Source organism: Lynx rufus, unplaced genomic scaffold (genome assembly GCF_022079265.1).
Source record: "Lynx rufus isolate CCGP_SWC_20201006 ecotype Redwood Valley unplaced genomic scaffold, mLynRuf1.p SCAF_20, whole genome shotgun sequence".
NCBI classification, from domain to species: Eukaryota; Metazoa; Chordata; class Mammalia; order Carnivora; family Felidae; genus Lynx; species Lynx rufus.
The window spans coordinates 10,975,586-11,119,764 of NW_025814835.1; the positions used below are offsets into that span (position 1 = coordinate 10,975,586).

A 144,179-nucleotide genomic window follows, 5' to 3' on the forward strand; every position below is an offset into this window, starting at 1 on the left:
CAAACCCAAGAGTGAGCCCTAACTTAAACTACGGACCTTGGGTAACTGTGATGGGTGAGTGAGTGTAGGCTCATTGATTGTAACACATGTGCTACTCTGATGGGGGATGTTGATAGTGGCAAAGGCTGTGCATGTGTGGAGGCCAGAGGAGTATGGGAGTTCTCTGTACCTCATGTTCAGTTTGCTTTGAACCAAAATGGCTCGAAAATATTAAAACAGGATTTTGCACTTATATGTCTGCATTTTTTATTTTTTATTTTTTAAAAATTTTTTTTAACGTTTTATTTATTTTTGAGACAGAGAGAGACAGAGCATGAACGGGGGAGGGGCAGAGAGAGAGGGAGACACAGAATCGGAAGCAGGCTCCAGGCTCTGAGCCATCTGCCCAGAGCCCGACGCGGGGCTCGAACTCACGGACCGCGAGATCGTGACCTGAGCTGAAGTCGGAGGCTTAACCGACTGAGCCACCCAGGCACCCCTATGTCTGCATTTTTTAAATTATCTCTCCATTCTTAAGACACAAAGTGGAAAACAGATACATGATAAATGTGTTTTATGGGAAACTATGCAAAGACCCATTCTGAGGATAATATCTCAAAGAAAATGCCTTGACACCCCACTTTGCTATACACACACACATATCTACACATTTATATATGTATATGTGCATATATATATATATATATATATAGTTTTTAACTACATAGAATATGTTTAAACTATTTAAAAAACTTTTTCACCTATATTCATTTACTGACTCAGTGACAGGATAATATAGAATAAGATGATTTCTGCTATATAGATTTTTATATATTTACATGTGTATTTGTACATACATTCATTTATTTTTATTTTTTTTTTATTTTAGAGAATGAGAGTGAGTGGGGTAGAGGGAGAAAGAGAGAGAGAGAGAAAGAGAGAACCTTAGCAGGATCTACTCTCAGTACATAGCCTGATGAGAGGCCTGATCCTACAAGTCTGGGATCAGGACCTGAGACGAAATCAAGAGTCAGACGCTCAACCAAGTGAGATACCCAGACACCCCGTATACATACATTTATTTACTGATCAAATATGTTTAATTTAATTTTCAAAGAAACTGGGGCATAAACATTTAAAGTCACAATGTCACATGAATAGAAAGCAGGAATTGGTAAACTTTTCCTGTAAATGGCTGCAAAGCAAATATTTTATGTTTTGTAGGTCAAAAGTCTCTTGCAAACACCCAAACCTGTCATTATAGCATGGAAGCAGCCATAGTTTGGGCAATTTGTAAACAAATGAAAATGACTGTGTTCCAATAAAAAACTTTCTTCTCCTTCTCCTTCTCCTTCTCCTTCTCCTTCTCCTTCTCCCCCTCCCCCTCCCCCTCCACCACCTCCTCCTCCTCCTTCTTCTTCCTCTTCTTCTTCTTTTAATGAAAACAGAAGGCTGGGTAGATTTGGCAAATGAACTTCTTAGTTCACAGTTTCTGATATGGAGAAAGTTTGTCATTTAATTAGTATTAAAACATTACAAATTTCCAATGAGTACTTTTCATTAATTTAATATGTATTTTATTATATCATCTTATATCATCCTAGATTATATCATCTAAGCAGGATTGTTATTTTCATAGCCATATGCAAAAGCTTTCATAAAATGCAGAAATGTATTAGGGATAGTATTATATTTCAGGGAACTTAAGCAACACAAAGACATGTAGTTGTGCAGTATAACTCAGTCTGCAAACAAGATGTTATGTTCTAGAATTCTCCATGATCAGCTCTTGACAAATAACATATATTTCGCATTTCATCACATACCCATTGAAGGTTGACATCCCTATTTTACCATATGATTCTATTGGGTTTTCATCTTGGTTTCCTCCTTTTTGATGCTTTAAAAAATTATTTGTGCTTTTCATTTTCAAGAAATGGTTTGGCCGGAGTCTTATTGTCCCTGTGTAACTCTAACCTTAACTCAACATCTTGCAAAAGTAAAGATGATAGATGATTGATTAATAGAGATCTAAAACTAGGGGTCAAGGGTGACGATTCTACATTTCTGGGGTTATATTTCTGATTTCCAGTATTTTGAGTTGTTTGTGTATTGCCAATTAAATATGTTTTTATAGAATAGGAATTTTATTATTTATGTGCTTATTCATTTGCCACTTTCCTGTGTCATGGGGTTTATGGGGTTTATGATGGTTTAGTCAAACAAAATGATTCCTTGGATGCAGAGCTCCAGAGTAAGATCCACTCACAGAAGAAAACAGTAACAAAATAAGACAGAAAATACGAGAAAAATAAAAGAAGAAAATATGGATACAGATGAACAGATAGATTTTAATTATATGAAACTAAGAGCTGCTGCAACTATAATTTAAAAGATAAATCTTCTAAGACACTACACATGTTACCATATTCAGTAAAATATTTCTTTACCAGGAGCCAAGTTTTACTGAGCTTGACAAAAAAGAATTTGTTCTTGTTTGAAATGTATGGAATAGCTAATGTTTTGTTTACTGTTGTTTTTCTTATCATTATTTTAGTTTCTCCTATTTATCATTGTGATATATGTGCATTCTTTTTTTTTTTTGATGTTTATTTATTTATTTGAGAGAGAGAGAAAGAGCAAGCGGGGGAAGGACAGAGAGAGAGGGGGACAAAGAATCCTAAGCGCTGTCAGCACAGAGCCTGATGCAGGACTCGAACTCATGACCTGTGACATCATGATCTGAGCTGAAATTAAGAGCTGGAAGCTTAACCAACTGAGCCACCCATGCACCCCCTATGTGTGCATTCTTAAAACAAGTAGGAAAATATAGCGAATTGGACTTTTAGTAAAGAATAACATCTATAAATCGTACACAGCAGGAATTATTATTTTTATTTTCAACTTTTTACACAACGTTTACAGTGAATACACCTGGTTGGCAACTAGATTCAGCTAACCCTCCCCCCCCCCATATTTGGGAAAATTAATCTGTTTCTGTACGAACTAGTTCTTACTCCTGGATGCATGAATGGCTTCATGTTTCTCAACATTTCTCTTTGGCATAATTTGTTCAGAGATGGAGACAAATAATTAGTCAGTAAAACACAAGTGAAGTGTCTTGGGGTCTCCTGGAATAAAATTATTTACTCTTTAGCACAAGAAGAGAGAATGAGCCTCGATAACAAATGGCAATGTGAAGCCACCAGATCAACTAACCCTTAGCCTACTTTATCTTTCTATGCATGTGTCACATTTCTTTATTGTTTAAGCCTTTTTGGACATTTCCGATTTTTCTTTTTTCTTTAATGTTTATTTCTTTTTGAGAGAGAGTGAGAGTGAGTAGGGAGGGGCCAAGAGAGATGGAGACGCAGTATCCGCAGTAGGCTCCAGGCTCTGAACTGGCAGCACAGAGACTGATGTGGGGTTTGAACCCATGGACCATGAGATCATGACCTGAGCCAAAGTCGGATGCTCAACTCACTGAGCCACCCAGGTGCCCAACGTCTTTGAATTTTTCTACCTTCACGCATCATGAGTTTTTCTTAAAACCATTCATGAATATAATTTTAATTTGAGAAATCTATGCTCCAAGACTGTAGCGATGAGGATGTAGACTTTATGTGCTATCCTTCTGACCACAGTTGATTGGACTATGTCCACATATCTAATGAAGGCACTAGAATAGTTTATGCTGTGAAGTAAGTAGACCTAAAGTTTCTGATTAAAGGTTGATCTTCTAGGGGTGGGTCAGAACCTGAATAATGGGTGGTTTTCATCTTCTGTCCACTATTAGATCTGAACATTAGCTGCTCCAGTCTTCAGTTAGTCAGTAGATTTACATTCCTTAATTATCTGGTTTAAAAAAAGAAATCAGGGTGCCTGGATGGCTCCGTTGGTTAAGCACCCGACTCTTGATTTCAGCTCAGGTCATGATCTCACAGTTTGTGAGATTGAGCCCCCCACTGGGGGCACTGTCAGCATAGAGCCTACTTGGGATTCTCTCTCCTTCTCTCTTTGCCCTTTCTCTGCTCGTGTGCACATACACTCTCCTCTTAAAAAAAAAAATCAGTAGTTCTTTAGGGCATTGGTGAATTGTAATATTTTAATTCAAATCTTTCTTTTAGAGTAACTCAATACAGTCCTGGCTAACAACATCTGGAACATCATGCCATGTTCCTCAGACCACTGGCAGAAGACATTTGTAGAATCTACCCAGATGGCATGGAAAAGCTGACAGCTGTTTCCCAGAATGTTTGTCTGTAGTTCTCAGAATGTTTCTCTATCTACGAAACAGCATCAGTGTCTCAGGAATTACCGCCCTCCTTCATGCTTATCCTGTGGTATGGAGACCTCCCATCATCCTAGTGTAATGGCTTTGACTCTCATCTGGATAGTAATGTACTTAATTCTGAGACGTTCCATTCTTACACAGCCATGTTCCATTCACCGTTCACAATTCCATGCTCTTTCTGCCTCTGAAAAAGACTTCATGTACTTTTCCTTCTGATATGAAGAAAATGCTGTAGAGTAAGCCCTGAGCTTATACGGTGACTAGTCTACATTCTTAGTTGTGTCATAGTTATGGAGCCTGCCGGATTCCAGGCTATCTCCGGAGAGGACAAACGTTTCGTAAGTAATTTAAAACACTTTGTGTCTATGTTAAAATTGAATCTAGTTTGTCACTTTGCATAGATGTTTTGTAACATATCTCCCACTAACAAAATCACCAATCTCTATTCATGGTATTCCACCTGAAACGTATTAGTTCAGAACCCTACATTCTTTACAAAATTTACTCCCGTCTCAGTGTAACTTCCACAGTTGTGATTATCCTTTTACTGTGATAGAATAATTGGGCTGACCTGTGTTTGCTCCCTTATGCCATAACATAAGCCCTGGAACATGGTGTTGAACATACAGTCTCAGGTCGCACCAAGTGCAGTTGTGACCCAAAGTGGAGGTCAATGTGGTACCAAGACAGGAAACAATATCCCATAAAATGTTAGATTCCTACATAAATCCTGGAACACGGATGAGTCTAGAGGATGTTATGCCAATGACCTAAGTCATTCACAGAAGGACGAGTACTGGATGACCCCACTTGTATGAAGTATCTAAAGGCGTCAGACTCCTAGAAGCAGAGGAGAATGGTGATTAATTAACAGGGCCCGGGCGGGCAGAAATGGGGAGTTGCTCAGTGGGGTAAAGTCTCAGCTATACAGGATAAATAAGGTCTAGACATCTGTGTTTAAAGTACATACTGGGTTATGTACTTTAAAATTTAAGAAGGTAGATCCTAAGTTAAGTGTTCTTAACACAATTTTTAACAAATGCTTAAGGAAAAAAAAGCTCATTTTTGCTTTTGACCCACGTTGCAGAGGCATCTAAGTTGTTTATGTACCAAATGGTAACTAGTAAAATATGTTGCTTATGAATTTACATATGAAGTAAGCATAAACCAGGCATCACATAATCGATTTAGTTATTACTGGCGTTAGTTGTAATCCCTTTCCTACTATCCTTCCTTTGTTATGATAACAAGCAATGAACATGCATACAGTCCCAATACTGGAGAACACAAGTATCTGAAATCTGTGTTTGTCTCCTCACAATAATTGCTTATGTAAACCTTAACAATATTACGTGTTTCAGACCTCAGTTATAGTTTTAGCACTGTTTCGGCCTTAGGCCCTGTTCCTATTTTCAGACCTCTCTCATTTGGTACAAAAATACTTTAGCTGAAAGCAGCTTTAGTAATCAACAGATAGCTTATTATTACGTACTTCATAATAAATAACAATAATTATAACAAAATCTAATCATAAATTTAACACAATAAGTATATTTAGGTAATAAACCGAGGAGAAGAAAGGGATTTTAATTTAGACATTGCCCTCTTTCTGTATTTTATTTGATTCCTGAGCAGAAAGACTGACTAAAGGAGCGGCCAGAACGCACAGACACAGATTGGGAAAGCTCTTCTGTTTTTAGTAACTTTTGTGCATGTTTTAAATCGATCATTTGTTTCATCAGCTAATCCTCAAGCGGAGGGCATGTCCTTTCCACTCGCAGAAGTTGAATTCCCTCCTTATCACCTCCAGCCAATGCGTACTTTATTTTCCTTTTGCTTGTTGTTAGGAAAAAGGAGGCGGGGGGTGGGGAGGGACTGTTCATACCACTTGCTGGAGCTGTCTGCATTTTCATCCAAGCCTATGAACGGACATCTGAGTGCCCTTATGATATTTTGCACAAAAGGCTCAGTGTTCATGGCTCTGCTCAGAGAACCCAAAATAGCATCCAGTAAGCAGTGACATAGTGACACAGTGATACTAAAAGCGCAGGCATCCGCAACTCAGAGCAGTAACCCGGATGTCAGGTTGGACAAGAAGCTGGTGAAGCAAAGTAAGAAGCCTTCCTCCTGCTGTTCCTTCTGCGTTTATCACGGATTTGGAACCTCAGTGTTGGCAGACCTCTTAGAACCTGAAGATACACAGGTAAGAATGTGATAATTAGGCATATTGGACTTCTACATATTATCTCTTAGTGGATAGAGGGCCCAAAAGTACTTGAAAAGCTCTTTGCTAGTTTATGGTCCATAAGGGGAAAAATGTTCTACAATATGTAAAAGCATGACACGTATGTGAACTTTTTCAAAACTAAATATTTGTGAGAATATTTTCCATCTCTGCACTAGAGATTTGAGGAAAAATCTAGAACATTAAAACATTACATTTATTGGGGGGAAAGCATCACTGCTGTTTCTTTCCCTTTCTCCAGGATTTTGTTTTATCATATGTTTATCTCTATACTATCAGATGCTATAAACCATGAAAGCACCTTAAAGGGATGAGAAAAATATAAAGTAAATATTTTAATTAAATTAATTGTTGATTTAATTAATTATTTATGATTATCAGTGTGGAGCTTTCCGCGTATCTGAATACAACTGAATGTTTCTTTGAAGGACTATCGTTTCTCAAAGTTGACATATAATTATTTTATTTTCTTCCCCTTTGCCAGTTGTTTTGGGTATCAAACTTTGTACTGACTTTAGAAAAGTCTTAAAGCAAAAAGCTTCAGTAATGAAGAATATTATAATAATAATACTAACAAAAGGAATCTGTTGGGCATATTATCAATACGGACACATATTCAGGAATGTGCACATATTAATTTCAATAAATTATATCCATTACATGTGATAAAACTAATTCATCAAATGTGAAAGACAAAAATGTCTAAGTTAAGAATATGTAAATTGTAGGAGAAACTTAATATTGTTTCAGTTTTAGTTTATAACAAGCAATTTTTAGTAGGGTTACTAATTTTAATGAAATATCTCAGTGTAAATTTGCCTGAGGGATTTAGTAAATCTGTAACTACAATATAAGAAACACACAAAGAGGTAGCAACAAAAATATCTAAATAGAATGGCAACTATTTTCTTTAAATACATTTCTGTTTTAGTTCTATGAATTCATTTTTTGAATTAATATATCTGTAGAGAAGACATTATTAATGTAAAATATTTACAACTTTAGCAATATATATTTATATTTTGGATCCATTTGCAATAACAAATAATGTAATAAAATAATATACATTTATATAATATCCTTTATTCCACATTTAAAAAACTTTAGATGTTTAAATATTGCACATATGCACATATACATACTTCTAAGTTTTAATTTAAAATATTTACATTTTAATATAATGTGTACATTTCTGTTTTCCAAATTTTGTAACTAATACAACTATTCCCAAAAAGTAATAAATATTATGAAATTAAAAGTGTAAAATTATTCAATCTTTACAAATAACCAGTTTATGAAATCTAGAAGTCATCTGATCTCTTATTCTTTACACGTGTTTTAACAATGACCAAAATGTCTCAGATCATTCTGTAAATTATATCTGTATTTTCCATTGTCAATTTTAGTAAGTTCTTGTGCCTTAATGAAATATTGAAATATTTATACTATTAGTGTCTCTCTCTCTCTCTCTCTCCCTGTCTCTCCTCTCTCTCTCACAGACACACACACACACACACACACACACACACACACACACACGTGGTAGAAGTCTTAAAGGATATATTATCTATTTATATTTTTGGTTTTGTTTTCTCCTCTGGAATCTTTCCAATATACTTATCCCCAGGGAGCTTTTTTTTTTTTTAACAAATTCAATCAAATTATCATAAATTAAGATGCATTAAAATCTTTAAAATGATGTGCACACATGCTTCTCAAACGTTCTTAAGATATCTGGCTCATCTTTCAGGAATTTGTCATCATGAAGACATATACAATTTGATAAATGATAACCTATAACTAAATATAAATTGATATTGAATATTTTTGACACTCACGCTCTTAACATGTTCTCTTTAAATATTACATTCAAAGTGTTACTGAGTAGTATTTAACACATTATTGGGTAGTAATATAGTAGAAATAAGTGTATCACATGATTTAAAAGGACATGTTGGTCTTTTCATATACTTTTCTTTAGGTTGGGATTTATTGCTCCTGACCTCATGTTTGAGAACAATGATAATAAATATGAGGAAAGTGGAACATTTATATTTTGTTGTCATGACAATTTCCTCTACTATTTATAATCTTCCAGTACCTATGTCTTTGCTTTGGCATAATAGGTTGAGGGTGAAAAATAAACAAACATGAAACATAATAACCCCACATGAATCCTTTCTTTCTAGCATTGCCTTTGACAGCTCACAGACTTGAGAAATGAGTTGCTTTTGCCAAAGTGACCAGAAAGGTGTTTGACACGTGCTTGAAAAACCCATACTCAAAGAGTTTTCAACTCTCATCACCACTCACTTGAAAGGATCAACTTAAATGTTCTAAAACCTGCTTTTCTGCAACTTACAACAAATCAATGTCTTTCTGAAATGATGCATGCTCTGAGATGATCCAGTAAGAGCATTCTGGTCTCACTTTAAAAACCACTTTAGAATTAGGAGAGCAGAAATATGTTTGTCAGAAATTCATCGCACTAATTACTCATTAAAAAGACATTCAGAATCATCAAAGAATGTTTTAAAGTTAAGACAAAGTATCTAATTGTTGGAGGCTTTGCTTTGGCACACCAAGTCAAGTTTAAAATGTTACTATAGGACAGTGACTTAACAAATTACAAGATCAGTACATCCACATTTTATCTGTTCCTTCATTCTAAGAACTTACATGATAAATGAACTTTGTAAATTTATAGGATAGTATATTAAAGTGGGAAAAATTCTGGCACATCAGTTATAGCTTAAAATAACCTAGGTAATTTTCTCTAAGTGCAAAATTTAGAAATGTCATTTCTGTGGAAATGAGCAAATTATACATATAAATCACAGAAAAGGAAAATGCCACCATTTTTTTCTGTTTTTAAATTGGATTATAGCTAAATTGTTTCCAAGGGTTTGCTACCATTTTTTAAAAAAATTCTAGTAGAGATTGACCTTTTTTTGATGAAGAGATAATGCTGCTAAATTCAGAGACAAACATAAAATGTAACAAGGAAACTAAAGAGATAAAAAGAAAAGGGTATACATGCATCTTTCTAAAAACTTTTTAATGGTATTGTTCTTTGTTATTAAGTAAATACTTCATGACAATGCTTGAGATTGCTTTTGAACCAGAAAAGCAAAATATAATGATTTCCCCATAATATTAGATGAAAAAGAAAGGGGTCATAACATCACTTTTCAGATAGAAGTCTCTCCCTTCTAAATAAGGCTTTTGTCTTCAGGTGCATAGAGGACATTGGTTACTCTTTGGTTATTTTCTCTCTTGTATCCAGTGTCTGTAAGATACGCCAATTCTATAAGTATATCAGGATTTGACTCCAAATTAGTGGTTGATAATAAATAGCATATGTGTTTTCGTATACACACTTATACATATGTGTCTATGTATTTGTTTATGTATTTATATATATAAATTTTAAATATTCATGAATTTGAAACATATGCATGTGCGCACACACACACACACACACACACACACACAGTCATTTGATAATTTCAAGACCACACAAATTATTTGTTAAAATTCTATGCCTTTTCTTTTCCCCTCATCTTTTTTTTTTAATTTTTTAAAGTTTTTATTTTAATTCCAATTCGTTTACATACAGTGCTATACTGGTTGCATTTGTAGAATATAATAATATAACACTCCCATACATCTTCCTGTGCTCATCACAACGAGTACACCTACTTAGCACACCCATCACCTACTTAACCCATTTCCACACCCGCCTCCCCTTTGGTAACCATCAGTTTGTTCTCCGTCGTCAAGAATCTGTTTCTTGATTTGCCTCTCTCCCTCCCTCCCTCCCTCCCTCCCTCCCTTCCTTTTGCTGATTTGTTTTGCTTCTTAAATTCCACACAGGAGTGAAATCAAGTGGTATTTGTCTTTCTCTGACATTTTGCTTAGCATAATAGTCTCTAGCTCCATCCATGTCCTTGCAAATGGCAAGCGTTCATTCTTTTTCGTGGCTCAGTCACATCCCATTGTATATATGTGCCACATCTTTGTTATCCATGCATCAGTCACTGGTCACTTGGGCTGCTTCCGCAGTTTGGCTGTGGCAGGTAGGGCTGCTCTAAACATTGGGATGCATGTATCCCTTTTGAATTCATATTCTTTCGTATTTTTTGAGTGAATACCTAGCAGTGCAGTTGCTGGATTGTAAGGTAGTTTTATTTTTACCTTTTTGAGAACCTCCACACTGTTTTCCAGAGTGGGTGCACTAATATGCATTCCCACCAACAGTGCAAGAGGGCTCCCCTTTCTCCACATCCTTACCGATACCTGCTGTGTCTTGTATTTTATGTCATTTACATAATGGATTATATATAAAGTTACTTCTATGAAATTTAAATTGAAACCATTTTAAAGATACGGAGTAATGTTGTCATTGTGTGTGTATATTAAACTAATGTTTAAAACACACAGCTCTTAGGGGCACCTGGGTGGCTCAGTCGGTTAAACGTTGGACTTTGGCTCAGGTCATGATCTCAAGGCTCATGGGTTTGGGCCCCACTTCAGACTCTGTGCTGACAGCTCAGAGCCTGGAGCCTGCTTCGGATTCTATGACTCTCTCTCTCTCTCTGCCCTTCCCCTACTCGTGCTCTGTTTCTCTCTCTCTCTCTCTCTCTCAAAAATAATAAACATTTTAAAATTAAAAAAAAACACAGCTCTTAAATCATACGTATAATTTTGATGAGATTATGTGACATTGTATTATAATGATATTATTGAGCATTTGCATTGAGAAGAGGAACGAGCAATACATTTTTAATGCTGTATATGTGTGAGTTAAGTATCACAAATTTTAGTAAGCTATTAATTAGCTGCTTTCTACATATTGTGAAACAAAATGATGTTAGGATTGCCACATTAAGAAAATAAGGTGAAGGATTATTTTGTGTAAGAACATCATCCCTTGGGGCACCTGGGCGGCTCAGTTAGTCAAGCGTCCCACTTCAGCCTGGGTCATGATCTTGTGGTTCACAAGTTTGAGCCCCTTGTCAGGTTCTGTGCTGAGAGCTCCGAGCCTGGAGCCTGCTTTGGATTCTGTCTCTCTCTCTCTCTCTCTCTCTCTCTCTCTCTCTCTCTCTGCCCTCTCCCACTAGTGCGCGCTCTCTGGCTCAAAAATAAACAAAAACATTAAAAATTTAAAAAAATTTAAAAGAACATCATCTCTTCATAGAACATATTAACTTTTTACCCATTTATAAATGGAGCGGCTCATAATCTAGAGAACTTAAGTTTTAGGGAGAAAAAGGAAATTTATTCACTCATTAATTAATTCATTAATTAATTTGTCAGATTATACTGAATGCTTCTACATTTAAACACTGAAAGGAAGCATGTTTATCTTCTCTGGCATAAAATGCAGAGGAATCAAAAACTTAAAAAATCTATATCATCTTGCTTTTGAAATCCATTTTTTACATCAAATTAACTATATTCATGTTGATTTTCCTTCTTGAAATCTATATGTATTTTTAACTCATCCCATCTCTTGGAGGTACACTTTTAGCATTTTCTAGTTCTAAATATGTATCTCTTTTAATTTTTCCTATATACATTTTGTTTAGGATTAAAATGATGTACCCAAATCTCTTATTTTGGGAATCATAAAGTAGAAATTTATTTACTCTGTAAGCATGCCATTCATGTTAAAAGGATTTAAAAATCTCCCTTGAAAGGTGTTTCCAATATTGTATTTACTAAAATACATTACTTTGTCATTTTTTGTACATAGCTACTAGCACATAGTTGTAAAATGATATCTTCAAAATGTAAAATAGTTGTGTTAAACACTCCACTAAACTAGTCCATCTGGTTTCAAATTTTGTCTTGAAAATTAATTTTCATGACTATGTACTCTGAATAAACTCAACAAGATAAACTAAAAATGTAAGCTACTAAAAAAAATTGTGGGCTAGTCATTAAGTTATTTGAACTTTGTATTTAAAAAACAAAACAAAATAAATGATATAGGATTTTTGGCTTATATGTTTTATATAAAGAAACTAAAAAAAATGAGTTTTTTATTATAAACTTGAAACTAAAATAGTTATTTAACAAAATGTACACAAATATTTTGTACCAAAATAATTATAGATTCTCATTTACTTTTTAAAACTAGTCCTTTGAAATATACATTCCATACTAGGACTCAAAATTTATTATAATTTTAGTCCAAAATTTTTGTGGATGAATAAATACTAAATTAAGCTCTTAATTAATTTTTTTCAGTTTTGAAATTGATTTGAGTATCATCTTAATACATGGAATAATCTGAGAGATTAAAAGTTGAATTTTCTGAATTTCTTTTTTTAACTCTCAAGTCACAGAGAAGTGTAAGGAAATGATTATAATTATATTACTATTATTTACTTATATATTGTTATTATTCATAATAAACAGAATTTACTGAGTGGTTACATTGGTACTCGGTTTTTTTTTTTTCTTTGCAACATTTTTGCTTGTTATTGCTCATTTAATTGTCCCAAAAATGGAATCTCAAACAGTACATTTTCTATCTTCAAACATTCGTCTTTAACTCCAAACTTCCCAGGGAAGAGTTCCCACATCTCTCCTTTTCCTCTATTAGCATCTACTTTGAATGAGTCATCTACTCTTGGAAACCAGTTCTAGACTCTAGTCATTCTTAAATCCACTCTTTTCTGATTCCTGACAATCACTCCAAAAACTTGTCTTTAGCTATTCATGAAGACGTACCACTTTTTAGTTTGCTTTTTAATTGACAAACGGTTTAAGAAACCTAATCTGGGCACTTTGGGTGCATGTTAGTTTTGGCGCTGGGTAAATTACTGCTCATATTGATGTGGCTTCCTTTGGTGACAAGTTAAGAGAGATTTCTGTTTTCATGTTCACCTGGTAACATTGATTGTTCCAATTACATACAACTCACTATAGAACTCTACTTATTAATACTGTGAGTGTTGTCCCCTACTAAATCTTTCTATTATCCAACGACCCAACAACTATCATTGTCATCGTCCTGTCTAATCTCTTTAAACATTTGAGTATATGTGTCAAAAGTTACTTAACTAGCTTTAACAAATAGATTTATATTTTTTACACAATAATATATTGGTAAACAATGTTTTGCAGCAAAATTTCTAAATAACAATTTGCTTCTTTAGGATTGTGTCCAGGCATGAGTTTAATAGATAAAATGGTGTGAAATACTTAATACTCCTAAAATATATTTTCTAATTTTTTAAAAAGTATAGTTTCAGCTTATTTTACTTGCATGAAAAGCAATTCATGACAACAAGTTATGGATTAATAAATTGGAGGTTATAGGAAGCAAGTGCATATATTTGAGAGACTTAAGAGGGAGAATTGACCATAGATGAAGCTTGAATATGTGTGGAGGCAAAGCAAATGTGGAAGGGGGATTCTTTATTCACTTATTCAAGTGCCAGTTTTTGAGCGGGTACTGGTTTTGTTCAGTGAGAGACAAAACATAATAATAAGATGAACAAGCAGTAAAAGATAACGGTTTCTATGTGGGTCATAGACTTTGAAATGTCTCTTAGAAAGTCGGTCTATAGGTTAAGAAAGAGATAAATATGGACTGTTGGTGATCCTTTGTGATGCTTTGGTGTCTAGATGTTAATCGAAGCCATAAAATCCAAAGATAAATTATCTCATTATAGAATAAGCGAAATATTTCTTGAGAATGGGACACCTGGGTGACTCAGTCAGCTAACCATCCGACTCTTGATATCCACTCAGGGCAGGATATCACACTTTGTAGGGTTGAGACTCACTTTGGGCTCTGAGATGACAGCATGGATCCTGCTTGGGATTCTCTCTTTCTCTTTACCCCTCCCCTATTTGTGCATGTGTGTTCTGTCTCTCTCTTAAAAAAAATGGAACTCGAGTATTTAGGGAAGAGGACAATCAAATAAAATAGAGATTCTTGAGGTGAAAGAGGAACTTGCAAGCGTATAGAGCTTTGCAAGCCAAAAAAGAGAATTTTTAAAAAGGAGTGGGGTTATGATGAAGGCAACATTGTGCTGCACCACTAATTTCAAAAAAAAAAAAAAAGAAAGAAAAGTATTTATTGAAGTTTGTTAAAGAAATAAAGGGGATCCTTCTCACCCTGGATGGGTTGGTTGCATTGTAGTATTGGGGGAAAAGCCAGATTGCATTTTTCTGTAGATTGGATGAGAAAATGTGGAGACTGCGAATGGCCACTTATTCTGTAATAATATTTGCCTTCCATTTCTTCCAGATCTACTTTTGTATGTTGTGCCTTTTGAATTAATCTTTTCAGTCTTTTTTTATCCTATTTTCTATATCTGTGCTTTGTTTTTGTACTTTCTTAAAGATTTTTTTTCCAAATTTATCTTTCAAAATTTTCTCCTACATATACCTTTAAAAAATAGCCAGGAATTACAATTCCTGTCTAAATACTCTTATTAAGAGCAAGCTATGATCCTTTCCTGGAGGATGGAGGAAGTTTCTTTTATTTACCTAAGGAGATTTTGATCTGTCTTTCCTTTCCTTTCCTTTCCTTTCCTTTCCTTTCCTTTCCTTTCCTTTCCTTTCCTTCCCTTCCCTTCCCTTCCCTTCCCTTCCCTTCCCTTCCCTGCCCTTGCCCTTGCCCTTGCCCTTGCCCTTGCCCTTGCCCTTGCCCTTTCCCTTTCCCTTTCCCTTTCCCTTTTCTTTCCCTTTCCCTTTCCCTTTCCCTTTCCCTTTCCCTTTCCCTTTCCCTTTCCCTTTTCTTTCCCTTTCCCTTTCCCTTTCCCTTTCCCTTTCCCTTTCCCTTTTCTTTCCCTTTCCCTTTCCCTTTCCCTTTCCCTTTCCCTTTCCCTTACCCTTTCCCTTTCCCTTTCCCTTTCCCTTTCCCTTTCCCTTTCCCTTTCCCTTTCCCTTTCCCTTTCCCTTTCCCTTGTCCTCTACCACTCTTGGCATTTGTTTCTGCTTCTTTTCAGCTATATTTTTATGCTTTGTATTTGGTTTGGACTTTTTCTTTCAACTAGAGTCTTGCCCCAAATGGGACTTCATGTATGTGTAAGAATAAGGAATGTAAAAATTGTTTGGGAAATCTCTTTTTGTATAAGTGAGGAATGGAGTCTAAATACTGCCAGACTTCATGAAACATTTTTCTGGCAAGACCAAGGTGATTGATTTAGAGATTCTGAAATATCATTTCGTTTTTTCTCTTGAGGATATATATTTCTCCATCAAAGAAAGTTGAAAGGGGGCACCTGGGTGGCTCAGTCGATTGAGCGGCCTACTTCTGCTAAGGCCATGATCTCACAGCTCATGGGTTTGAGCCCCGCATTGGGCTTGTGCTCACAGCTCAAAGCCTGGAGACTACTTCGGATTCTTTGTCTCCCTCTCTCTGCTCCTCCCCTGCTCTCTCTCTCTCTTGCTCTCTCTCTCAAAAATAAATAAACATTAAAGAAAATTTTTAAAAAGAAGGTTGATAGGAGGCAGATAGGCAGGGGAGAGAGAGACAGAGAGAGAGAGAGACTTCAACTTACAAGTTGATAGAAATCAACTTTTGTAAATCTATATTTGGAAGTTACAATGGAACTATATGGTAATGGTTTTATCCTTCTGATATCTCTGGAGTTCTTAGGTTCTGTGACTACTTATACACATTTCTACTCCCGTCTCCTGCCAGATCCTGGTATTTCACATAATGTAAGTTGGACGCCATTAGCCTTGGGTATAAAAACCTGAAATTATTTGTAATCTTTAGGATGTATTTCCCATTGTCAATTGCTGTGACATTGAATGAGCTCTTTCCTGCATGATTTAAACAGTATGCATATTGACACTTACTCCTCAGATTTTTTTATTCTTGTAGCAATCGGGACTTACTAGTGATTCTGTTTTGTACTTCAGGAAGAGATTAATTAGAATTTTCCAAAGAAACCTGGGAGTATAAATATTTAAATAAATGGCATCTTTTTGTGACATAATTATTACTATCTTTATTGAATATTTAAAGCATAAGCTTCAGGTCCAGCTAATTATTTTTATGTGACTTATCACAGCACACCTAGAAGTTAGGTATGTTATCTCATTTTACAGTTGGAGAAACTCAGTCTGATAGTGTTTCAGTACTTTGACTGGTGTCATGCAGCTATAATATTATGGAGGCACAAATCTTTACATTTTATACAGATTTTCCTTAACGGTCAGCATTCATTTAATAGTAAATGAAGATTTAAGTAATATAATTAAGAAAAAGAACCGGCTGGAAATTATACAGTTCATTTGACTTAATTCCTTATTTCATAACCTACCTTTGTCTATCCTTAATCTGTATTACTTCTCATAACCATCTATTCTAGGTGTAATTTGGCAGCCAGAATGTTACTACTGCATGACCAGGGCATAAAGTAAAAGTTTGAGGACCCCTGCAAATTGTTCTCTTGAAGAAAGAGAAAAGCAGGATAAGGTGGGCGATATGGACTTGAATATTCAAAATGGCCACGTTTTCCGTCTTGCAGAGCAGTCTCCAAGGAAGTGACTCCCTGATAGTCTCCTATAGGTAACACAGGGTGTGCCCAAGAGGGTCAACTCAACTGTGACAAAATATGAGAAATTCTATTGAAGTTTTACCTCATACCATTGCATTTCAACTTTGAGAGTATTTTTTATGAAATATCTAGATAGTGGTAAAAGTTATAGGAATAAATGATTAGCACCTAAAAACGTATCACAGCATTGGAGTTTACCCTAAGTATTTTTTTTTTCTCATAGGAGAATTGGGAAACTGCCCTAGAAATAAATCCTGGCCAGTATCTCCACATATATTTATGTTCTAGAATAGCATCCATATTTGGAAAATGGCTCCTGCAAGTTTAAGGGTACCAGCTCTGGAGGAAGTAAATTGCTCGGATTTAACTCTGGCCTGACCAATTATTGCATGGCTAAGCAAAGCTATTTCTATGGGTTCACTATCTGCATTTATAAGATAGCAATAATAATGGAACATATGCCATAGAATTGTCGTAAGATAAATCAGTTAAAGAATGGCACGCTCTTTGTATACTAATAACCATGAGGTAAGTACCCAGTATATGCTGGATAAGATGTTGATGATGATAACGATGATGGTGATGATGGTGATGGTGAGGATGAGGATGATGGCCGTGGTATCCTTGAACTATCTGCCTTAGAATCACGCTGGAGCTGTTAAACACACCTAAATGATGAATCTGAATCTGTGGAGTGTGGTATCCACATTTCACTTAGCTTTTCGGTTAATTCTAGTGTGAATAAGGTGAGTGCATCATTTTCCAAAAATTGAGTGATGGAACCAACCAAGTTATTGTTTACTTTACACTGATTTAAAGAACAAGGGATCCTTTGCATACGTAATAAACACTTTAGGGACACCTGGGTGGCTGGGTCAGTTGAGCATCTGACTACTGATTTCAGCTCAGGTCATGATCTCGTGGTTTGTGGATATAGCCCTGCATCAGGCTCTGAGCTGACAGTGCAGAGCCTGCTTGGGATTCTCTCTCTCCCTCTCTCTGCTTCTCCCATACTTGTGTGCTCTTTCTCTCTGTCTCTCTCTCAAACTAAGTAAGGAAACAGTAAAAAAATGCTTTAGGGGTGCCTGGGTGGCTCAATCAGTTGTGCATCTGACTTCATCCTAGGTTGTTATCTCATGGTTCTTGAATTCCAGCCCGGCATCAGGCTCTGGGCTAACAGGTCGGAGCCTGGAGACTGCGTCAGATTCTGTGTCTCCCTCTCTCTCTGACCCTCTCCTGCTTGTGCTTTGTCTCTCTCTCAAAAATAAATAGACATAAAAGTTTTAAAAAAACACTTTAAAGTAGAGAAAATATAATCACCTCCTTCATGTTTTGTCATGTTTGTTCAGATTTTAAAATAATATTACTTCAGTTGTCAAATACAGTGCTTTTGCATGGTGGCTAAAATGCTTTTAATACTTTAACCAGTTCATCTGAATCAGGTACTATTTGGTTCTATGATAGTATTTTAGGGGTGCCTGGGTGACTCAGTCAGCTGGGCATCCAGTTTCAGCTCAGGTCATGTTCTCACGGCTCGTGAGTTCGAGCCCCACATTGGACCTCTGTGCTGACAGCTTGGAGCCTGGAGCCTGCTTCGGATTCCATGTCTCCCTCTCTCTCTCCCCCTCCCCTGCTTGCATCCTGTCTTTCTCGCTTTCAAACATAGATAAACATTAAAAAGAAAAAAATTTAGAAAATTATGATAGTATTTTATAAATTTTTAAATTGTGTATTCTACATGCACACACATACACACACACACAATGAAGTATATGGCTTTAAATTTTTTTCCATTCACTAAGATTTAGGTCTTTAAAAAGTCATGTTTATATTATGCCTTTTTCAATACAAAATTATATTTTCCACACCATTTGGCAGTGGTGCTTACTAAGTATTGCTTTTGATGGTAGAATACATTTATCGCTATTATAGTCATAAAAAATATGTACTGAAAACAATTGATAATTGAAGAAAGGAACATTTAGATGATATATTTGACCATGTGTTATGTAGTTACTAATACAACATCAGCAAAAAAATGTCAAATAGAGGGTAACTGTCTTTATTTACTGTAGTAAGCAATGGCTAAAAAGATTTTCAACAAGTGAAAAACAAAATAATATATACTTAATGGAAATTGAAGACAAAATAAATAATTTTGTAATACATTCTTGGGACAGTAGAATGCATTGTTGGTAAGAAGAAAAATATTTTTCCTTTCCTTGTTTCTATGGTGATACATACATTCAATTTGCCAGATATTATTTATGTGATGAAAATAATGAACTCGTAGTGTTTCATATTTATCCAAACAATGTTTTGGGGAAAAATGTCTCCCTTTGCATAATTTTATGATTGTGGAAATTCTCATGCTTTACATGCATGGTAACTGGTGATTTTGTTAAACCATGATTTATTTCATGGTTCAAGAAATCTTCAGAAGTATACTTTGTTCATTGTTCTATGAAGCTTTTATTTCCTAAATTTGTTTTTTTAGTTATTTTTACCATTGAAAGTCATTATTTATTGGTTCTATACTATCTGAAAGCCGTATATTCATTAGAATTAAACTGATAATAAAGGAAATTTGGGATATATATTATATTTTCTAATCGGTGGATCAGTGGCATATCTGCATGAATAATAGTATTCAACCTGTATAGAATTACACACACACACACACACACACACAGCAGAAGCCTTAAAAAAAAACATTCTGTTTGTTTAAACATAATTTTTGTTTTTGTGTGTAATGAATGCAACTTTGATTACTTTTATTCACAGAAACTAAAAATGAATCAGATTCAACTAATTATGAAGATAAAATCTACTTGGGATCAATTAAAAATTAAATCTACTCTCTATAATATTGTATGGTGATCCAAATCACAACAGTTCCTCAATTCAGTTTATATAGGTATAATATCCTAATGCCAAAAAAGACAGTGTAGGAAAGAACTAGTAGAATCATTTTTCATATGATATTAGCTGGAAATCATCATATGCTATATAGTCTATATTATATATCTTAAAATTTATATTTTGTGTAACATATATATATACTGCCTACAATATATACCATAGGTAGTTTGTAATGTATAACATATATAGCTTACACTTTATAGATTAAGTATTAAGTTTTTATTATGTATTATATACATACAAAGTGGTATGTATACATTAGGAATGCAAGAACGTGTCAATATTATTGAAACTATTCACTCTATTCTATACCCTATCAGACCAAATCGAAAGAAAGAAACCACCTGGTAATCTCAATTCATAATCTCATTTTATAAAAAAAAACAACAACACATATTTATAACAAAAACTCTTTAAAAACTAGGAATGAAAGTAACTTTTTAGCATATTAAAATATATGACAAAACCCTCAATATTTATCCCACTTAATGTTTAAATACTAAAAGCCTTTCCATGTGAAAATGGGGAAAAAACAAACATTTTGGAATTCTATGTGTGTGTGTATGCATGCATGTAATGTACTTTTATATTATTGGTTATTAGGTATCGTGAGATGAGCAAGTCCTTGGCTATTTATTTCCCTCTGTGTCCCATGTGCCCTTGGCTTTTCAAATTTTTCTCTCTGGCACTCAACTCAAGCATGTGGTTATAGCCTCTGGGCTTGAAACTGGGAATAGAAATCTACAGGACTGGACATACAAGTGTCTACGCACAATAATTCAACTAATTTTTCCTGATGTAAACAAGTTGAATTGAATCCATCAGTCAGATAATAGTTAGGAGGGTCAGATTTAACAGTTGGGTTAGTGGGCAGGAGAGGTATAATTAGAAAGGAAGAAATATAATTACTACTATTATTGGAGATTTAGGTATACCTAAAATATTTTACTCTCTAGAATATCAACATAAATAAAAGGTTAATATTTGAAATCAAAAGAAAAAATTAAGCTCAATATGAAAGAGTTTAAGTATTTGCTTCCAAAATAGTGAGGAAATGGCCAAATAATTAATTCAGTACCTAAAATTGTGGAGAAAATATCCTAAAAAAATCCAGACTGGGTTAGGTTGAACTAGAGAGGCCATGGCTTGACATATACACAGGAAGAAATTAGCTGAATTATACAGACTCTGGAGATTTGTACCCTATTTAACTACCCTTAATGTCTTAACTTGGAAATGGCTTGACTTGGGCCGCTGTCTGAAATAATGTTTTTGAAATTAATATGCAAATGTACTTGTCCCTGGGCACATCATCTTTCTCCCCCACTCTGACCCTATTCAACTTCTTGTATTCTTTCAGGTTAGGCATTTTTATCTCTTTTATTACTCTGACAAGACTTGATTCCAGCTACTATCTATAGCTGGCCTTTGTGACTCCTTTTTTTCTCATTAGTTTATATAACCCCACTTTGGCCTTCTTTCTTCTCTTTTTAAACGGAGGTTTACAATTAATATCTCACTGATTACAAAGAAAATTAACAAGAGGAAACACGAAGTACCTCTTATGGTTCCAGGAATATAGTTGGGGGTTTTATTAGGGTGCTAGGCTATGTAGTCAAGTAACTGCCCACCTTTCAGTAACCTCATACCACAAATATTTAATGAGACTCATGGGGGTACAATATTCAGTTCCACACAGTTGCCAGTGCCCCTACCTTGATTGAGGTTCTATCATCTCATAACTACAGCATCTGATTGCCAGAGAAGGGAGAGAGAAAGACAAAATAATTATTCACAGGTCCTTCACTGCTCCAGGTCTGAAGTGATAGCCATCACCTTTATTTATAAATGGTTAGAAAGCTAATCACATAACCCAGCCAAATTGTAGGAGAGATATTGGTATACAATAGTATATGTACCACAGTGACCAGAAGATGTTAGTTATTTTTTTTTTTTTTTTTTTTTTACTCTCAGGTCATGTTCTCCTCCTAACCATGTCAGTTTGGTAATCATCCCGGGGTTAGGGGGATGATCCTAAAGAATTAAAAGTAAGCCTTTCTTACAGCAATGGAGTGAAAGGAAACATCCCATGGCAACAATTACAATTCTGAGTATGGAATCACCAAGTGCCCACTTAGAATCTTCACCTGTAAGTTTTGCAGGGAGATACCTTAGTACTTCGAAGCCTACCTTTGACATTCCCTAGACAGTCTCTCTTGAAATCCAGTCGGTCATCAACTGTTGTCAATGCTGTTTCCATATTATTGATTCTGTGACTCATCTTCTCTCTTTCTGCAGACTGTGATTAGTCTGAGTGCCGGATACACTGGCACCTTGAAGTGAGGGACAAACAGTCACGGGCCTGAGTCAGTACATCCAGGGAAGCAACATCCCAGTGTCTGGAATTGCAGATGGCCTTGAAGCACTGATTCAAACATTCAAAATATTTAATTAAAAGCTAATATCATATTAAATGATTAATTTAAAAAGGATTAAAATAAATATATATATGTATGTAAGTTAAATATAAAGGCAGACATTAACATGGGAAACAACATAGTAGACAATACAGATTTCCCAAGATTTTTCAGCTGAAAGAGTACAACAACCTAACAGTTTCAAGATAGTTGCTTTTGTATTTCAGTAAGTGGACAGGGGTTAAATAGATTTCCACAAATATACAGTACCTTTTTTTCTTTTTTGGAATGAATATGGAGGTGGTGTTTGACAAAAAAAATTCGAGCTCAAGATATAGTCTATAACCTGTCACCAACCACCCATGCTACTGCTCTAACAGTAATTATAAAGGTACTTATGGAATAAAAGGGGACTGTTAATAGACATTTCAAAGTCTACATTTTTTTCCCCTTTTATAAACACATAACTCCTTAAATTAAAAGAAAGGTGGGGGAGCGCCTGGGTGGCTCAGTCGATTAAGTGCCTGCCTCTTGATTGTGGCTCAGGTCATGATCTCATGGTTGTGAGCCTGAGTCCTGCGTTAGTGTCTGTGCTGATCGTGGAGCCTGCTTGAGATTCTCTGACTCTCTCTGTCTCTGTCTCTCAACCTCCCTCCGCCCTCTCCCCCACTTGTGTGCTCTGTCTCTCTCTCTCATTTTGAGAGAGAGAGAAAGGAAAAGAATACTTCCCCTGTAATAATTTAACTGCTCACAGCCCTCAGAGCTGCGTTTTATTATTTGTTTCACACTGAGGTTTTATAAAATTTGCTTACTTAACACATTTGGATCTTAATATCAGAAGTTAGACATGCTTAATTAAATTGTGGGAGAGAAGGGTTTTATCTTACTTTTATTAAGTAGCATTTTAGAAACCATGATTTTGAGAATTTTCCTTTTTCCCCTAAGCTTTAGGATTTCCTGACCATCGCAAATTATTAGGCTTTTGATATATCATTTTGACCGAGCCACTCAACGGTTTTCTAAAGATGGAGACATTATATTAATGGCCATCTGTTTTTCCCTATGAGGAGCTGGCTTAGTTGAGCTTAGTTTTTTAGCTTTCCACAAGCCTTTCAGAAGACATTATATTTTTATAAGTTTTCACAGATGGAATAATTATCTTTATGTAACTAAGACGAGGTCATAGAAAAGACAATTCATAATTAGATTCAGTTACCAACTGTATAAGTGCATAGATTATAATATTTTCCATCCCTTAAGTCATAATTAGTCTTCTTTGAAAACATAATTGTTCTGAGTCACGCTGGGATTGCTTTCTGCCCGTATACATCCATACACTATCACATACTATTGCAAGCATGACAATGTTTATTTGTCAGTCACATAGCCATGTTCCAGAATAAAAAAAAAAAAAGACTTTCAAACCATTTGAGAATACATGTAGAACCCATGCATTACGTGCCATGTATCCTACGCATTTTGTGATGGCCATTTATAACGGCTTTTATTTTCATATGTCTGTCTTGTTTGAAGAAATAACAGCTGAATATTTTGAAGTTGAGAAATAGATTGTCATCACCCACTTATAGGTAGCTACTTTCATGTAGTTAAAAGCACTTACATAACAATAGGTGCCAGGCAACATCTAGGCACATGGACTCATTTAATCAAGATGACTCCATGGGAGTGTCGCTGGCGTGGTCTGCGTTTTTCAAATGAGATGAGTAGGCAGCCAGAGGTTAGACTTCTGTAAAGACACACAGCTAGTGGTACGGCTGGTGTAGTCATTCAGTCCTTCCTTGGCTCGTCAACCCACCAACCTGCCTCTGGAGAACAGCCCCAGAGGCAGCCGATAGTGGTCTCTTGATCGTCAAGATGGTACTAAATAAACCCCAAATAAACTCGTGTAACATGTTTGTTTGTTTGTTTGTTTGTTTGTTTTTAAAGAGGCTCCCAGCATGGAGCCACATATGGGACTTGAACTCATGACCCTTAGATCAAGACCTTGAGCTGAGATCAAGAGTCAGATGCTTAACGTCCCTAGCCACCTGGGCGTCCCAGTCTTATAATTTATTACATAATTATAGGTAGACATGTAATAAATATTAAAATGTGATACACATGAGGAAAATTTTAATTGATCTATAATTTCTCAGTGCAGATATGATTACTACCTGTATTTGAGGGCATTGTCTTTCAGGCTCCCTCCACTGAATTTGTCAACGTAAGTTTTTCCTAAATTAATGGATTCATAATCTTTGCATTTAACTTATTTCCTTCACCTATCGAAGCATTACAGCCATATTTCCATATCGTTAAATGACTTTACAGCCCCGTATGTAATGGCTGAATAGCATGATGTTAATATGAATTTTGAAATTTGTTTTTATTCACTTGTTTCTTTGTTAACTGTGAGACCAATTTTATGTATCTCTCCAAATGAATAGATTTAGAGTATTCAGGGAATTCCCAGTGTTTTTCAATTACACAGTGAAACTGAAAGCATGGATAAATATGTGCAGTTTTATCTCCTCGAATAATGTAAGTGATATTTTGTCAGATATTAGAAGTAAAGTATTGCTTTCTCGCCCTTGTTCTTTTTTTTTTTTTTGCTTTGTTGTTCTATGTTATATATTTTCACAAGAACATTAAGAGAAAAAAGAAACTTCACTAAAGAAAATATTTTACAGGTTTGACTGCAGCCACACAGAAAAGTAAGTGTAAGCAATAACATATGTACATGCAGTGACCAAATTAAAATCATTACAAATATGGCAAAGATATAATTAAGTCCCACGCAGAGTAATTGCATTGGCAACGTGTAATGAAGGATACGGTCCAAAAATGGTTTTAGGCAAATCTTCGGTGCGCAGACATGTAGCAATTCAGCCTTGAAATGATGAGACATCATGTTTTGGTAGCTTGTGGAAGGTGGAAAAATGTGGGATACCAGATTTTTTTAAAACGAGAGTTTGCCAGTGGGTGTTTCATCGGTTGGAATCTGTCTCTTCTCCTTCTAGAATATTTTCACATTCAGGCTCAATTTTGTCATTGTTTAGCACTGAATATGGTGCTCAAGAATCCACAGTCCTCTCCACTGCTGAGAACAGAGTTCCTAGAAGCCAACCCAGGGATGAAATGGCTCCACGACTCAAGACATGACACAAATAGTGAATGGGGAAGGCCGTGATGCCAAAGAGGGCTTGAGAGACTCTTATACAGGCACTCTGACTTCGTATTGCTTTATCTGTAGCAAAATGCTTTTATTTGTGCCAGTCAATATGCAAAATATGTTTAACGAGAGTTTATAAATGTGACAAAGAAAGACCTTTTACGTCTACTTCTACAGAGAAAGAGTTGGCACATGTTTTATTGCAAATTTGGTCCAGAAATATCACTTCTTCTCACTTATGTATGCAAGCTATATCCACTTACATTTCTTTCTATATTTCCTATTAGCGGTTCCGAGAAAGCCCTTTGAAAGCCTTTATGGGTGGTGTCACTCTATGAAGTTGCCAAGTTTCACTTTATTTTTAAAAAGATCACAAATAGGATCAAGTTTCTATATTTATCCAATCCACATTCTTCTAGCTTCAACTTTTATCTTCTCCCACACAGACACCAAATCCATCATTCTGACTTATTCTTCCCTTTTTTTTGACCTCAATGATCTTTAGAAGAAGCGGGGAGAGGTACTCTAAAAGGAGATAATGGAAAACATTTTATTATGTCTAGTTTCAAGATTGGTCCAGACGTTAAAATGCAATTTATAGATATTTTGTTAATTCAAATACGGTGAACTACCACTGACAGATGTCATGCACATTGTTAGGTATCTACGTGTTTTCTTTCTTCCGTTCAGTAAGGCACAGTATATACTCTGTGCCCTTAAGATTCCATTTCCAGTCTTACCTCTACCGGTAAATAATTATTTGCTACTGGACAGGTCACTCAAAATGTCTCGATATAAATTTCTTCATATGGGGATGCAATACGTTAGAGAAAATACAGTTTCTAATATTCAAATTATATGATCCTAGTTGGACATAATATGTTGATACTTACTATAATACTGTTATTCAGAGATTAGTATTATTTTATTATGTAATTTTGTGTTAATAGCAATGTCATTTAATTTTTAAACATTATGTATTTTGAAATATAGTTCATTCTACTTTTTACTTAATATTTATAAATATGCCTAGGGACTGGAAATGAAATTAATCTAAACAAATTACCAGGAGACACAGTATTAGCATTTTTCCATATTGAAATATTATGCGGGTTTTCACCCCCACATTCACCTGACTGGAAAATATAACAGGACTGCAGATTTAGGGCGGAAATGTCACTCCTTGTTTCTCTAGGACCCATTTCAGACACACTAATTGATAACATTTTTCCTTATTAGCCCAGACTCTGCCTTGAACTTTTCTTAGTCTGGCCCTGCTGACAGCTGTCAATGCTCTTCAATCAGAAGTGGACCATTATTTGAAACATTTTCCCTTCCCCTGAAATGTGTGACCATTACAGACAATTTGGCATCTAGAAGAGTATAAACAAAGCCATAATATTCCATAATTCACACATACCTACTGCATGTCATTATTGTATTTGTATAGTAAGAGGCTCAAATAAAAGGGTATTCATGTCTGTTTTATTATGATTTAGGACTATGAAATAAGATAGTTTAGCTTTTAATTTTAAATTTAGTTGTAAAACATTTCAGTCATTTACTTTATCTGAAAAAATATATAAGATAGAAAAATCACCCAGATTTAATGAGTGTTATTATTTGACATATTTACTTGAGATTATTTAGAGGGAGAAAAACGTGACAGAGATTTCTCAACTTCTTTAAACCCGTTTCTTTTCCTACTGTCATGGTATAAATACCATAATAAATCTTGCATATCATTTTTCTTTTCCTAGACTTTACAAAATCTGTGTATGACAATAGTCTCTTAGGGCATCATCTTATAATTTTGAAACACTTTATAATTGGTATCATATAATACCCTGATTAGAACTTTTTTTTTTCACATATCCTTTTTCCAAATTAATCCAATTTGTATTTGCCTCATAGTGGACAAATTTGAAAGTTTCTCTATGTATAAAGCAGTAAAAAAAAATAGCTGTTAGTTTATACATTTAACTATTTTTTAATGTTTATTTTTGAGAGAGAGAGACAGAGCCTGAGTAGGGGAGGGGCAGAGAGCGAGGGAGACACAGAATCTGAAGCAGGCTCCGGGCTCTGAGCTGTCAGCACAGAGCCTGACAGGGGGCTCAAACTCACAAACACAGGTGCCCCTAAACTAATTTTTAAATATAGTAGATTTGGCCAAACTATTCCTCAAAATGATTGCCCAAATTTTCAATTTCATCAACATTGTATTGGAGTCTGTTCTTCATGCATTTTCATCAATATCTGATATTAAACTGTTTAATGATTTTTGTCCACCAAATGGATTTAAGAAGTACAGAATAAATTATTATTGTTGTTTTAGTATACAAATTTTAAATACAAGTGAAGAATAAATAATAGCTATGCCAATGCTCATGACCCAATTTCAAGAATTAATTATCAAGCCTGTGCTTGGTTTTACCTGCTCCTAAATGCTCCTACTCTTTCTGAAATGCTTTAAAAAAATTCTAGATGTCATGTTATATCCAACACCAACATACTTCAGTACACATGACATGACCAAAAATAGGGTATGTTTTTATATAACCACAAAGAAACTTCCGCAACTAATGAAATTCACAATAGTTTCTCTTTTATCATTTAAAGATATTGAATTATCATGAAATATTTTCACAGATTGATAAAAAAAATGTAACTATAAAAATAAGTTTGTACAAAAGGAACAGCAAATGAAGCCTAAAGCCTAAAGCCAGCAGAAGTGAAATAATACAGACGAGAACAGAAATAAATGGTATAGAAACAATACTGTAGAACAGATCAATAAAACTAGGAGTTAGTTCTTTAAGAGAATTAGTAAAATTGATACACCCCTAGACAGGCTTATCAAAAATAAAAGAGAAAGGGCTCAAGTAAATAAAATCATGAATGAGAGAGGAGAGATCACAATAAACACAACATAAATACAATTATAAGAGAATAGTATGAGAAATTAGGTGCTAACAAATTGAACATTCTGGAAGAAATGGATAAATTCCTAGAAACATATATATGACCAAAACTGAAACAGGAAGAAATAAAAAATTTGAACAGAACAATAACCAGCAAAGAAATGAAATCAGTAATCAAAAATCTCCCACCAAACAAAAGTCCAAGACCAGAGGGCTTCCAAGAGGACTTCTATCAAACATTTAACAAATTAATACCTATTCTTCTCAAACTGTTCCAAAAAATTAAGATGGAAGGAAAACTTTCACAGTCATTCTATGGGGCTAGATTCCCTTGACTCCAAAACCAGACAAAGACCCCAAGAAAAAGGAGAATTACAGACCAATATCCCTGATGTACATGGATGCAAAATTTCTCAACAAGATACTAGGAAACTGTACCCAGCAGTACATTAAAAGAATTATTTGCCATGATCAAGTGGGATTTATTCCTGGGCTGTAAGAGTGGTTCAGTATTCACAAATCAATCAGCACAATACACCATATTAATAAAAGAAAGGGTAAGAGCCATCTGATATCAATAGATGCAGAAAAAGCATTTGACAAGGTACAGCATTCATTTTTAATAAAAACACTCAATAGAGTAGGGATAGAGGGAATATACCTCAACAACATAAAGGCCATGTGCAAAAGACCCCGTATGCATTAAGACCCACAGCTAATAGCATCGTCAATAGGGAAAATTGCGAGCTTTTCCACTAAAGTCAGGAGTAAGACAGGGATGTCCACTTCCACCAATGTTATTTAACGTAGTACTGTCAGCAGACAACATAAAGAAATAAAAGGCATCCAAATTGACGAGAAAGATGTCAAACTTTCACTATTCAAGACAACATGTTACTCTATATAGAAAATCCAAAAGATTCAACCAAAAAAAAATTGCTAGAATTGATACAAGAATTCAATAAAGTCGCAGGATACAAAATCAGCATTCAGAAATCTGTTGCATCTCTATACACAATAATGAAGCAGCAGAAAGAGAAATCAAGGAATCGATTCCATTTACAATTGCACCAAAAAACCACAAGATACTTAGGAATAACCTAACCAAAGAAGTAACAGATCTGTACTCCGAAAACTGCAGAACACTTGTAAAAGAAATTGAAGAAGACACAAACAAATGGTAAAACATTCTATGTTCGTAGATTAGAAGAAAAAATGTTGTTAAAATGTCTATACCACCCAAAGCAATCTACACATTCGGTGCAATCCCTATCAATACAACACCAGCATTTTTCACAGAGATAGAAGGAACAATCCTAAAATTTGTATGGAACAACAGAAGACCCCAAACAGCTAAAGAAATGTTGAAAAGGAAAGAAAATCTGGAGGCATCATGATTCTGGACCTCAAGTTACAGTACAAAAATGTGGTCATCAAGACAGTATGGTACTGGCACGAACACAGACACATAGATCAATGGAACGGAATAGAAAACCCAGAAATGGGTCCACAACTCTATGGCCAACTAATATTTGACAAAGCAGGAAAGAATATCCAATGGAAAAAAAGACAGTCTCTTCAACAAATGGTGTTGGGAAAACTGAACAGCAACATGCAGAAGAATGAAAATGGATCACTTTATTACACCATACACAACAATAAATTAAAAATGAATGAAAGACTTAAATGTGAGACAGGAAATCATCAAAATCCTAGAGTAGAACATAGGCAGCAATATCTTTGACCCTGGCCACAGCAACTTCTAACTAGACACGTCTCCATAGGTAAGGGAAACAAAAGCAAACGTGAACCGTTGGAACTTCATCAAGATAAAAACTTCTGCACAGCAAAGGAAACAATCAACAACACTCAAAGGCAACTTATGGAATGGGAGAAGATATTTGCAAACGACATATCTAAAAAGGGTTAATATCCAAAATGTATAAAAACGTGATACAACTCAATACCCAATAAACAAATAATCCAGTAAAGACATGGGCAGAGGACATGAATAGACATTTTCCCAAAGAAGACATCTAGATAACTAACACACGTGAAAAGATGCTCAACATTGCTCATCATCAGGGAAATACATCAAAACCACGGTGAGTTACCACCTCACACAAGTCAGAATGGCTAGAATTAACAACACAGGAAACAACAGGTGTTGTTGAGGATATGGAGAAAGAGGAACCCTCTTACGCTGTGGATGGGAATGCAAACTGGTGCAGCCACCCTGGAAAACAGTATGGAGGTTCCTCGAAAGGTTAAAAGAACTCTGCTACGAGCCAGCCATTGCACTACTAGGTATTTATCCAAAGGACACAAAAATACAGATTCAAAAGGGCACATGCACCCCAATGTTTATAGCAACATTATCAACAATAGCCAAATTATGGCAAGAGCCTGAAGGTCTATCCACTGATGAATGGATAAAGAAGAAGTGGTATATATATACAATGGAGTGTTACCATGCCATCAAAAAGAATGAAATCTTGCCATTTGAAATGACATGGACAGAGGTAGAGTGTATTATGCTAAGTGAAGTCAGTCAGTCATAAAAAGACAAAATACCATATGATTTCACTCATATTTATGATTTAAGAAACCAAATAGATGAACATAGGAAAAGATAAAAAAAGAGAGAGAGGGAGGCAAACCATAAAAGACTTTTAAATACAGAGAACAAACTGAGGATAGCTGAAAGAGAGGTAGGCAGAGGGAGGGGCTAAATGGTTAATGGGTATTAAGGAGGGCGCTTGTGATGAGAACTGGTATAACATGTCAGTGATGAATCACTAAATTCTCCTGAAACTAATATTACACTATATGTTAACTAAAATTAAAACAAAACCCTGAAATATTAAAAAAATAGGTTGGTGCAAATCAGGTTCTAGATAATGTCCTTTTTTTATACTTATTCTTGTGTGTTTTAAATATCTTTGAATCTAGTACAGCATGTTTCCTAAAACCCCTCACTTTTTTTCCTAGATGAATGAAAATATAATAACATAAAGTTGACATAAATGTATTTACCCAACACTATAATTATAACTTCACATCACTGTTAGTGATACTTTTCCAAATTTATACAAAATAGCATCCTCATTAGGAAACTGAGCTTGTTCTGACTGCTTTCATTACTTACTGGGTATCAAAAATATAGATTCACAATTTCTAAACAACAGACATTATTATTTGGGTTTCAAATATTCGACATTAGGATGAAATCCATCTTTAGTTTTCACATCAGTTGAATTTCATGACCTTCATTAAGTAAATATATAACGAAGAAAGCATCTGCTTGAAGGAGAGGCACCACAGAATGCCCATTTATGACAATGTGTTCTGTCTTAATTAGGTGTTTTTTAACAACTCTTCTAACAAGAGCCAACGCCCTAAAATATCTCTCAAGGGTTGTTCAAAAATATGTGGAGAAGATTCAAAGTGAAATCATACAGGAAACTCGTAACAGAAATAGGGAGTCTGAATTTTCTGTTGATTGTGTAGTGTTAAACTCTTTGTAGATTTGACAAAATTATTTTTCTTCATGAGTCCCAAAGAAACAAATCCAGTTTGGTTATATCGAGGTGCTATGTCAATGTGGTAAGTGCAAAGATAATTCCATTTCCTATAAGGGTGAGAATTACCGGTCATTTCAAAGAGAATTGCATGATCAGTATCCATTAAATAGAAAGTTTTACCTGTAAAATTCAATAGTTCAGAGTTTCTCTTTTAATATTTAAATAATAGAAGATATCTTTCTTTTTTTATTATTTTGAGAGAAAGAGAGACAGCTCAAGGAGGACAGGAGCAGAGAGAGAGGAAGACCGAGAATCCCAAGCAGGCTCCACTCTGCTAGTGCAGAACCCGACATGGGACTCGATCCCATGAACCTGAGAACATGACCTGAGCTGAAACCAAGAGTCAGATGCTCAACCAACTAGATGCCCCTAGAAGATATCTTTTTTCTTCATCTTCTATATCATAAATAATCAGACATTTGTACTCAGACACAATATTTTTGTATTTATTTTCTAAAAATAGCATCGTCTCTTTGTTAAGATGAAAACCATTTCATACCCTTCATAATATAAAATGGTAAATATCTTGCACGGGTTTTCTATTCAGAGTGTTTTTATAACTTCAGCATAACCGATTATGAAATCCTCCAGGTTTCAAGATGAGTTGTCATTTTGTCTAGTTAATACTAGATAAAATGCTATAACTTGGGAAATTGGGTAAGAAAATTTATTGCTATTGAAAAAGGGGAGTAGAAGATTACATTTTCCCCCTGCCTTGACTTGTTTTAATGGGGTAGTTTGAGTTTTACGGAGATAGAATTTTTAAATTAAAGAAAAAAAATCTAATTTCAGTATCAACTGTCAATCAAGGAGATTGCCAGATCAACTTTTCAACCTTCAGGCAGATTTATGACTACAGCTTAAAATGGACAGTGCTTGGGCAGAAGTTTCTAATTATGCCATTCAAATTATTGCTGAGCTGCAAAATATAACAAGCGTAATTGGATGATAAATTAAATGTATATTGTTGTTCCTACTTTTATGGATGCAAAAGTTATATCCTTTCTTTAGCAATTATGTGAGCAAATGTTATTTTAAATGTAAAATTTTGTTGTGTTTCTTGTTCTTTCGGAATATGTAAGATACCTAACGCGTAAAAAGATTCTAAAGGACCACACAATTTTTGTTTGCAGCTACTGTTTCCTCCGAAGAATACCAGTTGGAATCAAACGAGCAGAATGGATTATTGCTTATTGCTGCCTTTTACGTTGGGAATTTCTCTCCTATGGCCTTGCTTTATGGCAACAGAAATCTCTCAAACAGAGGAAGTTAAGCACCCAGTGGATTCTCATTTGAGAGTGAAGCGTGGTTGGATGTGGAACCAGTTTTTTGTACCAGAGGAAATGAATAAGACTAATTATCACATTGGCCAGGTACTGATTTTATCAGAGTGTTACAGGAAATACTATTATGTAAATCTAAATGGATGGGTTGAGGAAGTTTTAAGGCATTTGATGCGTCGTACATTTTCTCGGTGGAACCCTTAGGAAGCTTTAGCCATAGGCCTAATTAATTGTTTCTGATTTCCAGGCACCTAAAATACCTGCAAAACTTGAGGAGGAAGGAAACCTCTGATTTTCAAATTTCACTTTTGTCTCCCATATGAAAATAGAGCCCTCATTTATCAACATCTGGAAATGTGATGGTGTTATTTTTGGTAATGGATCAAAGCAACCACACTGAGAATAATAACGTTTACCAACAGTATTTAGCCTGAGTTTCTATTATGCTCAGTAGGTGTTGATTTACCCATCATTAATTTTTCATGAAGCAGATTAATACCAAGCCCTTTAACAGTTAAGTAGCTTCAAGAGTATACACACTTCATTTGATTATGAAGTATAAAGAATAATTATTTTTACTTTCTTGTAAGATATATGTATATATCTTTAAGATATATATATATATTTAAATTTCCTAATGAGATAGAATGTTCCCTATTTATGTTTTTGGTTTTTATTATCATTCAATATTCTTTAAACAGAGGTAATTACAATAACGTGTCCTTTTTCTAAGGATCTTTCTCTAGATGAATGAACTGAAATAAGTTTAACCACTAATTAACTGGCACTAAAATTTAATTGGGCCCAAAGGGTGAAGCACTCAAAATTCATGAACTCCCTTTCCCTGGCCCTTTCAGGAAAGCTTCAGTGTTAGCACGATGTCCAGATTCCAGAGGAGTTCGTCTATCACCTCCGGTGAATGTGTATGTGTATACTCCACCAAAGGCTTAGATTGGGATCTTATGCAAACAGATTTCAAACGTTTGTGCATGTATGTGTTCCTGCTGTGAGTCAGATTTCTCATCTCTTTATTCTCTAAGATGACTCCAGGTAAATCACAGGCAGGATGGCACAAATGAGGTCCGCAGTTAAGTGTCTGCTGGTTAACTGAGTCTCTAGTCGCATTTGCGGTGGAGTCCACGGAGTACCATATGCTCTGCCATCAATGAGTGGGGTGACAGACTCACACAGACGGGGAACTTTTAGTGAATGAGACTCTGCAGGGAAGTGCCTCAGTACAGTCAGAGCAGAGACTACCTCCCTGGCTAACTGTCACATTTTCTAGTTTGTGTTTTTGTGCTCCCGGTGCTCCCGGCACATCTCCTGTTCCGTTCACGTGGTGGTTGGTTTTGCCTATTTTTTCATTCTATAAAAATACTTGTGAAAATATTCTAATGGATGTTTTGCCTTGAAACACTGTCATTCGACTTAAATAACACACAGGTAACTGCTTTAAAAGAGAGTAATAATGAATACCTAGGTGTTGTCATTAAAGAGCTGGTGAAAATTAAATGTAGCTGATGTGTCCAAGATGACTTTCTTTTTTGCACTATTTGTTAACAGAGATTAGGTTTGGAAAGCACGATTAAGTAAAAATGTAAAGGCCTACTGATTTGCCAAATCAATGGTAATTGCCTGGTTGAAAAAAGTAGTTTTGAATAGAAATATAGAAAATATCATGACACTGGAGGGGCGCCTGGGTGGCTCAGTCGGTTGAGCGTCCCACTTCGGCTCAAGTCATGATCTCCCACTTTGCGGGTTCAAGCCCCATGTCAGGCTCTGTGCTGACAGCTCAGAGCCTGGAGCTACTTCAGATTCTGTGTTTCCCTTTCTTTCTGCCCCTCCCCTGCTCACGCTCTGTCTCTTTGTATAAAAAATAAATAAAAACATTTAAAAAATTAAAAAGAAAGAAAATATCATGACACTAGAATTCATGAAATTGAAATGTCTTTAACTTATGAATTTTGTGACCTTAAAAGGCAGATACTTAATATATATTCATGTATATTTAAGTAAATATATATACATTTTTTTTATTTTTATTTTTTTACTTAAAATGGGTCCATGAAAAGACCAAACTCACTGATCTGTGAAAATTATACTGTGCAGATACTTGGAATACATTTACTCATTACTAAATTTGACTTATCATCATCCTAATATTGAATCAAATTTTCAAATTATATTAAAATGATACCTGAAAAACATAGGACATACATAACTTTCCTTTGATATAATTATTGGAAAGGACACTGTTTCCCTTAATCTCTTATTAGTAAGTCAGGAGACTTCCTTTTTATCTTATGAGTAGTGAAGAACCATCACATTAAAAAAGCTATAGCTCTTTTATTATAGCATTATTATTATTATTCCCAATCTGTTTCTTCCATTGAATAGCCGTGTTATTCAACACATTATTAAAATTATTAAAATTAATTGTTGTAGCTACCTTCAGGTATTCCACACAATCACGTAGAAAAATATTAATTAGTCCATTGTACCTTGAACTATCAGAAAAGTTATGAATTTGTTTAAGATTGTGTTTCTTGGTTAGCTTTGTGAATTTTCAGGAAGCTCTTACTTTAAAGAAGGGTTTATTTGTAAATGATGAATCAAGAAAACCAGGGATTCACAATAATTTCAGGATGATGGCATACTTCTCTTTATGTAAAGGTAATTTAGATATGAACAAGCAACCAGTGTTGCCTATATCATAATAACCCTTGTTTTTATATATCAAATTCAGAAGTCCATTAACATTATGAACGAACAAATTCACTTTGCTTTTAAACATAAAAACAATTAGGGTCCAAGAAGAAAAGACATATTTGACAATTGAATAGAACATGTTGGGAAGAAAGAGTTAGATCTAATTTGGCAAAACTCAAGCCATAAAAGACCATTTTACCTAGTGATTTGCAGGAGAGGCTCTTGGGGTCAGACAGACCTGTTGTCTAAATCATAAACTTATACAAAACCATGACTCTGTGAACGTTTAAAAATTTTTCAGTCTCTCTTTCTCTGTAGAAATGATAATGTCATAGTTTTTATCTCATGATCCTATGAGGATAAACTGGGAAATCATATAGAAAACGATTTGTACATTTTATATAGCATGTTATAAATGCCAAAATGGATGGCTCAGCTATCATTACCTTCCCAACACGCTCCCTTATTTTCTTGGTAATATTTTCCTATTTCCTACATGTTTTTAACCTAGAGATAGAATACCACTGTTCATCTAGACTGTTATCTGCCTATCAGTCTCTAGGTCCCAATCTAACGCAAATATCTGAGAGCGTGGTTTTGGTGACTCAGAATGTAATCATAGAGTAACCATGAGCCACCAACTTTGGTGTGCATCGTTTATGAAAGGCACTTTGTTTTTCAATTATTAGTGTCTAATTAGAATAATCTATTTAGAGTAATAAGATCTGTACAGTTACTTATACTGAAATATCAGACTCCTCTGCTTGATGACACAATTTAATCTTAAAATTAATATTTCACCTGATTTAATATCCTATGGGAATTACATGGGGTTATTAACATGGGGGAAAATGAACAGACAGGAAAATAAAATCATTAAAATTGATTTGTCCATTTAAATATGTCTGGAAACTAAATTATCCCTCTTTGCACTTGCAGCTAAGATCTGATTTAGACAATGGAAACAACTCTTTCCAGTACAAGCTTTTGGGAGCTGGAGCTGGAAGTATTTTTGTCATTGATGAGAGAACAGGTGACATTTTTGCCGTCCAGAAGCTTGATAGAGAGGAACGATCCCTCTACACTCTAAGAGCCCAGGTAATAGACAGCACTACTGGAAGGGCTGTGGAACCTGAGTCTGAGTTTGTCATCAGAGTTTCGGATATCAATGACAATGAACCAAAATTCCTAGATGAACCTTATGAGGCCATTGTACCAGAGATGTCTCCAGAAGGTATTGCATATTAATTTACATCAAAGATATATTAACAATTACAACAGATTGAAATTTTTGAGCTAATGTTTTGGAAGCGAATTAGTTAAAGTTCAACACTCGTACTTCCCTCTACAAACATGTTAAGTCAAATAATTTTAAAAATTAGACTATCATTTAAATTTTGTAAACAATGGTACTATATTTTAATACATTAGTTGTCTTGTTAAAATATCTCAGTCTTCAAGGCAATAGAAGAAAAGGGTTAAATATGTGGTTTTTAGTGATTTATAAAATTCTTTAGCTTATTCACTTACTAGTTTCTCCATTACAAGAAGGTATTTTCCAAAACAAGATATAGTTTTGTCTCTGAAAAAAGTATGCACGGCCATCTGGAAAGATATGCACGTATAAATCATAGAATCCAATTTATAAGACAAAAGTACTATATGCTTCAAAGTCATGGAACATAAAGACTAAAAACAAAAAAAGGGGTCGAACGCCTCTGTGCAACTGTATTTATTTTCAAAGTTCCTTTCATACCTACTGTTATTTTTATAAATATCTTAAATATAATGCCTGTAGAAGCAAGTGGTTTCCATAAGATATAAGAACTGACTGCACTGAAAATCAGAAATGTCTTTCTAATAGAGGGGAATTATGGTGTGGCTGTGCAAAGTTTGTCCACTCATTCATTCATTCAGAAAATGTTGGCAGCACAATATATAGTAAAATTAAGTTCATAAAATTTTCTTAAGTGTAATAAATTCTATTCAATAATGGTCATTTTAAATTATGTTAACATGCTTTAAAACTGCTTTACCTAACATCTGATTGATTAGCCAACAATTCTAAAAGTGTATATTCTACTGTATATTTTCCTGATTCTTTGTTTTTTAACAGTCCGGGAAGCAATTTAAAGACTTCTTTCTACGTGCATTCAGAACATAGGTCTTTACAACATAAACAAATTTAGCTGTGAATATGTATCAAGACCGATTATTATTAGACGTAAATGACACATGAATATTGCATTTGGTAGCCAGGCAGTGAAACATTTCATTTCTCCCCTCCTCCTCCTCCTCCTCCTCCTCCTCCTCCTCCTCCTCCTCCTCCTTTTTTTTTAAACAGCATACATTATGGACCTAACATTTACTAGCAAATTTTGTAAAATGTAATTTTGGAAGTAATTGCTAGTATGAAACCTATATCTTAGTTCTAACACAGCGAACAATAACTATTTTAAATAAGGTGACCCTTGATGCTTTCCATTATGAAAGTGTTAATTATGAGTGAAATATGATGATGATTAATTGACTGGAGAAGGTGGGACTTTTAGGAAATGATATTTGAAGTGGATTACAAAGAATACAGTCATGCCATATTCTAGAAAAAGATTCACATTGCGGTAGGATAAGAATTGCCTATATCAATATGGGAGTGATTGATAGAGCGAGTCTGTAAGCATGACGATGGATGAGATCCCCTTGGCAGAGAATGTAGGTAGAGAAGAGAAAAGCATACTAGGTGAGCTGATTAAAAAGGGGGTTGACTGGGAAATTAGAATGAATGAGATTGGTCAGTGATAGAGGACAAAGAAAGACATGAAAAGAGGTGTTACAAAGGAAGAGATCCTCCAACTCTGTTAAATAAAATCAAAGTGTACTGACTGTAGTGACTTTTGGTTTGGCAAGTAAGAGGCTCCTAGTGATTTTGGTTGAATTGATGCAGCTGCAATATTCTGAAGATTATTCTATTGCGTGAATGAATGGAGAAGAGGAAATTACAGCAAATTTAGCCAACTTTAAAAGATGTTATGCCACAGGGAAAAAATAGAGATGTAAGGCACTAGGTAGAAGGAGATAAAGGTAAAGAGGATTTTGTTGTTGTTACTTGTCATTATTTAATCATTTATTAAGGTGGGAAATTTAATATCACAGTGATATACTATAGGGAATGATCCAAAGAAGAGTATTTTTGAAGAAAAATAAGGGGGCTTTATCTGCTGGGAACCTATTCTCTTTTTTTTTCATGTTTATTTTTTTTATTTTGAGAGAGAGAGAGAGAGAGAGAGAGAGAGAGCATGAGGGTGAGGGGCAGAAAGAGAGTGAGAGAGAATCCACCTGTGCTGTCAGCACAATGTCTGATGCAGGGCTCTATCCCATGAACCATGAGATTGTGACCTGAGCCAAAATCAAGAGTCAGATACTTAATGGACTGAGGTACTCAGGAGCTCCTGGAAAACTATTCTTGGGAAAGGAAAGACCCATGGAATCCAGGGCAATAATAGAGGAGACAGATTTCAATAGGTTAACACTTTGGTTGATATCAAACCAGTTCATAAGTGATTGTTTCTATCCATTAAGTATGAGACAAAGGCAGTAATTGAGAGCAAAGGGGTGGCTTTTTAGATACAGAACAGAAGGTACAAAAAGGCCAGTTTGTAGAGTTGGAAAGTTGGCCTACAAAGAGATTGCAGTGTGTGCATACAGTATTTGCATCATGACATCAAGTGTAGCCACGAGGCTAGTTGATTCAACAGAGATCACAAAACTTTGGTTTGTTCTATATGGTATTTGGCTAGTGCATATCTCTTTGCTTTGCAATTCAAGGTTAATGTGCCTATTAACTTAGTTCATCTGTGTAATTCAGTATATCCTGTGAGAGTGCCAGTCAGGGTTCAGACCCGGTATGGAATCATAGTAAAATCAATGAGCACTTTTTATTCCTTTCTGTGGGAGGAAGGGACAAAGAGAACAATAGTCAACTGTTATCAGACATGTCATCTACTATGGAGAGAGAGGAATATCCCCATTGTCGTGTCAACTGTTGGGTAGATGGTTTCCCTCTGAAGCATTCCTGTAATTATTAACTTTGACTTGAAGAAACCACTTAGAAGTATATGCAATTTTTTTCTGTTTTTCTCAATCTCAATGCTTAAATAATGAATAATATGAATTACTTTACCTGAAACTATACTTAGTTCTTCATGTTCTTTCCATATCATTGCCATTTTATAGGTTCTTGAGTTTTGATATTGCTTCCAAATTCCCTACTCACCTATTTCATTCTTCACAAAGCAACAGGTGCAAACATTTTATCTGTTGTCTTAACTATTTAGTATTGTATTATAGTCGTTTACCAATTATTATATTTGAATCTGTACTTTGAATTTATTTGGTGAAGCACTGAAAGGAATCTACATTTGAGCATTGTCATCATAAGGGAGAACCAAGAAAACTACAAACTACTGGTTGCTTATTAAATACATATTTATTCACAAGTAACAGTGGACTTTTACTGATTACATTTCTATTGGAAATGCAATTACTCTCAAAACTAGAACTACCAAGTAGAATTGAGGAAAAAACATTGTTTTTCTCTTGTCGGTCTGGAATCATAAAATTATTATCCTTCTTCCACACAAAAAATACAAGATCTAATAGGCTAAGAGTCCCACAGTACCTTAAGTTTGGGGTGATTGAGTAAAAGAATGAGTACATGGATAGGTGAAAATGCTACAGAAGTGAGTAGATGAGGTTTGGAAGATGAACAGAGATATTGGTAGATATAAAATCCAAGGAGAATCTGTGGGTGTGAGTTGAGGCACACAATGATCAAAAGTGCTGCAGATAGCCTTCGGATAGTGATGACTCCATTTTGAAATTTCTTAGTGCAGAATTCCTAGAAATATACAACCTACCAAGACAGAATCATAAGAAGTAGAAAATCAGGGGCACCTGGGTGGCTCCAGGTTAAGCATCAAGCTCTTGATTTTGGCTCAGGTCATGATCTGATGATTGTGGGATCAAACCTTATGTTGGGCTCTGCACTGGGTGTGGAGCCTACTTAAGATTCTTTCTCTCTCTCTCTCTCTCTCTCTCTCTCTCTCTCTCTCTCCCCCTACCCTACTCATTCCCACTCTCTTGCCAAAGGAAAAAAAAAAACAAGAAAAAAAAATCAGAGCAGATTATTAGTAAGACTGGATCAGTAACTAAAAACATTCCAACAAACATAAGTCCACCATAAGTTGGCTTCACTGGTAAGTTCTACCAAACATTTTAAACAATAATTAATACCAATCCTTCTCAAACTCTTCCAAAAACTTGAAGAGGAGGGAACACTCCCAAACTCATTTTACAAGGGCGGCATTGCTCTGAGACCAAAACCAGATAAGGGCACCATAGGAAAACTACCTGTCAGTATCTCAGGTGAACATTGATGCAAAAATTGTCAACAAAATTCTAGCCAGCCCAATTCAACAACACATTAAAAAGATGATATAAAGATGATATAAAGATGAAGGGGGATTTATCTCTGGGATGCAAGGATGGTTCAACAACAGCAAATCAAATATGATATACCAGCTTAGTAGAATAAATCATATATAAATCATATATATAAATACATATATAAATATAAATCATATAATCCTCTCAACAGATGCCAAAAAAACACTTGACAAAATTCAACATTTTTTCAGGATGAGAAAGGCTCTCAGTAAATCAGTTACAGAAAGGACATACCTGAGCATAATAAAAGCCACATATGACAAAACCCCAGTGAAAATCATACTCAATATTGAAACACTGAAATATTTTCCTCTAAGATCAGGAAAAAGACAAAGATACCCACCCTACTTTTTTTGACATAGTACTGGAAGTCCTGGCCAGAGCAATACTCTGTACCTAAGTATACTCAGTGGGGAAAAACAATGGTCATTTCAACAAATAGTGTTAGTGTTGGGAAAACTGGATATTCACATGCAAAAGAATGAAATTGGATCCTTATACTACTCATAAAAATGAACTTAAGGACTAAAGATTGGACACGAAAGCATAAGAAAAAATGTTGACATTGGTCTTGGCAATGATTTTTTGGATATGATACCAAAAATAGAAGCAATAAAAGGAAAAATAAGCAAATTGGACTGCATCAAACAAAAAAGGCTTCTGCACAAAGAAACAATCATCAAACTAAAGAGGATACTTCCACAATGGCAGAAAATATTTCTACACCATCTATCAGTTAAGAGGTTAATATCCAAAATATAGAAGGACCCCCATACAACTCAATAGCAATCCCACAAAATAATCCAATTAAAAATGAGCAGAAGGTATGGATAGACATTTCTCCAAAGAACAATACATATGGCCAACAGGTACATGAAGAGATGCTCAATATCACTAATCAGTTCAGGGAAATGCAAATCAAAACCACAAGAAGATATTACCTCACACCTGCTAGAATGGCTATGGTCAAAAGGACAAATAAGTGTTGGAAAGAATGCAGAGAGAAAAGAGAAACTGAGTGCTGTTAGTGAGAATGGTAATTGGTGCAACCACTATGGAAAAGAGTATGGAGGTTTATAAAAATTAAACATAAAACTACCATATAATCCAGCCAACTCACTTCTGGGTATGTATCAGAGGAAATGGAATCACTGTCTCAAAGAGATCTCTACACCTCCCCGTGCATTCCAGCATTATTTACAATAGACAAGACATGGAAACAACTTAAGTAAGTGTTCATCATGGATGAATAGATAAGGAAGATATGGTATATATATACACACACACATATATATAAAGAGAGAGAGATAGATATATATACACACAATGGTATATTATTCAATCATAAAAAACATGAAATATTGCCATTGGTGACAACATGGATGGACCTTGAGGGCATTAAGCTAAGTGAAATAAGCAAAAGAGAGAAAGACAAATACTATATAATTTCACTTATATGTACACTTTTTAAAAAAATTTCAACTTGTACAAACAGAGTAGAATGACGATTGCTGGGTCTAGGACTTGGGAAAATGAGGAAGTGTTGGTCAAACTGTAACATTACAGTATTACATATTGGAAGGTTACCAAGACATTAGGTCTTAACTATTCTCACCACAAGAAAGTAAAATTGTCATTATGGAGGTATTAACTCACTTTATTGTGATAATCATTTCTCAATATATTTGTGTATATCATTCATCACATTGTATGCCATAACTGACACAATGTTGTATGTCAATTATATCTCAATAAAGCTTGTATAAAAAGAAATTCACTTTAGTAACATTTACCATCAAAATGACATAAATATGTTACCCACTATAACAAAAAAGTGGTTGAATTCAATTTAGATAATTTTACTTCTTGACCTCATAAATTATAATAATAAATTTCAACATGTAGCAGAGAATTCTCAGAGACACAAACACCCTGATTTCTTAAAATATATCGAATTTGAAAATTAAACTGTATGAAATTTATATCTTTGGACATGTGAGTTTGAATGTGATTGATATTGGGATGGATTACTCTTTGCTCTCTGAACATATTGTTTGCTTTCTTAAACACAGTTTATTTATTTGACTTAAATTTTCTAACATTATGAAAAGTAGAGGTGTCAAAAATACAACACAAGAATAATAAGAATGACCTAATTTTCAGGTTCTTGTAGACAGGAAAACGAAAAAAAAAATATTTGAAGAGTATTTTTCACATTTAAGGTGACAAGTGGGAAAATGTCTATTTTTTGAGTTTCACTTGGAGGTTCTAGATTGTAAAAGTAATTGAATCTCAAATATAAACACAAGAGGGATGGGCCAATCAGTCCCTGTAAATAAATAATGATCCTCATACTAATGAAATAAGTTCCCAGTGTGAAACAGTGAGCACATCCACGATTAGAACATTATTTCTATCATGAATTTGAATTCTGAACATTTTAATTTGACTAAGTTATCTACTGTCTTATCTGTTTTAATGTCACAAAAATCACAGAATCAGAATGTAGGTCAAAATATTATCACTTCCTTTGGTCTTCTTTAAGATTGGCCATTATGCAATTCAACATCCTCTCAGTAAATTTGCTTCAGAGTAATCAAAGTGTACTCGTACTAGAACTGCATGTAAAAATAGCTTTCCTATTAGACAATTTATATCTTCATTCTAAGAAAAATCTGTTTAATATTTTTACCACTGAACTTAACGCACCAAAATTACACACTAAAATAAATGAGTCATTTTGAAATCTACCAGTTCAAATCTTGGCATTCAAACATATATTTAACTAGGGCACACTGTTTATTGAGTACTCTAGAATAAATGGAAACTTTGTATATAAAATGTCCTTGTCACAAGTTGCTGTCTTTTCTACTGCCTACATGATATCTCAATTAACCTGCATATCAAAATTTATCACTCTTTTACATTTTTATGGATATCTCCCATAATCTCTATAAAGAAGATAAAGTATTCAGTGTGAAATATGAGATATCATCTAATAAAGTTTTGTTACTAATATTAAACCAAACTTCTGAATGAGAATCATTCAGTCCTCTGTAATACCTCTGCTTAATACTGAATGAATTCCACATAAATCAATATTGATGGGGTTATACTATTCTTACATTAGGTTTTACTCTTGATGGGAGAATAAGTCTAACATGTCGAGAAATCGTATTCATGCTGTCAATAATGCTTTTGACCTTCAAAAATTTTATATAGACTTGTAAGTTTTAGCACTTACGAATAATTACAAAGTGTCATTTCTATGTAGGTTCTCACATACAATAAATATTTTGTCTTATGTTAATATGCCGTTATCTCACCATAATTTTGTAACTTGTGTCACAGCAAATGAAGTATATTGGCAAACTGAAGTATATTCCCAGTTCCCACGGTTTAGACTACTAAACTACGATTTTCCTCTCAAGAATTTAGTACAAGTTTACATCCTGTGTTACCTATGTAATAGTATATTTTTGTAATATAGTATTGCTGAGAAAATGGGTAAAGTCAAATATTGTGTTAAATTTTTCATAGTCCTTTTGCAAAAAAATAGCTTTAAAGAGAGGATTTTAAACATGCCTGATTTTCTATGGAAACTGCATCTGGCTTAACCCAAGATTTCCCTGGTCACTGTGTGAGCCAGGAGATTAGAGAAGCTGAGCATTGTGTATGAATAGATAATGATGAAGGGCCACCTTTCAAAGGTCATGATATGCAAGACTGAGCAAAAGGACATGATATTGAATGGAGGTTCCATCTCCCTTGTAGTGCACAAGGAACAGTTGGTGAGAAGAAAATATTGAAATATAAAGCAGCAGATGAAACTACTAACAAATAAAACTACCTTGGCCAAGTAGACTAAAGTCATGACCCAGACTTTAATAGATTTGAATGACCCATCAGTGGGGTCTGTTGCCCTGTACGCCAGACTGGGGGATTCAGCTAAGGCAGCCAATGCCCTGTACCTTAAAGGTATGGAAGTCAGGGGACATCGCCATTGCCCCAGTTCTCACCTTGAATTAACATGCTGTGCTTCTGAGAACACTAAACCCCATCATGCCTAAGGAAAGAGTTGTTTACTGGAATTTGCCATGAGATGTCTCACCAGGATGGGTAAATTATTCCACCCCTCTGGTTGAAGGAAACGATTCACTCCTCACTGGGATACCATTGTCCTGCTGCAAGCCGGACCTATTGAAACAGAATATCCCTGGAATGGAACACACACCATTAAAAGAAAGGGAAAGGTTAGGGTCCTGAGCTGGCATATCCCACCACCAACTCATCTCCTTACCTCCCCCCCCTCCCCCCCCCCCCCCCCCCCCGGCTAACATGAGGTATGCACAGCCAGGTCAGTTTCCTAAAACTGCCAACCTCATTCTCAAGGCCAGGTGGGCACATTGTTTCCCCCCTAGTACAATCATTCGGCTGCCTTTTTTGTTCCCTCCGTTGGCCTCAAGGACGTTATGACACATAGAAGCCCCTACTAAATTTACCCAGCAAGCCTTGAATGATAGCCAGAAGAGTCTGCCCTTATTGAATACTAAAATGTCTCTGCTGATAAAAGCTTCCCACCCACCGCCCCCCACAGTAAAACAGCCGTGAACACTTACAGCCTCGCAAGGAGGCACCTGTGCCATTATTCAAACAAATGTTAGGTGCTCATGCCTGATGACTCTTGTGAATGTGCCATATTCATTAAATCACATGAAGATATAAGTGCGCTGACCCCAGCTCAGAGGACTTAGTAAATCAGTGGTTCAGGTCATGGGATTCTTGGTGGTAAGAGCTGTCACTTATTTGGGAATTATTGTCTTAATCAGTGTTTTTCTTGAATGTGCCTGTATCACCTGCCTTCGGTGCAGCCAGAGATACCCAATGAGCCACCTCCATGCTAGAGAAGCCCCTTGCTGATGGCTGAGGACACGCTATGGAAGAGGGGAGCGTATAAGATTGTAGGAGTCAGTCGTGAGGTTGTGGACAGTTGAGGGAGGTCACTGAGAGGATGTGTCTGCCATTTGACCTGCATGCCGGACATGGGAGATCGGAGGCTCCTAAGCCCCTCCCCTGTCCTTGAAATGTGACTTCCACTAGTGTTTTCCTCTCCCAGAAGCTACCCCAGGAATCCAGCTTTGAGATAGAAATGCGGTGTTGTCACTGTCTGGATATTACATAGGACTGAAGCTATATATGACTGACTAAAAGCCTTTATGACTTTCAAGACTTGGTGGGCAGGTCGAAAAAACTACTCGTCTTGAGGACTCCCAAAACAAGCCTCAGGAATGAGTTCTCTTGCTCAATACAACTACCACCTGCCAATCTGGAGTGGCATGTGTCATGTTTGGTCTCCTCCTGTCCTCCTTGTTCAGGGGCCGGTTTCAGATTACAGCTAGGAAGATCTGGAGGAGTTTGTGAAACTAACAGTGACCAGACCTCCAATTTTACCCAGGACAACTCTGCTTAATCCTGTTTTGTTGTTGTTGTTGTTGTTGTTGTTGTTTTTCCCTGGCATTTTGTCCGGAAAGCACGTGGCCCAGAATGTTTTTTTCTTTTATTATTATTAGTAGGTTCATTATAATAAGCCAGAGTGAATTTGGGAGACATTGACTTTGTGCTTGTACCTCTTAACATGGGGTGTGACAAGTAGTGTCCGAGGCGTGTGGCTAGTGAGTAAAGTGTCTCCTTTTAAGACATGATTAAATCTGAAAGGCGGCTAGTGATAACCCGGGACACTGTTCATAAAAACACAATTAAGCCAAGAGGCTGATTAAATAATGCAAATACATGTGAAGAATATCTATCTGGTGATATACTTAATGTGAAAATAATCTGTATAAAGCATTTTTCATTAATGTACATATATATATCAGTTGTCCTTTAGAAATAACTTTATTACTAGGATATACTTTAAAGAAACTTTAATTAATTTTTTTTTAGTGTTTCTGTGTTTTCCAGAGGAAGAGAGACAGAGAACAAGTAGGGGCGGGGCAGAGAGAGAGAGGCAGACACAGAATCTGAAGTAGGCTTCAGGCTCTGAGCTGTCAGCACAGAGACCGATGCAGGGCACAAACCCACGAACTTCAAGATCATGACTTGAGCCGAAGTCGGAATTAACCGTCTGAGCCACCCAGGTGCCCCGAGAAACTTTAATTTTTGATCCATTAGTGTAGTTAAACTGACTTTGTCAGGTTTTAGTGAGAGCACAGTAAAATGTTGATGAAAGGAATGGAGACGCTAAACAGGTTGGTTCATACGTAGGGCATGTACCACCCTTCTTGCACTGATGAATAATGAATGCGCTGTTAACAATAATATTCTACTGAATTCCATTTCGGTAGGGTTAGAGCAACCTGTGCAGGCTGGGAGAAAGGCATCAATGGGTATGTCTAAAGACATAAAGAATTTGTGCCTTGAGACAAATATCAGTTTATCAATCACCCAATCCTAATCAAGAAAGGCTGGCTTTTGTTTTCTTCTTTCCCTGATGTCATGCAAAATAATTCCTATCTTTATGCAAGTTTCATTATTCTATTTTGGTTATACACTTCTCACCTTTATATCTAGAATTTATTTTAAGCCGATTTTTGTGAATGGTGTAAAGCAAGTGTCAAATTCTAGATCAAAAGAGAGATGACTGATGGATGGCTGTATAAATGGACGCAGATACCCAGGGGACCCTGTAGCATTTATTGAAACGGTTCTCCAGTGCTCACCTGTGCCATCCTTGCATGAGTGAGCTCTCCATATGTGTATGATTTTGTTTCTGAATCTCTAGTCAGTTTGTCCTCTTTTGTTCTTCCAGGGGCTAATGTTCTATTGTCTTTATTGCCATAGTTATGTCATAAGCCCTGCTTCCTGTTAGTACACGTCTTCCAGATGTTCCTTATCAGAGATGTCTGTCTTGCTTAATCCTTTGCATTTCCATGTATATTTCAAGTCAGATTTTTAATTTATCCAGTAAGACAACTTGCTAAGATTTTGATTAGGATAGCATTTACACTATGGATCTGTCTGTTGGTATTTCTAGATGGTCATTTCATAAACCCAGTATTTTGGTCCATGTTTGATCATTAATGTCTCTTTATTTTCTTTGTTGAGGTCTTTAACAACTTTTGTTTAGATATTCCTGAGTATATTTGTTCCTTATATATATTAGGTATTTAATTGAACTATTTTAGAGATATATATTTCTGGTAAAAATAAAAATGGACTTTTGTGTACCTTGTTGTGTTCCTATGACCTTCCTAATGTAATGATTTAATATTCTCTAAAGTTTTTATATGTATATTCTGCTTGATTTTCAAACAAAAATATTGTTTTTGAATCACTAAAACATTTTTTTTAATGTTTTGGCTTTTTTTTTTTTTTCATTTTTGAGAGACAGAGAGAGACAGAGTGCATGCAGTGTGAGGCAGAGAGGGAGGGAGACACAGAACTGGAAGCAGGCTCCAGGCTCTGAGCTGTCAGCTCAGAGCCTGACGCGGGGCTCGAACTCACGAACCGCGAGATCATGACCTGAGCCAAAGTGGAATGCTTAACTGACTGAGCCACCCAGGCGCCCCTGTCATCATTTTTAATCTTTCATTTCTGTATGCATGGCATTGCCTCATTTCATTGTCTAGGAGCTTTCCTACAATGCTGCCCAAAATAGCGTGATAATAAACTTCTTGCTTTTTAACTACCTCGGAAGGAAAAGTTTTCACATTTCACAGGTAAATATGATTGCTGTCAAAGTTTAAAAATGCCCTCCATCAGACTTAAGAAGGTGTCTTTTTCTTGTAATTCCCTGAATTTTATTGCAAATGGAACTGGGATATTTTCAGATGTGTTTTATGTATCTAATGAGAATTTTTGTCTTATGTTTTTCTTTGTTAAGCCTTTAATGCCACGAATTATATAGGTTCATTTTCTAATGTTAAAACATCCTTGAATTTTTGTAATGAAAAATTCAAAATGCCTTCTCCTATGAAAATAAACATTCTAGGGGCGCCTGGGTGGCTCAGTCGGTTAAGTGTCCGACTTCAGCTCAGGTCATGATTTCGCGGTCCGTGAGTTCGAGCCCCGCGTCCGGCTCTGTGCTGACAGCTTAGAGCCTGGAGCCTGTTTCAGATTCTGTGTCTCCCTCTCTCTCTGACCCTCCCCTGTTCATGCTCTGTCTCTCTCTGTCTCAAAAATAAATAAACATTAAAAAAAATTTTTAAAAGGAAAATAAACATTCTAAAACAGTTCCTTAAGCATGCTGACTTGGGTCTCTCTGAACTATGTTCTTATCTAGAATAGTCCCCGTAATATTTTAGAATCAACTTCAATTTATAGTGATGGGTGGGTTGTTGTTGAGAAACGGGATGGCCAGGAGACTGGAGCCACAGTCTTCATAAAACTGACCAGAGCGATTCTTGCAGTAAACAATAAGCATGTCATAAAAGCAGTGATTATGTCAGCCTGGCAAGGCTGCTCTATGCGAAAAGGGCATCTTGGTGCTATTCATTTTGATTTCAAATGTGAGTAATGCAGCTCTATGATTACTGACAGATAAAGGAAGAGTTACACATGTTTGTATAAGAATGAGTAGAAACTGGAAAGCTATTTGTTTAAATCACCCAGTATCCCTTTACCTATATTTAACTGGTAACAGAAGGAGGAGGGGACAGGGGGACTTTGGAACAATTTTGATTTTTTTCACTGAAGGACACGTTATTGGTCTTATAGTGATATTTTGCTTAAATTTTGTGTATGGCTAATTCCTAACTGCAAGTGCATGTACACATGTGTTCTCTTACAAATGACAAGGAAAACATAAGTGGAAAACATATATATATAAAACATATCAATTTTTTTTAATTTCTTGACTACTCTGACGTTTATTTATTATTACAGTTTATGTTACTTGACTAGTGAAGATTTCTGCAGTATTTAAATTTCTGATTAGGAAAATATGTAAGCTTCTCTCTTTTGACTTTATATATTTTTAAATGTTTTATTTATTTTTGAGAGGGTGAGCACTAGCAGAGGAGGGGCAGAGGGAGGGTGAGGACAAAGGATCTGAAGCAGGCTCAGAGCTGACAGCAGGGAGCCCATGTGGGGCTCGAACTCATGAACCAACCCTAAGATCATGACCTGAGCCAAAGTCAGCTTCTCAACCAACTGAGCCACCCAGGCACCCCTCTCTTTTGATTTTTTTTTAGAAAAACCTTTTAGAAAATATCTAAGAAGGTTTAAAGTGGTTTAACCTGTATTTAATGAATTGTGATGTCATTGAAAAAGCAGCAACTAAAGCAAATAAAACAAAATCAGATAATTAGAATGATATTAACATTAGATAGCGTTGATAGCATCTTCAACACATCATATCCTTCTGTGTGTGTGGGCGGGGAAGATCATTTAAGATCAAGTCTTTTAGGAACTTTAAAGCATACAATACAATATGGTGGCCTAGAGTCACCATGCTGTGCACTTGCTCTCCAGAACTTATTCATTTCCTAATGACAACTTTGTTGGTTTTGATCACCATTTATCCAGGTCTCCCAGCCTCTGTGAGTCAGCAATTTACCCTTTGTTTCTAGAGATCAGCTTTTCTAGATTCCACATATAAGTGATATCTTTGTCTTTCTCTGTCTGCCTTATCTTGCTTAGCATAATGCCCTTAAGGTCCATCCATGTCATGGCAATCGAAGGGAATGTATTGTAAAACACTTGAACCTAAGGTGTTTACATTTTGAGTGGTTGTGCAGTACAAAGCAAGTGCTAAATGACTAATAAAATACTACGAGGAAAGAGCAAATACTACATACATTTGAGGGCCACGGTAAAAGTTTCAACAACTTTATTACTGACAAGTAGAAGGGCTTCCCATTAGAATGTCTCGGTTTACAAAACAAGATTGTAATGGAAACGTGAATGATGTTGGTAGTACAGGAAATCGCATAGACTATTTGATTCTGTGATATTCATGTTGCCATTCTTACTGACCCAGAACATGATGTTTCCATAAATGCAGATTTTCAACAAGACCTATAATGCTATCCCAACTTTACAGAAAGATGATTAAAAAGCTCAATACTTTTAAAGGAAGATGTTTAATTTAAGCATTAAGTTTAAATGTACAGATACTTCTCATTGTGTTTTACTGATTGTTATTGAATTTCAATTAAGAGCATTTTATGTCATCAATATGTGACAGGGTTTTGCTTTGTACTATACCAAAAAAAAAAAAAAAAGAATTCTTCAACGTAAGTATGTTATAGAAGGGAATTAAATAAGGAAGATACTTGTGCCCATCCTCAACTTGATACTATTGCAAGCTCATTTCAATTTTATTCACATTTTATCAACATTCTGTGACTTTGAGTCACAGTTCACAGAGTGATGTTTAAAGTGAACTGCTTCCAATTTCCTTTTGATTCTTCCACTAATGATATAACACACTTTTGAAAGATCATGAAATGGACATTGTAATCCATTGTTAAATAATTATATTTCATTATAGCTCAGATCTTTGTTTAAAATTCTATATTATATATAGAATTCATATATATATATGTGTGTGTGTGTATGAATTCTATATACAATATAAAATTTTAAACAAACATCTAAGCTATACACACACACACACACACACATATATATATACATATATATACATATATATGTATATATATATATACACACACATATGAATTAGGGCTCTTTTGTATGAGATTATATTCTCTTGTCTATGCAGAATGATATCAGTTTTGTAATTCTGAACAAGGAGGGCTAGGTTTTCATTGTATGTCTTCACCTTGCTTGCTAAAGAGAAAATGCCGTATAGAACTGAATTCATTGTTCGATAAGACCGCAGTCTTAATTTCTTGTTACTATTCATATTTTCTTCAGGAACATTAGTCATCCAGGTGACGGCAAATGATGCTGATGATCCTTCAAGTGGCAATAATGCTCGTCTCTTGTACAGTTTACTACAAGGCCAGCCCTACTTCTCCATTGAACCAACAACAGGTATTTCTAAATGAAACAAAGTGCAGTTCAGCAGGATTCTAAGTAGGCAAATGTCAGAGCAAAAAAAAATCTGCTTCCAAATGTGCTGTACAGTAGACCTGAAGTTTCCAGAAATAAATGGGTTGTATTTTAGACACTTAATTCTTTTTAGTCCTTTAGCTGATTTTTCTAACTTTCAGAGATTGAATTTCCAAATCCACACTACAAATCACTCGTATATAAGGTATAAAACATATGCAAAGACTGTGACAAAACACTTAGAAAGAGAAAAAAAAAACAGTTTAAAAATACGGTGAAAGACCTTTAAAGCAGTTGACCAACATTTGATGTACAGAAAGCCTACAAGCATATTAAAAATGCTCATCAACCCCAGTCGTCATGGAAATGCAAACTAAAACCACAATGAGATTCACCTTCACTCTCAATTCTCTCTGGAGTCAAACCTAGGGAGAATACTGGCAGTGTCTCTTTCATACGTTCTGTGTTTTCTATAGGGATTCATATAACAGATTACAGTTATAAAACACTTCAGTCCACAATTCAAATGCTATCACAATATGGTCCAACTTATCTGTTTTTGTATTTACAGGTCTCATGATTTTTAATGAACACTTTTCCACAGATACATTGAGGATTGGCCATTCTCTTTCTTATGTTTGTGTTCATGGTCCCCAAATCTTTAGCCCAGCATCCCGTTGTCTTCTGTTCTGCCCTTTCCTAGTTTTTTTTTTTAGTGATAATAATTTTTTTACTAAGTAATTTTCTAGAAAATTTTCTATAACATTTTCTAAAATGTAGAATTTTATAGAATAAATTTATAGAATATTTATTATATTTATTATGGTCCATCTTGAATTTGAAAATCTGTTTATAGATTGATCTGTATTATGAACAACTGTCGGTCAAAAACAAATCCTTCTTCATGTATCATAACTTAAAATAGACTTTAACATCACAGGTGCACAATATATCTTGCATAAATTTGGTGTTGTAATGTACGCATTTACTTATAATTAACTTCTTTCAAATTTAAAGAAGTTAACTGTAGCACACTAACATTATGTTAGAGAAGATAGCAGAAAATCGTTTGAGGTAAAAATAAGACATTCCTCTTTTTTACCCAAGAGTATATGAACATAGCATTTTATTAGGGGTCTACTAGTGTTCTTAGTATTGTGTTGACTACTCTAAACTCCAGGCAGAGTTGGTATTTAATTTATTTTATTGTTATTTATGTTCTCCAGGGCAGTGTCTAGCACATTGTAGTCATTTAAAATGTATCAAAAGAATGAGTGTATGATGGAATTCTTAGGAAATTAACTGGAAAGATGCATGGTTAATAATGAAATAATAATTGAAGTTTTATTACATGTTTTAAGGAATCATAAGAACATCTTCTAAAATGGATAGAGAACTGCAAGATGAGTATTGGGTAATTATTCAAGCCAAAGATATGCTCGGTCAGCCAGGAGGACTGTCGGGAACAACAAGTGTGTTAATTAAACTTTCTGATGTTAACGACAATAAGCCTATATTTAAGGAAAGTAAGTAGAAAACACCGTGAATTTTCATTACAATAAAACACTACATGTGCTAAATACACACAGATGTTAGGGTTTGCATCTAAAGCACCGCCACAGCACTATATAAAATAAATGTATTAATTATTCGAAGGTGTGATTATTTTCATTAGCGTGAAAAGTCAAATACAAATGAGAAGGTAATGTGTTTTTTTTCTAATTGCTTCCGTAACAATTTCCACAAACCTCGTGCCTTAAACAAATTGTTACCTGAATGAAATATGTCACAGATGTCACCAGATTAAGTTCAAGGTGTCTGTAGGGCTATTTTCCTCTCTAGAGGGTCCAGGGGAGAATCCATTTCTTTGGATTTGGTTATTGGCAAAATTCAGTTCTTTACGTTTGTAGGAATAAGGGCTCTGTTTCCTTGAAGGCCGTCAGCGGCAGGACACTGTTAGCTCCGTGAGGCGTCTTTCTGGTTCTTGAATATAACTCACACACCTCAGACACATCAAAAGGTGTCAAATCCTCCACACGTCGCCGTCTCTCCAACCCACACTTTGCCTCTTCTTCACTTTCATGGAGTCATGTGATCAGATCGAGTCCCCTTGGACAAACCAAGACAATCTCCACATCTCAAGGTCAGCTGAATAGCAGTATGAATTCCACCTGCAGCCTGGATTGCTTTTTGTCCCTTTACATAATATATTCATAGGTTCTGGGGTATTAGAACACGGGTATTTTGAGGAATTCATTTTTCTACCTACTACAAGTGATGATTTCAAATGGTAATTATTTTTTATGTTTTATGTTATCTTTATTCACTATATTTAGACTAAGAACAGGAAAAAAAATTTGCCCATTTCTATATTCACCTATGATTTATATTACATATACGTATATGAAATTTCACATGTAATAGAGATCATATGGTATTTGTCTTTTTCTGACTTATTTCACTTAGTATAATGCCCTTGAGACCCGTTCATGTTGTTGCAAATGACAAGATTTTATTATTTTTTGTGGCTGAGTAATATTCTAGTGTGTGTGTTTGTGTGTGTGTGTGTGTGTGTGTGTGTGTGTGTGTGTGTTTGTCTGTCTGTCATAATTTCTTTACCCTTTCATCCATTGATGGACACTTAAGTTTCCACATCTTGGCTATTGTGAATAATAATGCAATAAACATGGGAGTGCAGCTATCTTTTCTAGTTAGTGTTTTCATTTTCTTTGGCTAAATATCCAGAAGTGGTATTACTGGATTGTATGATATTTCTATTTTTAATATTTTAAGACACCTTCATACTGTTTTCCATTACTCTTTTCCATAATGGCTGCACCAATATACATTCCCACCGACAGTGCACAAGGGTTCCTTTTTCTCCACATCCTCACCAACACTTGTTATTTCTTGTCTTTTGAATAGTAGCCATTCTAACAGGGGTGAGGTCATATTTCATTGTGATTTTGATTTGAATTTCCCTGATCATTAATGATATCAAGCATCTTTTCATGTACCTGTTAGCCATCTGTATGCATTCTTTGGAAGAATGTCTATTCAGATATTCTGCCCATTTTTAATATTATCATTATTAGTATTAGTAATAGTAGTAGCATTTGATATTGAGTTGTATGAGTTTCTGTATGTTTTGGATATTAGCCTCGTATCAGATGTATGATTTGCAAATATTTCCTCCCTTTCAGTAAGTTGCTTTTTCATCCTTTTGATGGTTTACTTTGCTGGGCAGAATTTTTTTAGTGTGTTATAGCCCACTTATTTTTTTTTTCTTTTCTTGCTTTTGCTTTTCTTTTTTAAAATTTTTTTTTTCAACGTTTATTTATTTTTGGGACAGAGAGAGACAGAGCATGAACGGGGGAGGGGCAGAGAGAGAGAGGGAGACACAGAAGCGGAAACAGGCTCCAGGCTCCGAGCCATCAGCCCAGAGCCCGACGCGGGGCTCGAACTCACGGACCGCGAGATCGTGACCTGGCTGAAGTCGGACGCTTAACCGACTGCGCCACCCAGGCGCCCCTTGCTTTTGCTTTTCGTATCAGGATAAAAAAGCATCACCGAGACTACGCTGAGGCGCTTGCTGCCTGTTTTCTCCTAGGAGTTTTATGGTTCCAGGTCTTAGTTCAAGTGTTGAATACATTTTTAGTTATTTTTGGGGGTATGGTGCAAGACAATGGTCCAGTTTCATTCCTTTGCATTTGGTTATCCAATTTTCCTAACACCATTTATTAAGGAGACTGACATTTTCTTATTGCATATTCTTGGCTTCTTTGTCATAAATTAACTGACCATGCATGTATAATATGTGTAGTTATTTTTTACTTATGTATTATGAATATGCCACACCTGCTCTGACAATTCAAGTACTGAATACAAGCTAAATCATTTGGTATGCTCCAGAAGGGATTTCTTCGGAAATTCTTAGGAGAAATTCTTTTTTTTTTTTTTTTTTAAAGAAGTTCTTCCCACCCCCTCCCCAGGGCATTCTGTCCTACCTACAGAAATACATTTACAAGCAATTCTGGAAATCATGACCAATTATCATGATAGGAAAAATGCATATGCATGTGTCAAAGAGAAAAGTAGATCAAACACACACATACAAATGCACACCCACCCAACCCCCCCCCCAACACACACACACACACACACACATGCAGATACTGTTCAGTTCAGCTATTTTGTGACAGGCCCAGAGTTAGCACATCTTCTGAATTTTCAAGAAATATTAGAGAGGCCCCTGGGTAAAAAGACGATGAGCATTTTTTGTGTGTGACAAAAATCTTAAAGTGCGTAAATGTGATGCACCTTTTAAAGTGTCTGAAGACAGGGGCACCTGGGTAGCTCAGTCGGTTAAGCACGGGACTTTGGCTCAAGTCATAACCTCAGGATTTGTAAGTTTGAGCCCTGTGTTGGCCTCTGTGCTGACGGCTCAGAGCCTGGAGCCTGCTTCAGATTCTGTGTCCCTCTCTCTCTGCCCCTCCCCCACTTGCACTCTGTCTCTCTCAAAAAATGAATAAACATTAAAAAAAATTAAAGAAATATTACATATCTGAATGCTTATTTGTATGCTATTTTCATATTTAACATTTTCAGTATAATGCCATTTTTAAAAATAAAAATCATATATATTTAATGTATACAGCACGATGGTTTTTCTCATGTTTATGTATTTATTTGAGAGGAAGAGTGTGAGCAGGGGAGGTGCAGAGACCGAGGGGGGTACAGAGGATCTGAAGTGGGCTCCACGCTGATCGCAGAGAGCCTGACATGGGGCTCAAACTCACGAACCATGAGATCCTGACCTGAGCCAAAGTCAGATGCTTAACCAACTGGGCCAACAGGGAGCCCCAACGTGATGTTTTGATCTCATATGCATAGTGACATAATTATTACAGTCAAACTAATTACCCATCTACTCACATCATTCCCTCGTGTGCAAGTGTGTGGTAAGAGTGCCCAAGGTGTTCTCAGAAAATTCCCGTTATACAGTATAGTATTATTGGCTGTAGTCACCTTGCCATACGCTAGATTGTTTTTAATACACTAGATTTTTAAATGTATTCATCCTACATAATTGCAAATCCAACCATTTGAGCAGCACCTCCTCGGTCCTTTGAGTCCATGAAACAGCTCCTCCTTAGATGGAATTTAGGCAGCAGGGCAGTAGTTTGTGACTTGCTTCTCCCTGTTATGAGAGGTATTATGTACGTGACTATCTCTACAAAGTGTGGGTCCTAAAGACACGAAGATCGTGGGTAATTCTATTTGAAACATGCAGGACTTGACAAAAACGATTCTCAACTAATAAATGTAGAAAAATAGTAGGTTAACGTGTGGAATACATCTCGTCTGTGTTTTAGCCAGATGAAGGGAAAATCACAAGTTCAAGACTCCAGAAGGCAGAACTCACAAGGGATTTTTATTGAGACTAAATGCCCTTCAAACTTCTCCCGCCATCCTTATTTCTTTTAATTTTTCTCAACTTTAATTTTGTTTATATATATATAACATATATATATTTATATATATATAACATATTATATATATATATTTCGTTGTGCATATGTAATTATATAAGTGTTATATATAATATATAACTATATATAATACAAAACAATGTGTATATATATATAACCATATATAATCTCTATTAACATTGATAAACATAAATAACAATGTATAGATACGTAGAATTTATATATATCCAAATGAACTAGAACATTTGAAATAGTTTTTAAAATTTTTGTAGATACCCAGAATCCTCGTGTAAGGTGATAACATTACTACGTTCACATTTGAGTGTAGGTGAACATGATTCTAGTACCATAAAGTCACCTCACTCTTTAAACAGCTTTCTCTATTTCTTTCCCACACCATACTCATGCGAAAATATGTGTGTTGACTACGCTTCCAAAATCAGAGCTTTCTGGTCTCCTTACTTGTGTTCAGGCTGCTTTCCGTAATTGGAATCCCATTGCCCTCGTCTGAACATGACTATGTCATATCTCCTCTGATATGCCCAATCTTCCCTGACCTCTCAATCAAGGGCGTCCACTCGGCCCACTAATTACTATCAGCATTCACACTGTGATGGGTGCTGTTGTTTTCATCTAAAAAACAAAGTAAAATAAAATAAAATAAATACATTATTGACTCCACTGCCGTATCCATCTAATCATGCTTCATTTTCTTTCCTTTAGAGAAGATAAGTTTTAAAGAGTTATCCAATGCATCATCCTATTTACTGTCTTTTTTTTTTTTTTTTTTTTTTTTTTTTTTTTTATGAAGTTTATTGACAAATTGGTTTCCATACAACACCCAGTGCTCATCCCAAAAGGTGCCCTCCTCAATACCCATCACCCACCCTCCCCTCCCTCCCACCCCCCATCAACCCTCAGTTTGTTCTCAGTTTTTAACAGTCTCTTATGCTTTGGCTCTCTCCCACTCTAACGTCTTTTTTTTTTCTCCCTTCCCCTCCCCCATGGGTTCCTGTTGAGTTTCTCAGGATCCACATAAGAGTGAAACCATATGGTATCTGTCTTTCTCTGTATGGCTTATTTCACTTAGCATCACACTCTCCAGTTCCATCCACGTTGCTACAAAAGGCCATATTTCATTTTTTCTCATTGCCACGTAGTATTCCATTGTGTATATAAACCACAATTTCTTTATCCATTCATCAGTTGATGGACATTTAGGCTCTTTCCATAATTTGGCTATTGTTGAGAGTGCTGCTATGAACATTGGGGTACAAGTGCCCCTATGCATCAGTACTCCTGTATCCCTTGGGTAGATTCCTAGCAGTGCTATTGCTGGGTCATAGGGTAGGTCTATTTTTAATTTTCTGAGAAACCTCCACACTGTTTTCCAGAGCGGCTGCACCAATTTGCATTCCCACCAACAGTGCAAGAGGGTTCCCGATTCTCCACATCCTCTCCAGCATCTATAGTCTCCTGATTTGTTCATTTTGGCCACTCTGACTGGCGTGAGGTGATACCTGAGTGTGGTTTTGATTTGTATTTCCCTGATAAGGAGCGACGCTGAACATCTTTTCATGTGCCTGTTGGCCATCTGGATGTCTTCTTTAGAAAAGTGTCTATTCATGTTTTCTGCCCATTTCTTCACTGGGTTATTTGTTTTTCGGGTGTGGAGTTTGGTGAGCTCTTTATAGATTTTAGATACTAGCCCTTTGTCCGATATGTCATTTGCAAATATCTTTTCCCATTCCGTTGGTTGTCTTTTAGTTTTGTTGGTTGTTTCCTTTGCTGTGCAGAAGCTTTTTATCTTCATAAGGTCCCAGTAATTCACTTTTGCTTTTAATTCCCTTGCCTTTGGGGATGTGTCGAGTAAGAGATTGCTACTACAAAGCTGTCATCATCAAGACAGCATGGTATTGGCACAAAAACAGACACACAGACCAATGGAATAGAATAGAAACCCCAGAACTAGACCCACAAACATATGGCCAACTCATCTTTGACAAAGCAGGAAAGAACATCCAATGGAAAAAAGACAGCCTCTTTAACAAATGGTGCTGGGAGAACTGGACAGCAACATGCAGAAGGTTGAAACTAGACCACTTTCTCACACCATTTACAAAAATAAACTCAAAATGGATAAAGGACCTAAATGTGAGACAGGAAACCATCAGAACCTTAGAGGAGAAAGCAGGAAAAGACCTCTCTGACCTCAGCCGTAGCAATCTCTTACTATTTACTGTCTTTTAAACTCTCTGGAGCCCACTCCAGTCAAGGCTTTACCCGTACTACTTAGCCTAACGGATCTGGTCAATTCTATCAATATCTATGTGCAGCTAAATCCAATCAATTCTCAGTCCTAATATAGTTTGATTTCTCAGCAGCATTTGACAGCGGTTGCTCTATCCTTATATGCTTTTTCTTCTGTCTTCCTAGTCACTTTTAACAATCTTCTTTGCCTTCTTTTCATCTCTGCATACTTTAAGCTTTGGTGTATTTCTGGTACCAAGCCCTAGGGCCTCATTTCTCTTCCCTTCAGAGTCACTCCTTTGTGTTTCCCTATAGCCACCTGACTTTAGATGCCGCTTCTATGCTGACAACTCCCAAATATATAACTTTAGTATGAACCTCTCCTGTGAACCCCAGATTTGTATATCCAACTATCTACTCAATATCTTGATTTATAAGTTATATACATTTAAACTGGACATATATTTGACTTCCTGGTCATACCTGCCTCCTCCTCTAACCCTCTTTTTACAGATTTTCCCCAGCCTTCATATCGCTCAGGGCAAAATCTCACCCATTCAATTCTAATTCAATTCAATTCAGCTGATCCAACTCAAATTTAGGTCAATTCTAATTTCTAACCCAGAGTGAAATGATGATCAATCCTGCATGATTTTCAATATTCTGTGAGCGCGCACACACACACACACACACACACACACAAATGTACACACATACAATATATCCTGATAATAGAAACTTACTTTGTTTAAGATTTTGAAAGTCACCTTCCCTTCTGTTCTTTCTCATATCCAAAACTCAATCCTCTGCAGATCCTTTTGGCTCTACCTTTTAAAAATATCCATAATCTGAACATTTCTCACCAACTTCCATTTGCAACCTTCAATCATACCACCCTCTTAATCTGGCCCCCATCTAGCTTCTCTGCTTCTACCTTTGTTCCCCTCTGCTCTACTCTCAGCACAACTTTAGTGATCTTGTCGAAATGCATACCAGATCATAGCACTTAAACGTTTTACCGCGTCACAAAGAAACAGTCAGAGGCCTTCATATAACCTCCATTGTCCTAAATAATCTGCCATCATCCAGTCTTGTTCCATTACGTCTGGGAGCTCTTGTGTTAGCGCTCTAGCCCTTGCTTGTGGACAAACCAACACCAGGCAACTGACCTACTCTCGGTCACTGGCTTGGTGGCCTTTTGGCTTGCTCTTCCCTCTTCCTGAAATTATATTTTCTCAACTATACATTTTCCCGCAGCGGAGGGGAAAAAAAACACTGCAGCACAATTAAGCTGTTACTTCCTGAAAATAGGAAAAGTATTGACACCTTTTAAATCACATTTCTCCCATGCCAAAAAAATAAACAAAAAGGGACAATCTCACAAGGCAATCTGTGAAGTGACTTGCTCTATACGTCTAAAAATATCAAGAATCTGTTTTTTTTTTTCATTTTTTTTAACGTTTATTTTTGAGAGGGAGAGAGAGAAGGACAGAGCACAAGACAGACACAGATTCCGAAGCAGGCTCCAGGCTCTGAGCTGTCAGCACAGAGCCCGACGTGGGGCTCGAACTCACAAACTGTGAGATCATGACCTGAGCCTCAGTCGGACACCAAACCGACTGAGCCCCTCAGGCACCCCCAAAAGACAAGAACCTCTTTAAAGAAACATTCTATTACATGCTCTTTTTAAAATTCTACAAAGTTTCATTCTTTAGAATATTGACGTATATGATTATTTCTCACATTTTAACAGAAATCACAAATAATAATTTACAAATAGCTAACTTCTTATCAGTTTTATGCAAGTCAATTCTGAAAAATAAACAGAGCTCAATTACTTATATTTATATCTATGTATTTCAAATATAACTGCCATTGTTTTCACATGACCAAAACCATTGGGTCATGTGACTCCAGCATGGTTGTCTTACCACATCCACTCACCGACTCCCATGGATCTATCTTTTTTGTTTGTTTGTTTTCATTTCCACTGTGACCAATGCACTCAGGCTCAGAATGTAAAAATCAAACTATTACACTTAGAGCTCACTTATTTGTTTTAGGCTTTTCCAACTTTAATCCACACTTACATTTACTGATAACTTTAGATATCAGAGAATGCTTGAGTGAAATTGAAAACTCTTTTTTATCAATTCGGATGGTTGAAGGATATAATAAAAAAATAAATTCAAAACTATTGACGAAGTATGCATATGGATAGAAATTTGGAAATTATATGTACTGGTGATAGGACTTCCAAGGGTATATTTGAGAGAAAATAATAGATGCTCAAGTAGGATATTAGGGAAAATAAAATACAGATTACAAAAATAAAGAAAGTGTAGATAGCCCGATAGATCGATCGATAGATATTGATTAAAAAAAAAAAAAACAAGCGACTGGTGGAAAGTGAGGGTATGGGTTTTCTCATAGTCCACACAAAAAAAGGGTGCTATATTCGGGAGTTTCTTATATTTATTGTTTGTGTGATATCTCTTGAATTTTGCTTTTAAAGGTTTTTACCGTTTGACTGTCTCTGAAGCTGCACCCACTGGGACTTCTATAGGAAAAATCATGGCCTATGATAATGACATTGGAGAAAATGCAGAAATGGATTACAGCATTGAAGATGATTCTCAAACATTTGACATAATTACTAATAATGAGACACAAGAAGGAATAGTGATATTAAAAAAGGTAGCTGTATGGACAATATTTACTTTGCAGCATAATACAAATTCAAATCAAAAATACATGAAATCATTTTGTTTAGCCAGTTAGTTATTGCTTTACTAAGTAATTGAAATGAGAACCTGTGATTTATGATTTAGGGAGCAAAGGAGCTGAGAGATGAGAGAGAGTTATTGCAGACTCTCAAATTACTCAAAGAACAGTCTTTTTTTAATTTTTTATTTTTTTTTAAGATTTTTAAAGGACAAACTTTTGGGAAAGACTTAAATTCTCAATTCCGCAAGAAATGTATGAACAGAAAAGTACAATTTTATTCCTAAATTAAAAATAGAGCTATTATTCCGAAACATTAGATGTAAATAACAAAACACGTGGCAGGATTTGCTATGCAGCTGCTTAATGATGCTATCAGAGGGATCCTACCAAGTACCTAAAGAACAAAACCTAACTAAAAAGCAACTGAGACTTAATAACCCAAACTTTTTTTTCCAAGTAATGACTTAGGTTACTGAAGCCATTTCCTCTTGTGTACGCTGTATTTCTTTGTAGAAAGTGGATTTCGAGCACCAGAATGACTATCGTATTAGAGCAAATGTTAAAAACCGCCACGTTGATAAGCAGCTCCTGAAATACCATGTGGAAGCTTCCAGCACCCTCATTAAGGTCCAGGTGGAGGACGAAGATGAGCCTCCTGTCTTCCTCCTCCCATATTACCTATTTGAAGTCTTCGAAGGCAGACCACATGGATCATTCGTAGGCACGGTCTCTGCCACAGATCCGGATCAGAGGAACTCTCCAATCAGGTATGTTTGGAAGGCTAGTTCTGGCTTCCTAAATGAGTGAATCCAAGTTAGCTTGAAGATAATGTAACAGAGATGGATCTCTCTTTCTCTTCTTGGTACTTTTCAAATTCGCAACAGTTTAACCTTGTGAAAACAGGGAGCTCACTATTGATAAAGTTGCAGTGAAATAAGCAACTGCAGTTGTGCAAGAAATAGGCAATCCCCAACCAAACTTCAATGCGATCAGCTCTATTGATTGGGGGCAAGTAGGTGAGGGAAAAGAAACCATTGACTGCATCAGTTCAGAAGCAAAGCCGATGACCTATGGTCCATTCAAATACTATTTAATTTGGGACGCCTGGGTGGCTCAATCGGTTAAGCATCAGACTCTTGATCTCTGCTCAGGTCGTGTCCTCATGGTTCATGAGATCTAGCCCCGTGTCAGGTTCTGTGCCGACAGTGTGGAGACTGCTTGGGATTCTCTCTCCCTCTGAAAATAAATAAATAAACTTATAAAAAAATAAAAAATATTATTTAATTTATTTTCCAAAATTGAGAAAGCCTTCACAGGATACCACTTAAAGTAGTAAAAATGAAATCAGTCCAATCAGTTAGAAATAAATATTAAACAGTATTTGCCATCTATTAAACTAGTCTATTTTCAGGTACTATACCTTCATTTTTTTCCCCAGTATTTGTGCTGTAAGCCTCGTTAGACAAAACAACAACAACAACAACAACAACAAAACCTGTTACATGTTTCCTTCCACCACCTTCCCTTACTCATCTGCTTTCAACTCTTCACAGTTCAGAGAATTATACAAACTTCCATGTACTTAGTAGATGCTGGTTACTGCTTTGCACTTTGTAGGGGCTATGATACAAAGAAGAAACTTCTTGAGAAAGAGGAATGCTCCCACTTTTCCACTGTAATCCCTAACACTGCCTTCTAATATGTCGATATAGTTCTTATTTAGTAATAGTAGTTTGAGTTATAAATGTAAGTATATATGTGGTGTTACTTATATGTGTATACAGTTATACCCAGTAAAGGAATGTAGATGTTTTTATTTTTTTTTTAATTTTTTTCTTTTTTTTTTTTTTTTTTTTTTTTAAATTTTTTTTTTTTTCAACGTTTATTTATTTTTGGGACAGAGAGAGACAGAGCATGAACGGGGGAGGGGCAGAGAGAGGGAGACACAGAATCGGAAACAGGCTCCAGGCTCCGAGCCATCAGCCCAGAGCCTGACGCGGGGCTCGAACCCACGGACCGCGAGATTGTGACCTGGCTGAAGTCGGACGCTCAACCGACTGCACCACCCAGGCGCCCCATGTAGATGTTTTTAGAAGTAATATATCTATTCACCTACATATTGTTCTTTTTTTTTTTTTCAACATTTATTTATTTTTGGGACAGAGACAGAGCATGAACGGGGGAGGGGCAGAGAGAGAGGGAGACACAGAATCGGAAACAGGCTCCAGGCTCTGAGCCATCAGCCCAGAGCCCGACGCGGGGCTCGAACTCACGGACCGCGAGATCGTGACCTGGCTGAAGTCGGACGCTTAACCGACTGCGCCACCCAGGCGCCCCCATATTGTTCTTTTGAGAATACTGAAGAATACATAACTCTAGAAAATGCTTTAAGGATCAAGATATTTATATATCATAATTTATAATAAGTGTTGGAAACAATGATCTAATTGTAATGGTATAATTAAGGCAATGGATGATAAATGCTTGACAGTGATGCTTATGAACATAGCTAAAAACATTGCATGTGGGAGAGGGGCAGAAAGAGAGAGAGACAGAGGGAGGGAGGGAGGGAGGGAGAGAGAGAAAATCGCAAGCAGGCTCTGCATTGATAGCATAAACATAAAACTCGATCTCACAAACTGAGATCATGACCTGCTCCAAAATCAAGAGTCAGATACTTAATTGACCGAGCTAGCCAGGCACCCAAAAAGACTATCATTTAATGTCTCTAATGGATATTCTTTCATTTAGAGGTACCTTTTAAATAAGACTGCTTTTCATATGTTTGTTAGGATGAAAATAGCCCCTTGAACACATTTCAGTTGGTACTCATCTCTTTCTTTCTTTCTTTCTTTCTTTCTTTCTTTTTTTCTTTCTTTCTTTTTCTTTCTTTGGAAGCACAATGTCCAAAAAAATGTTTGAAAGCAAATACTAAATGATTTCAATGTGAGTTTTAATGGGGTACATCTTCCTTAATACTCATTCCATGGCAGGCCATATGGATACCAAAGGAAATGATAGGGCATTCTATTTTACCCTCAGCAGTGTTCCATTGTTTGGAGGAAAGAAATTAACACATAGTAAACAGATTAAATTATACATAATTCTAATAACTCGTATTACTTAGTTTTTCCTTCCATGTAGGAATTACCTGTTATTTCTCTGAAGGGTGGAGATTCCCAGGCCCAGTTTCAACAAGTATTGGGTGAGATAACTGGCTTAACAAATTGTTCTTGCCAGGTTGTCATTATTAAGGACAGAAAAGCTTGCGAAAATGTGCCTTGATATAAATTACAATAATAAGTTATGTGGTAAATGTTTAAGAAAAACCAGGGTGCACGTATGAAGAAAGAATGTATAAATTAGACCTGAAAGGCGGGTGATGCGGTTGTTTTAAGGGGCCTCGTGTGCTAGGAATTAGAGTCCAGAAATTGTCTGTGATAACATTTCCACCCCAAAATTAATGAAGAACTTCATAAGGAATTTCCCTTAGGATTTTCATTTTTATCCCTAAGACTATGTATTACCGTATTGTTTAGGGTCCACATATAGGGAATGTACCCTTTTGCCACTTCTGTGTATGACTCATTCTTTGGACATTATTGAAGTTTCCTTTTAACTGAACCCATGGTCAAAATCTGAAATATTTTATCAATATCACAATGACACTATATTCTTTTCTGATAGAAAAACAAAAGCAGGTTCAACCCAAAGCAAGCGGGGGTCAGAGGGGAGCAGTGGTGGTGAGGAAGGAAATAAAACACAGCAGAAGCAATGACTTTAAAAACAATAGAGAAATGCAAGGAAACCAAAAACTGATTCTTTCAAATGTTTGTTTTTTTATTAACATTTATTCGTTTTTGAGGGGCAAAGAGAGACAGAGCCTGAGTGGGGAAGGGGCAGAGAGAGAGAGGGAGACTTAGAATCTGAAGCAGGTTCCAGGCTCTGCGCTGTCGGCACAGAACCCAATGCAGGGCTTGAATTCATGGACCCAGAGATCATGACCTGAGCTCAGGTGAGAGGCTTTACCGACTGAGCCACCCAGGCTCCCCTAGAAACTGATTCTTTCAAAGCACCAGTACAATTGATCAGTCTTTAACAAGACAACCAAGTGGGAAAAAAGAAAGAATGGACAAAAGTTACCATGATCAGAAATGAAAGAGGGAACATGACTCTTGTCCCCATAGACATTGAAGGATGCTATAGGGAAATACTCTGAATGACTCCAAGCCCCCGAATTCAGACCCATTCCTTGAAATCCCTCCAAGGAAGCTGCCGAAATTCAAGTAAAGAGGAAAAACAATCTGAGAAGTTATGTCTGTGAAAAACAGGGAGAAACAGGAAGAGCTTTGGGGGTATCCAAGTGTCAGGGGTGTTCTCCTGTGGAAGGGGACTGTCTTTCACGTTTCAGCTGTGCGCTAATGGAAGCCCTTAATCCTTGAAAAACCCAGGGGAGCTGTAGCCTGGTTGGAAAACTCTGACTTTTGTGTATGGGGTTGGCTATTATGTGTCTCAGTTGCTTTGTCTGTGACATGGGGATAGTACTTCTGTAGAGCCACGTGAGGATTAAGGACGAGAGACACAGGCATCTGCAGAAGTATGCATGGAACGGGCCATTTGTTTATTCCATTTAGGCAAGAGCTGTTAGCAATGGCAAACTCATGCAGTGACATTTTATTCATTCAGCACTTTTGTAGGAATAAAGAGTTCCATAAAAAGGAATTCTGAAATGAACCAAAGATTGATCTTTTACACATCAAAACTTCACATTTTAAGCTTTTTAAGCTCCAGCTCTTTCTAAAATCCCTTGCACACATCTTTCCTTTCCTGAATGGTATGTATTGGCTATTATTTAAAATGTTACTGATGACTCAAGGTCATCATTTTTAAAAACTTTTATTTGAAAATTTTATTTCAAACATTTGATCGGTTTTATTTGGAATGCATTATTATAGAAACGGGATATTCTAGATGATTAATACAAAATATTAACTGTTAAACTATGGTTGCTTTTTTTTTAATGTTTATTTATTTTTGAGAGAGACAGAGATAGAATGAGAGTGGGTTAGGGGCAGAGAGAGAGGGAGACACAGAATCCAAAGCAGGCTCCAAGCTGTCAGCACAGAACCCGACGCGGGGCTTAAACTCACAAGCTGTGAGATCATGACCTGAGCTGAAGTCGGACACTCAACCGACTGAGCCACCCAGGCGCCCCATACGGTTGCTTTTTGTCAGCAAATCTCTTAAGGAGGAAACGTGACCATTTGGGGATATGTAAGTAAATTGCTTATTGAAGGTTTAAAAATGAATAGAGTTAAAACCAAATTCCTCTAAAGCTTAATTCTCTGTAATTTCTATTTTAATTCTCCCCTGAACACTAGTCTACAAATCAGTGTGATATTTTTAGAGACCTGTCAATTCGAGATTAAAATATTCTCATCTCTTGCCATATAATTATGGAAAAACTTACTGATGTCTCATCAAAGTCTTCAGAAATATACATGCAATGAGAAGTCATCACTGAACCCAAGTTATTACTCTTCTTTAATTTTTATTATTAATCATTTGCAAGCAGATAAGACATGCTGAGTACTTCAAAGGCTTCTTTCATTGTGGAGTTTGAGATCATTTTCCAGGCTTTGCATAAGGGAATTTTATCATCTGGCTTCTTTCCATGCATGCTCTAACAACAGCATATTCCATCTATTATCATTACTTTATATGTGTGTATAAATATATGCATATATATGTGTATACATGCATATGTATATATACACATATATATATAATTTTTTAAAAAGTATCAGAGTGTTTCCTTTAAACAAACAAAACCAAGCATTTCTCATATGTCAGCAATCAAGTAATTAAAATATGACACACAGATTTAGCAAGCCGCTATATGGTGTAGGAAAGAGACTCAGAGCAGCCTAGGGTGAGGATATGCTTTACGTGGCTTTGAGGGAAAAAACAAAGGTTGGCAAGCATTCATCTTTACCCATTTATTTGGATTTGTTAATTTTGCAAATGACATTTTCCCATTTATTTTACTTTTACGTTTATCTACTTATATTGATAGGGAGAAAGAACAGGGGAGGGACAGAGCAAGAGAGAAAGAAAGAGAGAGAAAGAGAGAATCCTGAGCAGGCTATGCACTGTCAGCATAAATCCGGACACCGAGCTTGGTGCTGGTCTCGAACCCATGAACTGTGAGATCATGACCTGAGCAGAAATCACGAGTCCAATGCTTAAACCAACCAAAGCACCCAGGCGCCCCCTTTTACCATTTATGTTTAACTAAGTCATTCACATATTAAAGTTGTCTTTTGGGAATAAGAATGAATTACATGTGTTTAGACTTAGCGTACATAAGTTCGAACCTGAGACTATTTTAGTTTTTTTTTTTTCTTTTTTCCTCACTGAGTTAAATCTTAACTATATTCATGTACCTTTCTAAACACCGTTTGGCATTATGTCATTTAGCTGTATGGAGCATGCATTTAATTTGTCTTATTGCCTTAAAATAGTTTAAATATCACAGTTCCAAAGGCAAAATAATAAAATTAAGGAATACTTTTTTGTTGTTGTTGTTGCAGGTATTCTATTACGAGAAGCAAAATGTTCAGTATTGATGACAATGGCACAATAATCACAACCAACGCTCTTGATCGAGAGATTAGTGCTTGGTACAACCTAAGTATCACAGCCACAGAAAAATGTAAGTACTCGTTTAGGAACCACATAGCGGTTCACCGAATATTTTAAACCATTCGGTAATCTCCAAATGTAGGGGGAACAGCTAGCTTAAAACGTTGTTGGAACTGGACTTAAATGATACATAATATGTCAAAATTCATATATGTGTATTTTATTTTATTATTTTAGATTACCAATGTCTGTCTATTCCTTTTACAGCTTATGTGTATAGTTACCACTAACTGATTTATTTTGCTTAGCATAATACCCTCTAGCAGTCAGAGAAAGGCAAGTACCATACGATTTCACTCATAGGGGGAGCTTAAGACACAAAATCGACGAACATAGGGCAAAGAAAAAGAAGGAAAGGGAGGCAAATCATAAGCCACAAGAGACTCTTAAGAAAAGAGAATAAACTGAGGGTTGATGGAGGAAGGTGGTGGGGGGAATGGGATAATGGGCAGCAGTCATTAAGGAGGACACTTGTTGGGATGAGCACTGGGTGTTACACGTAAGTGATGAATCACTAGAATTTATTCCTGAAACCAATATTACACTATATGTTAACTAACTAGAATTTAAATTAAAAATATGAAAAAATATACATATATTTGCCACTAAATACTTTAAGTCTTTTTATTATGACAAATTGAATATAATTTTTGCAATTTTTTAACTGGGATATAGTTAATATATATTTTCTGTGGGTCCTCTTATAAGTTATGAGTTTAATGAAAATAGAAAGTCTTATGTACATTCCACACAGAAAAAAAATATCCACCCTTAAAAAAATTCTTATGGGTGGAAAGAAGTTGGAATTTTATTGCATAGGAATCTTTCCCTTAGAGCAAATTTTTTTAATTTAGAGAAATGTTTAATTAATGTTCTACATTAGTTTACTACTATCCAAGGAATAGTAAACCTAATGAGTGGGAATTAAAATTTTAAATTTAATGTTATTTAAAACTGACTAGTAATATCATTCCATTTAACCATAATCAGTTTAAACTGACTCTGTTAGTTCACAAGGGGACTATTCTAGAAGTCACATACAGGATGCCCGTGCCTTGTTCTATTTCTGGAAGAAAATGTTTGCTATACTCTTGGACATTAGGGACAGGATAACACTCCAACACAGCCTTTTAGAACTTAGGCATTTAAAAATAATCATATATCAATGAAATTATGAGAAAGAATATGAAAGATTCCAACAACAAACATCCATTGGTACATTGCAAACAGTAACATGTTTCCAAATTAAACACACAGTGAAAGTCGTGTTGATAGTCACATCTTCAGGAATTGGCGGTGACCAGTATTGTTTGTGGTATGGCGTCGTCGTCGTCGTCGTCATCGTTGTTGTTGTTTTCAGACATAGGTAGATGATTCCATTTTCAGGTTGTAAAAATTAGATAAAATCATCCTAATTTACTGCTTGGATAGTGTCTTCACGGTGATCAATTAATTTGTTATTATTAAGTCAAGCATTTTATTTCAAGCTCAAAGGAGTAGATATAACGCAATATAAAAGACTATCAAAATCATTACTTTAATCCAATTGATAGGTTTCCTATAGTTCAGTAAAGAATTAAATTTGTGAATATGAAATGTTCTAGAATGCATCCTTTAACCTGTTTTGCATAATTTTTAATAATCTTGTTTGCCTCTGTGGCTTGTTCTTTTTGAAACCTTTAAACGTATATCTGATTTCTCACTTTATTGAGCAGTTGGCAGGTGATATGGTGGAGTAGAGAGTGGAAAGTGTCTGTTGCATATTTTTTTGTCTTGCATTGAATAGCTCTATGGCAACACAGCAGGGGAACGGAGTCTGGGTTTTGAATTTTCCATTTAACTTAACAACAAAGGATGAGAAGCAAATGTTACAGGGAATACACGTCTGCTGCAACAGAAGAAATGCCAAGGCTCTTGGTGTCAGAAAACACAAAGATGCTTATTCTAAACCAAGAAGGTTTTATTCATTGGGCTTTCTGAGAACAAATTATTTATAATATCACTATTTACCAAACTATTGAGGAAAAGAATTCAAATCAGTTCAAGGGAAGAGTGGATAGCTTGGAAAAAATGTGTTTCTCTATAAAATAGTTTTTTTTTTTAGCTATTATAAGAGCATGTTTTAACAAATTGGTAGAACCTGTAGGCTTATTTTATATATAAGGGATAATTTTTGTAAAGATATATCATTTACTTTTTGTTAAATTAGAAGTGCTGCCATGTGAATTATGAGAAAGCAGAATCTTTAAAATAAAATGTATCGTGTGTATTCTGAGACACAAAATATTCTAATATTTTATGAAAGAATACAAAAAAGGATGAATGTGCGATGGATATCAAAAGTTTGCAAAATAATCCAATGAAACCAAACCCATTAATTACATGGTTACTTTTTATCAAAAGGATGCCATGAAGATCTCTAAGGAGATATTGTTTGATGTAACTTTTTTGTTGCCCAACCCCCACCCCCGCCCTTTTTTTAAGAACATGGAAGTAAATGGTAGCATTACAAAATGAAGCAAAAACAGTACACAAATCTCTGGGTTGCAAGATCACTGCTGTCCATAAAAATTATTAATTCAACATATATATGTATATTTACATATATACTACAGAGTATAGTATCTAATCAATTTAATTATGTGACAGCATACATACTGTGTTCAGAGGTGATACATTACTTTTATAATGACATATGCATATACACCTTGTGTGAAAGTACATTTAGTAGCACTTTTACGGCTCTTAATAAAAAATTGAGGCCACTTTATTCCTATTTCACAGAAGACAAATCTGAAACTGCAGTTTATTTGCCCAAATGCTAAATGATGAAGCCAGGGACCGATCACCATTAGATCTTATTCCCAAGCCTATGTCTAAATCTCATGCAACACTAGGCCACACTGTCTCTTACTGAGAACGTGAAAAATGGTACTTGCTCTCAGTATTTTCTGATGTAAATATATGCACAGTAATCTCGATCAAATTTGATTTTTTTTCATTTTTCCTCTTAAAAAATAAAGTTTAGGGACGCCTGGGTGGCTCACTGAGTTAAGGGTCTGACTTCGGCTCAGGTCACGATCTCGTGGTTCGTGGGTTTGAGCCTCGCATCGAGCTCTGCACTGACAGCTCAGAGCCTGGAGCCTGCTTCAGATGCTGTGTCTCCCTCTCTCTCTGACCCTCCCCGGTTCATGCTCTCTCTCACTCTCGCTCTCAAAAATAAATAAACATAAAAAAAAATAACGCAGTTTAATTACAAAGTTATTTCGATTACTCAAACATGGGGTTTAAGTCTGTTTGTGTTGTATGACTTCCTCAGGGCCACCCACTGATCATCTCTATCAGTATGTTAGCCAAATTCTCCTTTGATACTGATTCTGACCGTTCTCTGAGGTTTGCTCATCTCATTCTGTACTGTTGTTTCGGCCATTTGTTGTTTCATTTGTTGATGAAAGCATGTGTGGTTTGTAATTGCTGGGCTGGTCATTGAAATGTGCGGTACAGTCATTAAAAGGGAGTTTGGAGGATGAATAATTTTTTGAATAGATTTTAAAGAACATTGTCTTATTGGGCAAAAGTATGTTAAAACATATTTTGTAAAATAAATTTGCTCTTGGAACATTAAAGTCAGAACCTATTCATATCATAATAATTGTTTTATGTTTGAAGATGGCGACATAAAATACATGTGACATTGAAAAACAATAAGTTAGTGTGGGCTTGAAAACATTTTAATTCTGTTGAGGAAAAGCAAGTAAATAGGGTTTGAAATAAATTCAGGTAAAAATAGAATAAAACAAGAGATTTATTAGATATGTAATTTTAGATACAGAAATTCATAAAATATGATTAGATCAACATTGAAAGCTGATCACTTGATGCAAAAAGTACCAATTTATTTAGTAAATTTTTACACTTAAAATTTTGTGGATCATAGAATATTGTATTAAAACAAATAATTATAAATAAAAGAAGATTAAAGTGCAGTCAAGGAAAACAAAGTTGTAAATGCCTGTGAAAGGCAAACTGAATATAAACTGAATATATTTATCTTACACAGAATTTAATACTTAGAAGTTAATCACTGTTTCAGAAATAAGTGATTAGAAATGTTATCAAGAACAGGAATTATACAGTTCATGCTGATCTGCTCTTGGCATTTTAAATCGGTTTCTTAGACTAAAATATATACATAATATACATACATAAAATATACGTATATATTTTAGATAAAAGAGACTTGATTGTCCCACTGTTATTTTTATTATAAAGCTAAAAAGTTACACGATTGGGAATAAAATGGCAAAATAAAACATAATTAGATAAACCTTTGCAGAACCCCAAAGTTGGTGTATATTTAATTCATCCTTCAAGATGTGTTTGAATATTTTTTTTCATTTTTTTTTAATTATCTAGAAGGAACTTTATAACCCCAAGTAACCAATTATCACATACTTTTTCTCTCCCTCTGGCATTTTTTTCTTACTCCACACAAACACATGTTACGCAATTTTGGAGAAAATGTTCATAGGTGCCAAATTCTTATCAATCTAAAAACAACTGTTTGACCATATAAGTCTCCACAGTAATATGAACAGAACACCTGAATGTTGGAAAACCGGGAAGTCACAAAATCGTTACTGAGAACATTTGCTGTGCAAGGTATACAGCATAAAGCTTACAATGTAACAGTTATGCTGATTATAGGAAAGAGATGTTCCATTTTAACATTTGTTTCCCAGCAAATGAAGGTCATTGTGCTTAGTCTCTTTCCTGGAAACATTCCCAAATTAAGCACCAAGCTATTTATCAGTATGCCAGCTAAGTGAATAAAAGTCCTAACTACTCTTAAATGAATATATATATATATATATATATATATATATATATATATATATATATAAAATAGTAGTTATACCAATTACCAATTATACCAATTTTGTAGTTATACCAATTTTAAACCTGTTTAAACGGATTTTCCAGGAAAAAAAGATAAAAACCTTAAATGAATTTCTTACTACTTTAAAAAAAATGTAGCAGAAGTAGTTTTTCTGTTTTACTTAACCAAAAATTTGTTCTGTGGCTATATATATTACATGTTTAAGCCATAAAAAAATGTAAGCTCTATTTTTTTAAGTTTATTTATTTATTTTGAGAGAGAGAGTCAGAGTGAGAGAGAGAGAGCGAGCCCAAGCCGGGGAAGGGCAGAGAGAGAGGGAGAGAGAATCCTAAGCGGGCTCTGCACCATCAGTTCTGAGCCCAAGGAAGGGCTAGATTCCATCAACCATGAGACATTGACCTGAGCTGAAATCAGGGGTTGGGAGCTCAACCACCTGAGCCACCCAAACACCCTAAGCCTTAATCTTTGAGTAGTTGTATCTTGAAATATCTAGAAATAACTATATCATAATGTTTTACTTATTTATTTTCATCCTGAGCATAACAGCAACAGAGAAGAATCTCGGTGATAATTCTTAGGGTAAGCCGTCACCATCTTAAGGTGAATAAATGGTAGAGGCTGGATTTTTTGGTATGTCATAAACCTGGCAAATTATAATTTTAATTAATTAGAAGTTACGCTTTTTATCATAATTGCAACTGTCATTTATTGGAAGAAATAATTACAGAGTCTCATCCCAATCCGGAAAGCAATCCATCATAACGGAATAGAGAGAAACCAGTTTTATCGTTGAAAAGCATTAAACCAGGAATTTCATGTGCATTAGAGAAATCTGCTGAGATTTCCAAGACCGGAAGAAATTTCGCCCTATTATAGAATCAGACATCATGTTCTCAAGATAACCAAGTACTAGCCTTCATGTAGGAAGACTTCACATGACGTACCACGCATTGTTCCCTCTGTGTTCACCGGGTAGCTGGCATGACCATCTGTGTTTGCTGCCCAGTTTTATCCGAAAGAAAACTAAAGTTCTCATACTTTGAGGACAAGAGGGAGTTTTGGACTTGGGTCAAAGTCTTTGCTGAAATTGGTTAGGCTCCTACCCTCCAACAGAAACTGGGAGTGCTATTTTCCTCTATAATTATATTTTAATTTTTTTTTTCAATGTTTATTTATTTTTGGGACAGAGAGAGACAGAGCATGAACGGGGGAGGGGCAGAGAAAGAGGGAGACACAGAATCGGAAACAAGCTCCAGGCTCTGAGCCATCAGCCCAGAGCCTGACGCGGGGCTCGAACTCACGGACCGCAAGATCGTGACCTGGCTGAAGTCGGACGCTTAACCGACTGCGCCACCCAGGCGCCCCTATAATTATATTTTAAAGAGTTGGCTCCCACTGCTTACGAAGATAGGCCTGAGTTGTAAAGTTGGCAAGACATTTATTTAATAGCTTTTAAAGGGTTACGTACATTTCAAAGAACACAAAACAACACAACAAACAAACAAAAACAGAGAACACAAATTACAAGTTTCCTAAAGTAAATACTTTAAGAAGAGGAAAGAGGGAAAGTCTTTCCCGTTATTTTCAACTGGAAGAATTAAGCTTCATTTTGGTTTCTTTAATGTATTTGTCCTTACAAATGACAACTGAAAATATAATGCTTTTCAAATAATTAACATGATATTACAAAGACATTAAAACAACAAAGATACCTTCCTCCCCTTGTTCTTTAATTATAAGTATCTTCCCACAGCATTAAAAAAAACATTTAAGATAATGATATGCAAATATACAGTATATCATGCTGCAATTTGCTTTATTATTATTTCACAAAATGTGGTGTCTATCACTCCTGATTAGTAGATAAATAAAATAATAATATTTAATATTTACTGCTTATGTATATCGTAATTTTATAAATACTTTATATCTTTTAATTAATCTTTATAACGGTTCTATAAGGTAAGTTACTAGTATCTTTCTCATTTTACATAAAAGCCACTGAGACAGTGGCTTTTTCTCAAATTGAGAATCAAGATTAAAATCTATTTTTATAGCTCATGGACACTGATACATTTATTACCTTAACTCATCCATTTTTAATAAGCACACACAATTTCATAGTATGGTTGTAATTTATTTGTCAATTCCCTTTTGATATGCACTTGGATAATTTCCAGTTATTTGAGATGCAAAAAAAATGTAGAATAAATGAATTGGATCCCCTACTCTTTCTTTGTATGTATTAGTACCTTGGACCATAGCACAGGTTTCCCTAAGGAATTATGGGGTCAAAGATACCTGTAGTTTAACTCTTACCATCTACTGCCAGATTAGATTCTGGAAAAGGTTTACATCCTTGTTATTTTTCAGTACTCCTCCAGCACTGTCTCTGTTTTCCATATTTAACATAGAACCCATGGACTAAGGCATCATTGTCCTCACTGCTGGTGAGCCAGAGTGTTTGTTAATATTACGATAGAGCAGTGTTTCAAATGTGCACAGTTTTGCCTCCTAATACCTTTGACAATGTCTGAAGTCAACTTTGATTGTCACAATTAGGGGCATGGATGCTACTGGCATTTAGTTAATGGAGGTCAGAGATGATGCTAAGCACAGGACAGCCCTCTCCCACCCTCACCCCTGCAAACAGAACTGTCCAGTCCAAAATATCAGCAGTGATGAGGTTGAAGAACCCTGGCATCGATTATTTGTATATTCTCATCCACAAATTTCTGGTTTGTGGTTATTTCCCCCCATTTTTTTTTTCATATCGACTGTCGGAATTTGAAAATTAGAGCTATTAAAATTTCACGTTATGATGCAAACATTTTTCCAGATCAATGGTGTTTTGTTGTTGTTGTTGTTTTTACTTTTTTTTTCTTTTGGGGGGGGCACATTTAAAAATGTATTTAACCATATATTTCCATCCCTTCATAGTTTCTGTATTTCTTGACTCACTTCAGAAAATCTTCCCAATTCAATGTATACATAAAACTATACCTAGATTTTATTGTAATTATTTTCAAATGTATTTAGATCCTTATTCTTTTTTTCTTTTTTTAATACTTGACCAAACAGTGCTATTTAGAGCTTACTGCTGGCTTTTTAAACTGCCTATTCTACATCAGCTATAACCTTAGGCCAGCCATTTAACTGTAATTTGTGGAACTAAATTCTCAATGTTTTTATCAGTAAAGTTGGGGAGGATTATATATATATATATATATTATTATATATATATTATATATATTAATATATATTATATTAATATAATATATATTAATTAATTATATTTAATTTACATTTAATTTAATTTATTAAATTTAATTAATTTAATTTACATTTAATTCTGATATATATATATCAGAATTAAATGCATTGATATACATATGTTCAACAGTTGCTAGAGTTAGGAAGGTGTTCCTATACCTGCCCATCTTTTTCACTACTTTTTCTCATCAGCTCTAACTAGAGTCCTTGGCAGGTAAAAGGCACTTGATTAGTATTGGTTGAGATGAATGTGTTGAGGACATTTTTTCCTCGGCTACTATTGGTAAATATATGATTGATAAATAGATCGTGTGCTTGGATGTCTTTTATTCAAGGAAAATAAAAATATACCACCCAGTCTCTAATGCAATTATCATAACCATTTTCCCCCCTAAAGAGAGCATTAACATTCTTTATTTTCGTTCTGTTTAATCAATTGCAGACAATGTGCAACAAATTTCTGCAGTTCCTGTGTATGTGCAAGTTCTAAATATTAATGATCATGCTCCCGAATTCTCTGAATACTATGACACATATGTTTGTGAAAATGCAGACCCTGGTCAGGTAAGGACTTGCAATACATTGCTAATGTCTAAACATTGCCATATATTATATATAATAGCTTTTGTCACGATTCCTCCCATTTTGAAATGATAAAAGTAAGTTTTATTTAACTGTATGAATTACATGCTCTTATGTCATAAGTTATGCATAATTTAAATTTCTTTTTAAAAAAATAAAGTGTAACCTTCAAGCTTTCCACTTCCAGATTCCTCAAATTTTTGAAAAATCTGCTAACACTGGGAATTCGTAGTAAATCCTTTACATTTTGTCAATGTGATAAAGAAATGTTCTTTTTTTTGTAATTCTATAAAATAAATAATCACATATTAATTAATTTTTATTTTTTCATTCATCATGGCATAAAGAAACATGATATACAAATATAAACATGAAGAGAAAGTGCTGGGATTTTTCTGTAGCTTATAACTGTTATGTCAGACATATCAATCCCCCCAAAAACCTAATTTCAATTTAATTGCTAGCTATGTAAAGAATAGAAAGAATACTTAGTTTGAGATATATCACCGTTACTTTAAAGTCCTTCCCTCCCTCTTTCTTTCTTTCGTTTGTTCGTTCGTTCTTTGCTCATTTATTTTTACTTCACTATTTATTTCACATATTTTCTCTTGTGGAACTCGCTCTTTTCATTTGCAAAAAGTAGAGCTAAAAACAGATGGTTCTTTGTTTTCAGTGCCACTACACAATAACCTTAAGTATGGTTTGCAACTGTGAGAGCTTATTAAATGTCCTAAAACATTTTTAAAAATATATAAACTAGTTTTCAGAATACTGAATGTATATACGTGTGTGTACATATGCATGTATATATGTATGTAAGCGATTATATGTATATATATTTACTATAAAATCAATTATTTCAGTAGATTCAAATTTATCAACAAAGCTAGTTGAAGACAATTTGGATTTTACAAAGATCGAAATTTTAATTTTCTACCAATAAATAATAATAGCCAACATTATGCTTTATATTCAGATACTTAATATTGTAAGAAATAGGCATATTTTAAGAATTAAGCTTTTCTGAATTGTTATGGATTGTTCAACGGTAACATAAAGGAAATCGTTAGTAGCTCTTAAAATGTGTTCTGAAATTTATTTGGCTATGTTTATTTTAGAATATGTTTTATTCCAGAAATAATTCTCGAGTCTTGCCTAAAGCATATCCTAATTTTAAGATAATAATAAAATTATAATAAACATACAAATAAATTTAAACTTCAGCTACTTGTTTTGAATTGGTTAGGATCCAGGGTTTTTGATAAAGTAAAAGGTTAATATAAAACTTTCAGAGAGACCCTGCCCCCAGATCCAGAATCAAACTAACTTAGAAACCTGTGAACGGACAGTATAGTTTAAAACGAGTCACAGAAACAGAATGCAAATGACCTGCTTGCTACCCATGACTCCTATAGAAACTGAGTTTAGACATTTCTTTGAACTTGGCATTATAAATAGATTATATACTTAGAAATTTAACATATCTGCTTTTCTCAGACTTTTCAAACACATCTGTCTACCTGGACACATCAACACACATCATAAACTCAAAATTAAAATAATGTTGGAAATAATATATCTTATAATTTTCTAAATCTCTACATCTTACATTTCCGTATTTAGGATAACTTATATTTTTACAATTATTATAAGCACGATTACAGTTTGTAGTTACTGTAATGTAAGTTCTTTAAAGTTTAAATATTTTATGACTTTACATAAGTGCGCATGTGTTCAGAGTGTCCCCCTGATTAGACAGCTATTTCCAAACTTAAAAAAATAAGCTTCACTTACTGCATTTTCTATACACTTATGTCTATAAATGTCCAGGGTGGTAACTCCACTTACCCAGTAAAGCTGCATGTTCATTGATCTCAGCTGGGCAGAGGTGGAGGGAAGATTTGGGAGATAACACAGTTCACATCACAAGAGACTTGAGACCAGCGCCCCAGCCTTAGGTGATGAACACGTCTAGGGTGATGCTACTTAACTCTGATGATGACACCAGCACCTTTATTCTAACTCCTCAACTGTTGTTTGTAACAACTGTCATCAGTCACGTTTATAACAACCTTTTCAGTTTTTGGATCATGTGAGAAGATGGAAATACACATTGCTAGTAGGAACTGGCCCCCTCCACCATTGCATTAGAGTTTACTCGTGTCTTTACTCTTTGCCCAGATTCTGGCTCAACAGCAAGAACTCAGAAGTCAGTACACTTGTAATATTGTGGAATACTCACCTCTTTTGAGAAGAGTATTTGTGGTTTGGTGTCGTTTTGGTTTCTTTTTTTTTTTTTTTTAATGTTTATTTTTGAGACAGAGAGAGACAGAGCATGAACGGGGGAGGTGCAGAGAGGGAGAGGGAAACACAGAATCCGAAACCGGCTCCAGGCTCTGAGCTGTCAGCACAGAGCCCGTCGCGGGGCTCGAACCCACCGACCGTGAGATCATGACCTGAGCCGAAGTCGGACGCTTAACCGACTGAGCCACCCAGGCGCCCCTTGTTTTGTTTTCTACTCACTGCTCAAGGACAGTGGCGCCATGATCACAGGAGGCCCCAGGCATTAGGGCAAAGACGAATTCACAGAAAAGGGCAGAGTAGCTGGAATTCCCTACAGCACAGTTTTCTGACTTCAGTGCTTAAAAATTTCAATGGATTTTCCAATACCGGCACATGGAAGTGTAAAACTCACTGGCCTGGTGTTTAACATTCTCTTTGATTTAGCCACAATTTATCTATCTTGCTTTGTAAAAAAAAAAAAAAATGTAGATACTTTCCTCTTCATACTCTGAATTGCTTGTCATGCAAAATAGAAATTACAGTTTCTACTTCAGAGTTTTTTTCGTATCAAATCTTCTTTCTGGAATGCCCCTGTCTATTCCTATTGGAATTTTAACTGTACTGCAAAAGTGAACTCACATGCCACATAATCAAACTGTTTTAGAGAAACCAAACAGATAAAGATAGGGGAAAGGGAAAAGAGAGACGGAGAAACAAAGAGAAGCAAACAATAAGAGACTCTTTTTTTAAAAAAATTTTTTAATGTTTATTTATTTCTGAGACAGAGAGAGACAGAGCATGAGAGGGGGAGGGGCAGAGAGAGAGGGAGTCACAGAATCTGAAGCAGGCTCCAGGCTCTGAGCTGTCAGCACAGAGCCTGACGTGGGGCTCGAACTCACAAACCATGAGATCATGACCCGAGCTGAAGTCGGTCGCTCAACCGACTCAGCCCCCCAGGCGCTCCAAACCATAAGAGACTCTTAACTATAGAGAACCAACCGACAGTTACTGGAGAGAAGGTGGGTGGGGGGTTGGGCTAGATGGGTATTAAGGAGGGTACTTGTGATGAGCACTGGGTGTTATATGTAAGTAATGAATTACTAAATTCTACCCCTGAAATGAATATTACATAATATGTTAACTAACTAAAATTTAAATGAAGATTTGAGGGGTGCCTGACTGGTCAATTGCTTAAGCGTCCGGCTCTTGATCTTGGCTCAGGTCATGATCTCTCCTTTTTATGAGATCTAGTCCCACACTGGGCTCTGCACTGATAGCGTGGAGCCCACTTGGGATTCTCTCTTTCTCTCTGCTCCTCCCCTCTCAGCTCTCTCTCTCTGCCTCCTTTCTCTAAATAAATAAATAAACTTAAAAAAAAAAAACTCTTTAAAAAAAACTTGAAATACTAAAATAAATAAATAAATAAATAAAATACAAATAAACAAGTATATATTTACAATGTCCCAGACATGATTCTAGCAACATCATAAACATTAAACCAATCCTCAAAAACTTGAAAAAATGTGAGGGAAATATATCCAGGTGAAGGGGCCCAGAGAAGTTACTTCCTAAGAGAGAGAGATTTTATCCCAAGTGTTTGGCATCAGAATAGATGCATAGAACCATTATATTTTGTTGCCTCTCTATTCCTAGTTTGAATAGACCGTATATATTTGTGCAATGTGTCATCTCTAGTTTAGCATGTTTCCTGGATTCCAAGATACTTGTGAACAGTGAGTGAGTTTATTTTTGTATTCTCGACAACATGCAGTGTGGTTCCCAATAATAACTACTTGAATAAATGAACAAAGCATGAAGACAATAGTTCTTGAAATAAAGAGTATTTTTTCTATAATTCTCTGGGGATATACATTTGAATTTATTAGCCTTGCATAGTATGTTTAAAACGTCGCAGTATGATGAGATCCCTTTAGGAGAAAGTATGGACAGAGTCAAGAATCAGTCTAAAGACTGAAGCCTGAATGCTCCAATACTGGTGTTTGGGGGTCGGGACGCACTAGAAAATGAAATTTGCAAGGAGCAAACCAGGAAAATATGATAACATCGAAACCAAAAAAAAAAAAAGTGTTCTAAGGAGGAAAGGGTTATAACCTGTTTTATTTTCTGCTTATAGTTCAGGTAAAAGCAGAAAAGAAAAGATCCCATTGAATTTAACAGTAGAGATTTTAGACTTACTAGAACATTTGTAGTCGATATTTGTCACGTGCCTAATGACACCCAGGAAGAAAATATAAAGTGAGAGTATGAAAGAACATAGGGCAGAGCCTTTGGGAATGGCAATATTGAAGGATTCAGTAAAGAAAGAGAAGACAGCAAAGTAGACTGAGTAGGCATGACCCGTCATGTAGGAAAGAAACAAGACTGTTGATGCAGAGGTGCATGAATGCAACATTTTTTGAGGAGGAAGTGTCAGTAGACTTCATTCCCACTATTCTAGGAAAGAAAAAAAAATCATCCTCATAGTTTACCATATGGTCAAATTTATTCTTTAAAAATATGTAATTTGTATAAGTAACTCACAGCTCTATAAATAAAATGACAGTGCAAAATAACTTTATTAAAATGTGGCAAAGAGAAATCTCACTGGATGCTTGTTAGGAATGGCAAATCATGACAGAATTTAATGGTAAATCATATTACTGCAATAAAGGCCAAGACTATTGGAATAGGGGAGACAGATGCACTTAACTTTGAAACAAAACGCAGGAGAGTTTTTAACACTGGGCTGAGTTAGTGAAGAGAAGGACTAGGGGACACATTGGGGGAAGGGGAGGTTGGCCCATGTGATTAGGCCGTCTGTGTAATTGGCTCTTACAGAAGTTAACTTCCCACGCTCCCATAGAGACTGAGAGATAGGGGTCCTATCTTAATGGATGTCTACATTTCAAAGGGATGGTTTTCAGGGTGTTAAGAAAGACCAGCCTGATTTCTAAAATTGGAAGTTTGGGAGAAGATTTATCTACATTACCAAGGGGCAGAGAAAGAATTTGCAAAAAGAAAGAATCTATTGTAATTGGTCTAGGAAAATAGAGGGCAGGAGCCCCTAGTCAGGAAGAAATGTGTCGAAAATTGAGTCAGGCTGAAGGCAATGCTATGGTCCTCTTGGTCAATGTTAACAAAATATAAACATGATAAATATGCATTTGTGGCTATGTAATACTTCAAGAAATTTAAAATATCTTTCATAGCTCATATTTTTGTTGAAGAAAGAATGGCTATATTCTTTCCTCCATGATTGCAAAGCATTTAATCTTTAGATTTATAAACAGCAAATATAATAATCACTCTAGTTAAAGAAAATTTCCATTGCATTTCCGTCCTTCCGGTTACATTTAGATACATTCTGCCTTCAGTAGTTTTCCATTTGCAGGATAAATCAAGTCGATTTTGGTGCAAAACACTTATAAAAGACGAAAAACTACTGTCCTGTTTATTTTTAGCAAAAGAGAACGGCCCAGATTCTTATCACAAAATATCGTGTGATGAAGTCCTTCCTGTTGAATGACTAAAAGGATGATTACTATATTTTCCCTTTATCCTTAAATTCATATTGTTCATTTGCTGATTCTTGATTTTGAGAATATTCATCTGTTTTATCTTCATCTGACGACTCAGTCTCAAACACTCTTTTTTAATACGTGATCGGTTTCTCCATCGTCTTGGGTCTATAGTGCTGGTTTCTGCTTTTGGGTTTCATCTATTCACAGATTACTGTGAGATGACTTCCTCTGTCAGTTTTTTCCCTCTGTCATTATAAATGTAAAAGGAAGCATTTCGAATTTTCAACTGTTTTTAAAGAAAAAATAAAATCAAACTAAGGAGATAGTGTATAAGTTTTTTGATGCCTTTTTGAGCGATGATGTAAATAAGCAACACATTTAAAGAACAGGAAGGAGAGAATGATACAATGGGGAAGATTTATTTCATTATTATATCATCCTTCCAGGCCATTCATCTTGCAAGTTACATGTAAGTCTTTTAAAAGCACATTAGATTAGGAAATATTTACAAGTAATGATGAAATGATTTGCAAAGATGATGAAAAAGCAAGATGTTCAAGGCATCAAAAGGATCACTAAGTTCCTTTAATGCATTCTTGGTTTACAAAAGTGTCCAATGTACCCCTTCAGTAATGGAAGGTAAGATTAGTTATTTATTTCATAATAAGTTAATGTTTCCTTATTATTAGGAACAGTTCTAAATGAAAAAAAAATGAAATACCAATCTTTAAAAACTAAGTAGAACTGCTCAACAAGAAACTCGAATGCTAATTTTTGATGCAACAAACTTGAAAGGTATGTTGAGAGTTGAACTCTGTGGAGGAAGAAATATGTCTGTCGGATGTAGCGGCATGGAATTCTTATGTGACTTGCTAGGGGTTAAATGCTATATGGGAAATTTACGACATGCTCTACTTTTGTATAATTTTACAGATGTATAAAAGTTTGGTAACATTTTCAACATCATGTAGCTTAGGAGAGATTGAGCAAGGATTATAATTTGTGGCTGTGTCCAAGAATGATGCTTCTTTTAATGATGCCCAGATAATTATAGAGACTAGCTATCCTTAGATTATTTGCACAATACAAAAACCAATAGAAAACACGTGGTTTTCTAAAAAAAAAAATTCTGTACTAATAAATAATTACCTCCAATTTTAATGACAAAAATAAATGTGAAATCAATACAACTGAATCTCGGCTCCTTTCTAGGATATGCATAGTTCAAACACAGAAAAAATGACACTGGTCAGTGCTGTTTCATAATCAGTTCCCTTTAAGGAGGAAGGCCAAGAATCATCAAAGAAGTCAGGAAACTCCTATGTGTCACTATTGAATTTAGAAACTTGTCCAAAGTCTTTAAGTACCTGAAAGAATGATACACAGCATGGCTACTTGCAATGGTCCTCCATTCAAATCTAAGGGGAAGCCAAAGCCCCCCCCCCCCGCCACATTGTTACACACACTGTGGTTTATAAATTGAAATCAATGTACAGATTACGAGGGCTGCAGATATATCCAACAGTACCATAGATATTTTCTTCTTAACACACGGTGGGTGATGCCTTATTTAATAATGTGGGTGTTAGGGCGCTTATGGCTCCTGAATTGTCATCGTTTGTGCCACGTTTACTCAGACATTACATGTGGAATCGATTGAGTTGGGCTCACATTTCTTGTTTGAAATTGACTTGGTAGGCTTCCTTCAAGTACAATCGAAGCCAAGCACCTAAGATCGATACGTACCTCCCTCTTTCAAAAGTGCTCTTAATCTCTTACTTGTTCCTAAAAAATCAGATAGCAATGTGCGAAACTTACAACTTAATGGAGTAAGCTCTCAAAAAATATTTGCTTTAACAGATAATAAAGCATATCCTGTGTAACTGAAATGATTTGTATGCAGACAACATAATTATTTTTAATTTAATAGTGTTGATAAGCAAAATATTAGAAGCATTCAGTTTATTTTTTTTTTATTTTTGACCTTTATTTATTTTTGAGAGACAGAGACAGATCATGAGGAGGGGAGGGGCAGAGAGAGGGAGACACAGAATCCGAAGCAGACTCCAGGATCTGACTGTCAGCACAGAGCCTGACATGGGGCTCGAACCCACAAACCATGAGGTCATAACCTCAGCTGATGTGAGGAGCTTAACCAACTGAACCACCCAGGCACCCCAGCAGAGGAAATGCATTTTACTCTATTTAAAAATAATAAAGAGTTGATTAATAAAGTAAGACAGCAGCTACACCATCAAAACACAAGTTGGCAAATATACGTCACATAGTATGAATTCTTGACTAAGCCAAGGAAAGACGCAGGAGCGGAATGTACTTCTCCAGATTGCAAACAGGAAATTGGGGTGTGGAGGCAGACAGGAAAGAATCTCTTCTCTGGACTCAGGAATGAGAAAGTGAATGGAACGCAAAGAAAAAAAGGAACCATCTATGATGTACCTCCTGACCTGAGATATCCCTAAGTAACTTCCAAAAAATAAGGTGGGATAGAATGAAATATGGAGAACATAAAATTTGGAAAATGGAAAATTTGGAAAATTATGAGGAGGTAACCTCATAATAGCAAAATTTGAGGGAGACTTTGTGCCAACAAAGATGGAATGTGGTGTGAATTTGTTTACATTAAACATCCCAAAGTGAAGTTCCCTCTTTCTTCTCCCACTCTCTCCTTCCCCTCAACACTCTTCACCAAAGAGCAGGCCTCTGTGATGGTCAAAAATCCCCACACGGTATAGTTTAGAGAATGCACACCTGTGCTCACCTATGTGTACACACATACACACGTGGAAACGAAACAACAAGATGTAAGCAATCTACATCACAAAGAGAATTATAAATGGACCAAGAATGGTACGACAAACAGATCTTCAGGCATTCGTATCAGTTTCTGTGTACTTTAGACATGACCCATTAGTCTTTGCTTTCATCGTTTCTGGTACAGCAATATGTTCTAGGCTCCGCCATTCATTAATTTATTGCTTTGTAGCTTCACAGTCATCCTTCAGTACCTGCTTAAAAAGTACCTGCGCTGTGATAGTGCGATAACGAATTGGTCCCTTTAGAGCATTTCTTTTATTGTGAATGCAACATTGAGCCTTGCCAAAGGAGGGCACTGAATGAATGAACACCGCAGAAGAAAAAGGGCTGCTCTTCCTGGCTCCCGTGTACAGCATGTTTGAGTTTCCCTCTCTCATGCTGCACAGTTGGCTTTGTCCAGCCACAAGTATAGTCCCAAAGGTCCCGAAGGTATATTCCCTCGGCAACCATACAAGTCTTTCCCAGGCCTGATGAGTTCTCTGCCGCCCTCCCAGCGCGGATGCTGTGAGCTCTAGACCTTGCACCTGCAGTGACCTCCCGGCTTTTTCTGCATTTCTGTCCACCGGCATACGTGTACCCTGGAGGTTTGTTCTGCTTGCCTGGAGAATGTGGAGTAGCTCCGGCCTCGGCCACCCAGTGAACTCCTTTGTCCTGAAAGCAAGACGCTGCAAGCATACGTTCTCCAAGGAGACCTAAAGCTTGTTTTGGAGACAGCCTCCCTTCCATACTTGTCCGTCTGGATAATTTCACTGAACTTCCAAGGACCCTTTGGAGTTATTCTATCTTTATAGTTACTCTCGTATGGTAGCTTAATCATTCTTTATATTAATCTTCCTCCTTTTAAGTTGCTGCGTGCTTCCTGTCCCTCAATTGGACCCAGACTGATACTTCAAGCTCATCTTTTTATATTTCCTGCCTCATATTCGGAAGCAGTCATTTTCCTAAGATTTTGTGATATTGCAGTGGAGTGTTGCAGAACATACAGATAGAATGGGCACTAAGTAAAGCTGAGATACCCACCCCAGAAAATCAAGAAAAATCCTGCTTCCTTTTCCTCTCTTGCTCTCACTACGTAGCTCCCCTATTCTCGGTCTTTCAACAATGTGGAAGATCACTCTAAAGGAAACTCTCCCACTGTTTGCTCTTTCTTTGTTCATTTGCTTCAGTTATTTAAAATCATGTACTTTCGAGGGACACAGATATGATAACTTTCAGAGGGCTTTCTTTAATTAGAACTATTACAAATATTCAGAGGTAAATAATTTTCGCTCAAATTGCAAATTATAAGCCCACCCATCATTCATGAGTTGGGATAGTTCTGTCATACGTATGTGCATGTGTGCATAGAGGCATATATATATGTATGAACCTATGCAACACTGTGGCACATGATGCTTTTTTTTAACCAAATACTTTGAATTTCTAATACAGACATGCATCTTAGGAGTAGTCCAGAACTCATTACCTTAAATATGATTGAATTAATGCGGACAATATTTATTTATTTAAGTTTATTTACTTAGAGAGGGAGAGGGAGAGAGCACACAGGGGAGGGACAGGGAGGGAAGAGGGAGAGAGAGAATCCCAAGCACACTCCACACTGTCAGTGCAGACCCCGACGTGGGTCTCAATCCCAAGAACGGCGAGATCGTGACCTGAGCCGACACCAAGAGACAGATGCTCAACTGACCGAGTCACCCAGGTGCCCCTAATATGGACAATATTTAAGGGTGACAATACCAAAAAGAGGCAAACAACGATTTTAAACATCAGAAGTGTCAGAGAAGACCGAGGATGCCAAAACGAATTCAATAAAAAATATAATGCTTGAAAGCAGTGTCGAATTTAGTAAGTCTTTTTAATGACCAATAATTATATTCATAAACTCTATACCTTTTTCTTGACATCAGTAAATTTTAATGAAATATAAAGTCAAAATATAGATGGGGAAATAACGACTTGCAAAGACCTGAAAAAGTCATTCTGTTATTATCATACACTTGCGCTTGCTGGTTGATAAGAAATCATCTTGTTTAGCAGCTGGTTCCTTGGTATTGATGTAGTAAGTGATCTTTCAGAAATACTATGAGTGAGCTTGCCAGTGAAGAAATATTCACCTCCATTATACCCATTATAGATGACACGTTCATTATTTCTGAAAGCGAATTTTCTCTAGTATATGTTGATCCTACTGTGTTTACCCAAATCATTTTCTATAATTTGCTTTTCCTAAAAATTGCATAATTTTTATTTGTTATCAAGTACTGAATTCTATTAGTCCTTTAAAATAGAATGTCTACTGCTTATATTCATCAAGAGTGAGCATTTTTAATAAATTGATTTATAGAAAACATATTTATGAAATTATTTATGGGTATAGAAATACAAACAAAGTAAGTAGGTGAAAATGAGTATAAAATAAAATGTGCACATGTAGATGATCTTACTTAAGTTAGGAATAACAACCAAAGTAAAAGGTGTTTGGGGATGCCAATTATCCAATAAAGCACCTTAAACCCAATAAAGGAAAAGCAGTCTTTCTTTTATTTGTTTTTTATTTAATGTTTACTTATTTTGGGGAGAGACAAGAGTGTGAGTGCGGGAGGGACAGAGAGAGGGAAACAGAATCTGAAGCAGACTCTAGGCTCTGAGCTGTCAGCACAGAGTCCGGTGCAGGGCTCAAACCCACGAACTGCGAGATCATGAACGGAGCTGAAGTTGGACGCTTAACCGACCAAGCCACCCAGGCACCCTGAGAAAAGCAGCCTTTCAATTGGCTCCTAGATTAGTAGAACAACCAGATTAATGAGTCTTGAATCACACAATTTAAGGCAATTAGATTCCAGAATAACCGATAAGTTATTCTCTAAAAGCAACATTCTCCCTCATCACCTTCATTTTGGCACCAAAATTATCAGATTTTTTAAATTTGTATTTACAAATAATTAGGGTGAGACACTTTGAATTGTGACACTTGTTTTTTAAAGCTTGTGATGTGACTATATGTGTGAGACTTTATAAGATTGTCCATGAGCTAAGCTGGTTCACTTTTATAATATAAATCTATGAATAAGTGGGTAGGGCAAAAGTGTAGAATTTTAAAAACTTAAAAATTTTCCAAATGCATTTCAGTGAGGATCAGTATGTCTTAAATCAATGTTCTATTATATACAATATTGTTTTAGAATTATTTTAGATAGGATTTTGCTTCTTTCTTTCCAAAATTTTAATTTCCTTTCTTTTTTAAACTCCAAATAGTAATTTCTTAATGACAAATTTATTTGGGAATGTTGGAGATTGACTGCTTGACTTCATTAGAACATTAGAAAACTAAACAATAAGTCACTTTTTTCTACTTAGTTATCATTCTTGGCACCAAAGTGATCAGAGTTAAGGAAAAGATAGGCATTTGGTCTTTCTCTTTCTCTCTCTCTCTTGCTCTCTCTTTCTTTTTTTTTTTTGTAGTGATATTATCTACTAACCCTTTAATGTAGTCTTAAGCAATACAAAGCACACAGCTTTCCAATGATAACTGAATGTATCTGTGTGAATTTGATGAATTTGCCTCTTTACCATTTGAGAAAAATTGACAGAATAGGAAAATAATTTTCCTCCCCTTATTTGTTCTTTAAATGTTCTCCTTGTTTTTCATCTGTCTGGTTTTGTCCCAATGTTTAGAGAGACAAAGGGTACTTTAGAGAGGAATGCAATGAACATTTGCTTTCTGGTATTAATTTGGGGGCATTTCGTGGGCTAACTGGTATTCTTCATTATTGTCTAAAAATCACGTATGTAGAAAACCGTGGTTTTTAATTCAAATATGTTTCCCCTCGTGTGGGAGTGAAACCTCAAAAACAACAGTAAACAACAATGGCAGAAAGATTGCCTGATATAATAGCAAGAGAATTTTACTAGCTCACACACTCCCCAGATTAGATGATGATCTCACCACACTGACTACCAATTTCCTCATTTCATTTGAAAAAGAAACGTACATTGGCCCTATAATTCCTATCGTGTAAGGAGTTAGTAAGGATAAAATATTATTAAATGAGAAAATGGGTAGCATTGGCCTTTGTTACAAATAATTTTGTTACTATTAAAATGAACAGTTAAGAGTAGTTTTAGAAGTTAACATGGGGCTCATTTCCCTTCTAAAGAGATTCTAAATGAGCTGTAAGGTGTCTGTGCACATGTGACATTACCCAGAAACAAAACTGCCAATGCGGATTGCTAGGTGAGGGTGCGAACAGATTAATAGTGTTTCATTCCAGGCTTAAAGGAATCCGTTATTTATAAACTAAACGTTAAAAAGTTACAAATTTCAATATAAACACTATTGTGGTTGGTTTGGTTTTGTTTATTGGAGTTTTGATTTTGTCAGATTCTTGATTTTTTTTTTTTTATTGGTTTGAAACAGATTAAGTTGTTGCTTTTTAAATCTTTGGAGCAATAGCTCAATAAATTGCATTTGCCATTTTTTTTCCTTAAAGTAATTAAATACTTCTCTTTTTGTTGACCAGATTATTTATTTGTAGTACAAGAAAAATGAAGCCTTTGAGTATGCTAATGAAAACAAACGAAATAACAATTAAATCAATAGGGGTACAGAAAACCCATATTTTATAATACAATATTTGTGTGTTCTAAAAAATGTGGAAATCTGGATAACGTGAACACTATTGCAGAGAAAATGCATAGACACATATAAATTCTCTAGTCTTTTCAACCAATTTTGCTGAGCCAATTAGATATTCATAGGAAAGAAATAGAAAAATCCACCTAAACCTCATACCTTATACAAAAGTTATTTCAAAATGTATCATACATTTATATGTACACCTAAAGCTGTAAAACTTTTAGAAAGAAGTAAACACATGAAAAAAACTATTCTCTATGGCTACACAGAGTTCTCAGATATAGCACCAAAGGCCCAATCCATAAGAAAAAAAAAAAGTATTGACTTTGTAATAATTTAAAAAAATGTGGAAATCCCTGTTAAAAGGATTAAAAAAACAATCTACAGATTGGAAGAGAATATTTGGAAACCAAAGATTACTCAACGGATTTATATCCGGACTATACAAATAACTCTTAAAACTCATCAGTAAAAAATTAAATAACACAATTATAAAATAGGCAAAAGACATGACAAGACATTTCCCTGAGAGGTTATACGGAAAGCAAAAAAGCACATGAAAAGATGTTGACCATCATTAGTTATCTGGACAATGGAGTTAAAAATTACAATGAGATGTTACTACACACCGACTAGAATGGCTACAAAAACAACACCCGGTGACATCATCTAATGCTGGGAGGTGAGGGGGTGGACGTAAAAAGTGAATTATAGTTTGACAGTTTATTATAAAACTGAGCATGTACTTACTGTACAATCTAATAATCACACATTTGGGCGGTGTGTGGCACACGTCAGAGAATTACTGACATTTAAATAAAAATATTCATGGCAACTCTATTCTTAATACAGCCGAAACTGGAAATAATCCACATGTCAGTTACCCGGAGAACGATTAAATAAAGCGTGATACATCCAGAAAATGGAATACTACCTGGCCATAAAAAGGAACAGATAATGAATACATGCAGAGCACAATGGATCTCAAGGGCATTATGTTTCATGAAAAAGACAATACCCTAAACCTTATATGCTTTATGATTCCATTTCCTCCAAAAGGAAGGAGTGGGGGTGTGTGACAAGATGTGCTTTATGATTCCACTTCCTCCAAAAGGAAGGAGTGGGGGTGTGTGACAAGAAAGAGGGGTATGAAGGAGTTCACCTGTGGTGACGAAACTCTTCTGTATCCTGATTGGGTGTGGTGACACTGGTCTTTACATGAGATCAAACTGTTTGAGTTACACTCATGCCAACACACACATGCACAGGTACATGGATGTAAGAGCCAGTGAAAACCGACGAAATTTTCTCTTTAACACTATTGTATCCATCTGAATTTCCAGGAATTGAAATTGTACTACAGTTATGGAAGATGTAACCATTGGTTCACTGAAACAAGTATTTAAAATACTCTATGCGGGGCGCCTGGGTGGCTCAGTCGGTTAAGCGTCCGACTTCAGCTCAGGTCACGATCTCGCGGTCCATAGGTTCGAGCCCCGCGTCGGGCTCTGGGCTGATGGCTCAGAGCCTGGAGCCTGCTTCCGATTCTGTGTCTCCCTCTCTCTCTGCCCCTCCCCTGTTCATGCTCTGTCTCTCTCTGTCTCAAAAGTAAATAAACGTTAAAAAAAATTTAAACAATGATGGAGAAGAAATTTCTGCTTTCACACTGTGATTTTTCATAGTGTTCTGAACCTCAGGTCCATACAATAATATGTAAAATGTATTTTAAAAATTACTGAAAAGAAGGACATTTGTTTGAGGAAGTGAGATCTAGTGCAGGACTGTAAGGAAATATGGTGGACTTTTAAGCACTTGAAGTCATATTTAAAAATGTAAAATCAGAGAGTTGCTGTTCAACCTGTATAAAGTGTTGGTTATACAAGATGAGTAAGTCTGTGCCTGTAGTTAACAATGTGGTGTTGTGTACTTAAAAATTTTTAAGAGCATAGATCTTAACAATGTTCCTAGCAAATTAAAGTTTCAAAATTAAAAAACAAACAGAAATAACTCACTGCGTATTTCTGTGATATCTACCGAATGCTATCATTTTCACAGGTAATGAATTAAAAATCATTAAGGAAATATTTTACGTGTTTTCTCATACTGTGAAGATCATTCTTGGTCTTATTTCCCACAGGCTCAATTTCTGGACAAGATGACAAATTAAAAAGTGTCTCTGTGCTTTGGATAGGTCATCCATATATTGTAGAAAATCAAAATGCCAGAATAGGTGCCCTCGATTCTGGAGAAAATCAGGCATTTCCTTGATGATCCACATGGTTCTGTTTTTGTTCGTGGTGTGTAAATGCCCAGGGTGGGGAGCAGAGGCGGGAGAGGATACTCAGTAGTTTGCAGAATATGAATATAATAAATGAGCTGACATTAGGGCAATTTGCCTTTCCTGTTTGGTGGAAATAGTTCTAATTTTTCAAATTAATGATTCCCATTATCTTGACTGATACGAAATATCTTTTTGAGAAGTAAAGTATAATTATCAGTGATGTTAGATTCTTTGATATCAATATCCTATCTAATGTAAAGACATGTTGTCTCCATGTAAAAACTTTCGGCTGCCTAAATTTCCATGATCCTACATTATAATCTGGTTTTCTTCTCACCTTCCTTTCTTTCTTGTGTCCCGTCCTTTTAATTTTTTTTTAAGATCACTCTTTCATGATAACTTCTAGATCTTTACGCCTGTTCTTTCTCCTATATTTCAAGCTGTATGCCCAGTTAACTAGAGAGTTCCGCTTGTATGTCCTAAGGTTACACCACATTTTCTTCTAAGCCTGCCCTGTTTTTTTCAATATCCCTTGCCAAATTACCATAACTCATCAAATTGTGCAGGAAAGATGGACGTGTGGACATCATCCTTAATTCAGTCTGGTCGTTTCTTCTTCATATTTAATCTGTCATTAATTCTGTTGATTCCATCCCCTGAGTACCTCCGTACTTTAGCCTCACTCACCCTACCAGAGACCTAACATACCTTCTGGAGTGAATCATGGATGGTTCTGCTGAAGGACCATCCTATAAAATCAAATTTCTCTTCCAGTCTCACAGCTCACATGCAGGGATACACCACAGTTGTTGCTGTTATCAGTTAAGTCTGAGAGCATGGAGACAATTTCCATGGCAGTTTTTAGTGGTGGGAAAATAGAAGAATACATCGTACGCCCTCTTGGAAAGGGTGAAATGTTACGTTGATGATGTCAACATTCCCTATGGGAAAGTTGGAGTCTGGGAAACCTTCACCTGAGAGCATGCTGTTACCATCTTCAGTTTAGGCAAACACTTCAGCAATCTCCATATAATTTCTCATTTAAAATAACACGTTCCGTAACTGTGGATGTTATTGTCTTTATGTATCACATCAGGAGGTTTTGAATACAAACCAAATGCTCCCCTGGATCATGGCAACAGCTTGTTAACGAGGTTCCCTATTTCCAGATCCACACTAAAGGTGTCTTCAGAATGAACATTCTAAAAGGCAGAAATTTCCCAAACATTTGGATCATGGGATCTCAGATAAAAAATAAAATCTTTTTGGGGCGCCTGGGTGGCTCAGTCAGTTGAGCATCTGACTTCAGCTCAGGTCATGATCTCACGGTCTGTGATTTCGAGCCCCGCGTCGGGCTCTGTGCTGACAGCTCAGAGCCTGGAGCTTGCTTCGGATTCTGTGTCTCCCTCTCTCTCTACCCCTCCCCATGCTCATGCTCTGTCTCTCTCTCTGTCAAAAATAAATAAACATTAAAAAAATGTTTAAAAAAATAAAAATAAATAAAAATAAAATCTTTTTTTTTCCAATTTATAACTTGTGAGTGGACCTCGGTATAAAGTACAAACTTGGTGATATGCCCTTCTAGAACATTCATGGCATCACCACTGCTCACCTCTGAAGTGTAATCTTTTATTTTTAGGTTAGATGCCAGGTCCTCTGACCCCCAAATGTTTAAGTATTATGCGCTTTGGGTGTTTTATTCTGCACTTTTATTCTTCAGGTATTACATCCCTCTTCTCCATTAGAATGTAAACTGTGGTGACAGAGACACTTGGTCCTGGCCACTGTTGCACCCCCAGGGCCTGAGATGGCTTGGTGTGTTCCAAATGCCAATGAAATATTTGCTAAACAGATACCTTTGGGATATTAGTCAAATATTTTTATACATTAATTTTTTTCATTTATATATTATGTTATATGAATTTTTAGAAAGTATGTTTTTAAAATTCATTTAACAAAAGGAATATATAGATATAGATATAGATATAGATATAGATATACTGATATACAAATTTAAGAAAGTACAATTTTTAAATGAATATAAGTAGATATCTATAAGTAAACATCAAAACATTATATATCTATGACATTTAAATGCGTATAATTTTGTTAAAAGTCCTTTTTAGAAACGTAGAGTATCTCTGTCTCTGTCCAGTACCAAAACATTAGAATACTAGGAGCTTCTCAACATTTTCTCCTAATAACATGCTAAACAAAGAAAGAAAACAGACCATCGACTAGATTTTCTTGTTAGCTCTAATTCTATTACTGTATTAATTAATACTTTGGCCTTTTGAACAGATATTCAACAACAATTTCGAATCCTTTATTTTCTCAAAACAAGTCTAATTTGTAATCATGTTCTCAGTGGAGTGGTATAAAAAGTGACAGTCTTACGCAAATTTGTTGACTATATTTCCAGACAGTGGGAGAAGGAATTTGCATTTATAGCTTGATGCAAGGTACAACTACCTAGGATAACTAAATAAGCAGCAATTTAGTTGAAATTTTAAAAATCCTTCCATGTATTCATTTAGTGCAGCTCTCACTTTTTGTTTAATGTGCATTAATAGAAATTGCTTATTAAACACATTCCAAGGAATTCAGAATTTATATCAATACTCAATACCTGTATTTTGATTCATCATTTATTTTTTTAATTCATCGTTTATAATCTTATTTGAAAATTCCTCAGCTAATCCTGGAAGTAGATTTCACTGAGATCTACTGTTCAGGTAACGAAACAGACTCAAATGTATTAACTGTTTGCTCCAAATCCATGTATAATACTTATTTCTTTGCCTAGCTATCAAAAAATTGCATGTTTAATAAAGGCCATACCTATATTCTGTGTCAAAACTGAATGTTGTACTGATTTTTTAAATCAGAATAATTAATCTAGGAATGGCATTTTAGTAAGTTGGCCCATGTGTGCCTCTTTTTTTTTTTTTTAAAGAAGTCATTATGCATGGTAATTGACAGGTGCAAAATGATTATTTTTTTCCCATGATTATCTTTAAAGTCAAATACCATTTGTAGTTCTATAAAATGATTACATGGAAACTTATGCCAATATTTAACTACCTTTGACCTGTAAATGCAAATTTCTTTCATTTCTACCTAATAATATGTTCTCTGTCTGCATTCATGGTTTTCGCACGGTATTTCTTTGTGTGGATCACACTTGCCCCATTAATTCATGTTTTTTACTCAAGTATTCGTTCACTTCCACCTTGGAAAATCATTTTCTTTCTCCTACGTTAATACTCAGATTATTTTCTTCTTTTTTTCCTCAACCGTTATTTTTAGTGTCTCTCTTTTCTATAGGAATTATATTACTTATTTCTGTGCATGTCTCTGTCTTGTATGAGACTTCGTTTTGTTTGCTTCTTGTATGCCACATCCTTTACAGCGTTTTGGGTTTTTTTTTTGTATGCAAACTTCAGGAACAAGAACAGGTCCAGGGCTTGAACAATGTGTTCTGTGGGGGAATAGAAAATGGTGGCCAGGGGCTTGGGGGTGTGAGATATAGGGAGAGATTGGTAAAGGATAAACTTTCAGTGATAAGATGAATAAAGTCCAAGGATCGAATGTGTAACATGGTGCCTATGCTGATAAAACTCTATACATTTGCTAAAAAAGTAGAACTTTGAAAAATGATAAAGATGTAAGGTGACGGATGTGGTAATTAATTTCATGGAGAGAATCTTTTCACAGCGTATATGTATATCAAATCATCCTGATGCACAGTTTAAATATTTTCCAATCTTATTTTTCTCAATAAATCTGAAGAAAATGTGCTCTGAGGCCCACGTTCGCTACTCATTTCACACTAGTGGTAGTGTCAGCTTGCATTCAGATTCTGACCCAACCGTTTTATTTACCTGAGATCCTTAGGTGACCTGAAGCGAAATGTAAATAAATATCAAACGGAGACAATAATAGGATTTATCGCATAGGATAATTGTGAAGATGGCCTACGGTGATATATAAAATAATCTCAGGCCCTTAGGTGAGTTCCCATTGAGACGTGGTTATTTTTAGATTTTCTAGGCTGCCACACTGTTTCCATTATGGATTTTAAAGTGTTATAAATGGAGAATCACACGGATTGGGTCAGAAAAAAAATTTGAAAAAACTCTACCCAAAACAAAGAGGACTTTAAAAATCTGAGTTCTCAGAATTTGTCATCACATGGCCATTCTTCTTTGTCTAATCTTTGCTTTTTGATTTGTCTCGGCCCCTCTCATCAATGTATATGACCATTGATAGGCTCCAGGTAAGTAGTTAGGAGGAGATCATTTAGAAATCTCATCAATGCAAAAGATTTTTTCTTAGAATTTTATTTGAAAATGAAAACCACAACCCTCCCATTGTCGTATGAAAAGGAAAATTGAGATCCTTAGTCAAGATTTTTGTGTTCAAAAATGTTGGCCCTGTTTGAGAAATGTGTGTTCTCAAGAATAATGTACATGTTCAGGGTTAGTTCAAAAGAATTAATGATACCTACTATGTGACTGATTCTGTCAGTGGCTTCCTATTTTTGTAAAGTGGTTCATATGTAACTTCAATTTATAAAGCCAGTTTAAGTGGAGGCACATACATTAAAAAGGGACCAGGGTTGGGGCGCCTGGGTGACTCAGCCAGTTAAGCGTCCATCCGACTTCAGCTCAGGTCATGGTCTCACGGTTTGTGAGTTCGAGCCCAGTGCCAGGCTGTCTGCTGACAGCTCAGAGCCTGGACCCTGCTTCTGATTCTGTGTCTCCCTCTCTCTCTGCCCCCTCCCCCAACTCACACTCTGTCTCGCTCTCAAGAATAAACATTAAAAAAAAGGGGGGGGCCAGGGTGCTGAAACCTATGCATATTCGGTTTGCCTATACATATGTAGAGAGTAGTTTCATTAATTAAAATTATTTAAGAATATATATAAAGTGAAAATCTCACCAGTGTGCTTCAGCCTTCATTCACAAAAGGGAAACATATTCAACATTTAGTCCGATGCATGTATTTAATACAGAGAGTCAGGTAGTGAGATACATTATTCCTTGTCTAAAAATCAAGTCTGCATATGGCAACAAGATAAACATGAATTTTTGCAGTTTGCTATCAATCTTAATTAAACAAATATGCATATAATGAGATTACACACAGTATTCCACAGGATACCTCTTTTTCTGTGCAAATCCCAGTAAGACTATGTTTTCATGAAGAAAACGCATATAAACACATACTGATTGTGTGAAAAGCACTTTGACAAGCTATGACATATAATTCTACATTTTTTTAGTGTTTGTTAATTTTTGAGAGAGAGAGAGAGGGAGACAGGGTGCGAATGGGGGAGGGGCAGAAAGAGAGGGAGACACAGAATCGGAAGCAGGCTCCAGTCTCTGAGCTGTCAGCACAGAGCCCAACATGGGGCTCAAACCCACGAAACAGTGAGATCATGACCTCACCCGAAGTCAGATGCTCAACTGACTGAGCCACCCAGGTGCCCCATGACATATAATTCTAAAAACGCATCCTAAAAGTTAAGTTAGTATCTCCATTTTTTAAATATAAAAAACTAGTCAGTGGCAAAGCCAGGGTTCAACATATCCGTGCTTCAAGTTCCCCCTCCCTTTACCCTAGCTATGATGATAATCCAAAAAAAAGCACTACCCTAATACAACCCACATTTATTATTATAGGCATGGATTGAATGGAACTATGTTTTGTTGCATTAACAGTGTATGATTATGATTTAATTAGGAATGTGTTATACAGAAAAAGATGAGTCAAGAAATAGAGAAATAATGTACAAATTATGTTAGCTCTTTAAGCAGGTGGATCTGTATCTATTCTTTGAAGTATAACATTATAAATTTTGGGCCTGTCATCTTGCAGCTAAAGATATTTCTGTCTGACACATGGTTAAAAGCACTTTAATTCTAGAAAATTCAAAACAATAACTTCTATAATCAATTTACTTTAATTTCCAGAATGAATCACAATCTCACTATGTGATCTTGACAGCATATCTCTTTTTTGACAATAATGAACTACTTGACTGACACATTCATGTCTGGAAAAAAAGAATTAACTGTGAACTGATGTGTTCAAAACTGCACTATTTTACTTTTTTTTTTATGATCTGAAATAGGAATTTACTTGATGTGGAACACTTTTGCCATAATCTTTATGGGTCAAAGGAAATCATGTACATTGCCCCTAAGCTCTAACTGCATTATTTCCTCAAATCAATTTAAAAACTCATTAGTTTAGCTAATACTTTAGTAAGACAATAAGTTTACCGCAGCTATGCTCTCAAATAAGCAGGGAATATATAACTGCAACAAATCATAATGGCCACTATTCAGAAAAGGAAGGGAGAAGAAAAAAAAAGGAAGAAAGGGGGAAATCAGACAGAGAACATGGGAGGGAATCTTGATTTCTAAGCAGTAATACTTTGAGAACTTCTAACAAACTTAACTGGTGGAAATCATCTTATCCATCAAGACTAATTTATTATGCAATATCAAGTCACTCTTTTAAAAGGTACAAGTGAACTTATTTATAATCTGAGAAAATATTGTAATATTCTCCCAAATTTGAGTTATCTTCTGCAATATCCATAAAAAATTGGTAAAACGGTTTTGATGAAAGCTAATGATGATGATAATCTTTCTAACAGTAGTTAGTTTCTGGAATCAAAAGCTAGCAACCTATTTCTGTCTTTTCTAGGTAATTCAGACCATCAGTGCAGTGGATAGAGATGAATCCATAGAAGATCACCATTTTTACTTTAATCTGTCTGTGGAAGACACAAAGAACTCAAGTTTTATAATCATAGATAATCAAGGTAATGGCATTCGTCATAATGGCCTCTTAGCCTTTCTTTGAGAAATGTGTTTGGTTTTAAGGGAATTTATAATTCTGCTGCTTTTTATATGGTTCTTGGGATATGATAACGTTGAGAGAGTAGGGAGTGGCAATGAAAATGGTAAACAAAACTCAAAGTCAAGTTCTGAATACTAACCCCATTTCTCACTGGATTCCTTTAAATGAAAAATCCTTTTTCAAATCATCAGTGTCTATAAGACCTTGCAAACTCTGAAAGACCCTGCAAATATAATTGCATTTCTGACAGAATGGTTCCTTTCATGTCCTTGTATAACTCAAATTTTAAATTTATGTCTGGGGAAGAAAGTGATATGTACTTATAGTCATGTTAGCTCGATTGATCCACAGATATTTGGAGTCATTAATTAGAAGCTATAAATATATAAAATTGGTTTAAGATTATTCCCTTCCTTTCAAAATGGAACGATTACATCAATCTCAGGACACAATGTTCCCAAGGATTTGGTTTGGAGAGACAGAATATTTTATCGCTCCATACAGATACAGAAGTGGAATGACTTTGTATAAAGCAGCTCTGTTCTTTTTTCCTTCCCTTCAGTAAAAGTTTTTCTTGTCATCCTATGGATTTCTATCTTAATTTTACTTTATATCTTAAAGATAGGAAACACCACGGGATTTATTACACAAGCTTCCATAGTCAAATACCTGTAGCTGTCCTTTCTCACAACTGAGTTTAAGCTTCGAGCTAGGGGAGATGTTTATTTAATTTTTAAAAATGTTTACTCATTTATTTTGAGAGAGAAAGAAAGAATGAACATGAGCTGGGGAGGGGCAGAGAGAGAGAATCCCAAGCAGGCTCCGTGCTGTCAGTGCAGAGCCCAACGTGGGGCTTGATCCCAGGATCCCGTGAGATCATGACCTGAGCCAAAATCAAGACCCAGGTGCTCAACAGACTGAGCCCCCCACCAGGCACCCCTGGGGGAGATCTTTTACAGGAGAATAAATGCAGACATGTTCTCCTCCTCTCCTCCTGGTCAAATTCTCCAGTGAAGGAAACTCAAATACTCTTAGGATAAAAAATGCATATAATAATATAAGAAATTAAGTTTCAGCTTAGATTTACTTACATTAATATAAAATAAGTTGCTGAAGAAAAAGAAGTATATTAAAATGTAAAGAAAATAGTTTGATTCAATGTTTGTGATTACAAGTAATCTAATAAAATATATATGGAAAAATGTAAACTTTCTTACCTTTCCAATCTGCCGAGTAAATAAAATAATATCACAAGAGTTTTACAGGTTCCAAGTACATGATGGAGAATTTGCTTTTAAAAGATGATTTGGGAAAAGTCGTTAGCAGGCACACATTTTGAAAGACTTCCGTTTGTTTGCATTTTACTGACTGTGTCTTCTGAGGTTTCATTGATACAGAAAACATTTGGCCTGATGACAGGCCAAAAAAAAAAAAAAAAAGGGTTGGGGCGGGGGGAGAAATATAGTACCCAGGCACAAGACTGCACCAAAAAAGATTACTTAGAATATTTTGGGATTCAGGGAAAAACAACTTCAAAAGTGTTGGAGTATATATTGTTCATCTTTGTTAAGCTTTCAAAAATGTTCTATCTAGATGAGTGATCAGTGCTACTAAGGTTTAACTATTATCTGGATTTTATATAGAAAATGGGTTAATAATGTCAAAGTGAAATGAAACATCCCAACAGAATTTCTCCTAACAAGTAAAACTAATCGTTTTGTCTCATTAGTAAATATATGATTTGAGATCACTTGCTGTGCTACTTGTAAATGACTCTGAAAATCTTGTGTATTTGTAGTAGTTGTGAAAATAATGAGTTTCTACTAGAAAAAGAACTGTGTCATGAGTAAATAACCCAAATGAAACTGACTGTCAACGTAAATTTAATGCTGGTCCCCCTCTAGAAAATATTGACATCTCATTGAAAAGCTGCTTTGTTTTCTGTGTTCCACATTTATGTTTTCTACCTTTATCAAGGACGTTTTGGAATTGATTGGTGTAATTCACCTAATTATGTAATTAGTGTTAGGGCCAAGTCAAATCGATAATGACTTTTTGAGTGGATCTTTTGTCTTTTTATCAGAAATTTCCTCTTTGTTTTTTGTTTTTTTAACCTCATATGATACATCTATACCATGACTTCTAGTACATGTGACTGGTGTGAGTTTCTTTTGTATTATTGAAAAATGATGCACATGGATTTCTGTTTTAGATAACACAGCTGTAATTTTGACTAATAGAACTGGTTTTAGCCTTCAAGAAGAGCCCGTCTTCTACATATCTGTCCTAATTGCTGACAACGGGAGCCCATCACTTACAAGTACAAACACCCTTACCATACACGTCTGTGACTGTGATGATTATGGCAGTACACAGACCTGCAGGAATAAAGACCGTATGCTTTCTATGGGATTCAGAACAGAAGTCGTACTTGCTATTTTGATAAGCATTATGCTAATATTTGGTAAGTAGTGCTGAACAGAACCTATCTTCATTTATTGAAACTAAGAAATATAAAAAATAGTTAATTCCATTATCACGGCACAGTATGGGTTTGTGTGTGTGCGTGTGTGTGCGTGTGCACGTATGTGCGTTTAATTGCTCTTCTGGATGTGTTGCAATTCTTAAACCAGTGGAGTAAATAAAAAAAAAAAGAGTGACTGTGGATTTCAAGATGAAAACCAATGATCCTTGAATTCTATGAGTGTGTCAGCATGGGTGTCCGCTTCTGTTTAGGGATGTTTTTGTCACAATGCATTTCAGCATATACAGTTATATAACAATCGGTCATAATAATGGTGACCTTCTGCTGAGTGCTTATTACACTCCAGGATATTGTCTTGAGTGCTTTACACACAATATGCAATTTGATCCTCATAATAACCTTATGGAGTAGAACTATTATCACCTGCGTTTTATGGATGAGGAACGTGCAACTTAAAGCACTAAGTACTTTGCAAAGGGTCATGTAGCTGGTACACGAGGTGCTGAAATTTCGTAACTGCACACAACTCCCTTCGACCCTATACTGCAACTCACTAGGGTCCTGTGGCCATTAAGAAAGAAAGTAAATGTTAGTGTGGACGAAGGCAAAAACAGGGTTTTACTAAACACGTGCTAAACGCGAAAGAAATTCCAATCAAATAGTTCCCTTTTTTTGTTTGTTTGTTGTTTTCACAAGCAGATAAGTTATACTCATTTTACAGGTGAGGCAAATGAACCCCAAAATGTTTTTTGTCAGGCTTTCAAGACTAAAAAGAATTCATTTGGCAAAACCTTTTCTCTTTCTTTAACATACCCGTGTATAATCTAAACCCTCTCTTGCTTCCCATGTAACTTCATGTCAAAAGTCAACACAACTTGACTGCGTGTTGAGGGCAATCCCATCAGCCACTGGGTCTGCGTCCCAAACTCACGGCTCAAACTGACATCTGTTTCAGGACTTGCTTGGCTTTCACTCTCGTTTTTCTCAAAGCTTCAAAAATCATGCCTTTCTCTTTCCCATACAAATTACCATTATTTCCTACCTCGCCTCAGTCTTGACAATAATTTTTTAACGGTCTTTGATCATAAAACTGAAATGAGAGTTACAGAACTAGGTATCAGAATCAAGTGAAATATGGCAAGTACTGATATACACACAGGTACAGACCTACACCAAGTCTCAAAACCCTATAAGGAAACCAAGGGCAGCCTCACAGTCAAGGGCATGAGTGATATTTAGAGGGTTGGAAATATGGGTCAACCAGTAGTCAGTAGTTTCCTTTGAAAGTTTTGTGAATACTCGCTCCAATTCACAGATTGAAAAATTATTTATTAGCTCCCTTTCTATAACAACCATATATCTGAGCTGCATTTTATAGTACCTGGATTCAAACCTAATGGCCTTATTTCAAGAACACGACTTCAATTTTTTTAAATGTAAGGTTTATATAAAATATTGCCCAATGTATTTCTCTTTATGATAATATGGATAACATCACTTCATTTTTCTTTCAATTCCTATAGATGAAATTCTGAATACATCCAAGGCTGTGAAAGGGTTGGCTAGCCTTGACACACACACACACACACACACACACACACACATACAAACACTTTTTATTTACTAAAATAATAATAATAATAATAAGCATTCTGAAATTGTTCTATTTCTCCATGATGTTAAAATTATCTTAGGTCACAAACATTGATTGTGGGCATCCCAGTGTTATGATTTTTTTTTTTTTAATGATGGTTCGGGATTTCTGAAATGAATGTGGTGTCACAGAGCACAGGTAGTAAACCAACTATGGTGGCATATACTTTCTAGTCAGGAAATATTAACTTAGAAGATAATTATGCCGCAGAATTTTCCTCAGTGGGGAATTTCAAACTGCTCCGTTGTGCTTACCTTCTCTTAACGTGGATCGTTGGTTACTAAAATTGACCAATGCATATAGGTAGGAAAATGTTCCCTTTCGCTTCTTTTCTTTTAGTTTTCAATATCTAAAAAAATAAAATTTTAAATTATCCTCAAAACACAGTTTGCTATATTTTTATGGTTTTCTACTCCAGAAAGATTGTTAGGCTGCCTTGTGTCCTCTGGCCTGCCTCTGTTGTAAATTTTCAACAGCTAATACTGTATTCAAGTTTGGAGGGAGTCAAAAGTTATATGGGGTTATTCCACTGCCCAGGAGAGGAAGTCCCCAACCCCTGCATTGTTCAAGGGTCGACTGTATGTTTTGTTGTCTTATAATCATAAAATCTAAGCTCATGTCTGAAGCTTATAACAAAAGCAAGGATTGTAAAGTTTATTATAAATAAGATATTAAATGCTATGTAATATCTGTAAACACAAACTTATAAGTATAAGCTCATATTAACGTATTATACTAACATATTATATTGTTACATTAATTATACTATACGATTATATATTGTATTATATATTGTATTATATTAATAATCATTAAAAATATTTATAAATCATTGTGAATGATTATAAATTATTATATCCTGGGTTAATGGATATTCTGGTATGCTTTCTTTCTTTGTTAGGGTTTATCTTTTTGATCCTAGGTCTAAAACAGCGAAGAAAGCAGACTCTGTTTCCTGCGAAAAGTGAAGACTTCGGAGAGAACATATTCAGATACGACGACGAAGGGGGAGGAGAAGAGGACACCGAGGCCTTTGATGTCGTAGAGCTGAGAAGCAGCGCCCTCATGCGGGAGCGCGAGGTGCAGAGGACCGCTACGGCCGAGATCAGGCGCCTGTACAGGCAATCTTTGCAGGTGGGCCCCGACAGTGCCATTTTCAGGAAATTCATTCTAGAAAAGCTCGAAGAAGCGAATACTGATCCTTGTGCCCCTCCTTTTGACTCCCTCCAGACCTACGCTTTTGAGGGAACGGGGTCATTAGCTGCATCCCTGAGCTCCTTAGCATCGGCAGCCTCTGATCAGGAGGAATATTATGATTACCTTAATGAATTGGGACCTCGCTTTAAAAGATTAGCATGCATGTTTGGTCCAGCCACTCAGTCATATAATTAGGGGCCTTTTATTATTAAAAAGTTGTTAAGAATGCTAATATGTGTTTGGGCACACTGGTGGTCACTTGAGTAGAGTGGTGTTATCGGGGGGGAATATATAGACACATACAGAGCATCTTCTGATTTCCTTGGAGCAAATACCCCTCGGTTATTTCAAGCTACCCACAAGCTGTCAGTGAATGCAGATATGGAGTGATGCTGACAGTCGGCTCTCCGGTACATGTAACCGAGATATTCCTCTAGCATTTTTTTCACTACCATCCAATACAAATTCTCAACATTTGTGGATGTTTAATGTGAGAAAGGCCCTGAACTACATCAACTTAATATTAGTTCATGTATCCATTTTTTTTTTAAGTCTTACCGAATGAGAGAAAAATGCTTCTCTATTTTAAGTTCCGATGCTATATGGCTATATGGAGATAAACACTTACAGGGAATCCGGATGATTGATTATATAAAACTTTTAAAAACTGTTTCTTGCTAATGAATATGCAAGTTTCTGGCTGAGGTTCTAGGATGATGGGTAGTAGTTTGATGTTTGAAAATCATTGTTAAGACCTCACTTGAAAACTGATCTCAAATTTAGACAGATACTTGTTATATGTTACTTAATCAAGGATGCAGTGTAAATTTGTATTATCTTTGATATTACAGATTTGTATAAAAAAGGGGGCATGAAAAAATGTTTGGGAGTTTTCTATAAGTTATTTTTCCATGTAACCAAAGTAGAGCTTTGGCATGTCACAATACAACAAAATATATGTCGACGTTTACACAACATCCAATTTAAACTTTATTATAATTGTGGAAAGTGTGAAAAACTGTTGAGTGAATTTTATTGCTACTAAAAATGATAGCAATAAATGAAAGGAGTATTTGATTCAAAGTTGAATTACCAGTCACCCAAAATATTATGATCAACTGCACGGATTCTCACCACTCATAGAATAAAACATGATAAGATTCTCAGCATTTCCTTTTCTATGAAGAGCTTAGACTGTAACTGGTTCTTAAGCGTCATATTTTTATTATGGAATATAAAATTAGGTGCAACAGTTACTTTTATTGTTACATTACGAAGAGAGTATGGTAGGCTGCCGGACCTGGTAGCATCCAGATAACAAGATTTATGACAACATTAGATAATAAGGTCATAAAACACCTTAAATTTAATGAACGTTTTAAGAATGATCCTTATTATTCTCTCCCAATGAAGATGGAATTCAAAACTCATAGGTTGAACAGAAAGAAAAGAATGAATAAAATGTCCTCAAAATTGTTTTATATCTTCATTTCTTATTAACAGCATGTGAAAATGAACTGAACCAAATTGACCCTATGTATTAAATAAAATATTTTGGATTATTTTTAGCTGAAGATAGAGGAATTGAATGGCTATAGTATTTTGCTTTCTCTGTACTTTCAGACATATGCACCATACCATGTAATAGGAGAGTGGTTTTTCATCATTGTCAATTCAGGTACCGTTGTGTAGGCAGCATAGAGATCTTGAAAAAAGCCCAAGACTGGAAATCAACAATTTAGGAAAATATTAAAAGTAGATGAGAAGTCATAAGCTGTAGAAAATCCTTATACATTCGTATCGTTATTTACTTAGGGAAGTGTAAGAATAGGAAACAAGACAGAATGTTAAAACAGAAAACCTTGCAAGTGAAATAGAAATGTATGAGTTGAGAGAACATTTGCATTTCTATCATATTGACATAAAAATTGGAAGAGTATAGTTAGGGATATTTTCAGGAATTATTCCATAGAGGATTACTCCTTGTATTTAAAAAATAGTGCTCTGTAATCTTGGTTGAAGAAATGGCAAGTGTGATGAACAACAGATAAATGAATCTATGGAAAATGGGCGAGAGGAAAAAAATAGGGTTTCTGAGGATCTAATAGGTTCTGTCATGGATGCAAGGCTTATGCACAACTTACCAATTTTGGATGAAGACTTTATAAAACGTACATCTGCATTGACAGGGTTTCAAGTTTGAGTCCAATGGCACAAAGCGGATGTGTTAAAATAAGTTCTGGCTTAGTTAATGATAGGATTGTTAAATCGCAGGTACGTAGGAAAAGCGCATGCATGGAGCTCTAGCAAATATCCACCCGCTAGTCTCCAAAGTGTCCTTTTAAGGTATATCAAAAATACTATCTGATTCTAGTAGAGAAGTTGCAATTTCCTGGAAATTATACTTGGTCATATTTCAATAAAACTTAACCTTTTTGTGGTGTTTCAGGAACAGGGCTGTATCCTAAGCTAAAGACATGGCATTAAGATCTCATCTTTGTAAATTTTAATAAAGGCTAAATCAATGCAGATATTTATGAAAATAGCACAGCTTCACGCTAATAGCTGCAGGGCTTCAATATCAGCCTTAGTTAACTCACAGGCTCACGTAGAAGTCTTCAATTACTGACAGTGGAAACCAGAAAATATGTAAAGTCCTTTATAGGGATCAGAAAACCGCTAGTGATACGAGGTGTTTCCGAAGCATGTGAGGTTGAGCCCGCCAGAGCTGAGCATGAATGAGTTCACTTTTGTTTAAATCACTGTGTGAACTTTGTCAGACCGCCTTCGGCTTCCAGATCAGAGATTGCAATCTGGAACATAAGGTCCCATCCACCTGTTTCACATGGTTGTTGTGACCAATGAGGCAAAATAGTGCCAGCAGCACCTGACCCAGTAAATAACCCCCTCGTGATGATGGCTGATGTCATTCTGCTGGAACACACAGACCCCTTTATCTTCTAGGACTGAGGGATCTCGCCGGCTCCACGGCATGTTGGAAATAGAAACCACCTTTCTGACCTGACATATGAGGTCACGTGGTATTCTGTCCTTCCCATTTCTGTATTTTCTTAACTCTTCTGGTCTCATGTTCTAGGCCTGAAACAATCTGTCCCCAACATTTCTCCTTTTCATGCCCGCCCTTCGTTCGGCTCTGTGATCAATGGTGATTTTCTCTGAAAGGCCTGCCTGACTCTTGTCCTCTACTGTGGCCCATGCTCTGTCTTGTTTTTATTCAAATCACTTAGCCACCTGGTATCATAATATATACGTACATTTTTTTACTTGTTATGTCTTTATCACTGATTAGAATGTAAACCCTAATGGGTAAGGAATTGTCTGTCTCGTTCATTTGTTCTTGTCTAAAATTGTTTGTAGCACATGGTAAGTGGACCAATAAATATTTCTCAGTATAACAATGAATCCCAATCTGTTTTACTTGGTTATGTATAGAAGCCATATTGGATTTTGTTAAATAATAATATGGAATTAACAGATTTTTTTCAAAATAAGTCACCACTGGGCAGTTCTTGGGTACGATAAGATTTTTCAAAATGTTTCTAGTAATTATGTGAGTTTGGAATTTTAACTTGTTGGGACATACTGGTATTATCCCCAGGGAGGAAAAAAGATAATGACTTTAAACTGTTCAGTGAAAATGGGTCCTATCATGAAAGCTGTGGAAATTCTCATATGACTAAGTTCCCATGATGTGTCATGAATATGAAAACATGTGCAATGCATGAACATTCTGCTTCCTGTTTATAAGACAAAACTTAATAGCAAATGCATTGTTAGACTTACAAGGCTACTCAAAATCTCCAAGGTAGCTCCGTGTTCTTTTATATGATGTAAAAGGACATTGAATAGCAAAGGCTGGGAGACCAACTAGAGAAATAAATAGAGGAAAGGAATATGTGGCTTTTATGTTTCCAGTTATCTCTGTCTGTCATCTACCTACCGATCATCTATCATCTATCTATCTATCTATCTATCATCTATCATCTACCTACCTCTATCATCTATCATCTATCATCCACCTATCTTTTATCATCTATCATCTATCTATCTTTATCATCTGTCATCTATCATCTACCTATCTCTATCATCTATCTATCTATCATCTATCATCTACCTATCTCTATCATCTATCATCTATCATCCACCTATCTTTTATCATCTATCATCTATCTATCTTTATCATCTGTCATCTATCATCTACCTATCTCTATCTATCATCTATCTATCTATCATCTATCACCTACCTATCTTTATCTATTGTCTATCATCTATATCTATCTATCTATCTATCTATCTATCTATCTCATCTATCACCTGTCTATTGAGATAAATTGTGATTTCCCAGAGGAAGGGGGACTAGTATCTCAATCACAAAGCGGATCCTTAGGACCTGTTAGAATGTGTCACTGCCTTCTTTTCTGAGAAAGCTCTCATGTTGGAGGGCTGACCCAATGGTATGAAATGGCGAACAGATAGAGTTCAGGAGCTGGACAAAATGCAGTTCCTAGCTGTCGACAAGGCAAAATTTCATGAATTTCCCATGGGTTAAGAGGTTACAGCTGTAGAAACTTTCCACAGAAGGTAGGAGCCGAGAGGGAGCTGAAATCAGTCATCCAAAGAACATATAACACAGGCTAATGACAAATGGGAACCGCAAGTCCTTAAAATGTCTCCAGATACCCCAAGCATTAGCCCACGATAGAGCGCCAACAGTCGCACGCCTGACGTCACACAGGACTCTGGCTGTGAGGTTTTGGAGTCATGTTTATTCTGCCCCTTCCCTCTGTCTCCAGACAGCAAGTGTCCAGAAGCAGCACAGCAAGTGGGAGAGGGTGCGACAGAGCACTTTATATTGGATGCAGGGAAAAATAAATTAAAACGATGTTTTGGACAGTGAACAGAAGTCATACAAACTGTCTGGGATTGGGCCAAGGTAACCATCAGAAAGATCAATGCAAACGTGTGTAAAAAGTGAATAGTATAAAACATTTTCATGATGTTTCTTTCAAGTTCAAACTAATCAATAACCCAGCTGGATATATTAACATACCAAATCAATTTGGCATTCCATATATTTTAAATAGTTCAGAAATCAATTTCCTTATCTAAATCGGAAGCAAAATACAAAAAATGAGTCTAATTTATAGTGTTCTTAAAACATTTGTGAGCATATGAACATAGTTTATACCACTTTATTTCATGCCATTCTTTTGAGCTTATTCACTTTAATGCTTACAATGTGATATGTTCTATTGAGTTCTGCAGTACTAAGTGATTTATCTCAGCAACAAATAAGGTTGGACATGGAAAATATCCCATATCCATGATTACATAAAGGTACAGAATTACACACGATGTTTTGTCTAGAAAAGGGAGTGGGGCTGAGGTACGTATTCACATTTCCATAATATTATGTCCTTTGGATGCTAGAGAGAGTAAGTGGTCTATGAAGTACATTTTCAATTATTTTCCAGTTGCTAGCATTTCTTTGTTGTGCAAACTTTGATGAATTATTTAAAATGTTCTCTTTTGGTATCTTTATTTATACAGTGGGGACATTAAGAATAGATAATCAGACTATCATAGGAATTAACTAAAATAATACATATAAAGAATGAATTATGCCTAATGTAAAGAACGCATGACATTTTATCTGTTATTGTTAACGTAACAATTATTGTGATATTATGAAGTTTATCTTTGGAAATGCTCACAGACCAAGCTCATTACTCTACAATTAATATGGACAAGAGGAAAATGAATTAATGCAGGACAATAATTAGCTTGCTGTTACTTAACTGCCTCCCCACCTTGACCCTTCCAAGGTAATGTTCCATTATTACCAAAGGAAAAAATTAATTGCTCAAGTCATGCATTATGTATGAGATGTTCTGATTGAAAATCACTCCCCTATGACATTTATTTGGGGGGAATATACTCTGCTAAGTTATAACCACAGATCACGGCAACTTTTTCTAGGTATAGATATTTTAGGGAAAAAAATATCCAAAAAAGAAAAGGGTTCACTCACTTTGTACCTAATTATTTCTATGTTATATTAGCTTTACATGAAAGAAATAAAAGAAACATGCTAATGGCTCCAAAAGAAAGCTTTCAGACCTGTGTTAATATCTAACATCTGATGCCCATAGTTCTAATTTTATATTAGGAATTTAAAATTAAATGACAAAGCAGATTGTTCTCATCACCTCTTACACTACAAAATAAAAACCCACCCTTGCCTTTTACCTACATTCCCCTATCCTCTCTCTTTTGGAAAAAACAAAAATTAAGAACACATTGCCATATGTTCTCTGCTGAGTAAATCTTCATCATCTTTCCTTTTTTTATCCTATCTTAGGGCTCAGGCAAGTTCTAGGCAATTGTCCAGTTCATAATGAGACCTCAGTTTTCAGAAATTTCATTCTCATTCCAGGTGACCTTTCCATTATTCTGGAAGCTTCCTCTGTCTACAGAACTAATTATCTAATTTTACCTTTCTTTAAAACTTACCACATAACCTGCACTTGATTAATTCAATTTACGTAGAATCCCCCCGCCCCCCAGTTTTTGAAAATGTTTTTTTACTAAATGTGTAAATAAAATTAGACGTGGATGCATCACATAGTGTATTTATTCCTAATAACTTATCACTACCACACATTGTTAAAATAATTTGTCTGCACACAGTTTTTAAGAGCAAAATCTTCTTCTCTATAAAATATTGTCTACAATATATTTCTATAAATACCTGAAGATAAAATCCGCACATGCTAAGAAAAATTGTGAACTATAAAAATGCTACGTATTTCTCCCTGTTGCATTCACTCGTTCTCAATAAGTAAATGAACAAACACCGAAGATTTTCTCCACTAGTAGTATCTACTGAGCATCTCTAAGTGGAGTGCTATGTAATAAACCCTGAATAGAATCTCAGCAAAGAAAATATCCAGGTCCCAGCCTGAAAAATATCGGTGAGGAACACTTGGAAGTGAAGGCGTGGCTTTTGACCAGAATGACAGGTTCATGCAAACAGGAGACTTGGTGACGAGTGCAGCTCTCCTCCAGGCTTCGCAAAGAGTAGCTGCGTCTTAATGGTCTTATGAGTTATGCTACTGGCCAAACAAAGCCAAATATTAATGATGGGAGGATTTGTATTCTTTCAAATGTTTCTGAATATACCAAACAAAGCTGTTTCCCTAAATCTCTCTCACTTCTCGTTGTTGTTGTTGGTTGGTTTTTAGCCTTTGTATTTCCAGGTCCTATGCTCAGTGTTTTTCTTTTTCTTTCTTTCCTAAAAGTGTGTGATCTCGTTTAATCCTCTATTAATTAAAGGAGAAGCTGGTGTTATTCCCGGGATACTAAAAAGGAAACTAAGGCAAAGAGAGACAGAAATTCACCTTAAGTCATACATGTAATAAGTAGTAATAATGTACACCTGGGCAAGCTAGTTCTGGTTTCCATTACACTATGCTGTCTCTCCATAAACTTCAGCTCCGTAGGTTATTAACCTAGGAGCTTTATAACATGACTTCTATTTTTCTCTCTCCATAGTGACGATCCTCCTATAGAGGGTATTCAAGTAAATACTTGTGCGTGATATTTATATCATCACGATTAACAAATAAATAAGCAAAAGAAAGAAAACTGAGGCAGGAATATATTTTTTAAAACCCCAGTAAATTCACATCGGAGTATTCACGGCACCTGCCATTCGTTTGCGTTGCGTTTTTAAAGTTTATTTATTTATTTTGAGAGAGACAGAGAGAGAGAGAGAAGGAGAGCACGAGCAGGAAAGGGGCAGAGAGAGAGAATCCCAAGCTGGCTCCGCACTATCAGTGCAGAGCCCCACGCAGGGCTCCATCTCACAGAGAGACCTCACAGAGACATCTCACAGAGAGATCACGACCTGAGCCCAGATCAAGAGGCAGATGCTGAAAGGACCAACCGAGCCACCCAGGCGCCCCTCATTTGCATTGCTTTTGAGATTCACGGGGCCAAGAACCAAGCACTGAGACTCCCAGGACTGGTGAAGGATTCTAATGTGTGGGTAACACAAGGTGAGCATCATTAATGTCAGCCCTGGTTCCCTGATTTATCTTTCAGCAGTAATCTGTGTCCCAGGAACAAAAGCAAGATAATAAGGCCAACAGGTTCCTTTAACTTTTCCCTGCTGATATCAGACTCCACGGTCTCTATCTTATCAAGGAACGTAGTATTCCTTGATTAAAGGAGACAGCAAATGGCCAACAGTTGACCCAAATACCAATGTAATAGGCACCATCACTAGAACCTGAGGTCAAGGCTGTTGATTCCTCTAGCACACGTCTACTTCACTCAAAGATAAACACTAGGTGGAGGTTCCTTTTCCCCAACAGTTCACGATATAAAATGAACACATTGGGAAGCATATTAATCACCCCCAAGTTTTTGCACATCTGAATTGTAATTGATTCTTAACCTTCCTACAAATATATTTGAATGTGGTATTGATTTTTAAGGCAGCCGACTTAGAACGATAGAAGTCAATTTAATTTGCATTTTTAACGTGAAATTCTGTATTTGAAAATGTCTCCGGGTCAGATTGGGGCCAACACATGCAAATCTTTAAAATAATAAACCCAGGGAAGAAGAAAACAAGAAAGAGAGAAAATAAATCAGGAACTGCGTATCTCCACCCACTTAAAAAGGGCAACTTTGCGTAAGTAACTGCTTTCCATGCTTTCTACTTTTCTTGTTGGAAAGCAAGGGGTCTGAAATCCTTTCTCTGTAATATTTTTTGAGAAAATATTAGAATATGGGGGTCGGTCTGTAACACAAAATCACTGATGTATTCCTTACCAGGCAGTTAAAATACCTTGTTGCTACTGGTAAACTGAGGCTTGACTCCTCTCTGACAAAGGCAAGGTTGACAAGCCATAAGCAAGATCTCCACCAGGAGTTGCATTCCAGCCATTTGTACTTAGAAGACTGTGCCTCCGCTTTGTGCCAAGGCACACATGAGCATCGTCAGCTCAGAGGTGCAAAGTACAATTGAATATAAGACAGTAGCACCAACCCACAGAGAATTTTATATTACATCAAAATTCTACATTTCTTAGAGTTTCGAATTCTGCTTTATTATTGGTTTGCAACATTAATAAAAATTAATACGTTTATTGACATCGATAGAGATAACTAGAACTGGAAGTCATAGTTTAGACTTTTTGAGTGAATCATCTTGGAGTATTTAACATTCCAGATGGCAGCAGGGTTTCTGCCCTTGTAAATCATGTGCTACTTTAAAATGCGTTCTCTTTTCTAATTAAATTGATGGCACCAGGCGGGTGAAGCCTTGGGATTTGAACTCAAAGAGCGTTATGGACGCCGAGCTATTCATTGCCAAGCTGGCGCCTGTTTTGTCACTTGCCAAACAATTCAAAAAGCCAAATGCTACTTTCTACGGCATGTATGCTACTCCCTAAGGTAGACTTCAGCCCCCAATTTTCCCTTCCCTAATCACTTTCATTTCTTTTTATACGGTATATAACATTAAGTAAATCAGAGTATTCCATTATGGCCTCTAATTGCTTTTCTGATAGGTAGGATGCTTAAATGTATTAAATATGTTAAACATGGCAACAGTCCCACGGAGAGACTTGGGATCTCAACAACATCATCACCTTTATAAAGCAATTGCAAAGGCTTCTCTTTTTCCAGGCAGTTCTTTAATTCAAGTAGAAATGATCTGAGATGTGGCTTTTATAATTAGCCTTTGCCTTAAGACATTGCCCCAGATGAGAAAAGATCAGAATAATAATGAATTTTTAAATAACATACCTACACTGCTTTGCATTAATAATAGAAGAGTCAAGGGATATTGGTTTGGAATACTCAAGTATTTAGTAGATATCCTTTGGAAATATAATAGCATTGTTAATTTTTTCAAAAGTTAAATCTCAGACAGTTAAACCACTGTTCAACCACCTGTAAGTCAATATGTCCCTAAAGTGTCCCTCAACCACTAAAAATATCAAGAGGTGAAAATGCAAATTTTAAAAGGTATTTTACTACTTAAGCAATTATTTTCACCAAAGATCCTTTTGAAGAATACCATTAAATATCTTTAAAATGTGATATCTAGGTGATCCCTATATCATTTCATTTTTAGGATGATTTGGTTCTGTACACTAAGTAACATAAATGCACACACACACACACACACACACACACTTAGCCTAAGTACTACACAGAGCTGTGCACTGTAAAATAATGTTACATACATAGTTGGGTGCTGAAGCCACAGCATAAGATAGTGAGAATCTATTCTGATATATTCTCTTCCTAGGAGGAGCCCTCTCACTTATTCAACTTCCATTTTTAATCCCAAGCAGTACATATTTATTGCGTACCCGTCATAGGGCAAGCACTTTAGCGGATGCTGAGAAAATCAAGGAGAATAACACAAAGTCTCTTAACACCAAAAACATATTCTAAATGAAGGAAGGTAGGTGCACAGCAATACAATTATCAGTCCAGATGCTATTGGAGGGAAGTATAAAGTGGATTTGGAACATGGTGAAGGGAACCACTCACTGGCTCATTATGGCGGTAGGGGATATGGCAGAGGAATGTAGTGAGGGACCACTTTGCTTCACGAGAAGGTGATATTTGAGCTTGGTTTGAAGAAGACTGATAAGGATATGGTCATTCACATGATCTCTGCAGATACCATACTGTACCTCTCACACATTTACCTCCAACCCAGTGGAATTTCTTTGGATGTTAGAATTTTCTTGTGATACCTTGCTCAATTGGTAGGGACACAAGAGTTACCGCAAAACTAGGGCTGCACCAAACACACAAGTAGTGAATACCAGTCATGGTGCAAAACAAACACCTTTTACATAATCCCTTTAGAGATCATAATCCCCCTGTAGAAAGAGAGCGCCATATTGCCCAACTCTAGCGGCACCATTTATTTTTCAGTCAGTGTTACGTAGCGTTTGATTTATGAGGCAACTCTGGCTACAAATACCTGTTTGCAAGAACATTTTGAATATACTTACATTAAAAAAACAATTTTAGATTGACTGAAAAATCACGAAAACCGTATAGTCTTCCCATAAGCATGTGCAGTTCCCCCTAGTATTAACACTTTACATTTAATATAATTAATGAACCAACAATGATACGTCATTACTAAAATTCATAATTTATTCAACTCTCCTTAGACTTTACCTGATGTCTCTTGTTCCAGCATCCCATGCAAGATACCTACCACGTTACTTTGTTTTCATGCTCCTTCGGCTCCTCTTAGCTATGACAGTATCTCAGGCTTTCATTGTTTTTGATGGCCTTGACAGTTTTGAGTAGCTCTGGTTGGGTATTTCATAGAATGTCCCTCTATTTTGATTTTTACTGGTGCTGTCCTAATGATCAGACTGGGGTCATCGGTTTGGGGAGGAATTGCACTGACGTAAACTGCTATTTTCATTATAGGTTAAAACAAGGGTGCATACTATCAGCATGGTTTATTACTGCTGCTGTTGACCTTGAGTACCTGTTTGAGGTAGTGTTTGTCAGTTATCTCCACTCTAAAGTTATTCTTTTTTCTTCCCTTTCCATACTATATTTTTTGGAAGGTTGTACCTACCTGTAGCCCACACCTAGGACATGGAAAATTATCCTTCCCCTCATTGAGGACAGAGTGAGTGCCTAATTTTTAAGGTAACTTTTATGGGATATGTGTCTATTCTCACAACATATTTACTTATTAATCATTGGTTTATTTATATCAGTATATACTCATAGATATCTATGTTATATTTTGGGTTATAATACCATAGTACTTTATTTTGCAGCTCAAATGTTTCCAGCTTTGGCCATTGGGAGTTCTTATCTTTGGATTTTGTGTCCTTAGGACATAGTTCCATGTATGTGTGTGTATGTGTGTGTGTAGCACTTCCTCACTTTTTAGCACTACTAGATGCTCTAGGCTTATCTTGCATATTCCTTCCTCTACTCCCAGGAGTAGCCGTTTCTCCAAAGAGATATGGTAAATTTTATTGGAGAATGGTATTAGAAACCAAGATTTGGGCAATAGGTACTGTTATTGCTATTGGGATATTGTTGCTTTCCTATTGGGCTTTTTCAGCTAACAGAGCAAGGAAATATATGCGTGTATTTACTGTTATTTGCATATACACATACCTTAATCATATTTCCATACATTATTATTTGCATTTTCATTAAGCAAAATATGAGTTTATGCTCATGTTTCCAACACTAAGCCACTAGCTCATATATCATTCTAGCCTTCCGCACTTGCTTATTGTATCTAAACTGTGCTCCAACAATAAGAAAACTGGCTTCTTATATCTGTCATTTATTTACTTGACTATTCAATTCTAATACACATTTACAGCAATGTTAAGATTGTGAGCCAGTTTCCCCTTTGGGACAAAAGGGTTATCACCTAGATTATAGGCCTTCTGTATAACTTCTTTTACCTTTAGTTTTACAGATTCCAGTTATTTCCATAGTTACTTGGGTCAGCACTTCCCCCACCCCTGCATCTTTCAGTGAGGTTGTTTCATGGATTTACATAGTTATGTCATACACTTGTATTTCCTGTCACATGCTGTATTTAATTCTGAGATGCCCCCAACATCCTGAATATTTTTATTTGCACATATTAAAGTTAATTCTATGCTATACATTCAGTGCGTTTTGACAAAAGTGTAGTGTTTTATAACCTCAATCACATCATCACACAGAATAGTTTCCTTGCCCTAAAAATGTCCCTGTGGGTTTCCTATTTAACCGTCCTTCCCTTTCCCCCCAAATCCGGAGGCTGTTGGTCATTTACTTTCTCTATAGTTTTCCCTTCTCTAGAATACCTTATAATTTGAATCATACAACAGATAGTCCTTTAGACTGGCTCTTTTCACATAGCAATGTTCTTTTATGGTACCTCGTATCCTTTTGTGCTTTGATAGCTGATTTATATTATTGCTGAATAGTATTTTATGGAGGTACCACAGTTTGCCCATTCACCTGTAGTGGCACTTGTTGGTTGCCTTCCTTTCTTACTATCATGAATAAAGCTCATATAAACATTCCTATACAGGTTTTTGTGTGGTCATAAGTGTTCAAATGGGTTGTGTAAAAACCTAGGAGCACGACTGCTTGATCATATGGTAAGACTATGTTTAGTTTACTAAAAAATACCAAACTGTGTTCGCAAATGGCCGTACCATTTTGAATTTCCACCAACAGTGAAGGAAAGTTCCTGCTGCTCTTCCCCTTCACGAGCATTTGGTATCAGGAACTTTTGGATTTTAGCCATTCGAATAGGTTTGCAGTTGTATCTCATCATTCGCATTTCCCTAATTATAAATTATGATGAGCATCTTTTCATATTCTTATTTGCCAACTGTACATCTCCTTTTGTGAGAAGTCTGTTCAGATCATTTGCCCATATTTTAATTAGGTAGTTTTGTTGAGTTTTAAGCCTTCTTTCCTCTGTATTTTGGGTAAAATACAGAAAAAAGAGCTCTTTCTGTATTTTGGATAAAATATATTTTTCAGATATGTTTTTCAAACATTTTATCTCAGTCTGTGGCTTGTCATCTTATTCCCTTTACACTGTCTTTTGCAGAGTGGAAGATTTTATCTTAATAAAGTATATCTGATCAATTTTTTTTCATGGATCTTGCTTTTGATGTTGCATCAAAAATTGATGAAACAATCCAAGGTCACATAGATTTCTGCAACATCCTCCTCTAAGATTTTTGTAGTTTTGTATTTCATATTTATATTCATGATCCATTTTGGAATAAATTTTGGGAAAGATATGATGTCTTTGTCTAGGTTTATTTTTTTCCATGTGTACCTCTAATTGTTCCAACACCATTTGCTGAGAAGACTATCCTTTCTCCACTGAATTCTCTTTGCTCCTTTCTCAAACATCAAGTGAGCATATGTGTATTTCTTTCCCCTGGGCTCTCTTTTCAGTTCCATCCATCTATGACAATACCATGCTCATTAGCCGCATAGAATGAGCATAGAATGAGTTAAGAAGAGTTCCTTTTAGGGTGCCTGGCTGTACCAGTTGGTAGAGCATGTACCTCTTGCTCTTGGGGTTATGAGTTTGAGCCCCATGTTGGGTATAGAGATTACTTAAAAAAAGAGTTCCTTTCACTTCTACTTTTTGTTGAAGAGAAAGTAGAGAAATGGCATCATTCTTCATTAAATATTTGATAAAATTCACAAATGAAATAGTTTGGGCTTGTTGTTTTCCTTTTTATAATGTTATTAGTGATTCAATTTCTTTAATAGATAAAGACCTACACAGAGTATCTACTTTTTCTTGTGTGAGTTTGGAAGTTTGTGTCTCGATGAATTGGTCTGTTTTATCTAATTTATCAAATCTGTGGTCAGAGATTTTTACAGTTTTCACTTATTATCCTTAATGTTCATGAATTAAGACTGATAACCCCTCTTTTATTTCTAATATTTATAATATGTGTCTCCACTTTTTCCCCCCGTGGCTGTCCTGCAGAAATGCGGTAGTTGTATTGATTCTTTCAAGAAATCACCTTTCTTTTGGGGTGCCTGGGTGGCTCAGTCAGTTGGGGGTCTAATTCTTGATTTCAGCTCAGGTCATGTTCCCAGGTCATGGAATCTATCCTGTCCATGAGCTCCGTGCTGAGCATGGAGCCTCCTTGGGATACTCTCTCTCCCTCTGCTTCTCTCCTGCAATCACACTCTCTCTCTCTCTCTCTCTCTCTCTCTCTCTCAAGGAGAAGAAGAAGGAGAAGAAGGAGAAGAAGAAGAAGAAGAAGAGGAGGGAGAGGGAGAGGAGGGGGTAGAGGGAGGGGGGAGGGGGAGGAGGGGGAAGAAAAAGAAAGAAATTACCTATGGTCTTACTGATTTTGCCTATTGTTTTTATGTGTTTTTTTCAATTCCACTGATCTTTTTTAAACTGATTTTATGATTTGCTTGCTTTTGTCTTAAATTGTTCTTTGTCTAATTTTCTAAGGTGGAAACTCGGATTATTGATTTTATGTCATTTTTCATAACATTTAAATTTAAATTTCATTGAAATGGTATCTTTATTTCACTTCTGTTAATTTTTAAGATTTTTTGAGATTTACGGGGCACCTGGGTGGCTCAGTAGGTTAGGCATCCAACTTTGGCTTGGGTCATGATCTCACCGTTCATGAGTTCAAGCCCCGCGTCGGTCTCTGTGCTGACAGCTCAGAGCCTGGATCCTGCTTCAGATTCTGTGTCTCCCTCTCTCGGTCCCCTACCCCCACTTGCGCTCGGTCTCTGCCTCTGAAAAATGAATAAACATTAAAGTAAATTTGAAAGAATAATTTTTTTTGAGATTTATTCTTTGTCCCATATATTATTTAGAAGTGTGTACTATGTTCTTCAAATATCTGGGAATTTTCCAGGTATCTTTCATATAGACTTCTCTTTTAATTCCATTTGGTAACAAAATACACTTTGTAGGATTTCTATCCTTAAAGGTTGCCAAGGTGTTTTGCTCATCAAGATTGTTGCCATCTTAATGAACGTTCCATGGGAGTTTGAGAAGAATATGTATTCTGCTGCTGTTGGATGGCATAGTCTATAAATGTCAATTTGATTGAATGATAAGGCTGGTCAGGCCAACTATATCACTTCTGATTTAATGCTGCCTGAACTGTCAATTACTGAAAGAGGGTGTTGAAGTCTCAAAGTAAATAATGGACTTGACTATTTATTCTTTAACTTCTGTAAGTATTTTCCCTTCCTAGGTTTGTGGTTTTTTTTGTTAGAGGCACACACATGCAAAATTATATTTTCATGGAGAATTGACTTATTTATCTCTATCAATCTTCTCTATAGATATAGATATATAAGCATATAATTATTTATATAGAGATATACAGATAAGTGTACACATCTATATATCACTATCTATCTAAAGATATGGAGGAATCTGTCTATAGCTCCCTCTTCACACCTGGTGCTTTTCCCTCTTCTAAAGTCCACTTTTTGTGAAATTTATATACTGATTAAAGAGATTTTGTTATTAATATTAACATGGTAGACCTTGTCATCCCTTTACTTTTAACTTATTTGAGTCTTTACACTTAAAGTAAGTTTCTTGGGGCACTTGGGTGGCTCAGTCAGTTAAGTGTCCAAATTTGGATCAAGTCATGGTCTCCCAGTTTGTGAGTTTGAGCCCTGCATTGAACTGTCTGCTGTCTACACAGAGCCTGCTTTGGATGCTCTGTCCCCCTCTCTTTCTGTCCCTCTCTCTCTCTCTCTCTCTCAAAAATAAGTAAACATTTAAAAAAATAAAGTGGGTTTCTTATATATAACATGTGGTGTTTTTTTTTTTTTATATCCACTCTTACCTTTCGTTTCTAATGATTATATCATACACGTGAAAGTGATTACTGACATATATGAATAATATTTGTCATGTTAATAGTTGTTTTCCATTTGTTTCAAATTCCTCTAGTGTCCTTTGGGTCTCCTTACATAAAGCCAATGCCTTGTGATTATTTCATCTGTAATCCACTTTCATTTTCTGGAGCTTTGATGAGGTGGTGATAAGGTGTGAAGGAGAGGATGCATTCTATACTGTTAGGATTACATTTCAGCGTATGATTAATCTCTTTTTATGGCTTGTGTCCCTGTGCTGTGACCTTCACAACGATTTCTCAGCTCTGTCTCCCTCAGGTGAGATAGAAATCTAGGGAGAGTTAGAGTGACAATGCCCTTGTCTCCAGGTGGGTGTGTTTCTGGTAAGGTCTCCCCTGGAAAGCAGATATGGTGATAGGCCGCTCCACAGGGCCATAAAGAACATTCTGGCTATAGCTTCATATGTCCCACGGCCAGAAATACAAAAGGGGTCTGGGTCTTTCAGTCGGTTAAGCATCCTACTCCTGATTTCGGCCCAGGTCATGATCTCAGGGTTCCGTAAGGTTGAGTTTGAGCCCCGCTTTGGGCTCTGTGCTGACAATAGGGAGCCTGCTTGGGGTCCTCTCTCCCTCTCTCTCTGCCCCTGCCCCTGCTCACGTGCACACACTCCCACTCTCTTTCTTTCTCAAAATAAATAAACATTAAAAAAAAAAGAAATACAGGAAAGCTTTCTTCCTTTCCTTCTATTCTTTATTCTTTCCTCCCCTTTCCCTTTCCTTTTCTGTTGTTTGGCTCTTTATCCTGGGACCCAGAGAGGAAATCTCCAAAAGAATGCAACTCCCAGGATTTTTAGGCTCTCCTGCTGGCCCACAGGATCTCCAGCAATTCTTCCAATTACCTTGTAAGCCCTCCAGGCAAGCAGAAGGAGCTGTGACTGACTGGGTTCACCTGTCTGCAGATTTCCGTGGGGGCAGTCTGCTTGCAAGATTCCCTGCGGTGCAGCTCTCTGATAAGAGAAGTCAAGGATTTGTAGTTGGCTTCATTTTTGTTGCCGTGATTGTCACAATAAGGGTGACATCGTCCAAATTCTTGACCCTTTGTTGCTTGTGCCAGATTTTTTTTTCCCCCAAGTTGTTGGCAAGGCAGCGGGGATGCATCAAATTGGTACTGGCTGGAAAGAAGACGAAGAAATGGTGGTTCCCACCAGCCTCCCTCTCAGGAGCACAACGACAGGCCCTGACCCTCAAGCCTTGGCTTTAAGGTTAGCAAATGAGCTTCTTTCGCGCAAAGTCTGGGAGTTTTCAAAGGGCTCCTTCAGGCTTGGCCCGGGGGCGTTTAGGCCCTTTAAGAGAGGTTTCTCAGTTAGCTGTTATTTGCGGGTCTTGTGGTGGCTTTCAAAGCTTATGTTTTGGCGGCTCATCTCTCAGGTGTGGAACTTAAAAGTTGGGGTGCCCCATGTGGAGTTTAAGCCATTTACTCCTCAGGGAGAAGCTCCGGGTTTTGAAATCCTTCCGGATTGTGAGCTGCTGCTTTTTACTACTATTGTGTTGTAATTTGAAACTGCTGGCAGCTCTCGTGGATTCCAGGCAGTGGTCAGCAAGTCTTTCCTGAAAGGACCAGATGGTCAATGTCGCAGGTGCCCTGTACAGATGGTCTCTAGGGTTGCTTTTCAACATTTCCTTTCGTGGTACAAACCAGCCACAGACAACACAGAAGTTAGTGGATGTGGCTATGTCCTAAAAAAAACATTACAGTATTTGTGAAATCGGGCAGGTGGCCCACAGGCCGTGGTTTGCCAACCTTTGTTCTCAGATAGTCTTTGGCAACGCGATAGGCTTACCGCTATGTGTTAATACTGTAGTGCTTTAAATCGTGATTTCTTTTCAGTGTCCTAAGAATTAAACAGTCTGTGGAACTTTCCTGGATTATGATGGGAGAACAGGTTCAAGTATGAGCTCTATCACATATGAACAGGCAATTTAAATTTTCTGCTTCAGCTTATTCGTGTGCAAAATCAAATATAGTCTATCTGAGAGAGGAGGACAGAATCGAGGAAAACAAATTAGGTTGTCATAGCTTCCCTGTGTCTGTTACAGTTCTTTGTAGGAATTCATTAAACATGCCTGCTTTACATACTTGGCTATTTTAAGATCAAATAAGAAAACGTGTCTGAAAATCTATTGTGAATGATAAGATACTCGATACTTAAGATTTGTTATAATTTGACAACTAGCAAAAACATTTCATCTTTTGATATACAGGTAAATATTATCTAAACTTGCCACTGGATATATTCAAGGGAATTGATGCACTATCTGATCTATTTATTGATCAGCAATTACTCTTTCATTGTGGGTTCTCTGGTATGTTCATCCCTTAATGGAGACAGATACTGGTGTCGTACTCATTGGTCAGATTTGCTTTAACTTGACTTGGTTCAGAGACGATTGTATGACTTTGAAATAACCTAGATTTCACATCTAACTCCACATTTCATTGATAATTTCTCCCAATGCGGCCATTCTTTTGAATGGACACTTTTGGTAGAGTGATTATCATATACAGTGCTTCCTGTAAGATAGTGATCTTCTTTAAGTAGTGGCCATCCCTGTCATTTCTTTAAAGCAAAAGCCTGTAGATCATTTTGTTCTTTTATAATTTAACAGTGAAGTGAGTTTAATGCTTTACTAAAGAATTATGGAAACTTTTGTAAAACATGAATTTGTCAGGATAGAACTGTATATTTATGGGCAATTTTATTTTGAAACATAGTCCGGTGCGAATCAGCCTTCTTCATTTCAGAATTAACACCAGTGGAGCATATTCTGAAATGGTTTTAAAGCACTGTTTCCATCCACATTCACTTTTGGAGACACTTGTAAATGCATAGAGAGTACATTTAGAACGGGGATTAAATTCAAGTCACTTCATTTGCAAAGTCCCATTGTGACACTTCACAGGACATAGGAAGATATAGTGGTTACTTATCTTTTTATTTCTAGTTCACTTCGATTTTTTTACTCATATCTGTTACTCCTTCCTGAATTTATCCTAATTTATCACACCAAAAAGTTATCTCTTTAATAATCACAGGGCAGAGTACAGAGCTGAGTGCTTAATAGGTCACCAATGAAATCATAAATTAGGCTCTTAGGATAGGTATAAATTATTCTTACAAAATTCACTTACTCAAAAAGCAGAATGGTTAAAACTGGGCTGACAGAGATGATTGCTCTTTTTGGGTCATAGATGCCTCCTATTTCAAGTTAATAAGAATTAAATGAATTGCTGCAGCCTGAATGCTCTCTTGCATTTATATTGCGTGAATTTACACCAATATTATTTTGATATAGTCTTATGTCAAACATAAGAAAAAGTGCCAAGCAGGTGAAAGATCTCCCGGGACTTCTTATAAATTAAAGTTTTGGATCTGGCAGGTGTCAAAATAAACTTGAGTAGTAAACTGGCGAAAATCACAAGGCAAAGAGAATTATTAACGGTATACAATTTATTCTTTCAATCTCTCAGCTTTATGGCATCTGATAATATGATAAAATATCTCCTACTTTTTCATCAAAGTGTTGGACAAACATTTGGAGAGTTTAGAGTTCAATGGCAATCTATGAAAAATCATTAGTATCGCACGTTAGGGTCTCAACTGATGAACAATACAGTCCGATACTCTCCTTAACATGCAAACCTCTTCTAAAACAATATCATCGAGCCCATATCATTCAGAGGGATCCTTAAGAATACCATTAGAAGCACTGTCAAGGTGTGGTTATTTTTGTTGTTAGTATATGGATGATTATTTTCTGACTCTATGCCCTAATCTTGTAACTGTTAAATATAATTTACGGGACTGGGTGATGAGTCTATTGAAGTTTACAACATTCAGGGTAAGCCAAAGAGAGAAAAGGTCACTGGAGGAATTAAATGCCTGATAATTACTGGAAGAATTGATTTGTAAAAGTCTGGGAGAACCTTTCCTAGGTCGTTTCCTTTTAGTTTTCAGGAAATCAAAACAAACAAACAAAAAACACAGTTATCAAACTAGCAGGAAAATGCCAATGATCATAGGTGCCTATAGTACTGGACAGAAACTTTGTGGTAAAAAATAATAATAAAAGCTGGAGGAGCTGCAGAATATTACCTCCTTGGAAGCCCACGAGTCTGCCCACTACTATGGAAGCAATTGCTTTTGTTTAAGCTTTTTGTTTCCAGCTCTCACACAACTACTTTAAAAAAAATTTTTTTTATTGTTTATCTTTATTTTGTTGAGACAGAGAGGGACAGACCATGAGCAGGGGAGAGGCAGAGAGAGAGAAGGAGACACAGAATCTGAAGCAGGCTCCAGGCTCCGAGCTGTCAGCACAGAGCCCAACTGGCTGGAACTCGTCAACTGAGAGATCATGACCTGAGCCAAAGTCGATGCTCAACTGACTGAGCCACCCAGGAGCCCCTCACACAACTACTTCTTATCAGTAGAGTTAGAATGGAAATAATGCAGTCTGGGGGGAAGTTCAGCCAATCTCTGATTTGGAGCTGAGTTTAGCCAGAGTCAGAAAAAAAAAAAAAATAGAAACCACTCTTTTCTGCAGATAGATATTTCATACAAGGAATTTTATTTTTATTTTTTAATGTTTCTTCATTTATTGAGAGAGAGAGTGAGTGCACAGGGAGGGACAGAGAGAGAGAGAGAGAGAGAGAGAGAGAGTCCCAAGCTGGCTCCCCTCTGTCAGCACAGACTCGGGGCTTGATCGATCTCACAAGCTGTGAGGTCATGACTTGAGCCTAAGCCAAGACTCGGTCGCTTCACTGACTGAGCCACCCAGGCACTCCAAGGAATTTCATTTTTAAAATTCCTTTGGAGTGCTGGAGAGGTCAAGGCCTGGAAAAGCATTCCTACCTTTCAATTTCAGTCTTCGTTTTTAGAAAAATCAGTAATTTGCGAAACACAAAGAAATTTGTCACAATAATTGTCATTGCCCATAGCAGCATACAGGGACATTTTTAGGGGAACGCCAGAAGAGCTTCGCAAATTATGCCTGCCAGAGCCCCGGTTGATGCCTGAGACCAGGAGAATATGGGTTTTAATTCTCTTTTGCCGTCAAAGTTGTCTTTGCTTTTCTCCCTTTCCAAGTTTCTCACTGGCAAAACCTCAAACCTGAAATGTGCTGTCAGTGACTTCTTTCCTAATTCGGGGAGTGTCGGGGGATGTTGAGGGTGACCTGCCAGTTGTGCATAGAATCTTCCCCATTTCTTACTCATCCACACATGGCCCATCATCAAGTTCTATTGATTCTACATCTTTATTTTCTAATGCTTATTTATTTTTATTTTTGAGAGAGAGAGAGAGAGAGAGACAACAGCGAAGGGGCAGAGAGAGAGGGAGACACAGAATCCAAAGCGGGCTCCAGGCTCCGAGCTGTCAGCACAGAGCTGCATGAGGGGCTTGGACTCATGGGCTGCGAGATCATGACCTGAGCTGAAGTCGGGCACTCACCCGACTGAGCCACCCATGTGCCCCGGTTGATTCTACTTCTTAAGTAGATCTCAAATATATTCACTTATCTCCACATTTATCATTATCCTCTTGTTACCAATCACTGTTCTTTCTTACCTGGACTATTGCAATGATTCTTAATGAGTCTCTACACATTTCTAATATAGAATTTGTCTTCTTCAAATTTGCTCAGCAGGCAGAGTCATTGTTCTAAAATGCTCATTACATTATATCCCACCGCTACGTAAACTACTATTTCATATCTGCCTTTGCATTTCAAATGACATCTAACTCCTTAAAATAGTGCCAGCAATAACATTTGTTAAATATTTATTATGTGCGATATATGCATAGTATATATATATATACTTTATAATCATATTAAGTTTTTAGAACTATCATTTAGGCTATAGAGTATTGCTGCATTTTTGTAGGGAGAGGCTTAGAGATGAGTTAGTTTGAGAACCTCTTAGGGAGGAGCTGATAGTTTTCATCACAGGGCAGCTTTATGGTGGTGTTCAGAAAATGAGATCTCTAAATTTTCTTTTTTTTACATGGGAGATGATCACTTACTGTGACAGGCTTTGGGGTATGATCCTGAGAGCGGGTGGGTAAAGTGGAGAGTATGAATCATCTGTATTAAGACCGTAGACATCCACAATGCAGTAAGATTTAGGTAGAAAGAGAGATGCAGTGAAAAACGGGATACAGTGACCATAAAATTGGTGGACAACAGTCAAAAGAGGTAGAAGAGGTAAATAAGTCAAATTTCCACTCCGCAAATGAAGGTGGTAAAAGGGCTGGGTGAGAGGTAGTTGATTTCTGAGCAGCTTAATAATAGAGTTGACTTTTAATTAAACAGAGATTAAAAAGAGACTGAGGAATCAATGGATGATTTAGATACTCCACAGATGGTCCATCATCATGGATAACATGATGTGAGCTTTATTCACTTTTTATTTTATTTATTTGAATCCAAAGTAGTGAATATATAGTGTAATAATGGTTTCAGGAGTAGAATTTAGTGATTCATCATTTATATGTAAACACAGTGCTCATCCCAACAAGTGCCCTCCTTAATACTCATCACCCATTTGCGGATTCTCACACCTCCTCCCCTCCAGCAACCCTCAGTTTGTTCTCCCTGAGTCTCCTATGGTTTGCCTCTCTCTCTGTTTTTATTTTTCCTTCCCTTTCCCATTGTTTTGACGTGAGCTTTATAATAGGTGCTGAACAGATGTGGGTAAATGAATAAATTCGTTAACTACAAGGTTATCCCCTTTGACCTAATACTTTAGATTTAGTCATTTTAATATCAAGACTATATAAATTTATCTCGCTGAGATTTGAACATTCTTTGTGTATTTTATTAAGTATTACTATTGTCCACATGACTGAAAGCATTTGATAGTGGCTTGACCCTGGAAACCATCCAAAAGTGGTACCCAGTTTTTACAGTAGAAATGGTGGCTATTCATATTTAAGCTGGGATTTCAATTTGAAGTTTGAAGTTTATCAAAAGCATGGTATGAAAATAAATGAAAATATTGTGAATTACTTCTATGAGAGCATTCTTCATACCTTACTATATTATGGATACTGAAATGATTTAGGTTAGTAAATGGTGTTCATATTTGCAATGGAAAAACACCTTAGTTAAAACTTGGAGGTCAATCTTTATAAATTTCTAACATTCAAAACTTTTACACACAGGAATCACTGTATTAACCATATAAAATGTAGTGCATAAAATGCAAAGCCAAAAATATATTTGTTAATTTCAACAAGAGTCATTCAACAAGATGTAAATTGAAAGTACTTTCTATAAATGAAAACTGAAAAAAAGAGGGGGAGGCGCCTGAGTGGCTCAGTTGGTTAAGCGTCCGAATTCAGCTCAGGTCATGATCTTGGTTCGTCAGCTCAAGCCCCGTGCCCAGCTCTGTGCTGACAGCTCAGAGCCTGGATCCTGCTTCAGATTCTGTGTCTCTTTTTTTTCTCTGTCTCTGTGTCTCTCTCCTGCTCTCTCTCTCTCTCAAAAATAAATAAACATTTAAAAATTTTTTAAAAAAAAGAAAGTATTTTCTACAGCACCTGTGGAGTCTCATACCCTGAATGTGAACCCAGTTCAACTATTTCCAGCTTGAGCACGTCTGAGTTTCTCTGTGTCTCTGTTTTCTCATAGGTAGGAGGGAACTAATAACAAATCTACAATCATTTGGGGACTTACTGTGTGTAAAGCAGACAAACAGTTCTTGGGAAAAAATACTATTTTATGAGCATTGGTTACTTGATGTGGTTTTGAAAATGAGTTATGTTTAAATTCATCTATATTATTATTTTATTTGTGTACACTGATTATTGCACATAAGCGACTACATATCTCAGATTTATTTGGTAATGGAGATAATTTCGTAAACATGATTGGACTAAGTTGATTTAACCTAAATATTCATGGAGACATGAAAGAGTGCTCAGTTTTAATCATCAGGAATACTTGCCAAAATTTGTAAGTCCACATGAAAATTAATTAGAATCACTTTTCCCCTAAAAATAGTATTAAAAGTGAGAGATGTGCACAGGAATCAGGGAAGGAGGAATTAGAAAAACATGGGGGTGGAATCTTAGTATTTCTTTTTCAGATCTTATGGCTATTTCTTTCAGCTGCATAGAATATTTAATATAAAACTTTCTTAGGTTTGTAGAAAAATTATAATAAAGGCAAAGAATAACTTTTAAAAATTGTGTTACTTATTTCACATAAAAATTTCATTGAGTCCTGCTGTGAAAATACGTCTAAATAAGCACCCATTCCCTTTCTCTGAATGTGATAAATTCTGGTAGTGTTATTCAAGTATTTCTAATAAAAACTAGTAAATAATTCATGGTATAAACATGGCCAACTTGCGGTAATTGTCCTTTATCTCAAATTTATTTGCCAAGATGCTGAAAAGTTTGAAAAATTCTAACTCCGCCAAATACAAATTCAAGAAACAACAAGATGAATCATCATCTATCTTCTAATTTTGAAAAAGAGAGCCAAAACATTGTCACCAGGACTTACATGTGAAGTTTGGATTTAGGCTTTCTCAGTAACAAGGCAATAATACGACAAATGCCATCATGTTAAAAGGCCAAGAGAGTTCATAAAACCCAATACCACATGACTTGCTTAAAGGCACATTAAGTCAGGTGGGTGGGATGGGGGTACATTTTTGTATGTAATGGCCCTTCAGATACGTAGATCCCATTGTCAACCACCATGTGCAATTTCCTCCTCAGATCAAGTTTTGTCTTCTGCAAATAAAGTGGGTACCATTCTCCAATAATATGTCACATACAAGTGTTTGCTATTCCTCTGACTCTCTGGAAACAAACTATGATCTTCTCTCTCTAAGGTGTATTGTACAAAGCTAAATATATAAGACAGGCATAATCTCATATGTTGGAAGAAAAATGACAATAGCCTCATTCTAACACACAGATGAATGCAGACAAACATCATTTGTTTCTGGAGTCAGATCTTCTTGTCAGTTATTTTGTTACGCATCACCTTAAGTAAAAGCGCTATATATTATTACTGGTAGCAAACCTAAAACACATGTCACATTCAGTTTTAGGGTAATAACTGGAGGGAGTTAGAGTCATTTCTATTAATATTCTTAATCTCCTTAAACATAATCCCTTTCTTATCATTTTACTTAATATAGTTTTAAATCCCTCCAGACATCTTGTCCTCTGGAAATTTTCGGTTTCTTCTTTACAAGCAGATTATACATTAAAGTTAAAATAGGGGCAGTCATCATAAAACTGTCTGTGTTTGTGCATGCCCTGACAGTTTAGGTAGAAAAATCCTATGAAATTGACAAAAAAAGAAGCTACTGAACCTAATGTTTGGTAAAGCTATAGAATACAAGATTAATACACACAATCAGCTATATTCTATATATAGTATCCATGAACAAACAGGAATTGTTACTAAAACGAAATAATTTACAATATTATCAAAAATCAAATACCTAGGAAAACTGAGAAAAATGAACACTTGTACGCTGAGAACTAAAAATAGTGCCGAGAAATACTAAAGATGACCTACGTAATTTTTAAAATTTTTCTGAAGTTTATTTATTTCAAGAGAGAGAGAGAGAGTGAGCAGGGGAGGGGCAGAGATAGAGGGAGAGAAAGAATCTGAAGCAGGCTCCATGTTATCAGCACAGAGCCCGTTGCAGGCTTGAACCTACAACCCGTGAGTGAGGTCACGACCTGAGCCAAAATCAAGAGGTGGACGTTTAACTGATTGAGCCAGCCAGGTGCCCCAATGATCTATATTGAAGGAGATACATCCTATTAATGGGCCAAAAGATCGGTGCTATTAAGCTGCCCAATATGTAACAATTAAAATGAAATACATGTTGGTATCTTAGTCTGTTCAGGCTGCCATAACAAAATATCATAGATGGCATGGTTTACAAATGACAGAAATTTATTTGTTTCAGCTCTAGAGACTTGGCAAGTTCAAGATCAAGGTGCCAGCAGATCCAATGTCTGGTGAGGGCCTGCTTCCTCCTAGCCAGCCGTCTTACTGTAACCTCACATTGTAGAAGGGGCAAGCTAGCTCTCAAGGTTCTCTTTTATAAGGGCCAATCATGAGGCCTCCACCAATGTTCTATTCACCTCCTAAACACTCCACCTCTTAATACCATCACCTTGGAGTTTACTATTTCAACATATGAATGCTGTGAGGACACACGTTCGGTCCATAGCAGATGGCAATATATGCCATTTCTTCAATCTTGTAGCTGGAGGTCAAATTGCCTTGCCACTAATTATTAATAAAACAATGTTTAATTTTGATAAAACTGGTGATGACAAAATATATGGCTACCCAAATTTTGAATAAAGGAATTTGGAATTGTGGACTTTAAAGACCAGTTCATTATATCAAAGGTTGTTCTGTGCCTACATGGCCTATTCTTACTTGACATTTTTATTATTCATCATTTATTTTTATTATCATTTATTATTATTATTGTTATCATCATCATTATTTTATTTCTTATTATTTTTATGAACTTTTAGGTGTAAGTAGGTTTGGTAAGCCTTGAAAGGCTTGGTCTCATAAAGGCTAAGAAGAGAATATACTTTTAATTGGCATAGCATGTGTAATCTCTTTTCTTCTTCCTGCTTTCCTTTCTTCTTTATTTCCTACCTACTGTCAGATCCAACTTTCTCTCTTGCTTTGAAAAAATGCAAACGATGGCATTTCTTTTCTCCCAGAAAAGTAACGTGTTTTGTGTTTGTTTGTGATTCATTCATATTGTTAAGGTCGTTAGAAAATCAACCAGTGCTGAGAAAATGATACCTCCTGATAGCCTGTGAATAGATGGTAACATACTCCAAACAGAATGTTTTTTTCCCCTGAAATGTTGCAAAGAGAAATCATCATTTGAGAAATGGGATTGGTCATCTGCAGAATTTAGCATTTGGAGAAATTGTTATCAATATTCCGTTTTGTGGTTATGGCTCCAAAGGACTACTAAAGCTGAGCATTTAAGTTCACATAATATTCCCTTCAAACTGGAACCTCATCGAAATAACAGTGTGTTTAAAAAGATTGGTAGGTTTTGTGTAGAGAAAGCAGGAAATCACTGAGAAACGATAAAGGAAATAGTTTCTTCATGTTTCTTGTTGTTTCTAGTTTAACATAAAATTAGGCCTGAGTGTACAGAAATAATATATATATATCGTTTCATAGAGATATTCTTTGGTGGTCTTATTTTTTTTTTTTGTTCTATTTTTTTCCTGTCATTTAGCACCATTCTTGTCTTTAATTTGGTCTCTGTCAAGGATCTTCTTCCAGGAGATAGTAGCATGAATTAACAGAATACATGTCTCATTCTAAATTAATAAATTAATCTTCTTTGAAATAAATAAATAACTTGGGATTTGGGTTCACTACGTTAGTGTTTTTTAAACACTAGATAAAATGGGATAAATGACATTGCATACATGTGGCTCACACTTGATTTGGATTTGCTCCAATAAATGTATTTCTAATTTTTAAAATCCATGTAAGGGACTAAACTTTTCTCTATACGTTTTATATCCCTGTAGTTTCAATATTATGCCATGTAAATTAAGGAAATCCAAGGGTCCCACTTCGACTCAGGTCGTGATCTCACAGTTTGTCCAGCTCTGTGCTGACGGCTCGGAGACTGGAGCCTGCTTCGGATTCTGTGTCTCCCTCTCTCTCTGCCCCTGCCCCGCTCACACTCTGCCTTTCTTTCTCTCTTAAAAAAAATTAAAAATTAAAAAAAAAAAAGAAATCCAGAAATCCAGAGATTTCTCTTTCTGTGCTGTATTGTTTCGTTCTCATCCTCTTGAGTTTGCATCTGAACACTTTTCTCTTCTTCAAGTTAAGCTCGATCTGATTTGGTGTATCTGGTTAGGTGTATAAGGAAATATGAATCTGGTTATGTGTATAAGGAAAAACAGTCATGAAGTTTTACTTTTCATTCCAAGTTGGGTGACCTTATCTCAATGACATAAACAGAGGTCGTGTTTACCATTAGTAGAAACAAAAAGTATTCCCAGTGTCTGTAGATCATGCAACGGAGGTCATTTCAATGTATTCATTTATGATATTAGATGGTGAAATAACAGTGCATTTTTGGTACACTTAGTTTCTTTTACCGAGGATGCTGATATTGATTTTGCAGATCTTTAGTTCATATTTATATCCCGTTTTCTCCCATATTGTATTTCTACCTTCAGAGCAACAAAAGTCTTTCTGCTAATTACTAGAAAATTACCACATAATTGCTAACACTGGTTCCTCTATACACCTACTTGATTGCATCCCATATGGTAAGCAAATGAAAAGCTAAAAGAACTGTTTATATATTGGTAAAATTTTGTATAGGTTTAAGTCATGGAGTTCATTATTTGCAAGTGAAGTTTCATATTATTCAGCAGGGTAAAATACTGCCACGTGATAAAATTTTCGTTGACTTACACATCCTTACTCTTTCAAGTTAAAGCATTACGCACCGAAAGCATATTTTGCCTCTTGAAGATGCAACTTTTATGCTTCCTCCCATGAAAACATGGCTTGAGAAAAGAACTTCTAAAATATTAGCTTAAAACAAGGCAAGTCCACTTCAGCATATTAGAGACCTACTAGTCAATTACATCCTTACAAACTTAGGGTTGTTTACTGAGTAAATGTTTAGGGGACCGGTTCCAGTGCCTCTTTGAAAAGCTTATTCAAGCTTCTCTTTCTGGGAAGAGAAAGTTGATAATATTGAAAGTACCAGATGGTCTAGCGCACCATAAATACTTTGCACTTTGTTCTGTTATTTTATTTTCCTGGCTTTGGTAGTATTCTTCAATTGAGACAAAGGTGAAATTTACATTATCATTTTCATATGTGTGGCTAATAGACTATGACAAGAGCAAATAGTTTTGAAAGAAACCTCTTCTTCAAGCACTGTAATATCATCCAGGTTGTATGTGAAATGTCACTTACTAGCAGTATTTGACTTTTCTGTCCATATTCATCATGGGCCTTCCGTGTTTTCCTATTTTAGTATCGAGCACCTGAAGGATATAAACAAATTATAGATAGGCAACACTATAAAAATGCTATTTTCAAGAGCCTGTGATCATTTCACATAGATCACTGGATTGAACATATGGATTACTTCCTTTGCCTCAGAAAACCCCCCTAAAATGACAACAGTGGGCTTGTTAAGGAGATGACTCCACACAAAAAAAATGAAAAATATAAATGAAGAAAAATATGGGGCCCCTGGGTGGCTCAGTCGGTGAAGCGTCCGACTTCAGCTCAGGTCATGATCTCACCATTCGTTGAGTTCGAGCCCCGCGTCAGGCTCTGAGCCTGGAGCCAGCTTCAGATTCTGGGTCTCCCTATCCCTCCTCCCCTCCCCTGCTCACACGTTGTCTCTCTCTCAAAAATAAATCAACATTAAAAAAATTAAAAGTAAATGAATGATGAAAACAATAAAATATCAAAAGCCAGAAGGCAGTGGAATAGTCCCAGCTGACCTGGCAGATGCAAGTAAGTGGAACCCTAATTTCATAGTGGGGAAGGCCACGTGGAACCCTAAATTCATAGTGGGGAAGGTCAAGATGCTACCTCATTGAAGAAGAAAACTCGCAAAGGCTTAGGAATGGTGGCCAAAGTCGTCCCTGGAACTGAGCTGAAATTGTGCAGAAAGATAAGGCAAATATCTACGAAGGAAGAGTTCAGAGCCTCAGATCCTTTCCCCGTCTGGTACCTTGAAGTCATTTCACCCTGCCTGAGGACTAGCCCGTTTTTCTTACAGAATGAAAAAAACCCAGAGAGTCTGTGGATTGAAGCTGCCGGGGATGGAAGAGAGTGAAGTTATCATACTGCACACAGGGCAGTGAGTGGGTATCCATCAGTTCGAATTCTGCAGGATAGGCCAACAGGCTGAACACTTAGAGTTGATGTTGCCAATCATTTGAAGGCAGTTTGTTGGGACACTTCCCTCCTGCTCAGGACATCAGTCTTTATTGTACTCGGGTCTTCAACTGATTGATGAGGCCCACTCATGGATGATAATCCACTTCACTTGAAGTCTACTGATTTAAATGTTAATCTTATCTTTAAAAAAATCTACATAGAAATTTCGAGAATGACGTTTGACCACATATCTGGGTACCATGGCCTGGCCCAATTGACACATAAAATTAACCTCTCACATCAGGTAACATTTTCATTTTCAGTGTTGTCATGTCTCGGCCATCCCTCTGGAAATTGTTTAAGGCATTATTTTATTTTATTTTATTTTATTTTTTAATGATTATTTATTTTTGAGAGAGAAACAGAGACAGAGCAGGAGTAAGGGAGGGACAGAGTCCAAAGCAGGCTTCAGGCTCTGAGCCGTCAGCACAGATCCTAACAGGGGCTCGAACTCACAAACGGTGATGAGATCATGACCTGAGCTGAAGTTGGAGGTTTAACTGATTGAGCCAGCTAGGCGCCCCAAGGCATTATTTTAAAAAACGAAGTTATCACAAATAAAATCAAGAGAGGTAGAAATATTTTGAATGAGAGATAATTGTTTTAGGTTTCTAGTAATTCTGTAGCCAGTATGCTTCAGGCTACTTGTAGATAGGTATGTGGTAAAGATGCATGAAAATTTCATTCGCCAATATTAATTTAATATATTTACTAACTGGTAGTAAAATAACAGGATTCAAATGGATGAAAACTTCCTGGGTACAAATTCATTTAGAAATTTGAAATAAATATTTAAAGTTTTCATTTTTTCTTGGCGTTTTATAAATGGTATTTTGTGTAAAACTTTAATCACTATTATGTGTACCAAAGCCACGTCTCATAAAAACAGAACAAAATAAACAATGTCGCTTTAGTTTATTTAAGTTACTTTAACATTGATTAATAGTAGAAAAATAAATCTACAATAAATAAAAGGCAAAATGGAGAAAACATCAATACATCTTAGCCATGACTTTCAGCCATACTGGGTGTGAGAAAATAGTGTCACATTTTGTATTTATTTTTATAAATGAATCCATACCTCTAGGCTGTTTTGAATTTGTCAGTGATTATTTATTTTTTCTAAATGAAAGTGTGATAAATATTATGGTGCAAATCATTTTAATAAAGAAATGCATATTATGTATATTAATATTTCTTGTTCCGGAATAGTCCATTAAATATAGCATGACTTAATTATAACTTATAATGGGGCTTGATAAAATACTAGGATCTCATAATCAAAAGTTAATTGCTTAGACGAGTTTTAGTGCATTTTTTTCTGTAGTCTCAAGAACATTATCACTTTGATACAGAATTTTCCACATCATAATTTGTATCCATCAACTTTAATTCTCTCATCTGGGATTTTATTCTACACTTCCAAAAGCTCTTACAAGAGTACCCTTTTGATTACTTAAAAATAGTCCTTGTGCCCACTCCCCACTCCCCTAACTTTTTCTTCAAGAGGTGAAATTAATCATCATCATCATCATCTTTTGTTTTCCTCGCAAGACCTTGGGGCACATTCAATGTTAGTTTGTCATTTATTTCATACCTAACTCTCACATTGCAACCTAAAATTCCAATAATGAACTAATTCTCAATTCTCTTCCATCTCTCTCTAACCCTTGAGCAATATAGGAGTTAGGGGCCCCCAAACCCTGTGCAGATAAAAATCCACATATAAATTGCGACTCCCCCCACACTTTACAACTAATAGTCTACTTTTGACTGGAACCCTAACTGATAACACTGTCTACATGTTTGTATGCTATATGTATTATATATTTTGTTCCTATACTAATCCAGAGGAAAGAAAATGTTATTCAGAAAATCAAGGAAGAGAAAATCACTTCCTGTACTGTATTAATCTTATTTTTAGTACTGTACTGTATTGAAAAACATGCTCCATGTGAGTGGACCCACACAGTTCAAGCCTGTGTTGGTCAAAGGTCAACTGTATATATGTATATGCATACATGTGTACATAGATATCTAGTATATGTATGTAGATTTTGATAGAGTGTGTATAGTAAATTCTATCTCTCTCAAATGATTTCCACAGTTCATATACAAAAGCTGAGATCTGGAGAGGACTTACAATGTGGTCAAAGTTCACATGCCTACTAAGTAGTAGAAGTAGGGCTCAGAGAAAATTGTGGTTTCATACATAACAGTATTGATTCCTTTTTTTTTTAGTGTCTATTTTTGAAAGAGAGAGAGAGCATGCAGGGAAGGGACAGAGAGGCGGGTGGGGCAGAGCATCCAAACCAGGCTCTGTGCTGACAACAGAGAGCCTGATATGGTGCTCGAACTCACGAACTGTGAGATCATGACCTGAGCCTAAACCAAGAGTCAGACGCTTAGCAGACTGAGCCACCCAGGTGCCCCAACAGTATTGATTCTTATCTAAGTTTTGCTCATCGGCCCTATCACTTCTATTTTGACATTTTGAGACGTAAGGTTTGCAGGGCAACGCTTTCCACTCAGGAGTGGACCCCTACCACCTCTTTTGGCCACAGTCCAATGATGAGGTCAAATCTCTGCTGGCATGACTGAAGCAGCTCTGTACACCGTAGCATGCACACCAAAACAACTCTAGTAATTCACTAATATCAATCATTAATGACTTGCATAGCATGCTTGTGAGTGGACACCAAGGGCTATAGAATAACAGGGAATGAGAATTTAAGTCTGCAGAAAGGACAATTTGTTGAGGGCTCTCAACAAAGCCCTCAGAGAGTAAGAGGGCTCTCTTTTCATTTAGGATTTTACTTCCTTTCTCTAAGACCAGTCACCAATCATAATAGACTACTAGGATGATCCTGGAAGCTTGGAATGGCTCACCTTAAATGAGTAAAAATATAAGAACTCCCTTGGCAGAGTGTGGGGAAAATGATCAAATAACTCAGAACGCGGACATGCAGGGATGGGTCTGTTGTGTGAGGGAACCCACAAGATGACTTCGTTCCTTGAGCAAGCCAAACAGTCCTCTGTTCACTGAGCTTGTGAGAATGTTGCTGGTGAAACGCACTCTGACTTTGTCGTTTAGGTCAGTCTATGGCTTGTTTCTGCAAGCCACAGCTGTTAGCAGGGACACCATTGTGAACTCAGGCTTCCTTTTGTCAATGGAGACGATAGCATTCTTAAATACAGGATGTCAAGTTGTATCACTTAAACTCTACCAGCAAAGTGAATGTAATTATTGTAAAGGTGGAGAGGCAATCAGAGGTTAATAAACCACGCTGTTTCCAAAGATAAAACAGATGGCAATGTTTTAAAGAATTAAAGATTTTTTTTTCTTGAAAACCACTAAATAAATGTTTCACTTGCTTGAAAAGCTTGTCTCTCTTGTGATGGCCAACTGCAGTGTAACCGTTACTGCCATTCAAATATCAAAATTAAATCTGCAGTGAAGACAGGAGAGTAAATCGGATACAGAGAATAAACACATTTGTTGGAATTGCTTTGTGTCATTGTACCAGTGTAGATCACTACTTGCTAAGATGAAGTGTGATTGTAATTGTGCAGTTTATGTGAAAGTGTCCAAAGGAATTTAGCAATACAAGCGTGGGGTATGCAGGCTCACCTGTTGAGAAAAGGAGTAGCAGGAAGACGAAGGAAGTAAAACAACAGATGGAGAACCGCATCCCCATGACAGTTTTCCCAGAGTACTAGTAACGTGCACTATGTTTTAAGTGAGGAAGCCTCATGACATTCTATTTGGCAAAGCTTTGCTAGATATGATACTAGAAGCACAAGCAAGAAGAAAACACAAATTGACTATATTGAAATGGGAATTTTTGTGAAAAGGTAACCCACAAAATGGGAGAACTTATTTACAAATCATGAATGTGTAAATATTCAATATCCAGAACAGATAATGAACTCCTACATGTCAACAGGGTACACAAGAGAACAACACGGTGTAAAAAAAAAAAAACAAAAAACGGAGAAAGGACTTGCATAGCCATTTTTCCCAAGACAAGTAGCCAAGAAGCACATGAATGAGGCTAGACATCACTAATAATTTGGACAATGCAAATCAAAACTACAAAGAGATACCCCTTCAGATTCACAAGTATGTTTACTACCAATAAACAGGAAATAAGCACCAGCAAAGACGTGGAGAAGTTGGAACCTTTGTGTACTGTTGATGGGAATTCAAAATGATGCAGCTGTTATGGAAAATAGTATGGCAGTTCCTCAAAAAATTAAACAGAATAACCATGTGATCCAGCAATTTCACTTCTGGGTACATCCTCAAAAGAATTGAAACCAGAGTATTAAAAAGATATCTGTATGCCCATCTTATTGCAGCATTGTTTGCCATAGCCACAAGGTGGGAGAAATTCAAGTATCTATTGATGGAAGAACGGATAAACAAAATGTACCCTATGCATACAACTGAATAGCACTCAATGTTAAAAAGGGAGTAAATTCACTATTATAGTATCATTGACTGTATTCCTTGTGCTGTGCCTTTAAGTATAAAGTGATCATTATTACACCTCACTTATGTTTGTTTCTTTGTAAATTTTTTTTGATGTTTATTTATTTTTGAGAGAGACAGAGCATGAGCAGGGGAGAGAGAGAGAGAAAGAGACAGAGAGAGAGAGAGAGAGAGAGAGAGAGAGAGAGAGAATCTGAAGCAGGCTCCAGGCTCTAAGCTGTCAGCACAGAGCCCAGTGCGGGACTCAAACTCATGAGCTGTGAGATCATGACCTGAACCAAAGTCAGACGCTTAATTGACCGATCCACCCAGGCGCCCCTGTTTGTTTCTTATTTCTAAGGTTAGATTAAAATATCTGTGTTATATTAAGAAAAAATATGGGATTTCTAGGTTGCCACCTGAACTAATGGAGACATACTAGCACATAGTAAGTTACCCAATATGCATGCTGTATATGTAGCATATACAGACATACATGCATACATATATATACACAAGTATACATGCATGCACATATGAACACATATTCATATATATGTTGGATATACAAAACTAGTCATATTTCAAGCATAGTTACAATTGTTATTTCAGATATTCATTCCATACAATTAGTTAATTATTTAGATACAAATGCATATATGTGTATATAGTTTTATAACTTAACATGTGTATGGTGAGCTGTGGTTTATACTTTTCCGTATGAAAACTTCGCAAGAATTTGGACCCACCACTCAGGGACAATATAAGTGGTCCTGACAGGGACAGATGACCTTCATGTTTATAGTGATTTCATACTTATGATAGTTACGGATGCCATGCTTGACTGTCAAGATTTGTCCTTTAAGACTGAGACATTTGTTTCTCTAGGTGGTAGAAGCAGTGGCATGTCAGGGCTCTTAGCCAAATCATTCTGTGGGAACTTTCTCAGCCTTCTTCAAGCTCGTGCCTTCTTCTTATAATAGCCTATATTCAATGATTAGTCAATGTAGAGCACATAAAGCTCACCACTTGCCTTTAGGTGGGACAATTGTGAAGAGCTATACCACTTCTTTTTTAAATATTTTTTTTTCAACGTTTATTTATTTTTTGGGACAGAGAGAGACAGAGTATGAACGGGGGAGGGGCAGAGAGAGAGGGAGACACAGAATCGGAAACATGCTCCAGGCTCTGAGCCATCAGCCCAGAGCCCGACGCGGGGCTCGAACTCACGGACCGCGAGATCGTGACCTGGCTGAAGTCGGACGCTTAACCGACTGCGCCACCCAGGCGCCCCAAGCTATACCACTTCTAAAAGATCTTGTAGATCATCTGAAGTCTTTGCTGCATCTACTGGGGTTTTCAACAATCTTCCCCCTCCTGTTTCCTTTCCTTCTCCACAGGCCCTCATTACAAAGGAACCTCCCAATAAACTTCCTGTACACACCATCTCCAGATCTTTTTTTTTTTATAGGGAACCCAACCAAGACAAAGGTTAAGCTAATGATTCTCTAGATATTTCTGTGACCGTCTCTCCCAGCTTCTTAATAAATTTTCATGAAGACATAGAGAATTATCTAAAATACTAGAATGAACCTGGGAAATTGATAAAGCACAAAAACATTGACCAAAATCTGGGGGATTTTTTTCATGAACTTCAATTTGAAGTGATTACTTACAAAATATCATCCCATAAAATATCAATATTTTGGCAATAGGACTAGAAAATTGGACAGTTAGGACTTCGATTGGAAACGATTGTCCTCTAAACTCCAGGCCTAAAGAAAAGACAAATGCCAGAAACTTAGCAACTGCATTCACATTATTTTACAAGGAGATAGTTTCAAACTTTTGCATTTCAGTCACTTTTGAAAGAACTTACCTTTCCAGTTAGCTCAAGATCAGAGATGCTGCTTGTTGTATACATAAAGGGAAATCGTGGGAAGAGAAGGATGGTGATATAATGCAGTGTGTGTTATGAAGCTAATTCAAGCAAATATCGATGATAAAGATGGACACGAGTTCACTAATCTCTCCTCCCACAGTCAACACACAAATGATAACTGAAATTAAACATTTTATACCAGGTACAATAATGATAGAAATATTTCAGGTATGCTTATATTTGGTGTATTCCCAAATATTTTTCCAATATATAATGAACTGTGTTTATTTCCAGAGTTAGCATGGACTCTCTCGTTTGCAGCTGTGCCATGGACAATTTATTGGAAATCGAGAGAAAAGCTTTTTATAGTTGTTCCCATATGCCTACATATTTTATGCTTTTAGTTGCATTTTATTTATGTTGTTAACAGATGCTTGCCTTTAAATGTGGAGATCATTTGATACACTTCAAAAGGGCATTATTCCCTCATTGCGTCTGAAAATGGAGGTTCTTGAAATAATGTGTGCGGGACAGTGACACATCTTCTGCATCTACACTTCTTCTGATTTTCTTACTATTGTCTTTAGTTATAACTTGGAGAATTAAAATTTAAGACAAGAGTAAACAAAATAAAAATGGCTTGTCAGTTGAACTGTGATAAATTCAACGATGGAGGGTAGTTACGGCAGAATGTGCAATAGATTTTTTGTGTGTAGGTTTGATTTTACTTTCCCTTTCATGCAGCAGACCAAACCTATTTGTTGGGTGCCATTTAAATTGAGGAGGAATGCCTTCAATGTAGGCTAATATCGAAATATTTTTTTCCATTACACAATGTGTAAGGAAAGCCGATTGTTATACAATGATTTGAGCTAAAAATACATGTCATAAAAATTGAGGAATCTGTCATAAAAATAAAAGTTGTTGCAAAATGGACAAAGCCAAAAAATCAAAGCCTTCATTCCCAGTCCCCCTTTCATGCAGGTGTGACTTTTTGCCAAGGAAATACAGTGTAGGCAGGAGTGTTCGTTTCCGACTGAGGACTTTTATGTCATCAGCATACTACCTTCACACCTCCCCTTCCATTTTGCCTTCTGCAGC

At 36.1% G+C, this 144,179-nt stretch overlaps 1 protein-coding gene across 1 annotated transcript; it reads left to right on the forward strand.

Annotated features, from left to right (window-relative positions):
• The first annotated feature begins 33,247 nt into the window (after positions 1-33,247).
• CDH19 (cadherin 19) lies at positions 33,248-106,480 on the forward strand. Its single transcript, XM_047086471.1, has 11 exons — positions 33,248-33,442; positions 37,001-37,295; positions 52,448-52,567; positions 53,947-54,111; positions 62,843-63,024; positions 63,568-63,821; positions 69,648-69,769; positions 78,375-78,496; positions 100,794-100,911; positions 103,162-103,413; positions 105,990-106,480. Exons 1-11 carry the CDS (start codon positions 33,248-33,250, stop codon positions 106,478-106,480), a joined length of 2,316 nt encoding a protein of 771 aa, XP_046942427.1.
• Positions 106,481-144,179: the final 37,699 nt, after the last annotated feature.

Excerpts from the sequence above, each read along its gene's own strand:
- CDH19 (XM_047086471.1), top strand. The coding sequence starts at position 33,248 with ATGGATTATTGCTTATTGCTGCCTTTTACGTTGGGAATTTCTCTCCTA. Across the intron at positions 63,822-69,647 it reads CAGAGGAACTCTCCAATCAG|GTATTCTATTACGAGAAGCA; the intron begins GTATGTTTGGAA and ends TTGTTGTTGCAG. Across the intron at positions 78,497-100,793 it reads AAAATGCAGACCCTGGTCAG|GTAATTCAGACCATCAGTGC; the intron begins GTAAGGACTTGC and ends TGTCTTTTCTAG.